Source organism: Balaenoptera ricei, chromosome 19 (genome assembly GCF_028023285.1).
Source record: "Balaenoptera ricei isolate mBalRic1 chromosome 19, mBalRic1.hap2, whole genome shotgun sequence".
In the NCBI taxonomy this organism is placed as follows: domain Eukaryota; kingdom Metazoa; phylum Chordata; class Mammalia; order Artiodactyla; family Balaenopteridae; genus Balaenoptera; species Balaenoptera ricei.
In genome coordinates, this window is record NC_082657.1 from 5,625,765 (window position 1) to 5,727,245 (window position 101,481).

A 101,481-nucleotide genomic window follows, 5' to 3' on the forward strand; every position below is an offset into this window, starting at 1 on the left:
CATTTGACGGACACATACAACTGCATACAATAGGTGGTTGCCTGTACTAAGGAGAAAGGAATTAGCCTTCAAATGTATACAAATGTTTGCCTAAAATACACAAAGATGGAGCATTGGAGAGTGCTAAATAAATGATACGGTGACTGTTTGGCAAACAGCACACTTAATAACTGTTAGCTATAGTTTTTATGAATGCAAGGGGTAGAGCAGTAGAGGATAGACGCTGGTATGGCCTTCTTAAAGAGGGCGACCAGGAATTCCCTATCCCATTAACGTTTTCATTTACCTGGAATGCCAACCTCTGAAAGGTGAGTTCAGTACCTCGTCCTCAGGGCAGGCCTGGGCAGCCCATTCGGGAACCCAGATGGACGACTTCATTGGGAAAGACGCCGTGACTGCCATGATAGGATGTGCAATTCACAAGAAGTGGAAGGGAGCTGTACTCCGAGTTGAAGAAGAATCCATTTCTGATGCTTTGCTGAGGAGCATCTGTCCTGAATCCATCCTGTGAAAGGCCACTACTTTGCATGTTTTGTTCACCAGCGTATCCTGTGTCTACAACAGTGCCGATGCTCAGAAATATATTTGTTGTGGTGAGTTACTCACATACCCAGAGTTTGGAAATTCAATTATGGGGCAGCCACTCCATGGCAAACTTCCACTTTTTTTTTTTTTCTTCCTTATAAGCAGGACTCACTGTTTTTAAGCTGGATACATCATTATTGGATCAAGGGAAAGAACCCTAGGAATAGAAATAGAGGACAAGGGCCCCAGTCCCAGGAGAGAAGGAATGATGAGGCTATATCACATCTCAATTCGTTGAGTTACAGAGGAGCTTAGATCTTTGAAATGGCGGCAACTCTAAAAGGTGATAAGCCTGTGGACAAATGTAAGGCTTGTTCTCCAAAACATTCAAAGGGATCTCACCATCACCTGTCTCACGTACCATCCTTCATTTTAATTAATTTTATTTTTTGGCCGTGCCACATGGCTTGTGGGATCTTAGTTCCCCAACCAGGGATCAAACCTGGGCCACCACAGTTGAAACTGCCAGTTCCTAAACACTGGGACCGCCAGGGAACTCCCCAGTCCTCCATTTTTAGTGATGTTATTTTCTTCCATTAATTGGGCTTATTCTATGGATCCTAGTCCTTCTTTGATCTGCCCTTTTTATAGTCTGACAGGAGCCTCTATTCAAGAAACAAATGTTTCTTGGAATAATACTGAGCCTGAGAATTGCTTGCCAGTAGCTCCTTTCCTTCAGTGACAAAAATAATTTTGATTGGTTAGTCCATGAGGTCATTCATTCACCTTCATTCATTTTTCAAATCTACATATAATTCATTTCCTATTTTGCTATGTGCTGGGGAATATACAATTATCTATATACTGTCAAGGAATTTATAATCTAGGTGGATGTGAAAATTTTTAAAAAGTATCCATACCTTTTTCTATGTAAAATTAAGTAAATCCTTTCCCCTTCCCCCTCTGATACGTCCCTTAAACAGGAAATTATCAGGATACTTTGTTCCTTATACTATATGTCCTTTTCAACTAATGTAGGTGTACACATCCTTTGATTATCTTTGCCAGAGGATAAAATTGCTATAGGCATGAAACCTAGCTTAAAAAAAATTTCCAGCTCAAAGGCGGCAAGGACTTTCTGTTAAGTTCATCACTGACATCATCTGTAGGTCCTAGGACAGGCCCAGGTCAAGGAAACAGTTGTTAAAGTTTTTCTGAGTGGTGTGTGTACAGGATGGGAACTATCTTCTAGGGCAAGAGCTTGGCTGATAGGTTATTCATGAATTTTGAGCTTTGTTCCTCCAGGTGAGATTTATAAAGTTAAGCATATCCAAACATGCTATGTTACATTATCAGATTAAATGTATTCAGTTTCCTTCTGAAGGACTTTTGGTAGACTGAAATAACAAACTGAATAAATTTAGAACTGAAGAAATCCAAGAGTTAACCATATAATGATCCTGGGTGGGAAAAGAAGACCCATGTCCCCCAAATGAGGGGGGTGAACTGCATTATAACTTTTTTTTTTTTAATTATTTTTTATTTTTTAATGCTATTCTTGTCTGCTTACATTCTTTTTATGTATGTATGTATGTATGTATGGTATGGCTGTGTTGGGTCTTCGTTTCTGTGCGAGGGCTTTCTCTAGTTGTGGCAAGCGGGGGCCACTCTTCATCGCGGTGCGCGGGCCTCTCACTATCGCGGCCTCTCGTTGCCGAGCACAGGCTCCAGACGCGCAGGCTCAGTAATTGTGGCTCACGGGCCGAGTTGCTCCGCGGCATGTGGGATCTTCCCAGACCAGGGCTCGAACCCGCGTCCCCTGCATTGGCAGGCAGATTCTCAACCACTGCGCCACCAGGGAAGCCCTGCATTATAACTTTAATCAATGATGTGCAACCCTCCTTTGATTTAAAGCGTCACTGACGTATCAACTAGGCATTTGATTCAAGGTATACCGTCCTAAAATGTACACTATGTATATAATCTTATATATGATTGTTAGGATTGTGACAGAAATCTCTAAAAGATTCACTTTCACAGGGCTTATTTGCTTCATGCATTTTGATATTTTGCCAAAGACATTCCATAGTTGGTGTGTTCAGTTTTATTTCTACACGATTTCCCCTGCCAACCGATGAGGCAGAATGTACCACTGACAACCCTGCCACAGTTACTGCCTTCAAAGGTCCAACAGTTTCTCTCCTGTGTAAACTCTCTGATACCAACTGAAGTCTTATTTCTGGGGAAGGACTTTTCCATGGTCATTACATTTCTACCAACTATGTCCTCACTGACAGTATGTGACCTATGAAGCCCTGATAGGGTCTATCTTTCCACAAAAGTCTTTCCCAGTCTCTGTGTTTATACTGTTTGTCTCAGTATACACTCGCCAGCCACAGGATGACCTAGAAGGTTTTATTCAAGGGTTTTCTGCCTTCACTGTATCACAGTTTATTTCTGTGTGTTTTCTGTGATGTAAAATATGACGTAATTGATCACTGAAGGTGCTACCACACTCACTGCATTCATTAGGTTTTTCTTCTGTGCAAATGCTATTATCTGCTGACACTGCACCTGTGGCACCTGGCTGTCCCACAAGGGCTACTACATTCCTATCTGCTAGGAACCCATCACTGTGGAATGGAGTCTGAGCTGCCACAGAAGGTGTGTGCACGCTCACCACATTAACAGGGCTTTTCCCCTGTACGATATCACTCGAACGTGATGAGCTGGGACTCTCTGAGAAAGGATTTTCCAACTTGACTGAATCTCCACGTTTCTCTCTTGCATGCAGCATCCCCTTGTGGTACACGAGGCATGACAAGTGGGAGAAGGCTTTCCCACAGTCAGTGCATCCATAGGGTCTCTCTCCTGTATGAGTTCTCCGATGTCTATTAAGGCACGACTTATCCCTGAAGGCTTTCCCACAGTCACTGCATGTGTAGGGTTTCTCTCCTGTGTGAATTCTCTGATGGTTAATGAGGCCAGACTTGTGTGAACACGATTTTCCACATTCAGTACATACAAAGGGAGTCTTTCCAGTGTGAAATCTCTGATGTGAGATGAGGCATGTTTTCTGGCTGAAGCCTTTCCCACATTCAGTGCATACATAGGGTTTCTCTCCAGTGTGAGTTCGTTGATGTATGAGGAGATTGCCCTTCTGGATGAAGCCTTTTCCACATTCATTGCACATATAGGGTTTCTCTCCAGTGTGAGTTCGCTGATGTACAATGAGATTGCCCTTCTGAATGAAGCCTTTTCCACAATCACTGCATATATATGATTTCTCTCCTGTATGAGTTTTCTGGTGTGCATTAAGCTGTGATTTCCAGCGGAAGGCTTTGTCACATTCGGTGCATTCATATGGTTTTTCTCCCGTATGAGTTCTCTGATGTTCGATGAGCCGGGACTTCCTGGAGAATGCTTTGTCACACAGACTGCACCCATGAGGTTTCTCTCCTGTATGAACTCTCTGATGATTAATGAGCCGAGACTTCTTGATGAAGCCTTTTCCACATTCCTCGCATACGTAGGGTTTTTCTCCTGTATGAGTTTTCTGATGAATAAGCAGCCGTGATTTCTTGGGGAAGGCTTTGTCACATTCAGTGCATGTATACCGTTTCTCTCCTATATGGGTTTTCTGGTGTTCAGTGAGCCTGGACTTTCTGGAGAAGGCTTTCCCACATATACTGCATCCATGAGGTTTTTCTCCTGTGTGCACTCTCTGATGATCGATGAGGCGGGACTTCTTGATGAAAGCTTTCCCACATTCAGTGCATAAGTGGGGTTTATTTATCTTTTGAGTTCCTAGATGCTTAATGAACTGTGAATTTGTGTTCATAGAACTTCCACATTCAGTAAATTTCATTTCACTATGAAATTGCTCATGCTTTGCATGGAGGAAGGATTCCCCATCTCCAAGAGGGTTCTTTACTTCATAGCTCCTGTTCTGGTTGACTAAACTTAAATTTGATTTCTGTGTTTTCCCATGAAAGTCCAACATATGATTTTGCCTTAAAGGAAAGTTACTTTTGCTCCGATGAACAATGTTTCCAAGTGCATTATGTTCGTGACATCGTTCCATTCTTTTTGGACATCTTTGATTTTGCAAGTCCTCCTGCAGAAGACAGTCATCTTTCCTCATTTCTAGGAAAGAAGAGAAGAATGAATCTTCCCATAGCTTGGTACAGAGTGAAACTACTTAACAAACGCCTTTGTGTAGGCTGGCTCTTTATGGACAACACTATGACTTCAGTTTAAAGAAACTCCAGGGCTTCCCTGGTGGCGCAGTGGTTAAGAATCCGCCTGCCAATGCAGGGGACACAGGTTCGAGCACTAGTCCGGGAAGATCCCACATGCCGTGGAGCAACTAAGCCCGTGTGCCACAACTACTGATCCTGCACACTAGAGCCCACGAGCCACAACTACTGAGCCTGCACTCTAGAGCCCGTGAGCCACAACTACTGAGCCCATGTGCCACAACTACTGAGCCTGCACTCTAGAGCCCATGCTCTGCAACAAGAGAAGCCACTGCAAGGAGAAGCCCGCACACCCCAACGAAGAGTAGCCCCTGCTCATCACAACTAGAGAAAGCCCGCGTGAAGCAACAAAGACCCAGTGTAGCCAAAAATAAATAAATAAAATAAATTAATTTAAAAAAAATAGAAAAGCATTAAAAAAATATATCTAAAGAAACTCCAAGTAGAAAAGGGAACCCTCCTAACACCGTTGGTGGGAATGTAAATTGGTGCAGCCACCCTGGAAAACAGTATGGAGGTTCCTTAAAATAGAGTTGCCATATGCTCCAGCAATCCCACTCCCAGGCATATATCCAGACAAAACTATAATTCAAAAAGATATATGCGGGGCTTCCCTGGTGGCGCAGTGGTTGAGAATCTGCCTGCCAATGCAGGGGACACTGGTTCGAGCCCTGGTCTGGGAGGATCCCACATGCCGCGGAGCAACAAAGCCCGTGCGCCACAACTGCTGAGCCTGCGCGTCTGGAGCCTGTGCTCTGCAACAAGGGAGGCCACGACAGTGAGAGGCCCGCGCACCGCGATGAAGAGTGGCCCCCGCTTGCCACAACTGGAGGGGGCCCTCGCGCAGAAACGAAGACCCAACATAGCAATCAATCAATCAATCAATCAATCAATCTAAAAAAAAAAAAAAAAAGATATATGCAACCCGTGTTCATAGCAGCACTGTTCAGAATAGCCAAGACATGGAAACAACCTAAATGTCCATTGACAGATGAATGAACAAACAAGATGTGGTACATGTATACAATGGAATACTACTCAGCCATAAAAAGGAATGAAATAATGCTATTTGCAGCAACATGGATGGACCTAGAGATTACCATAATAAGTGAAGTAAGTCAGAAAGAGAAAGACAAATACCATATGATACCACTTATATGTGGAATCTAAAATATGACACAAATGAACTTATCTATGAAACAGAAACAGACTCACAGACATAGAGAATAGACTTGTGGTTGCCAAAAGGGAGGCGGGTGGCAGAGGGATGGATTGGGAGTTTGGGATTAGCAGATGCAAACTATTATATATAGGATGGATAAACAACAAGGTCCTATTGTATGGCACAGGGAAGTATATTCAGTATCCTGTTATAAACCATAATGGAAAGGAAAAGAATATGAAAAAGAATGTGTGTGTGTGTATATATATATATATATATATATATATATATATATATATATATATATATATATATATATGTATGTATATGTATTACTGAATCACTTTGCTGTACAGCAGAAATTAACACAACAGTGTAAATCAACTATACTTCAACTAAAAAAAAAAAAAAAAAGAAACTCCAATATATGTTTGTTATCACTTGGACAAGGGTAAAGTACAATAATGTAAACAAAGAAAATAAAAGGTAAAAACAGGGCATAAACAAGGTTAGAGCATTCAAAATGAGCAAATAGAGATTTGACTGCTTTCTAATTGTAACCTTATAAATTATGTTGATAGTAAAATAAAATCAAGTTATTATGAGCACTAGACCACAGAAGACAGAGGGATATTTTTTTCCAAATGCTGTGGGACACATTCATACACGCATAAATCCTCAAATGCAAGGAATCAAGTATTATTCCTAATTATGTGACCTAGGCCACTGGATAGGTGAGTAGTGGTTTTTAATGAGATCGGGACTATTATTGAGGTTCACAATGTGGGGAAATCAAGTGTGCATTTCAAAGCATATCAACCTCCAGGTGGGTTTTGGATATCCAAAACAGACATGAAGAATTCAATTGGATATGAAGATCCTGAGAAATGTCTTAACCATGTGGGAAAGGAGATAACAATGTGGGAATCATTTGTATATAAATATTATATATATAAGGATAGAGAACAGGATGGAAAAATGTGTAGACTGAAAGTATCAATAGATGAAGGCGTGTGATCAAGTTTACATTTATTATAACATTAAGACTTTGGGTTTTAAAAAGCCCATGGAGGAGCACCAAACATTGACTATACCAATACTAATAAAGGAAATAAGTGATCCTATACTCAGGAAACTACAAGACTTTTAAGAGCTCTATGCCAGAAACCAGGGCCAAAGACCAAGTACATATATATCTTATATTACAATATCATACTAGGGAACTGGCACCTTTTTCATTCACCCTTTGTACTTGTATATATGGAACATTTAAATTGTTCCCATTTCATTGTAGTGATCCCTAAACCCACATCCTGCCACTAATAGCATTTTCTTTCAAAAGTCTGCATACCCATCTTGGTTTCTACCATTTAAGGGGTCCTAAAGGATCACACTTCTGATCCTGGACCAAGACTCTTGATCGTTTTGCCTGCCATTTGTCTTAGAACTACTGGATGTACTTAACTATAGCTCACACTGCTGCCACCCAGTTCAAAAGAAAGACTACGTATCCAAGGATAATAGAGATCAAGTTCACAATGCCACCACTATACCTCAATTACAGGTGACGGCTGAACAAGGCGGGGGATAGGGGTACAGACCCTCCATGTGGTCAAAAATCCAGGTATAACTTTATAGTCGGCCCCCTGTATCCAAGGTTGTGCAGCTGAGGATTCAACCAACCTTGGATGGTGTAATACTGCAGTATGTAGTCACTGAAAAAATCCGCATATAAGTGGACCCATGCAGTTCAAACTCGTGCTGTTCAAGGGTCAACTATACTAACAAAGTCCAGAACAGCCTGGAAATAAAAGTTACATTACCAACTTTTACTCCATTTATCCATGTCCACACTCCACTCATTCCTCTACAAATACCTTCTAAAACTGGCCTTCAAGTGGCTTCAGGCCAATCTTTTGACAGTTTCCTCAAGGCCTTGCACATTTCCAACTTCACACCTTCATTACTTGCCCTTCCTCATCTTTACTCAAATCCCAGATATGACTCCTATATATCACGCTATCATTCTATGTCACTGTAAGCTCTGTTTCCCCTACATTTCTAAAGTAGTCCCCATCTTTACTGTTCATTTGGAAAATTTAGTTCACATAGTCCTGAACTATAGCAAAGATGCTGCATTCAAAAGAGGAAACTTCCACATATTACCTGCAGATTTATCCTCTGTTTGTTACTAAAATCTTACTCCTAGAATGTACTGCTTTATTTCTCACTAATCTCCTCTAGCACATATTAAGGCTGTGGTTCACCAAGTAGGCTCAAGGAGGCCTGCTTACAACATTATGTATAGACTAGTCCAGGCCGTCCACCCCAAATCTACCAAAAATACATACTCTGAAAATAAGAGGTCCTAGTACATGTATTAGGAAACCATGCATTTCACAAATCCTCATCTTCCTGACTGCTAGTGGTCCAAGGCTCTTTTTTTTTTTTTTTTTAATTCTACCTTGCATGTATGTAATCTCTACTCAGGGGAATCTTTCTTCCTTTCTTTTTTTTCAGATCAAGGTATAATTGACATATGACATTATATTAGTTTCAGGTATACAACATAATGATTTGATATTTGTATACATATAGCACTTTTTTTCAATTCTACTATATGTTTTTATTTTTCAATTTTAATTTTTTATTATTTTTGTATTGAAGTATAGTTGATTTCCAACATTGTGCTAGTTTCAGGTGTACAGCAAAGGGATTCAGTTTTATATATATATAAATCCTTAGTATAGGATTTCTAGAAATATATTTATTTATATATTTATATAAATTTACTTCTATAAATATATTTATTTATATAAATTTATTTCTATAAATATATTTATTTACATATTTATATAATTTCTATAAATATATTTATTTACATATTTATATAAGTTCATTTCTATAAATATATTTAGTTATATTTACATAAATTTACTTATATAAATATATTTATCTATATGAATCCTCATTATTTTTATATATATACATATTCTTTTTCAGATTATTTTCCCTTATACCTTATTACAAAACATTGAGTATAGTGCCCACAATTTTTTTTTAAATCCAAGTCTCTTTTTAATCTGTACTCATCCCATAGGAGATCTCAATCTGTCCACATTTCTAACTCTAGTCCTAAACTCTCCCTGAATTCCTCGGGTAGATCCAAATGCAACAGAGCATTTGCATCCAAGGTGATGTGAACAAACACGTCTAAATTACAATGTCCAAAACAAAACTCCTGATTTCTCAACCCACATCTCCTTCTCCATACACCTTCTTCATCTCAGAAATGGTGACTCCACTCTTCCCCAGACTCATGCCAAGAAACTTAGAGTCATCCTTCAGTTGTATTTTTCTTTCAACCCATTATCTACTTCAATAGGAAACGCCTTCTCTCCTTTATAAATATATTTCCAAGCTCACTAACCCTCACCCCCTCTACCCAGGTTGAAGACAAGCATTCTGTCTTATACTACAGCAATGGGCTCCGCTGACTGGATTTCAGGCTTTAACTTCCCTTCTACAAAGTAGCCAAAGTGATCATTTTATTTTATTTTTTAAATTTTTTATTTTATATTGGGGGTATATTTGATTTACAATGTTGTGTTAGTTTCAGGTGTACAGCAAAGTGATTCAGTTATACAGATATATATATATATCTCGCTATTCTCTTTCAGATTCTTTTCCCATATCGAAGTGATCTTTTTTTTTTTTTTTTGGCCGCACCACGCAGCATGTGGGATCTTAGTTCCCCGACCAAGGATCGAACCTGCACCCCCTGCAGTGGAGGTACGGAGTCTTAACCACTGGACCACCAAGGAAGTCTCACCAAGTGATCATTTTAAATATAAATTATATTATGCCCTACTGTTTTCTCATCTGATTATCTTTAAAAAATCAAGTCCTTGGGAGTTCCCTCGTGGCCTGCTGGTTAGGATTCGGGCCTCTCACTGCTGTGGCCCAGGTTCAATCCCTGGTTGGGGAACTGAGATCTTGCAAGCCGCGCGGTGCAGCCAAAAAAATTAATTAATTTATTTTAAAAAAAAATCATGGACTTCCCTGGCAGTCCAGTGCTTTAAGACTTCGCCTTCCAATGCAGGGCGTGTGGGTTCGATCCCTGGTCGGTGAGCTAACATCACATATGCCTCGCGGCCAAAAAACCAAAACATAAAACAGAAGCGATATTGTAACAAATTCAATAAAGACTTTAAAAATGATCCACATCAAAAAAATCTTTAAAAAACAAACAAAAAAATCAAGTCCTTGAAGTGGCCCTGAAAGGTCCTACATGACCTGTCTACTCCAAACTCCACCTACTACCTTACTGCCGTCATCTCCGTATTTTCTCCATCCACTGTCCCTCTCGCTCACTCCACTGTGCTCATACAGGCTTCCTCCAGATTCCTAAAACATGCTCCTGCCTCAGGCTTCTGACCTTGCTATTTTGTCTTCATGGAATGCAATTCACCCAAGGGACCTACCCACATCCCTCATACAGCTGCTTAAAGGCATCTTACCAGAGACATTCCCTTTCCTGACGGATGTAAGATGAGGGGGCCTAAGCTAAATTCCTAGCTGCCAAGAGCACAACTTAGCCCCTTCACATATGGCTGCATTTGCTGGAAGGGCTGGAAATGAAGTTAATGATCAGTCATGCCCAGCGCGATAAGGCCTCCTTTAAAAATTACGGGGTTCAGAGAGCCTACAGGTGGCTAACACAAGGAGGTGTTGGGAGAGCATCACACCCAGAGAGGCCATGGAAGCTCCACGCCCCTTCCCCGTACCCCGTGCATCTCTTCCACCTGGCTGTTCCTGACTTAAATCCTTTCCTAACAAACTGGTGATCTAGTAAGTAAAATGTTCCTCTGAGTTCTGTGTGCCACTCTAGCAAATGAATTGAACCTGAGGACGAGGGAGTCTTGGGAAGCTCCGGTCTACAGCCAGTTGGTCAGAAGCACAGGTAACAACCTGGACTTGTGTTTGGCATCTGAAGTGGAGGTCGGGGCAGTCTTGTGTGATGGAACCCCTAACCTGTGGGATCTCATGCTTTCTCCAGGCTGACAGTGTCAGAATTGAGTTAAACTGTAGGACACTTAGCTGGTGTCACAGAGAATTGCTGGTGTCAGAAGTGCCGTGAGTGTGGCAGTGGTGTGAAAACAAAGAATAAACACAAGAGAAGGACTGAGGCTTTTCCAGCACAGCCAGGATATACGAAGAAAGAAACAGAAGGTACTAGAGACTGAACGTTTATGTTCCCCCCACAATTTATACGTTGAAATCCTAACCTCCAATCAAAGATGGCGTGAACGTTAGGAATGCAAATCAATTATTATCCAAAGGGGCAAGAAGGTGCAGTTGCCAGAAGCCAGCGCTGAAATCAAAACATCTCTCTTTAGAGAGAGGTGTGAAAGGTTGAATTTCATAGCAAGACAAGTAGAAGGAACAGGTAGTGATACAGTGCTGGGGGAAGAAGGATGGGAAGATTTGAGAATTCTAAGAAGAAACTTAGAGGAAAAAAAAAAAAATCAAGACCCAGGTGAAATAAATAGGGATCAAATCCAAGAAGAGATACATTCCTCGACACCGCTAAAAGAAAAAGAGCTCTTCTGTGGAGGCTATGTTTCCATGTCCTCAGACAAACACAGCTGTGACATCTCTGAATGATTAGAATATGACTCCCTTGGCCGACCAGTGCCGGTTCTCTTACTCACCTGGACAGATTTGACTGTGGATTTCATCTTCTGCTGGCCACGGTTCTCCTCGTTCCAATCTGGAGAGAGCATCCGGCTTGCTGGCTTGATACCCTGTTCATGGGAAACGACAGAGAGACAGACTCGTGAATTGGGCTGTGGTCTGCCAACATGGAAGAATGTTACATTTTACGAACTATGCAATTTGCGGCTCAGCAAAGGAAAGGCTCGTCTCTCAGGAGAGGGCACGTTATACTCTAGTCTGGGACCAGAGAAGGAACTGAGACTCATCTACCACTTCAGGGCACCATGGACACTGCAAAGCTTTCAGAAGCTGAAGAAGGAGAGGCCACTGACTGGGGACTCTCTGAGGGACCAAGGGGAGCCGTCCTCACCCACAGACAGCAGGTTGCTATAGTTCTCCAGCATCACGTCCCGGTACAGGTCCTTCTGAGCCGGGGCCAGGAGCTGCCACTCCTCCCACGTGAAGTCCACGGCCACATCCTCCAGTGTCAGCGATCCCTGTAACGACACGGTCCTGTTTAATATGAGTGTTTCTCTTGTTACTGAAATGGAAGGCATGTGAAGGAAGTTGTTCTGCTCTTTTTCACCATTTAGGCTACATCTATATACGGAGGTGCTTTGAGTTTTATTTATTTTTATTTTTTAATTTTTAAAAAAATTTGGCTGCACTGCGAGGCTTGGGGGATCTTAGTTCCCTGATCAGGGATTGAACCCAGGCCCCTGGCAGTGAAAGTGCCAAGTCCTAACCACTGGACAGCCAGGGAATGCCCCTGATTTTTTAAAACTACGTTGTCATAGAAGCAAAATCTATCCATGTTCTAACTTAAGTATCGCAAAATATTCTGTAATTGTACAGTCAACCATCATTCAACAAATCAGAAGTTTCTGTAATAAGTAGTCATTAATCCTCTTGCTAAACTAGAAACATATACAATATATATTTAAAACATGTTATATATATATATATATATATATATATATATATATATATATATATATATATATATTTTGTACCAAGTACATATTTGCCAGGTATTAAGTACATTCTAGTGACATCAGGACAAACAAAACATATTCCTACATTCACCAGGAATCTTCATAACCATTATCAGAATCAACCATGAAGAAACTCCAGACACTATAATTAAAAGATACAACGTATTAAGTATGTTTTATATGTTAGGAAGAATAAAAACACCTTTCTAAAACATATTAAAAGAATGAGAGGGGCTTCCTTGGTGGCGCAGTGGTTGAGAATCTGCCTGTTAATGCAGGGGACACGGGTTTGAGCCCTGGTCTGGGAAGATCCCACATGCCGCGGAGCAACTAGGCCCGTGAGCCACAACTACTGAGCCTGCGCGTCTGGAGCCTGTGCTCCGCAACAAGAGAGGCCACGATAGTGAGAGGCCCGCGCACCGCGATGAAGAGTGGCCCCCGCTTGCCGCAGCTAGAGGAAGCCCTCGCACAGAAACGAAGACCCAACACAGCCAAATAAATAAATAAATAATAATTAAAGGTGCTAATAATTAAAAAAAAAAAGAATGAGAGACTAGTAAAGAACATTATGCAAAGTAAGAAAATAAATAGCATCCTTCAAAAAACACACAAGTACATATATACATAGGTACATTATTTATATTCACATTTCCAGTCAGGTTCACAGCATATCAGATACATTGAAGAGATAATAAACAGGAAGGTAGATCTGAAGAAATTACTCAAAATGCAGCACAAGGACAAAATGATGGAATATATAAAAGAGAGAATAATAAATATAGAGGATAAAGTGAGGTCTCACATTCCCCAACTCAGTTTATGAAAGACTAAATACAGTAATGGAAAGGCACTATCCAAAGACCTAAGAGCTGTTAGATCCACCCGCAAACATCCATACAGACACAGATGTACACACAGCTCAGTGACTGGAAGTACACACTCCTGCACATTTGTTAAGCCACACCAGGGGATTAGGAAAGAAGCGTATGAAGAGGACTCTTACTTTTTCACTAGATGTACTTTGTCATCACTGGAGTTTTACAAATGTATTCGCGCATATTTGTATTATGAAATTTTTTAAAGGTAATGAAAGATGAGGCAGTAGGACTTGGCTTTGAACACAGGGAGGGGAAGTGGACTACCTTCAATAGCTGGAAGCTCTTTCTTTTTTTTAATTTAAGTATCATTGATTTACAATGTCTCAGATGTACAGCAAAGTGATTCAGTTATACATATACATATTGAATATGTTTATTCTTTTTCAGATTCTTTTCCATTATAGGTTATTATAAGATATTGAATATAGTTCCCTGTGCTACAGAGTGGGTCCTTATTGTTCATCTATTTTATATATGGTAGTGTGTATCTGTTAATCCCAAATTCCTAATTTATCTCCCCTTGCCCCTTTCCCCTTTGGTAACCATAAGTTTGTTTCCTATGTTTAATAGCAGAAGTTCTAAAGCAAACCCTCTGAGATCGCAACAACTTTACCAGACACAGGTACTTTCAACTCCCTCCTGCCAAATCTATACTCAAACACCTGTTCGGTCACCTGTTCATACAGGACCTTGGAAAGTCATGCAACCCTTCCATTTTCTTATGTCATCTAGGTTTTATACCCAAGCTAACCCTGACCGCTACAAGGTTGGGTCCATGGGTCACCTTGCTATGGTCCCATGAAGCACTGTGCCCGCTGAGTTTTCTTGGTCTATTTCCAAAGGGGTCTCTGAGGAACCAGCTTTTGCATTTATGAGAAGGTTGTAGTTAAGGACACTGTCTGCCATATCACCTCTAGGACAAACCATTTAAAAAGTCCTGAGACCTGAGTGCCATGAAATATGCAGTGACATCCTCTGAGGAACTGGTCAGCTTTCTCCTCAGAGTCAATGCCTATCCCATCATCATCAGGAGTCTTTGGCTGTGATGACTGTCAGAGATATTAGACATAAGTTGACAGTGCATGTAACCCACTGGATACTCCAATCACAGACGATATTCCAATATTAGTCATTTAGTGTAGATCCCACGAACAACATATTCCTGATGCTATTTTGCCTTGATGTTGAATTTAAATCTAAATTTATTTCTGCACAAATTCTAGTTTTCCAATTTGTTATTTCTATTGAATTCAGTTGCGTTTTAAAGTCCCCCCAGAAATCAATCACAGAATGAAGGAAAGAATAAGACAAACCAAAAATCACCTGGTCCTTGATCATTTTCATCTGTTATTGGGAAACGGCCAAAGACTAGGATGTCTCCTGAGCCTCTTCTTGAACTGGCCTAAATTTCTGGTTAGAAATCTTAGTCTCCAGGCAGTGATGTCCCCACAAATAATGATATCCAGGTCGTGAAACCTTCTCACGTCACGTGATGTATCTTGCTCCAGGAGCCACGACCTGTGAGCTGAAAAATAAATTCACTTTGAGTGTAAATTTCCTCTGGGCCCAGATGTTGTCACTGCCACTGTCACCCACCTGATTTCAAAGCCATCTGTTCCTTTATTTGGGGTCCCAGAGGCTATTACACCCTGGAGCAATAAAATAGAAGACTGTGAATGTGTGGGTGCTATTTCTTCCTTCTGTGAAGTGGAAGTGGGGTGACTGTGAAAGGGGAGATGGGAAAGGAGAACCAGCACAACACGATGCCCCCACGGCAGGGGAATTATCACAGACCAGTTTTTGGAAAGAGAACATATAAAAGGTGAGGACCTGGACAGCTATTCCTTGGAAACCATGTGTGCTCATGGACCTGTTCAAAGTCATTGAACCATCTTCACTAATCGTCATTATGTGAAAGAAACAAACAAAGGAAAACCAAGAGAAAAAATTAAAGCATATAGAACAAGATTACTATTTGTGGATATATACACATTTAGTAAAAGTATAAAAACATGCATTATATAAAACGAGTTCAAGGAATGTGATTACAATAAAAACCACTGAACTGTATGCTTTAAGTGGATGAATTATACGGTGTATGAATGAAAAAAAAGCTGTCATTAGAAAAAAAGCTATGAGTAGAACTCTAATTATATGCTTACTAAAATATTTAGGGGAAAGTGTATAAATATCTGCAACTTACAATAAAACATACCCTCAAAAATGTAAAAAGGTGGATTGATGATGATTAGAGGAGTGATATACGGATACATATACGATAAAGGAAACTTAATAAAATCATGACGATAAAATCCACGTGGCAGGCATGCAGGAATTCAAATGTATAGTTCTTTAAACCTTGCTATATGTTTGAAATTTTTCATAATAAAATCATGGGAGATGGGAAAGCTTGTAATAATGAGATCAGTAGGGTGAGCAGAAACAAATCTTTTCAATGTAATTACTCTTCTGTGTAATAGTAAATTAAAAGTGAATAAAAAGATCGAAAGTAGAAAGACACCATTCACAATGGCAAAAAAATTAAAAATCATGGTGGAGATGAGGGGCAGGGAACTACACCCTTATGTAAATGCAGAATAATAACCTGTTCTCAGAAAGTGATAACTGAATATTTAAGCATTTAAATTCTATCTAAATGAATGCACATATTGAGTGATTCCAGTCATTAATGGCACAGGTTTGTCTCTTGGTATCTGTTAGAAATTTTTAAAAAACAATTCTTACAGAAAAAAATTTTATGATATATTTATTAGTAATGTTTATGATAGGAAATTAAATGATGAGGCAAATTATACTAAAATTTCGGCAGTTTATTGGAATTGTGAAAATCAAGCATAGAAAAATGAAGACTAAAAGGAACTATATGGAAAATTTAACAAACGTTATCGTTGGAGAACAGAATTGGGGTAATAGAGATGTTATTTTACTTGTGCTAGAACAACTCTGAAAGGAAATATTTACAAGTGTGTGCATACACACACACAGTAAACTTGCAGGAAGGGCAAAATCCTCATCTTTAGTAGAAACCTTACCACTTTAGGTGTGCTTAATCCTCGATCTCCAACAACGCTTTCATTTCTACGGGGTCGAGAGAACATGTGGAAAGCCAAAGGCGATTGGCAAAGGAGGCCTTGGACTTGAGGAACTGAAGGAGAAAGTCACGTTTGAAAACATCCACCCACGGACCAGCTTCAGCTCTCACAAACCTCTCAATGACTGACACACCTGGACCACCCACCGCAACCACTGGTCACATACACTCGGAATAATCCCGAAACCTGGACTAGATACCCAGGCTCGCTGACCATGAGACCCCCGCTCCTGTCATTGAGCCCGCTACTGAATCCCGAATCCAAACCAGACACCGATTTTATTGACAAAAATCATTCCCTACCGCAGTCCTCAATCACAGAGCACTGCAGACAGACACAAAACTCTGATTACGGACTTTCAGTCCTAGATTTCGACTGGCCTTTAATCACTAACACCAGAATCCTTCAGGACTGACTCCGTCACCCCAATCGTAAATACCCCAGTCACCGACTCCCACTTGCTTCCTCTCCCTCTACGGACCCCACGGCTCCACCCCACCCGGACGCCCACAGACACCTCGTTTCCCTCATCCTATTCCACGCAGAGATCCACACACGGTCTCGATTTTCTCCTGATCCCACCGCGACCTCCTAGAATCCGCACTTCCGTGAATTCTTTTACTGCTGCGCCTTCGCCCAGCCTCCGCGCTGGGCTACGGCGGCCGACGAGGGCCCTGCAGCGTTTGTACGGAGCAGGCAAGGAGATAATGTCTGCGCCCATCTCGCCACGGATCCCGGGGCCGCCACCTTTCAGGACTCGCCGTACAGAAAGCGAAGTGGCAGTTTTGGCCCAAGTAGCCAGGGAAGGCACGGAACGGATAAAAGCCATTCAAACTACCCCCACTTAAACCCTGCGCCGCAAACTGCACGGATTTTCAGAAACTCGAGCTCACACAAGGGAAACGGAGTAGGATACGTCCGCCTCAGCGGGCTGGGGGGAAAAGTAATCCACTTTGCACGAAGACTGGGAAACGACACAGTGGGCACAGCCATCTTAGAAGTTAGGGGTCCGTACAAAAACCAACAAACAGCCAAAGGAAAAGGAGAAAACATATAAGAGGAAAGGCAAATACCCCGAGAACGCTTCTGGCTCAGTGTAGACGGTGAGAGGATGACTTTGAGGACAGAAAAGAGTCTGGAGAAGCACTCGCGGTAATGGGGATAGCATAACGCCGTCAAAGAAAGTTAAAAAAAAACGGCAACTGTCAGAAACCTGGCATACATTTGGGGGTGGAACATGGTTACCGCCCAGTAAAGGGGAGGAGAGTAGTCATGAGCCAATGGGAAGAGGGAATCCGGGGGTGGGAGTGAGTTTTTCACACGTGACACCCCGCTTCCCTTCTGCCAGCGGTGGAGCCAATAACAAGTGCGGAGCTTTCTGAGAACCAAAAGGCCAGAAATTCTGTAAGGAGTAAATGAGACAACCCTAGGGAGAATAGAAAGTTGTACAAGAAAGGAAAAGTACTCATAGTATACTAGTGGCTGAACTATATGTAGTATTTACATAGTCCTCATAATGTAAACACTAAATCTGATCCAACCATAATTAAGATATAACTCTGTTGGAAGAATGGGAAAAAGGAAATGCTTGTGTTTGTAGGGAGAGGTGTTTTGAAGCTTCCTTCAGGATACCACAGACAGTACCCCCAAATGAAAACTCCATTATCATCATGTGAAAATTAATAAACAGAAATGTCATTTAAAATGGAGTTGGTAGGCTGGACTACACCAAACGTTTGTTGTGAGAAGTACCCTTGGGGAGAATAAACAGTTTTCCTTTAGTTGGTATTCCTTTTGTGCAGCTACTTTGGAAAACAGTCTTACAGTTCCCCAAACAGTAAACATATTTACTATATGATCCAGCAATTTCACTCCAGGTTTATATCCAAGAGAAATAAAAGCATATATCCACACAAAAACTTGTACACAAATGTTAACAGCAGCATTATTTATAATAGCCAAAAGTGGAAACAAATATCCATCAACTGATGAAGGGAAAAATAAAATGTGCTACATCCATACAACAGAATATTATTCAGATATAAAAAGGAATGAAGTACAGAAACATGCTACAACATGGATGAACCTTGAAAGCATTATGCTAAGTGAAAGAAGCCAGTTACAAAGACTACATATTATATGACTGAACTTATGTCCCGAATAGGTAAATCTATAGAGACAGAAAGTAAATTAGTGGTTGCTTAGACATGGGGAGAATGGAAGTTGAATTGATAGTTATAAATATCCACAATATGATTAAGAAAAAGATAACCAACCTGAAACAGAAAAAATAATACCAGTAAATAATCAATTTATAAAATAAGAAATAAAAATAAAATAATATTTTTAGTCGCCCTTAGGTTGGGCAAAGATTAAAAGTTTGATGAGGTGGTTAGAAAATAGGCACTCTGATAGAATTAGCCCTTTTCCCCCCATATATAAAATGAGGATAATATTTATGTCCACCATCAATGGCTTTCAGAATATTAAGCAAGATAGTGCAATTATTATGCTTGAACATGTCCCCTATTCAAAAAAAAAATGTGTATACACTTAATAAAAACTAGCTATTACTTTTCAGTTGGAGTTCTTGGACGAAGCTGGATAGCAGCCAGTAAAGTGTATTCACTAACAAAACATGTTTGGACAACAATCTGGAATAATCTATCCAATTAAAAATTTTTCTTCTCTTTGACTCAACAATTCCAATTCTAATAATTTATGCATGAGAAAAATTATATGAAAACATATGAATTGACAGAAAGCCTGCACAGAAATTTCTACCAATAATTTCTGGTCTTCCACCAGAAATTTCACCAATTTCCACCTCAGTCAGAAACATCACCCCTCCCTCACTATTAGCTCCACCCTGCCTGCAGCCCTCTCACCTTTCACCCTGGAGGTGTCACCAAACTTCCACCACCAATTTTGGCTGAAGAAGATCTTTTCCTTCAACTAAATTTGTTTACTCTGTGCCCACAGTGAGGCATGCTACCTTCCTCTACCACCTTGGCTTCTCCAGACCCTTAACCTTTCTTCAGAAGCATTCCCGGAAGTCTCTCCACCTGCTCCCAACTCCCTAAAAGAAGACTCCTTTTCCCCTACGGATTTGAGCAACTTTTTCAGCATGGCTGTGCCCGCTCTGATATTATGTAGCTTCGTAAGGTACCAGTTGCAAAGCGGAGGCAGACATCTTTGGGCTTGGGGCGCCTTACTGGGAAGAGACCTGAATCCGGTGGAGATGGGCTAGAGCATGCGTATTGCCCTTTGCGACGCTAGCGACTGACATAACACAGGCAAGTTTTGTGGGGCAGGAAAAGTGGTTGTACGGCTGGTTTTCCAAGATGGCGGGTCCCACATAAATCAGCTAACAGGGCGCCGCCATACTCTGTCATAGTGTCTTTGTCTAAAAGACGCGAAAGCTAAACGGAATCTTGGTCGGTGGAAGGACGCCCCGGGGTGATGGTTGGCAGCCTGCAGATTCGGGTGCTACAGAGGATAAACTTGACCTGCGAGGTGGAACAGCCGGGTTTGTGAATCTGAAGAAAGTAATGGACTGTGCCTGTTTGTACCCACCCAGCTGGCGCGCGAAGGATCTATTAAGGGGTCTCAGTTTCGCGTCCTGGGAGCAGAATCAAGTTGAGCTTTGCGGAGGTAGGGGAGGGATACGGGGAGTCTGTGGGAGGAGCAGGACCTTGTAGGGCAGGGGATGCATTCCGTTATTGAGGGAGCAGGATGGTGGGAAATGGGGCAGCCCTGGGGATGGTCAGGGTATTGGAGTACCGTGCAGAAAGATTGGGATGGCTTGGGGTTAGCATTTATAGGAGAGGTCAGTGACTGAGCGGTCTTGGAGGCAAATCAGTGGCATGATTTAGGGTGTGGGCTAGTGATTCGGATGCACTTAGGGGACAGGTCTGTGATTGGGGCATCTTTCGGGGGAAGGTTGATTGGGGGTGAATGACAGGTCAGTGATTCGGTGTTCCTTGAAGGACGTCAGGAATTGGGGTGTCTTTGAGGGTGTGTCAGAGCCTGAAAAGGTCTTCTGGGGGAAGATCAGTTCTTAGGACAGGCTTAGAGGGACGTCAGCGATTGGAGCATCCCAGGAGAGTCAGTGACTGGGGAATCCTTGGTACATAAGTCAGTGATTGGGACGTCTTTGGGAAGGTTCACTAATGGGAGTGTCCATGAGGGGAGGTCAGTGATTGAGACATACTTGGTTGGCAGTTCAGCGTGTTTGATGTCCTTGGCTTAGTGAGTGTTTGCGATGTACTTAGGGGAGGGGGTCGGTGATTGGGGTATCCTTCCCCAAATCACCCCAAGGCCAGTGAATGGGGTGGCTTTGTGGGGAGGTTAGTGCTTGGGGCAGCTTTGTTTCTTGTCTTTGAGGGTCTCCAGTGGTCACTGAGAGTCATGGGGATCTGGGTGTTTGGGTCTGGATAGGCTAATGATAACCTGTTAGAAGTCATGAACTATGAAGTAGCCATGTGGCCCGTATTTTGGGTATGATGTAGTTAGGCATTGTTACCTGAGAGATTTATGGGAGTTGGAGCTTGAGCAGTCTCTGCATTTTAGAGGGCTTTGTGGGTTTTAAAGCCCATTGACTTCTCATAGACTACATTAGTGCCTTCTTCAAAACCTGCTTTCCAACATCCCCTGTCCTCTAAATCAGAGGTCTCCAACCCCCGGGGCTGCACAGCAGGAGATGAGCGGTGGGCAAGCGAGCGAAGCTTCATCAGCTGTTCCCCATCGCTCGCATTACCGCCTGAACCACACCCCCCTTCCGTGGAAAAATTGTCTTCCAGGAAACCGGTCCCCCGTGCCAAAAAGGTTGGGGACCGCTGCTCTAAATCACCTCCTCTCACTGTCTCCACGGTGCTTTGTAATGACCAAGATCTAAATAAAATCTAAGGTAAAATGCTTTTACGAAAGATGTGGTATCTGGCCCTCTAGTTTTCAAATTTACCGCATATTTCTCTGGGATCCTCCCTTTTTGGACCTTCTGATGCATGAGAGGACATTCCCACATCCAAAATCTTGATAGCCAGAAATACACGTTGTTAAAATTTTGATATGTTTCCTTTTCCAAACTTTTCTGTGACTCATTTTATTACAAAGATGTGATAACACTGCATAAATGGCTTATAACTTGCCTTTTTAAAGAAACTTAACCTACAAGAAAGAAAGTTAACCTTATACGATAAAATTGTTCCAGATTACTGACTTTTGGTACAAAGTCTTATTGATAGCTGCACAGTATTATATAATGTGTATCTCGTTGCAATGTTGACTGAAGTTATATTAAATCTTTGCAATAATTTGGATAGACATGACTTTAAAATATTCATATAGGTCTGGACATTGCTCGTTAAGTTTATTCCTAGATCTTATCTATGTTTGCTGCCGTTGCAGATAGCTTCTCTTTCCCTTGAACTTTTTTTAAAAAAATATTTATTTATTTATTTATTTGGCTGTGCCAGGTCTTAGCTGCAGCGTGCGGGATCTTCATTGTGGCATGCGGGATCTTTTTAAGTTGCGGCATGCAGGCTCTTAGTTGCAGCATGCAGGATCTAGTTCCCTGACCAGGGATCGAACCCGGCCCCCCTGCATTGGGAGCACGGAGTCTTAACCACTGGACCACCAGGGAATTCGCTTCCTTGAACTTTTAATTATTTTTATTTTATAGGTATAAAAGTAGATGATTAAAAAAACATTTTCTTTTTCATTTCCTTACTGAACTCTTATTATTACTAATGTGTTTAAATTGATTCTTGTAGGTTTTCCAGGTAAGCAGTCGGCTGCAGTTAATTTTAACTCAGAGAAAAGAATAGGGACTTTGGATTTCGGCAGACCTAAGTTTTTCTCCATATTCTGCCACTTACTATGTGAACTTGGGCATTTCTCAACCTGTGATTCTTTTCCCATTTGTTAAAAAAAAAAAAATCAGTACTAACTACTCATATAGTTAGAGTACCTAGCACATAGTAAGTACCCAAGACACGTTTTAGCAAGCAGTATTCCAGTATATATATACCATTTCTCTGGATTTTAGGCTTTAAAATTTTTCTTTTTAAAAAAAATTTCTTTATATAATGGTCCTTCTCTAAATGTAGATCTAGTTTTGAATAGTTTTAGCACAATTACATAATTTAATGAAGATAGCTTTGTTGTTGGTGTTTCTTTATTATAAAATAGTTAATGTTTGTTGTAAAATAAACCATCAAATAATATGTTACTTTTTTTCTTTATCACGTTAACCTACCACCTGAAGAAAACATAATTAAATTTTAGATTTTTATATATGTGTGTATATCTAAAATACATACACACATACAAATAAGGACTCACTCAACTCAGAAGAATATTATGCTCCCAGTTATAGTTTATTACAGCACTGAATTTCTGTAATCCCCCAGGTCTTGGCTTCCTGGGATGAAATAGTTCCAGTGAAGGAAGGAACTGAAGGTACCAAGATCAGCATTACATCCTTCACCAGAGACTCTGTACTGGAGCTTCAGGGAAGAGGCCAGAATCAACAATAGAGCAGATATTAGAGTTGCTGGCTGTTCCTAAGGGCTCCAGAAAATGTCCAAGTCCCAAGTGAGTTGGTTTTTTTTTGTATATTTATTTTCCATTTGGCTTTCCAGTGGATTTTAGGAGGTTAAATACATATATTTAAAATATATGTTTATTCAATATTTACGAAGACTACACTATACCAGATCAGCATGAAAAGATAAATGTCAGAATTCAGGAAAAAGTACTGAGACAAAAGATCAACTTCACAGTAAGGACACAATGAGAATATGTAAGTCATATGTTTATACAAATTGTTTAAAGTTAGAACATAGATTATAGCCTGTGAGGCTCTAAATATTTAATAAAATTGAGCACAAACTTGTCTCTAGTATCCCCTGTTCCAGTTATCTATTGCTGCCTAAAAAGCCACCCCAAAGTCTAGTGGTAAACATTTATTTTGATCATCCTCATGGATTCAGTGGGTCAGAAAGTGAGACAGCACCCTATGGTGATGGCTTTATGTTTCTGGGTTACAAAGACCATCCTCAGGTTCAGTGATTTACTAGAAGAACTCAACGGTACTCAGCAATGCAGTTATACTCACAGTTATGGATTATTACAACAAAAGGATACAGATTAAAATCAGCAATGGAGGAAGGTGCACAAGGCCAGGTCCAGGAGACACCAGGCAGAAGCTTCCAGTTGTTCCCTCTCAGGTGGAGTCATGTGGACATTGTTTTATTTTCCCAGCAATGATTTGTAACAACACATATTGGGTATTGCTAATTAGTGTCTAGGCTTTTTATATGAGGTTGGTTACATAGGCAAGGCTGACCACATGAATGGCTGACCTTAGTGTCCAGCCCTTTCAGAAGTCAAGTTGCTACAGTGTGGCCCAAGGCCTCCACTATAAATCACATTGATAGCAATAGACTATTTGGTGTGGCCCAATGCTCCCATGTAAACAAAAAGATATTTCAAGGGCTTAGAGGTTACTTCCCATAAACTGGCAAGAGCCAGGCCTTTCTTTGGCATGTGCAGGACATGGACAATCCAGACTTTCTGTGCTAATCCTTTACTGTACAGCTTGTCTTACACACCATGATGTCTGGAACTTCAGCTGGGAAGACTCAAAAAGTTGGATACTGGAATCATCTGGAGGCTTCTTCATTCCCATGTCTGTTTTCCAGGATCACATGACTCAAAAGCTAGGCTTAGCTGAGGCTTTTGACCAGAGCACTTATGCTTGGCCTCTCCATGTGGTTTGGACTTCTCACAGTATGATGCTGTATCCTGCAAGAAACAGACTGAAGCTACACTGCCTTTTCTGCCTTACCTTTGGAAGTTAGCATTGTCATTCTGTTACAGTCTATTGGTTAAGAGCAAGTCACTAAGACCAGCTAGATTCAAGGGGAAGGGAATAGGCTCCACCTCTTGATGGGGAGTGGCAGAAGGTTTGCAGAAGGTTTTTTGGAATGGGAAATAAACTATTGTGGCCTTCTTTGGGAAATATAATTTACCACATGGCCATAATGAAAAAATTGTTGGTGATTTGTTTTGCTTTAAGGAGAAATCTCTTCTAGGAAAGTGAAATAGTTCATGTCCCTTAAGTAGGAAGAAATTTCTTTGATGGGTCATTATTTTGATCATATAGTGCTCAGTGCCTTCAGTGCAAGCCACTGATAAAGTGGTAAGTTTCGTTTGGTTATTTCTCAGCAGTCCTCAGATAAGCCAGTGGTGTCCTGACAAAGCCAAAATCAGAGTGATCAGAGTGCTTCAGGGTTTCAAAACAGTGTAGCCTAAATCCATGGCCTCCTGGTGGCCCGGGGTGAAACCTAGATTATCAAGAAGAATGGATGGCTTCTGTGACTATCAAATGGTCTTCCACTAACGGTCCTCAAAATTCAGTTTTTGGGGCTTCCCTGGTGGCGCAGTGGTTGAGAATCTGCCTGCCAATGCAGGGGACACGGGTTCGAGCCCTGGTCTGGGAAGATCCCACATGCCGCAGAGCAGCTGGGCCCGTGAGCCACAATTGCTGAGCCTGCGCGTCTGGAGCATGTGCTCCGCAACAAGAGAGGCCGTGACGGTGAGAGGCCCGTGCACCGCAATGAAGAGTGGCCCCCACTTGCCACAACTAGAGAAAGCCCTCGCACAGAAACGAAGACCCAACACAGCCAAAAATAAATAAATAAATAAATTTTAAAAAAAAAATCTTAAAAAAAAAAAAAAATTCAGTTTTTTATTTAAATCAGTGGTTCCCATCTGGGGATGATTTTGTCCCCCCAGGGCACATTTGAGAATGTCTGGAGACATTTTTGATTGTCACGACTGGGTTGGGATATTAATGGGATCTAGTAGATAGAGGCCAGGGACACTGCTAAACATCCTACAATGCACAAAGCCTCCACAAAAAGAAAAAAAAAAAAAAAAAGTCTCCATAGCAGAGAATTATCCAACCCCTAATGTCAATAGTGCCAAGGTTAAGAAATCCCAGTCTATATTAATTAACAAACAGTTCCAAGTTACCTTTACTAGCAAAGTCTTAGAATATTCCCATCGTGATCTCTTCACACCCAAAAATGTAGTGTAAACCCTCAGTTCATAGTTAATACTTAACCTCTTTCTTTTAAAAATATCCAATATTAGTGAAGCTTAAAATATTCTCAGTGTCAAAGTTTCAAATAGTCTAGAAGTTTATAGAGCTAAACCCTTATGTCCTCCATCAGTCCTTTTTCTCTACCATCAAGATAAATAATCCAAAAACGTTTATGTGTATTATTCTGACTTCCCATGTCACTATTTACATATGTAAATGTGAATTCATATGAATTTGAGTTGAGGTCCCTGGCTCACCCTCAAGCTCAATGATTCTCTAGAAGAACTTACTGGACTCAAGAAAGCAGTTATACTCACAGTTATGGATTATTAAAGTGAAAAGATGCAGATTAAAATCAGCAAAGGCAAAAGATACACAGAGGCAGGAGCTTCCAGGTTTGGAATTTTTAAAAAACGATACAAATGAACTTACTTACAAAACAGAAAGACTCACAGACATAGAAAACAGATTTAGAGTTACCAAAGGGGAAAAAGGGGGGGTGGGGCAGGGATAAATTAGGAGTTTGGGATTAAAATATACATACTACTATATAGAAAATAGATAATCAACAAGGACCTACTGTATACCACAGAGAACTATATTCAATATCTTATAATAACCTATAATGGAAAAGAATCTAAAAAAGAATATATATATGTATATATGTACACACATACATATATATTTTTAACTGAATTACTTTGCTGTACACCTGAAACTGACACAACACTGTAAATCAACTATATATCAAAACAAAAAAAACAAAGAACACTGATATAGTGTAGCCCAAGACCTCAGGAATATAAAAACATTCATCAGGCTGGATATTTCAGGGGTGCAAAGTTATCTCCCAGGAGCAAATCAAGGACAGGCCTTTCTTTGGAATGTACAGGGCTTGGGCAACCCAGGTCTGCTTTACTACACAGTACCTAAATATACATATTGTCATAATTAAGGTTACAGTTTATATACTTTCTTTTAACATATATACATTTAACCACTTATTTGGAAGTCTCTCCATTATCAGCATATAACTAACAAATAATAATAAGTGAAAAATGTTTTGAGTGCACCACCTGCTCTAAATTCAGTCATTTAATTTCACAACTTAGGAGGAAACGTATTTTCAGTGTTTTGAATGCTCATGGTTTCATTGTGCTATCATTCGTGTTACTTCTTTCTGGAATGCCATGCCACCTCTTCCCTCTGCAATTCGCTGTAAAACATAGACTTGATCTCATAAGAATTAGTTCCAGATTCACCTCTGTGAAGTTTACCCTTTACAATTTTTCTCCTCCCCATTGATGCCCACATGGTATATATTTATATATACTTACTTGACATGTATAAATCTGTTGTTCTCTTGTGCACTTACATCTCTCTCTTTGCAAGCTAGTGTGTTCCTTCAGGGTAGAAGTGAGTCTTATTTACAAAGGAATGCTTGATATACTGTCTGACATATAGGTGCATACACACAGGTTGTGTGGTTTCTAGATTAAAGGACTTAAGCATGTTCTCTATTCTACTCCTTTTTTGTGAATGGATGAACATGTGAGTCAGTGAATGATTGGATGGAAGCACAAAGATAGGATATTTTAAGTAAAAAATTGGTTTTCCTACAAAGTATAATGCAAAACTAGTTACATAGAAAGCAGTCAAATAGCTTACCATGGGAAAAGTAATAAATTCCTATTTATCTTCCTAGTATAAACCAATGATGATCCCTTTAGGATGAATAGGAATGTTCTATTACAGGGTTCACTGTCATTCAAGGATGTGGCTGTGGTTTTCACCTGGGAGGAGTGGCAGCTACTGGACCGTGTTCAGAAGAACCTGTATCAAGATGTGATGTTGGAAAATTATATCAACTTAGTATCAGTGGGTAAGGAGAGCGTTCCCTGGGTAATGTAGGCAACGGATTGCCTTTTCTTTCTCAGGGATGAAAGGGGTGGAGGCTTACAACTGCCTTACTTTTTTAGATTTGAGTTTCATACATCATAGATTTCAGTACCTTGTGGCCTCTAACAGTATTTTTCTCTCACTTCCAAAGCAAAAGTCCTTTACTTGGCCAAGATGCAATTTGTTCAGCCCCTTAAATGTAACCTTTCCCAGTTTACAGAGGGCTTGTATTTGGGTCCATGGGTCCTCTGTAATTCCCCTTGAGTAGGGTATCAAGTTACCAAAGCAGATGCATTCTACCGGTTGGAACAAGAAACACCATGGATAATAGAGGAAGAAAGCCAGAGTCAGATTCATCCAGGTGAGTGAAAAAACAGCCCTGTGGGATAAAAGGAAGTTAAAATCCTAGTTGGCCAGAAAGAGAGAGGTACCTCTGAAATGTCTGAAGAAATATTGAAATTTTTAAGCTCTGAATGTGACTCAGAACAGCTGACATGAGCTCCCATATACATTAACATTGACTCCACTTTTTTTTTTTTTTTTGGCTGCACTGCGCAGCTTACGGGATCTTAGTTCCCTGACCAGGGATCGAACCCGGGCCCTCGGCAGTGAAAGCGCCATGACTCCACTTTCTAATCTCTCCGTATTAGGTCTCTTTTGCCTGGTTTTAAAAAGAACATTTCCTTGTTTTAGATATTCTGATCAGATCCCTCTCTAGTCCATCTTGGAACTTGCTCTCCTAAATAATCTTTCTCCCTGTTATCCTCAGTTTACCTGCCTTCTCCTTGTCTCTACCTCCCTAATCCATGGTTATAGCTCTCTTTTCTTATATACTCAAGCATTCATAAATTCTCCCTTCTTCCCATGCTGTGTATCTCTCATGCCTCTTGTAGTTTATTCCTTCTTCTTTTTTTTTTTTTTTTCATTTTCTTTATCTCCTTTCACTTATAAATGTCCAGATTTTCGGTATATACCCACAGTCTCCTTTCCTCTTCTCTCTTTGGCCTTTGCTGAGATTCTACTCCTTCTATTACATGGTCATTATGGATTCATTGGTCCGTTTCTAGAAGACACCTGGCAAGTTGATAATCATAGAGACTGGCACAAAGGAAACCATGGCAACCTGGAAACTATGGAGAGTTACCACAAAGATAATGCATTTGGAAAAATATCTTCTCTGAGCTTAAACCTTGATATCTCCTTAGCACAAAGATCTCATACACCTGACATACTTGGGAAACATTTGAAACCTAATCTAGAGTGTATTACTCAGAATAAAAGCTATGTAAGAAATGAAGTTGAATTTAATCAATATGACAAATTATTTCTTTACACTAAGCATGAGAAAATTCATACTGGACAAAAATACAATGAACATAATGAACATATGAAAGTTTTGAGCCATAAGTCACAGCTTATTAAATATTGGAAAACTCAAACAGCAGAGAAACACTATAACTGCAGTGACTGTAGGAAAGCCTTTTCTCAGAAGTCGGACCTCATTAAGCATCAGAGAACACACACAGGAGAGAAACCCTTTGGATGCAGTAGATGTCAGAAAGCCTTCAGGCGGAAGTCCCATCTCATTTTACACCAGAGAACCCATACAGGAGAGAAACCCTATGAGTGCAACAAATGCGGGAAAGCCTTTACTGATAAGTCATGCCTTAATAAACATCAGAGAACTCACACAAGAGAGAAACGGTTTGAGTGTCGTGTATGTCAGAAAGGCTTCAGCGATAAGTCACAACTCACTTTACATCAAAGAACTCACACAGAAGAGAAACCCTACAGATGTGAAGAATGTCAGAAAAGCTTCAGCAATAAGTCACAGCTCATTATTCATCAGAGATCTCACACAGGAGAGAAACCCTATGGTTGCAATGAGTGTGGGAAAACATTTCCCCTTAAGTTTAGCCTCATTTTACATCAAAAAACACATACAGGGGAAAAACCTTATGGATGCAGTGAATGTGGGAAAGCCTTCATCCAGAGATCTGAGCTCATTAGACATCAGAGAACTCACACAGGAGAGAAACCGTATAATTGCAGTGACTGTGGAAAAGGCTTTAGTGTAAAGTCACTCCTCAATACTCACTTGAGAACTCACACAGGAGAGAAGCCCTACGGATGCAGTGAATGTGGAAAAACATTCTCCATCAAATTTAGTCTCATCCTACACCAAAGAACTCATACAGGTGAGAAACCCTATGAATGCAGTCAGTGTCAGAAAGCTTTCACCCAAAAGTCACATCTCACTATTCATCAGAGGTCTCACACCGGAGAGAAACCTTTTGAGTGCAGTGAATGCCACAAAGCCTTCAGCCGGAAGTCATATCTCCTTATTCATCAGAGAATTCACTCGGGAGAGAAACCTTATGAATGCCACGAATGTGGGAAAGCTTTCTGTCACAAGTTTAGCCTCATCATTCATAAGAGAATCCATACAGGAGAGAAACCTTATGGATGCAGTGAATGTGGGAAAACTTTCCCTATCAAGTTTAGCCTTGTTTTACATCAGAAAACACATACAGGAGAAAAACCCCATGAATGCAGTGAATGTCAGAAATCTTTTGCCCAGAGGTCACATCTTATTATACATCAAAGAACTCACACGGGTGAGAAACCTTATGGATGCAGTGAGTGTTGGAAAACTTTCTCCCACAAGTTCAGCCTCATTTTACATCAGAAAACTCATAGAGAGAAATTGTGAAGAAAGTAGATATCCAAAAGTTGTCATTGAAAGGAAATAGCTCCTTACACTCCAGAGTTTACATAGGACTGAAACCTTAAGACTGCAGCAGATGTGGACCTGTTTTCTTTTCAGAATCACAACTTATTACTTATCAGAGAGCGGTACTGCATAGAATGCTAGACAGGAGGAAATACCTTTCCCGATGAATGTCAATTGGATGTAGCCCAGAGAGAATAAATAGGAACTTCTGCGTATGTTTTAATTTTGGGGATGTTGTTGGTATGAAATTCAGCTACATTGGTATCAGAGAATTGACATTCAGGGGAAAAGTCTATAAAGAATCTTGGAATCATGCTTTCATGGGTATCATTTTATCAGGGAATTCATTTTCTGTAACTGTGACATAATAAACAGCACTATAGAAAGTATTAAATATGTAAATAAATACAGTAGTCAGAAGACAAAGCAAAAGTTATATCAGAACCTTGTGAGAATATGTAAGTGTTTTGTACCTATTTTTATTATAAAATGATTGTTTGTATTTGGAAATTGCGTGTGTTAGCATAACAGTTGTGACTCCCTAGTCCATGTGCTTAAATGTCATAAAACTTTACCATAGAATATCTGCACTGAGTCTTTGTATCATTACAATGCTACATAAATTGTAACTGAACTACATGGTTCATTATTTTAGTTAAAAATCTTAAGGGCTTCCCTGGTGGCGCAGTGGTTAAGAATCCACCTGCCAATGCAAGGGACACGGGTTCGATCCCTGGTTCGGGAAGATCCCACATGCCGCGGAGCAACTAAGCCCGTGTGCCACAACTACTGAGCCTGAGCTCTAGAGCCCACAAACCACAACTACTGAGCCCATGTGCCACAACTACTGAAGCCTGTGCACCTAGAACCCGTGCTCCGCAACAAGAGAAGCCACCGTAATGAGAAGCCTGAGCACCTCATTGAAGAGTAGCCCCCTCTCGCCCCAACTAGAGAAAGCCTGCACGCAGCAACGAAGACCCAACTCAGCCAAAAAAAAAAAAAAAAATCTTAATACTGAATATCTCACCACCTCTACCACGCCCCACTGTATGCTGGTATTAATAAGTGGGCCTGGAAATTTTTGAGTCTCTCTTGAGTGAAACTTTTTTTCATCGATTCTAAGATGGAATATTTTTCCCACGTATTAATAACTCTGAAGTTAAAATACAGCATACAGTTGATGGCTTGACATATTTAAATGGAGAACTTGGTACATAAAATAGTAGTTATCTTAGATTGGATGAAATACAGTAGAAGTCATCATCTTTATAATTTTCTTTCTTCTAAACCAGCCACATATTTAGGGTTTGAAGATGATGACTGTTCACAGGTTTTATACCCCCTTTGAGTTCTAAACAGTTTGAGAGAGAGTCCCCAGTATCAGAAGATAAAATTAAATATTAGCCTGAGTCCTGGTATTGCTTGATTGGATAATGTGTTTTGTTCCTATGGTTAAATAAAATGGTCTATTTCCCCCATACGGCACAAGATGTACTTCCTTTTGAAAGAGCATAAGCCAAACTTTAGATATGTTTTTATTAATCCCTTTCTAGAATGTAGCTGCAAAGTCTCAAATTCTTTTCTGAAATGGGGATTAAACTCAAGTTACAATGAGCTTGACTTTAACTTTACAAGATTTAGTTTCCTTTTCAAGCATGACATTTTACATTAAAATAAAACACAGACATCAACAACAGTAAGAACAAGCTACAGACTGGAAGCATACATCGCAACACTTAACTGAAAAAGATGAAAACTTAGACTAAAAAGAGCTCTTATGAATCTGGGGATGCAGAAAAATTAGGATCACTAAGACAAAGAGTCTCAATATCCAGTTTGACAAGGGTTAAGTTGTAATCCACTGCAGTTGCTGATCAACCGTGCACTCTGAGAGGAATTTAAATAGAAAACAGAATGAGGCACTCTGGGCTTAGAATGCACATGAATAGGCAAGCCCCATAGGTAGTTAGATGAATATCTCAGGAAGAATTTTAATGACACTGGATTCTCACATCTTCCCATACAGAGATAAGCCCTAAAAAGATTAACTTGAGACATTTTTTTCTTTATGATTAGCAGTAAATCTTTTACCAAGATGTACGCCTGACTGCATGTAGTTCCTAGCCAAAAATCATATATAGAAGGGCTTCTCCCCTACCTCTTCAGAGCGATTTCCTCAGAGCTAATGTCACCACAAAACTGGGTTCACCCCTTGGTGACTGTCGAGCCAACAGGCACAACCAAGCCAAAGATGGGGAGAAGGAAGGATTTATTACTTGCAGTAAGTAAAAAGAACACCAGGGATCTTTCCCAAAGCAGTGTCTCCCCGGAACAGCAAAACTGGGGAAGTTTTAAGCTAAGGGTACATGCATATTCAAGAAGGGGCTTGAGCAGAGGAGAATTCAGCATAAAACTGGGGCAAAAGTTGACAGTGTCCAAACTTTAGTTGATTGAAGTCAGGAGAGTCAAGATCATCATTCTCTCCTCCACCTAAGTGAGGGCCTTAGTTCCTGTGCAACTCAAAGATACATTATTATGTATATCCCTTGAGGAGGAACTAGAATTCTGCTTTATCACTGCACTATTGTTTGACTGCCTTTTCTCTGTTCCTGCATTCCTTTGTTCCCTTAAGATCATTGATTACTGAGACCTGTTCAAGGACAAGAATTGTGGCTAGGCTTAGATGACAAAATGGCTTAGGTCAAAATGGGTCCTCTCATGTCAAGAAAGCCATTCCTGGTTCTCTGTCTCCAAGGACCCCCTAACCTATATGCTTATACTAACTGAGTGGCTACCTCCCGGGCTATGATCCTCAGCAAGAACCCGAATAAAACTTAGAACTCGCAACTCTTATGTTGTGTGTCTTTAAGTCAACAAATCAATAAGAAAATGACAACAGAGTAAAAATCAATAGGCAAATATACATAGAAGAGGTGATTCTGAATAGCCAATTAACATGAAAAGACACTAAACTTCACTTTTAATTGGAAGCAGGCCAATTTGTGGAGGGCCGGTTCTCAGATTTTATTTCTTTCATCTTAAAAAAAAAATTATAGCAATTCCTACCTGATAGGATAGTTTTAATAGCTTTTGGGGACATATCTGTAAAGTTACCGATGACCGACTTATATTGTGTTAAAAGTTTGTAAAGAATACTTGATTTGTCTCTGCCTTAGTGAAAAAGGAAGGAAGGGGGCAGGGCACAGCCATTGAAAGAATGACACAGCCATTGAGGATATGACATAAACTGGTTAGAACTTGCTAGGCCCAAGATTTGACTTCCCATAGACCTTGATCCTCATTATACACTCACTGTAACACATTAACATGCTAAATGACACACCCACCAGTGCCATGACAATTCCAAGCCCGACCATGAAGGACCAAAAAGTGGGCGGTGGCCCAATTCCTGAAAATTCCTGCCCTTTCCCCCAAACAGTTGGAATAATCCTCCCACTTGTTAGCCTATGAAATTACTCGGGGCCGCTCTCACCTTCTGCCTATGGAATGTGTACTTCTCTGAATAAGCTAGCTTTCACTTTACTATTGCTCGCTCTTGAATTCTTTCCTGCGAGAAGCCAAGGACTCTCCTGAGACCTGGGATGTGACCATTCTCTTGCTCCCCCCTTCTCCTGCAACAATAGCTCACTGCTGCTATAGCTGGAAGGAGCTTGGGCTAAGATGCAGAGATAGGGTAAGGGGTGAACAGGGAGAAGGGGCTGGATGTAAAAAAGTGACAAAGCAGCACATAGATGCCCCAGAATCGTCTCCCAATAATCTTAGATGCAAGCAGAGGTGCTAAGGCCTTGATGACATAGTCCCAGAAAGAATGGTTGTGTGTAATTTTGAAACCTAGCAGAACCCTGTGGGCTCTCCCGGGTATAAAAGCCTTTCCATGCCCCCCCTTTCTTGTTCGTAGGAAAAAGTCTTCAGCCTCCTAGACCTTCCATGAGTTCCAAAGGGCAGATTCAAATAGTTTCTAATTAGGGAAGTAAGGGAACGCAGTAACAAAGGAAAAGCAGTCAAGAAACAATAGTGCAGCAGTAAAGCAGGGTCCTGGTTCCTCCTCAAGGGATACACATAATAATATACCTTTGAGTTCTGTAGCAACTAAGGCCCCCCACCCAAGCAGAGGATGGTAACTTCAGGCTGAGCAAAAGATTCCTGGACACCGCCCTGTTACCTCACCACCAATCAGAAGAAAGTCACACATCCTGCAGCCCTCACCCCAAATTTTGCCTTTAAAAACTCTTCCTCCAAAACCATCAGGGAGCTCGGGTTTTTTGAGCACGAGCCACGCATTCTCCGTCCTTGGCCCTGCAATTAACCTCCCTCTGCTCCAAAGCCCAACATTTTGGTTTGCTTAGCACACGAATTTGTGTTCAACAACAATTTCTTCAAAAAATATTGGCACTGCATTGCTGATGCTCTGACAGCGTCACAGTAGCTTTTGTATCCACTTATTTCATAGACCACAATTTCAAATTTCAACACTTGGCGTTTTCCGAACTGGCCTGAAACAAAAGACAACCTTGACGATGAATTAACGCTTTGAGCCGCACTCACCTGCTAAGTCTAACCTCACAAGCTGAGATGCAGGGACTTGTCATGGGGCCTACTATTACTCTTGACCGCTGAAGTGGACGGCGCACGCGCCATGTTTGCCTTGTATAAGCTCGAGCCTCTGAAACTCTATGCAGCTTGTGCAGTGGTTTGCAACTCTTCCAGGCTCGCCGCACAGGTGATGAAGTATCAGGTGAGGGAACAGTTCAGGGGCCCTTTGCTGGTCTCGAGCCACCCGGGTTAGTGGCGCAGAAACAGCCACCTCTGTTCTGCATGATAAATACTCAAAGATGGCTGCCCCCAGGGTGGCGAGGCGCAGAGGGCGCGGACACATTACCCTCGAAGGAGAAGCCGGAAGTCCAATTGTCCGGGCTGCGTAGAAGAGTTTCAGTCCCTCATCGGCCGCCGTAGTCCGGTGCCGAAGCTGGCTTTAGGGAACCTGAAGTGAAAGCATTCACAAGTGTAGCCACTAGGAGATCGGAGTGGGATCGAGAGGAAATCAGGTCAGTGTGTGACTCTCTCCGTGGGATAGGTTAAGGGGTGAGAGAGGATCTGTGGGCGTCCGTGTAGGTAGGAGCCGCAGAGTCCGCGGGGAGAGCTGGTGGTCTGGCACCCTGGGTCTGAAGTTGGGATGCCTTTGCTGTCGGGCATGGGGGAACTCTCGTGGTCGTGCATTAAAGGTCCATCGAAATCAAGGACTCAGAGTCCTGAGGTCAGAGTTTGGGGTCTTTGCAGTTCACTTTGTTAATAGGGCTCAGTAATTGGGAACGGGAGGGGGGTTGGTATTTGTCAATGTAAGTGGTGTTTGAATTCATTTGGCGCTCAGTGACGGAGTAGCCAGGGGTGAGATAGACCAGATGAACGCTACAATTCCCTTCAGTCCTTGAAGCCCCCTTTCCTCTCCAAGGACTGCTTTGGAAGTCTCCTTAGGGTCCTACATCACCTTCTCCTTTCGTCCCCACAGATACGAAATTTAGGGAGATCAAGCATTAAGCAAATCTAAAGTGGTAAACTTTCTGTTTAAGATGAGGTTTCTTTCCTCCTTACTGAGAGTTTACCTGGATATTTCTTTTCAGATTCTTTTTGACACCAGTAAAATAACCCTTCTGGTCCCTCAAATTCTGTTTCACAACTCTTATTCAAATGTTAGTATATTTCAATTTTTGTCTTTTTATTTTCTCTACTTAATTTTCATAATTCAGATAAACTATGGAAACACAGGTGTAATTTGCTTCTTTTAAAAAAGTTAATTTCATATTCTAAACATTTCCATAATACAAATTCTCTTAGTTATTACTTTTAGGATTACATTAGGATTTGGTATTTACCCGAGGGTTTGTTTCCCTGACCCACATCTCCTTCCTGGTTTTTTGCCTTTGTTGCAATTGAAATTAGGGTCTTTTTTTTTTTTTTTTTTTCCTTCTAATTTTTATCTCCTTTCAATTTCTTTAACATAGTAAAACAATTTTAAAATATATTATTAAATACTTTTTTTTTGGTTACTACACTGAAATTTTATGATTACTAATAGCTTTTTCCAACTCAACAGTTCATTATGAAATTATGAACTCAACATTTTATTATGAAAAATTCCAAACGTAGCAAAGTTGAATGAATTTTACAGCGCACATGTACTATACCCACCACTTAGATTGTACCATTAACATTTTACTATATTTGCTCTGTCAGTTATCTATCCATCCCTCCATTCATTAATTCATCTTGTTTTCTTTCTTTTTTTGATTATTTTTATTTATTTATTTTTCTGGCCGCGCCGGGCGGCATGCGGGATCTTAGTTCCCCGACCAGGGATGGAACCCGCGCCCCCAGCAGTGGAAGCTCGGAGTCTTACCCACTGGACCACCAGGGAAGTCCCTCTTTCTTTTTTAAAAAAAATTTTGGTGCATTTCAAAGTAAACTGCAGACATCAGTATACTTTCCCCTAAATACTTAAGCATTTCTATCAACTACAGTTCTACCAATAGCTTAACTAATTCCTTTATATTTTCCAAGTGAATGATCTGAGCATTTCCAAATAATATTGTCCCAGTGACAAATGTATGGATTTGCTAATGAAATGAATCTGGCTTTTAAAAATCTGGATTCTTGCTCTTACTGATGACTTGGGTGAATAACTGTGATAGTGTGATTTTCAATAAGAAATATTTGGTCTTCGTCCGGTTTCTGGCACAGAGCTCCTAAAACCTTTGGACTTTTCAAAGTTTTGAGAGTGATTAAGGTGTCTCTTGTTATGTTAATGAAGTGACTTTTGGAATGCACCTAAGGATGAGGCTAGTGGTCTGTACTGCTAACCATGTGATTAGAGGGTTGGAACTTTCAGTCCCACTCCCTGACCTCTTGCGAGGAGAAAGGGCTGGAGATTGAATCAACCACCAATGGCCAGCCGGTTACTCAATCATGCCTATATAATGAAGCCTCTGCAAAAACCTAAAAGGAAGGGATTCAGAGAGCTTCCGGGGTGAACTCGTGGGGGTACTGGGAGAGTGGCTCGCGGAGGGCATGGAAGCTCCACACCCTTTCCTCATGCCTTCCCCACTGCATCTCTTCCATCAGGTTGTTCCTGAGTTATATTCTTTTATAATAAACCGGTAATCTAGTATGTAAAATATTTGAGTTCTTGAGCCACTCTAGCAAATTAATTGAACCTAAGGAGAAGATCATGAGAACCTGTGATTTATAGCCAGTTGGTCAGAAGTACAGGTAATAATCTGGACTTGAGAGTGGCGTCTTATGTGATGGTGGGTGGGTGGCGGGGGGCGGGGGGAGGGGAGTCTTGTGGGACTGAACCCTTAACCTGTGGGATCTGATGCTGTCTCTGGGCACATAGTGTCAGAACTGAACTGAAGTAGGATGCCCAGCTGGTGTCAGGAGAATTGCTTCGTGGTATGGGGGGGACCCCCTTCCCTCCACCAAAAGTTGGAATTGGGTCCAGAACACTTATTTAGTTACTGAACCTGAGTCTTGTTCTTCATTTGTGCAAATAAAAGTTTAGTCCCTCTCTCAAGTTTGCTGAGAATTAAGGGAATTAAAATATATAAAATTGTGATGGTTAGTGGCACATACATGGTAGAAATAAACAGCTGCTATTTTTCTGTGTTTGTACTTTCATACTTTGTAAAATATATCACTCATGTCATTTACTCATTTTTTTGTAATGAAAACTTAAAAGACTATAAACTTACAGTAATAATTAGGCAACAATAATTTTATATTCTATTACACATATTTTACATACTTGTGAAAAGATAATTAAGAAAATAAAATGACCTATCTAATGATATCTAGGTATAATCACATTAACTTTTTGGTATCAGTATTTTTTGGTATGTCTGTATAAATATATGCATACAAAAATGTCACCTGCCATTCCAGTAAACAAGGAATGTTGTCTGCCGTCAGCCACTGCATCAGCATGCCCCCACCCCCCACCCCGACCATGGTGCACCAAGGGGGGAATTCAGGATGGGGAAAAACAGGATACTGGCCCTAGATTGTTAAGATGCATATCTAAGGAATAATTTCAACGAGCCCAGACTCTTGCATCTTCCCATACATAGAAAACCACTAAAATCATTAACTTGAGATACGGTTTTTTGTGATTAGCAGTTATCTTTTCACATTTAACTACATATTTCTTTTTCGGCAAAAACTTATGTATATGTCCTGGGTCCTCTTTACCTTACCTCAGCAGTTCCTCAGCTACCTGAGAGGTTGCCTCCCAGGCTGTAGTCCCCGTAAGGTCTTTGAATAACACATAACTCTCAACTTTTAGGTTGTGCATTTTTCTTCAGACATATGTTTTACACATTTTGTATTATGGCAGAAAAACATTTATGCTACATATAACTTTGAGTTACGTACTTTTTCACTAAATATAGAATGTTTTTAAATAGCTACACAGTATTCCATTGAAAGTTTATACTAATCAGTTAATCCTCTATCACTGCATCTATATAATACTTTATGTATATGTATACATTTATGTATAAATATATAAATATATTATGTATACATTTATGTATAAATATATATACACACATTTATAGGAATATGTATCTTTGCATGCTTATGCCATTATTTCCTTTGCAGAAATTTCTAGAAGTAAAATTTTTGGTTACCAGTGATAACTATTTTGAAATTTTCAGTATACAGTGTTAAAGTATTCCACTAAAATGTTCCGCCATGTAACAGACATCAATTTTCTTTTATATAATTCTATCAATTTCTTTTTGTGGTAAAACACACTTAACGTAAGATTTATCATTTTAACCATTTTAAAGTGTATAATTCAGTGACATTAAGTACAGTCACAACATTGTACAAACATCACCACTATCTAGTTGTAGAACTGTTTTATCATCCCAGATGGAAACTATGCATCCATTAAGTACTCACTTCCCATTCCTGTCTCCCCCGCCAGTCCCTGGCAACCACTAAATGCCTTTTTGTCTCTATGGATTTGCCTATTCTGGACATTTCATATTAATGGAATCATATAATATGTCACCTGTTAATTCTGACTTCTTTCAGATAGCATACTGTTTTCAAGGTTCATGTTGTAGCATCTATGAGTACTTTATTCCTTTTTATGGCTAATATTTCACTTTATGGATTTTGTTTATTCATTCATCTGTTGATAGACACCCCATTTTGTTTATTCATTCATCTGTTGATAGACATTTGGGTTGTTTCCACCTTTTGGCTATCATGAGTAGAGCAGCTCCGAAATTTGAGTACAAGTTTTAATACCGGTTTTCAATTCTACTGGGCATATACCTAAGAGCAGAATTGCTAAGTCATATAGTAATTCTGTATTTAACTTTTTGGGTAACCGCCAACCCGTACTCCACAGAGGCTGCACCATTTTACATTGCCTCCAGCAATGTATGAGGATTCTAATTCTCCACATCCTTGCTAACGCTTATTATTTTATTTATTTATTTTTATGGCCATGCTGATGGGTATGAAGTGGTAAAGTGGTATCTCATTGTGGTTTTGATTTCTGTTTCCCTAATGACAAATGATGAGGAACATCTTTTTATGTGCCATCTTTATAAGTTCTTTGGAGAAATGTCTATTCAAGCCTTTTGGTCCATTGTTTAAATTGTCTTTTTGTTATTGAATTGTAATTGTTCTTTATATATTCTGCTCACTAGACCCTTAATCAGTTATATTATTTGCAAATATTTTCTCCCATTCTGTGGGTTTCCTTTTCACTCTCTTGGTAGCGTCTTATACAGACAACTTTTGAAATTTGATGAAGTCTAGGGGCTTCCCTGGTGGTGCAGTGGTTAAGAATCCGCCTGCTAACGCAGGGGACACGGGTTCCAGCCCTGGTCCGGGAAGATCCCACATGCCGTGGAGCAACTAAGCCCGTGCGCCACAACTACTGAGCCTGCGCTCTAAGGCTGCGAGCCACAACTACTGAAGCCCGCGCACCTAGAGCCCACGCTCCCCAACAAGAGAAGCCACCGCAATGAGAAGCCAGCGTACCACAACGAAGAGTAGCCCCTGCTTGCCGCAACTAGAGAAAGCCCACACGCAGCAACGAAGACCCAATGCAGCCAAAAATAAATAAATTAAATAAATTAAAATTTTTTTTCAATGAAGTCTTATTTTGTTTTGTTCTTTGTATTTTTTGGTGTCATATGTAAGGCTCTGTTGCCAAAGTTGAGGTCAGAGTTTAATAGTTTTACCTCCTACGTTTTTCTTTTGGCACTTTGATTTAAGAAGGCACAGCCTTTTTTTTTTTCTTTCTTTTCTTTTTATAAATTTATTTATTTTTGGCTTTCTCTAGTTGGGGTGAGAGGGGGCTACTCTTTGTTGCAGTGTGTGGGCTTCTCATTGCAGTGGCTTCTCTTGTTGTGGAACACAGGCTCTAGGCGCACAGGCTTCAGTAGTTGTGGCATGCAGGCTCAGTAGTTGTGGCACGTGGGCTCTAGAGGGCAGGCTCAGTAGTTGTGTTGCATGGGCTTAGTTGCCCCATGGCATGTGGGATCTTCCTGGACCAAGGCTCAAACCCGTGTCCTCTGCACTGACAAGTGGATTCTTAACCACTGAACCACGAGGGAAGTCCCAGGAAGGCACTGCCTTCTGATCTCCATGATTTCTGGTAGAAATCAGCTGTTCATCTTATTTCATATCCATTGCATATGACAGTTGGTTCTTGCTACTTTGAAGATTCTCTATCTTTGGCTTTTGATAGTTTGAACTTTATGTGTCTCACTGTAGAATTCTTTGAGTTTAAAAAAGAAAAGAATGCATATTGGTTCTGTTTGGGGCACTCCTTCAAACTTAGCCAGTCCGTTTATAACAGTGCCTTAGGCTTCTTTTCCTGCTTCTGCTGAGCCTAAGTACCAGACAGAGGTGAAAGCTCATGTTCTTCTCCGTGTGTATATTGTATGCAGGCCTCTTGTGTCTGTCCTTTAGGGAACCCACAAATAGGTAAAAACGAACAATTGCTTGGGAACAAGATTTATTTTGCGCCCTACAGGTCCAGGTATCCATCCACACCAGGAATACAGGCTGCCGCTCTGCCACAGTGGCTGTGGGGGCAAGGCTAACTTAGAATGCCATAAAAAGTCTCCTGTTTTAGTGACCTTTCTCCTGGTCAAGGGTTCACTTTGTTTCTGTAAACCATTGACTATCTTCCAGAGTTCCAGTAAGGTTGATTCTGACAGTTTTTGTCAGTTTTTTTAGTGCTCCTGAGGAATCCCCTGGAGGTCTGTACTCCACCATTTTTGCTAATGTCACTCTACGATGCTGTCAATTTTTACATATAGATTGTATAACTGGTCAGTTAACTTAATACTCTTATTTTTGGTGTTCACTAAAATTGGCCTCCATCTCTTATGTTAGTAATTCTTTTTTTTTTTTAATGTTAGTAATTCTTACTTGATTCTTCTATCAGACTGCATTGGGAGTGTTTCCAGAACAGTGGTGAAAAATAATGGTATTGTTGCACTAGCACGTGCACACGCATGCACACACACACACACACACACAAACCCACCCATCCTCTTGGTGAGTGCTTTTATCTCTGGCTTTCAGCTGGACATATGTGGGATTTATTCAGTTTTTTTTTTTATTATGTTCTTTTTCTTTTTGAAAGATATACTTATACAAATACAACTGAAGTCATATCATCTTCTATTTCCTCCCCCCTTCTCTTCCCATGGATAACTACTATCTTGTTATATATTATGCATATTTTCATACTTTTACTAGATGTGTATGTATCCACAAACAATACATACTCTTGTTTTGTGTTTTAGAAATAGATGAGGATGGTAGTATACTGAATGTATTTTTTTTAAAAACTATAGGTCATGCTTTGTTTTTTCATGCTAAGGCAGTAATGAATTCCTAACCCACCCCGGGCTCAAATTTTAAATAGATGTTGGATTTTTATGAAATATTTTTCTCAGCATCGACTTTGGCGATCATGTGACTTTTCTAATCTATTAATATATTGTAGCAGACACTCCTGGTTCCTTGCTGTGCAAAGAGTTGACATAGCTGACCTGAGACTGTTCTCCTTGGAAAGGCCTGCTGACAAGATGCCTTCCCTGGCATCTGGGAACTTAGATTTTGGGAGGGTTCCCACTCTTCCCTATCAAGAGTTGCTCACTGTGCCAAGACTCTTCTTTCAAACAATATGGTTTGTCTTGAACACCTGTTTTCCTCTGGGATTCTGGAATTTTGGTATGTACTAGGAATAGCCCCCCATAAAAGCCATGGGCACCGAGTCTCTAATAAGCTAACACATTTCACATGAGTTATCACAACTTGTTGCTGGGGAACTGAGCCTATCCTCTGTGACTTCATGGAGACAGGACTCTTGGAAGCTTGTGCCTCGTTTTCCCCCAGACTTTGCCACACCTTTTCCCTTTGCTGATTTTGCCTTGTATACTTTCATGGTAATAAATCAGTTATGTGCTAAATCTTGGGAGTCCTAAGGAATCACTGAATCTGGGCGTGGTCTTAGGGACCTCCAGCACACCTGCCCAATGTCCATTCACTTCCTTCTCCTTTTCTGCCAGATTCTCCAGGCATTCCTTGGCTTGTGGCAGCATAACTGATGTCTGCCTCTGTCTTCACATGGTCTCATCTTCCCTGTGTGTTTCTTCTCAGTGTGTCTGGTATAAGGACACTCATTGGATTTTAGGGCCTACCTGGATAATCCTGGACGTTCTCATCTTGAGATCCCTATAATTACATCTGCAAAAACCCTTTTACCAAATCAGATCACATTCACATGTTCATGGGGTTAAGATGTGAACATATCTTTGGGGGGGCACCATTCAACCCACTACAAAGGAGTATGTGGACACGTGATCTTAAGGGAAAAAATGTCCAGAGCCTCACTTCTATATGTCTTCTTTCCCCAAACTGATCTGTGTGAGAAGTCTTCTGCCATTCTTCTGCCAGGCTTTGTGCTGTGCTGGTTTTCCTTTCCCACCTTCCCTTTCTCATTCATGCTACTTGTACTTCACAGAAGGCATACCCCCCCCCCCCATTTAGATTGTTATGTTTTACTGCCGCAGGGGCATCAAATAAAGGGACAGTTAGAAGCACTGGCCTTGACTTAAGGTGGGTGAACAGCAGCAGTGACAGCATCTGGGCCCAGAGGGAATATATCATCCAAATGAACTTACTCTTCACTCCACAGGTCCTGGCTTCGAGGAGCAAGAGAAATCAAATAAAGGACGAGGAGAAGGTTCCTGTAGTTGCATATGGTCATTTCGTGGGACATCCGTTACCTGAGACTGAGATTTTGGAACAGAAATTTAGGGCAGATCCAGAAGAGACTAAAAACAACATCCCAGTTACTTGGCATTTCCCAAAACAAGAAAATGACGAAGGCTCAGGTGACTTTGGGTTTGTTTTATTCTTGATTCCCTCATGAATTTCCAGAAGGCTGAAAAAAAAAAGCAGTCCAATTAAATGAAAAGTATAAATTGGGAAAAAATGGGCTCTGGGGAGAAATAAACTGTACCTTCAAAATCATGATGAAGTAGAATCAGGTATATATTGTTCGTAGATTTCGGACTACATGACCAATGTTGGTATATAATGTATGACTCTGCAGGTCCCTCCTGGTTACATAAACCATCAACTTGCATGTAATCTGTCAGCCATTGCAACCAGAGAATCATGATAAGTTATTTGATATCCATTGAATCTGAGGAGAAGGCAGATCATTTCCTCAGGAAATGTCACTATTTCATGGTACTTAAGTCTTGGGAAATCTCTTTGATGGTTTCTTTCTAGAGGTGATAACATTCATTGTGTTCATAGCATTCTTCTAATATTGATAGATATACAAGCAGGTTGTGTATGGCTGTTTCTTATATGATTATTCTGAGTCCTCTGCTGGACTAGACCAAGTAGAATTCAGTGCACACAGTGTTTCAAAAGACCACAGCTTGGTGACTTATATACCCACACTTGTTTTGGGCTGGTTTTATCCTTGAATAAAACCTAAAGTGCCCAGGAAAATGGAAGGCTTGCACAGTTATCAAAGGACATCTGTGAACAGGTTGTAGAACGGCTGCTTCAGTACAGATTTGGCCACGGGGAGTTATAAATTCTTGTTTGGTAATGGCTTGGGTTTTTGAAATCCACAGAGTTTGCTTTAGAACTTTACCTTATCTCAGAAAATACAGAGCCCTTCCCTGTGTTCAAAATCTAGTTATTACTGTACTTTTCATGCCCAAAAAGTTAAATATTTTGTGTAGATAGGAAAGAGCTAGATGTTGTTATATTTAATTGGAATAAAATTAGTGAACTATATTGAAAAGAAGAACTCATCTAAATATTGAAACTAGCAAAATAATAATCATCAAATTGATGTTTGGTCAGTTTAAAGCAATTACATCTAATCCTGGTACTGCTATTGTGCCATTCAACGAGATACCAGTATTTTTGTGAGTGATGATGGTTATTATGCATTGACACTAAATTTAAATTCCCAAGTTGATAAAGCTATTAAAAATGAAATAATTGATCAAGTAATAAGGAAAATTTAACCAGAAAAAGTTCAATTGCTTATAAAATTTTGATAAATGAAAGAGAATACCCCCCCAAGAATCTAGTTGTTACCTCCCACCTCCTTATTGCCTTTATTTTAATTAAGCAAGTGACTCGTTGTGGTATAATAATATATATATATATATATATATATATATATATATATATATATAGTCTTTGTCTCTGGTTCCTGGCACAGAGTTCCTAAAACCTTTGGAATTTCCTGAGAGATAGGAGTGTCTTTTTTTATCCATAACAAGCCCCTTTGAGCCATATGTGAGTTTATGCTAATGAGGTGACTCAGGATGGGCCCCTAGAGAGCTTCAGGATGGGAGCTGATCCCCAGAAAGACCAAGCCTTGATTGGAACTTCTGGCTCTACCCTCTGATCTCAGTAGACAGGAGAGGAGCTGGAGATTGAGCTCTATCACTAGTAGGCAGTGGTTTAATCAGTCATGCCTATGTAATGGAACGTCCATAAAAACCCCAACGGGGTTCAGAGAGCTTCCAAGTAGGCAAACAGTCCACTTGCTGGGAGGGTGACTCACCCCAACTCGACAGGGACAGAGGCCCTTGCACTCAGGACCCTTTTAGATTTGGCTCTATGAGCCTCTTCATGTGACCATTCATTTGTGTCCTTTATAATAAACTATAAGAGTAAGCATAACAATTTCCTGAGTTCTGAGTTGTTCTAGCAAATTATCAAACCTTAGCAGGGAAGTTATGGGAACCCCCGAATTTGTAGCTAAGTTGGGCACAAGTGCAGGGAACCTGGAATCTGGGACTTTGTACTGGTGACTGAAGTGAAGGCAGTCTTGTGGGACTGAGCTCTTTAGCCTGTGGAGCCTGATGGTAACTCTGAGTTGTTAGTGTCAGATTAGGATTGAATTCAAAGACCAAATGTTAGAACAAAAGATGCTCCTAGTGCTTTTATCACTTAGGAGACTACAACGGTTTTAGGAGCGCTAAGCCGGCAACCAGGGACAGAGAACATTATATATATTTTCTATTATTTCACACCTTTCATTTGAATAATGAGAGAAACACTCTTATCACATGGACTGTGTTGTTACAGGGATCGCTGACACTGGAGGATGTGGCCGTGGACTTCACGTGTGAGGAGTGGCAGCTCCTGGACCCTGATCAGAAGGACCTGTACCGCGACGTGATGCTGGAGAACTATAGCAACCTGCTGTCCGTGGGTGAGGACGGCTCCCCTGGGTCCCTTGGATGGTGCCTTTTCTTTCTTCAGCTTTTGAAAGCATTGTTGTGTCTGTGGTGCTCTGAAGTGGGAGATTTTCAGTCCTCCCCCCGGCCCCAGATGAGAAGGTATAATCTCTCCGCGTTTTAGAGACAAGCCTTTAATTTCCAAACATGCAGATCGTGCAGTCCCTAAAGTGTACCATTCTCATAGCATCACAGATCCCTAGTGCCATTTGATGAGCCTAAGTCTTCTGTTATTTCCCACGAACAGGGTATCAAGTTAGCAAACCTGATATACTCTCCAAGTTGGAACAAGGAGAACCACCATGGACCTTAGAAGATGAAGTTCACAGTCACCCCCATCCAGGTAAGTGAGAGAGAACCAGCAAGAGGGGGAAGGCTGTGGAAATCACTTTCTAGTCCTTTAGAGAAGGCATCCCAGTGGTGAGGGTGTCTGAGGATACAGAAACAGCCTCCATGTATCCCTTTCCTCATATGAGAGCTCTTTTTCTGTGCAAGAACTTAGAGGAAAATATACCACTTTATCTCATCTTGGAATGAATCCCTGTTTACTTCTTCTTAGATGTCAACTTTCCCCCTCCTAGGATTATTCTTGCTTGGTTTTTCAAATCCTCCCATTCTTCACTTGTTAGAGTCTGATTTTATGTTCCTTTCACGTCTTTTGGTATGAAATTCCTCCTTCCGTGTCTCTCTTCTAAGAGAAAACTTTGAATTCATCATTGTCTTCTGACTCATACACCTTCCTGCTCCATTGGGAAATATTTATTTCCCTTTATGACATCCAACTGCACCTCAGGTGCCTTACTCTTGTAGTAAGGTGGTCTCTTAATGTGTATTCATCTGCTTGCTTGACTTTTCTTTTTACCCCCTCTGAGATTCTTCAAAGGTTCTGTTGTCATCCCTCTGCTCTGTCTCATAGGCTATAAAACTTTACTTTATTCAAATGTGTTAAGCTCTTTTTGGAGACTTGCAATTGACATGTCCCTTAACACTGTCTAATATACCCGCTGGTACCATATATTTTAACCTGTCTCCATGGCAATTCCCAATGAGTTCACTCTCTTTGTGTGAGAAACTAGAACCATCTTCCCTCCCAGAAAATCCCTTTCCAACATCCTTTTTAAAATTGAGATTCTCTTGTACTTCTGTACATCTTAAATCCTGGCATTACCTTGAATCTGCTCTACCCTCTGGGCTCCTATATTTAATGCCTCTGCTATTCCTGTTCTTTGTTTAATTAGGAAAGACGTTTCTAAACTTTCTCATTCTCATTTCCTAGCCTAAACGAAATCATAAAACCTCATGCCCACCTTACTGTAGTTCCTTTTTATATTTGTTAATTAATCATTCTCTTAAACTTTAGATTTTGTTGCTGGATTCTTTTCCCTAAAGCTATCCTTTTCCTCCTCATAGTCTGATGGCATTAAGTCCCAGTTGACCATATTACTATGACACAAATTTCTCTTCTATCAAACACCTAAGTCCCCACTCTCTAAGAGGAGGCAGAAATTTAACAAAAATAGAGTTTCAGTTTTATAAGATGAAAAGAGTTAATGGAGAGAGATAGTGGTGATGGTTATACACCATGTGAATGCATTTTAATACACTGAACTGTGCACTCAGAAATGATTAAGATGGTAAATTTTGTGTTATGTGTAATTTATCACAATAAAAATAAGTGGGAAAAAGTACACAGATACTATGTCTGGTGGTGAAAACGACTGTAAACACCAAACCATCAGCATGGAAAATGATTGGAGATGAGGTCAATGGGGTCATAACTGGGGGTTTGCAATAGGTCATTTGGTCACATAGGGCCTTGTCATCCATTTCAAACACTTGATTGTCCTCCTAATGAGAAAACCTTTAGAAGGATTAGGGTATAGCAGTGACGTGATATAATTTATGTTTTAGAGGTATCACGTTGGCTGTCAGTAGAAAATAGACTGGAATAGGCAGGTGTTGAAGCAGAAAACGAGATGTGAGACCTGGTTGTTGGTGACTTCAACCCAGCTTGAGGATAGTATGAGAAGATTCTGGAACAATAAAGACTGAATTTGCCACTGAAGTAGGTATGGGGTATGTTTGTTTCCTAGGTAACAAATTACCACAAACTGGGTGACTTGAAACAACAGAAATGTATTCTCACAGTTTTAGATGCTAGAATTCGAAAATCAAGGTATTGGTAGAGCCATGCTCCCTTTCAAAGATCTAGGAATGAATCCTTTCTTGTCTATTCCTTGCTTCTGGTAGTGGCCAGAAATCTTTGATGTTCCTTAGATTGTAGACACGTCATTCCAGTCTTTGCCTCTGTTATTACATGACCTTCTCCCTGTATGTCTCTGTGTGTCTGTAGCCAAATCTCCCTCTCCTTAGAAGGACCCCAGTCAATGGATTAGGGTTCACTCTAATCCATTATGACCTCATCTTAACTTCATTACAGATGCAAAGACCCTGATTCCAAATAGGGTCACATTCATAGCTACTAGGGGTTAGGGTTTAAACATATCTCTTTGGGGGACATATTCAACCCACAATACGGAGTGTGAGGGGGGAAAAAAAACAGATGGGAGATGATGCTAAGGATTTTTGATAGAAGAGACTAAATTTAGTGGGAAGCAAAGAAATGTCTTTCAGAGCAAAGATTTTATGAGCAAAGCTAGGACAAATCTTCATGTAATATTTACAGATTAAGCTTTTGAACGTGTGAAATGTTTCTGCTATCATTGAAGGCTATACAAAATTCAAGTAAATAGTAAATATAGAGACTATTTCAGAAATTTAGAAGAAAAGTAGCCTAAAGTGGTATAGAGAGAATGAAGAGTGATAGTATCATAAAGTATCTTAGGTGAGAAAAATAGCTCAGTTTTGAAATAAGATGATAAGGAAACATGGCAAGAAACTGGAAATGTGCAAGGCCATGTGGGGACTGTCAAAAGATTGGCCTGAAACCAGCCATGTGGAGACCAATATTTGAAGGTATTTGTTGGGGAGCTAGTGGAGTGGAAACTTAGATAAACTGGGTACATCATGGTAACGTAAACTTTTATCACCAGGCTTACTGTTGTGACTTTTATGTGTTAATAATAAAGGAGGCATGGTGGAGGTTAGGTTTTGTATATTCTAACTCTAGATAGTCTTATTTTTAACCTCGGTGGCAGCATTATAGAAATAATAAGGTATAGCCAGATGTTCTAAGAAAAACTAAAGATAAAATTGTCACAAGTCTTGATTCAGGAGGAAGGTGGTCCTATAAGACCCTTTAATTAATGCCAGCAGAGACATTACTGTATGATTAAGGAAGAAGACGCTGTTGTTGGCAAGTTGAGAGATTAGTATATCAGGGACAATGAAATGGGAAAAATTCCACCATGACATCCATACAGGTACAGAATAGTGAAGAAGGTGAGCATTCCCATGTCTGGTGCAGCAGATCTGCTTCTAAAAAAGACTGTGCCCCACTAGCCTGTTGTGAAAGTCCATCAGGATCATCATGTCCCTCTTTCTGTGGGAACATATGAGAATGTGTCACAGCTCCATGCAAGATTAGAATGTGAGATTGGTGCTTTGGGAAAGTGAATTTGATGATGGTCTACCTAATGAAGAAGAATGGCATGTTTTAGCAACAGGATGAGCACCCAAGTGTCTGTTAGAATTTTCTTGAAATCATGACCTGTATGTCCAACATTCTGAGTTGCCTCTTTGATGTATATGTTCTAACACCCACGTCTGCTTCTTTCTCTACCAGCATGGTTATGTTAGGGTCTCTTCAGCGGGCTCTAGGATTCCCAAAACTCTACGTTGAATGACTAAAGCTTTCGTCTGTGCCTTCATCTTTTTTCAGTCTTCGTGTTTCTCAGAAAGTGATCTCATACAATACTCTGACCTTAAATAATATATATATTTTTGGTTTTGGGGTTTGTTTTTTTTTTGGCTGCGCCGTGCAGCTTGCGGGATCTTAGTTCCCCGACCAGGATTGAACCTGGGCCCGTGGCAGTGAAAGTGCCGAGTCCTAACCACTGGACTGCCAGGGAAGTCCCCTTAAATAATATTTACATACTGATGTTTCCACATTGCTATCTTCAGTCAAGAACTTACTCAAGTCTTATCATCTGACTGGGTTTTCCGTGTCTATGCTTGGATATTATCTCAAAGATGATATGTTTCAAAATGTACTTGGTTTCCCTCACATTCTGAACTTGGTTTCCCTCACATTCTGAAGTTCGGCGATATTCCTCATCTTGTTAAAAGGCACTACCCAACTACCCAATGGGTCAAGCCAAATACTTAGGCGTACACTTTGATTCCCTCTTTTGTTACCTCTCCTCACATCAAATCCATTAGTGAGTCTTGTTTATCCTTCCTTCCAAATAAATCCTGATATCTTCCATTTCTTATTTCCTTTGCTTCTTCAAACCACTGTCACACTTGCAACTGCCTGCTTTATTCCTTATCTTATTTGTTTATTGTTTCCCTTTCCAACCATAGAATATGGCTTCAGTGAAAGTAAAGAATTTTTACCCTGATGGCTGTTATCTTTTGGGTTGTTTGGTGTTTTATATTACTATGTCTTTAACCATTTCCAAGAGACAGGAGTTAGTGTTTAATGGATACAGAGTTTTTCAGTTGGGGAAGATGAAAAAGAACCAGAGATGAATGGTCATGATGGTTGTACAACAATGTGATTGTACTTAATGCCACATAAATATACACTTAAAAATGGTTAAAATGGTAAAATTTATCTTATATATATTTAATTACAATTGTGAAAAGTTTTTTGAAAAAAAAGATAAGGTACTTTTATACTTGGAATTTCTTTTATATTTGATATCATAGGTTTTCCATTAAAGAGCCAGCTCACCCCAAGGTATCTTTTTTTAAGTCTTTATTGAATTTGTTACAATATTGCTTCTGTTTTATGTTTTGGTTTTATGGCCATGAGGCATGCGGGATCCCAGCTCCCCAACAAGGCACCGAACCCGCACCCCCTGCATTGGAAGGCGAAGTCTTAACCACTGGACCGCCAGGGAAGTCCCCCAAGGTATTTTTGAAGTAGTTTTATTCCATGATACTCATGGAAGGGTTCATTGTTCTCTTTCCTAGAAATTGAGAAAGTGGATGATCATATGCAGCCACACTGGCAAAACCAAAATATACTGAAGAGGTTGGAACAGTGTTATGAACAGAATGCATTTGAGAATATTATTTATCAGAGCAAAAGTTGTTTTCCTTTAAGGCCAAATCATGATGTATTTGATTTACATGGGAAAACTTTGAAATCATATTTAGATGTAATCAACCTGAGTACAAGCTGCAAAAAAATGGAGCCTTCTGAGTTTAATGGAGATGGGAGATCCTTTCTCCATGCTGATCATGAGCAAACTCATACTGAAATTAAACATCGGGACATACACAAAATAGAGAACACCCACGAATGTACTGAATGTGGCAAAGCCTTCCTCAAGAAGTCTCGGCTCAATGAACATAAGAGAATTCATACAGGAAAGAAACCCCACGGATGTAGTGTGTGTGGGAAAACCTTCTCCAAGAAGTTCAAGCTCACTGAACATCAGCGAACTCACAAAGGAGAGAAACCCCATGAGTGCCGTGAGTGTGGAAAAGCCTTCCTCAGGAAATTTCAGCTTACTGAACACCAGAAGACTCATACAGGAAATAAACCCCATGTATGCAGTGTATGTGGGAAAGCATTCTACAGAAAGTTCAAGCTAACTGAACACCAGAGAACTCATACAGGAGAGAAACCCTATGAATGTACTGAATGTGGCAAAGCCTTCTTTAGGAAGGCAGAGCTCATTATACATCAGAGAAACAAAAGAGGAGAAAAACCCCATGTATGCAATGAGTGTGGGAAAGGTTTCTCCAGAAAATCACAGCTCATTCTGCACCAGAAAATTCATACAGGAGAGAAATCTTACATATGCAGTGAATGTGGAAAAGGTTTCATACAGAAGGGCAATCTTATTATACATCAACGAACTCACACTGGAGAGAAACCCTATGGATGCACTGAATGTGGTAAGGCCTTCAGTCAGAAGGCATGCCTCATAGCACATCAGCGATTTCATACAGGAAAGACTCCCTTTGTATGTACTGACTGTGGAAAATCTTGTTCACAGAAATCAGGACTCATTAAACATCAGAGAATTCACACAGGAGAGAAACCCTATGCATGCAGTGACTGTGGGAAAGCCTTCACTACAAAGACAATGCTCATTGTCCATCAAAGAACTCACACGGGAGAGAGGCCCTATGGATGCAATGAGTGTGGGAAAGCTTTCTCCCACATGTCATGCTTGGTTAAACATAAGAGGACACACACAAGAGAGAAACAAGTAGATTCACTGAAGGTGGAATATCCTTCCACAAAGGGTCACAGCTTATTAGATACTAGTAAACTCATGCAGGGGGAAAACCCTGTTAATATGGTGACTGTGCAGATGCCTTCTGCAACCCCTCAGACATCATTAAACATCAGTGGGCTCCTAGCAGATAGGAATGTAGTCCTTATGGAACATCCAGATGCCAGAGGTGCACCCTCAGGAGATAACAGAGAGTTTGTGCAGGAGAGAAACTTCATGAATGCGATGAATGTGGTTATGCCTCCAGTGGTCAATTACATCTTATTTTATGTCACAAAAAACACATAGGAAAAAACTGGTACATTCTATTTGGAAAAGCCTTGAGCAATAATGTATAGCTGATTATATGGTTATGTATAAAAAGCAAACCTATGAAGGCAGAGGTTAGGAAAGCTGTGTTTTGGAAGATAGACCCTATTATCAGTGATTACCAAAGGTCATCAGCGAGCTTAGAGTGTGTAAAAATATGAGAGTGGTAAAGTCCTTCCCTCAATAGGTGTCATTACATACTGGAGAGAAACTTGGAAGGCAGTGAATGTGGCAGGGTTTTCCGCCCCATCCATTAGCTGATGAAATCATATACAAGTAAAACACTGTGAACACACTAATTGTGGAATATCTTACTAAAGTTCTTGTGAAGCAAAGCCTGTGAAAATGAGAAATATTCGAGAGCTTTATGTACCAATTCCCACTTCATAATACATTACACAACATACCTGATGTACATTTTTGGACAGGAAACCTTGAACCATATTCCTAGTTACTATGCTTATGATTCCATAATTTTAAGGAGAAAGACAGTCTACCTCACATCACTGGTTAAGGTTATCACGTTATACTCATTTCTCCTAATTGTGGATTCTTTTTCTTTTTTAAAAAAAAATTATCTTCAATGCCCACCCAATATATGATTAGCTGCTGCATTTCTTAGGCTCTAAATTTATTTAAATATTATTTCAGACAACTGAATTCCCTCACAACAGAAATGAATATTAAATTCATAAATGTAACAATGTCCTTGGATGAGCTTAAGTTTAATTTATAAATAAGACTAAGCATTATACCATAAAGGTCACTATAAATGTGATTTTTAAAATTTTCTAGACTTGAAAAGGTAGTGAAATCAGGTTTGCAAAATGAACTGAAAGCCCAAGGACAATTAGTAATTTAAACCTATAAATTAAATAATGAAATACATTCCAACATAACTCTTGGTAGTATTTTTCCTGAAAACATGAAAATAAGATGGGCAATTTGAACACAAATTAAGATGACTCTTCTTGCTTCCATCCTAGCTCTCCCCCTTCTCTGATTATGCAAATTATTCTCAGAATCCTGGGAATATGAAAGTCTAAACTGGATAACTATTCAGCTGCATTCTTCCCTCTGGAGATAGCTCCCTGCCCAACCCTTCCCTTTGCCTCATTGATGGAATGGATATAGATGTCAGGAAGAATGTTGGGGTGGTTCCATTTCTTCTCAACTCAGGGACTCTTGAGTCTTACATGTTTGAGTGTCACATGAGGAAGAGAAAAGTAGATCTTCATAGGATCAACTTTGGCCTGGTATCTCATACTCCACAGAGCTGGATCGACTGAATCAGATTGGGAATAGGTCAAGGAGCTCTGGAAGTGTGGGCTGAATCTGCTTCTAGACTGGAATACTATAGGCCTTTAACCAATCTGGCAAATATTTTCAGAATCTCTATAATTACTGAGCTGTAGCCAGAAGTAATGTCAGTAGGGACTGGCATAAAACTGATGTAGCGTTAAGGTTCAGACCAAGTCTACTGCTGGAAAACTGGGATTTGAGGAAGGGCATGAGGTCAGGTCCCTTAGGGAGAAGCTAGGAGTGGAGGCATGTAAGTAGATGAGGTATCTTAATGGCATTGTAAATGATTTTTAAAAAACACATGATGTAAAAACTTAGAATCACTTGGAGAGAACATCTCAATTGTTTTCTTAAGGATTTTAATGTGGAATATATGAAGATCTTAGGTCATGTATAAACATTACTATATCAGTTTCAATACAAAGCACAAATATAACAAATATCAAACAACAAATATCATCTTCCTGAGTTTGTGCTCAAATATAAGGTCTTGAATGTAAGTTATAGTCTGTAAAATTTAGACTGTAAGCTTCATGAAGAAGTAACAAGTACTTCTACTGTTTGGGGACCTTCTGTTAACCCCTATATAGCAGATGTCTAGAATGCCTGACATAGAGTAGGCACTCGTTGTTAATTGGCTGAGTCTCATCCAATAAGCAATCTGGTCTTGCTCAACTGAGATCTAAAGTAGGATCAGAAAGGACCAAACTGTTTCCAAGTAACTTTAATGTATCTCAAAACAAACCTCAAGGATATTTATAGGAGTGCAAACACATTAATTAACAATGTTTGTCATCCAACCAAAAATTACCAAGCATGCATAAAAGCCGGAAAGTGTGACCAATATTGAGAAAAACCAATCAGAAGTGACCTGAAACTGATGATGCTAGATTGAGCAAACAAGGACAGTATGATAACTGTATAAACAGTTATAACTGTATTCCATTGGATCAAAAAGGTAGAGAAGTGATTAACATGTTAATTATAACAATGTGTAATGGGGTTTAAAAAATATATTATACGTTACATGTTCATATTTTATAAGTCCTCCCATAATATTGTTTCTTCATTCACTATCTTGAAAAGAGAGTGGAGGGCAGTTTGAGAGATTTCCACCTGGCATTCCTCACAATGATACCTCTTACCCCATTGGCCGAGAACTCAAGGCTTTTCTCTTTTTAATAAAAGCTTTTATTAGCTTTTGTTCTCTTTGTACCTGAGTTTCTTTTGCCTTGTCATCAACTTCACTGGTCTTTTCTTTTGCATATCCAAATAGGTTAAAAAACTCTCATGCTTTTTAAGATCCCCCAGCACAGCCCCGTGTATCATTTTGGGTAGTTTCTATTGCTGTGTCTTCAAGTTAACTAATCTTTTCTTATGCAATGTCTAATTGCCATTAATTACATCAGTGTATGTTTTCTTTCAAATTGTAGTTTTTAATCTCTAGAAAGTTGACTTGGGACTTTCTTTTTATATCTTTCACATCTCTATTTAACATAGTTTACTTTTAACCTATTTGTCACTTAATATTTAAAGTGGTTTTCTAGAAGGCAACATATAGTTAGGCCTTGCTTTTTTATTGAGTTGACAATATGTCTTTTTAATGTGAGAATGTAGTTAGGTTGAGATTAAAAATGTGCAATTTGCTATTCATCCCATCTATTCTTTTTTTTTTTTTAATTTATATTTTTGGCTTGTGCTGGGTCTTTGTTGCTGTGCTCAGGCTTTCTCTAGTTGCAGCAAGCGGGGGCTACTCTTTGTTGCAGTGCACTGGCTTCTCATTGCAGTGGCCTCTCCTGTTGCAGAGCACAGGCTCCAGGCACACGGGCCTCAGTAGTTGTGGCACGCAGGCTCAGTAGCTGTGGTGCACAGGCTTAGCTGCTCCGCGGCATGTGGGATCTTCCCGGGCCAGGGCTTGAACCCATGTCCCCTGCATTGGCAGGCAGATTCTTAACCACTGTGCTACCAGGGAAGCCCCCATCTATTCTTTGCTCCCCTTTTCCTACCATCTTTTGGAGTAACTGAGTATGTTTTATGATTATTTATCTTCTTTGTTGGCTTATTAGCATTTATTTATTTATTTATTTTTGGCTGCGCCATGCGTGGCTTGTGGGATCTTAGTTCCCCGACTAGAGATTGAACCCCGGGCCCCCAGCAGTGGAAGCACGGAGTCCTAACCACTAGACCACCAGGGAATTCCCCATAATTTTGTTATTTAAGTGGTTCCTTTAGTTTACAGCATGTATCATTAACTTGTCAGTATAAGTATTATTATATATACCTCTTCGTGTATAGTAACAGAATCTTATAATAGTTTACTTCCATTTTCTGTTGCCAGATTAGCTTCATTGAAGAGACTGTCTTCTGGATGCTCCTGGGATATGTATTTAGGGGATGGGTAAGCTGGTTTTACATGATAAATCTACATTAGCATTCCTAACTCCATATACTTTTGGATACTTTACAGAATATGGAACAAGGAATTTCTGGCATTTAAACTTTAATGTAGTTCACCTTTGAGTCAAGTTTCAGTCAACCAACCAAGCAAACTGTTCGAGCCATTCTCACTGAGCTCACACATTAAAGCCAGAATCAATTCATAGTAAGCCCATATTAAATTTGCTTGATCCAAAATCATATTCCTTCCACCATGACCCCACAAATGTTTCCCAGGTTTCTACTGAACACATTAAGCAAGATTTTAAAAAGATAAATACTTCATGACTACATTGGGTGTATCCAAAGAATGCCAAGTCGGTTAAAAGTTGTCTAATTTTATAAACAATGTAATTCACCACTGTATTAGACTGCTCTCGTTGCCATAACAAAATACCAGAGTAGGTGGCTTAAACAACAGAAATTAATTTTCTCATAGTTCCAGAGGCTAGAAGTCCAAGATCTAGGTTCCAGCAGATATAGTTTCTGGTGAGACACTGCTTTCTGGTTTCTCTTCTTATAAATAAGGACACTAAACTTCCTGGAGCCCCACCCTTACAACCTCATTTAACCTTAATTTCTTACCTTAGGAGCCCCATCTCCGAATAGAGCCACACTACGTCTTAGGGCTTCAACATGTGAATCTGAGGAGACACAAACATTCAGTCCATAATATTCCTCCACTGGACTTGTCTCCTCCCTTTCATGTCCCTCTTGCATGCAAAATACATACATTCCATCCCAACAGCCCCAAAAGTCTTAACTCATTCCAACATTAACTCTAAAATCTATATCCAGGCCTTCCCTGGTGGCGCAGTGGTTGAAATCCGCCTGCCAGTGCAGGGGACATGGGTTCGATCCCTGGGACGGGAAGATCCCACATGCCGTGGAGCAACTAAGCCCATCAGCGCAACTACTGAAGCCATGCGCCTAGAGCCCATGCTCCACAACAAGAGAAGCCACAGCAATGAGAAGCCCACACACTGCAACGAAGAGTAGCCCCCGCTCGCTGCAACTAGAGAAAGCCCACACAGCAACGACAACCCAATGCAGCCAAAATAAAATAAAATAAAATACAATGTTAAAAAAAGAAAGTCTATATCCAAAGTGTTATCTAAGTCAGATATGGGTAAGACTTGAGGTACAATTCACCCTGAGGCAAAACTCCTCTCCAGCTTTGGACCCCTGAAAACAGGTAAGTTATGTGCTTCCAAAATACAATGGTGGGACAGAGGTGGGATAGATATTCCCATTCTAAGAGAGACAAATCGTAAGGAAAAAATGGGTGACAGGTCCCACGCAAATCCAAAACCTAGAGAAACAAATTCCATTAGCTCTTAAGGCTTCAGACTAAAGTCTTTTGTTCAGTGCTCTACCCTCCAGGCATTTTAGGTCACGGTTGTAGGTGGGAATCATAACACTCGCTATAATGAGGAAATAAAACCAAGTTACTTTTCCATTCTGCACACCAGTAGTGAGACAGGCTGGGATCTAGGACACTTTGCTGCAGTGCTTGCACCTGGACAAAAGTCCTCCAGCAACAGAATACAATGAAACTATAATAGAAGGGACTAAAAATAACTGCTGTGCATGCACAGTTGGGGCCAATTATGAACAAGATACAAGAAGACCAAAACCCAACTGCCACTTCTGAGGTACGGAGAGCAAAAGCAGGGTCCTGTGCTTAATCGCTGCACACAGCCCTAGAGGGGGTGGGCAGACTACCTAAGCCACCCTCCTGCCCCACCCCTGGACCTGCGCCCTACCCTCACCCCATTTAAGGGACCAGCTCCCCACCCCCCTACCCCCAGCAAGAAAGGGAACCTGTTACTTGTTTTCTCTCCCTCCTGCTGCAGCACCAGTCACAATAAAGCCTTGCCCAAGTTTCTTATCTGGCCTGTTACCAATTCCTATTGATTAAAGAGTCCAAGAACCCTGGTCTGTAACAGTACAATGTACAGCTCCACGAAAAAAAAGTGTTATTTTTGTCTGCGTTTATACTTTTCATATTTCCAGCACCCAGACCTGTGTTTGCCACAGAGTACGCATTTTATAAACATCTGCTGGGTCAATAAATGAATGATTAACCCTTTTACTTCGAAGGTTCTCTGAGCCAGGTTGTACAATTATAGGGAGTGGGGCTTAATCAGTTGGGCTTTGCAATACTTAACAGAATCACTTCCCTTTCTCAGAGCTTTTTTTTTTTTAAATAAATTTATTTAATTTTATTTTTGGCTGCATTGGGTCTTTGCTGCGCGCAGGCTTTCTCTAATTGCGGGGGCTTCGCTTGCTGCAGAGCACGGGCTCTGGGTGCGCGGGCTTCAGTAGTTGTGGCTCCCGGGCGCAGGCTCAGTAGTTGTGGCGCATGGGCTTAGTTGCTCTGCGGCATGTGAGTTCTTCCTGGAGCAGGGCTCGAACCGGTGTCCCCTGCCTTGGCAGGTGGATTCTTAACCAGTGCGCCACCAGGGAAGCCCCTTTCTGAGAGCTTTTGCTTTAAAGTATTTCCCATCTTTGTGGAAGGCCTGGCTCTTCCCACCGTGGCTGGGGGAGCCACGCTTCTCCGCAGCCTCAGCCCCTTTTGCCGGCCCCTGATGGACCGTGTTCCCCACTTCCCTCCACACCAGTCAGAACAAGAGCTGTATAATCCTAAGTTTTGTCCACTCTCAGATCAATGCTCTCCTCAGCGGTTCTCTAAACCCTACAATGGCCTCAAATGCAGCTTCCTCCAACACCCCCTCCAGCCAGCATTCCACTAGCCGGTTCTCCTTCAATTGTTGCTAGGCTTGGCTCGGGTCCCCCCCCACCCCACCCCCGAATTTCTTTGAGATGGTTGCGCTTCTTAGTTTCTCTTTATCCTTTAAATCAAAGTGCCTTCATGTCCGCGACCATCTCTGCGCTTCCTACAGAGAGATCCGGGCAGGCTTGACTTTCTGAGAAGCTAAGCTTTTGTGCAGCGCCCCTGGCGAATGTTACAAAGTCGGGGCCCAACGGGTCAAGTGACCTGGAAAGGGGGTTAAATAGGTCATTTTCAACAGCTTCTCACCGTTTTTGACCTTCCCGCGGAAGGCAGGAAAAGGAAAACCTCCCCCGTGGTTCGGCCGTGCGTGGAAAAGCGGCGGTTCCCGGTAAAGAGCCTCGAACCCGGCGCGGAAATATTGCGTCATAGAAGGACCGCGAGGAGCCAGATTCCGAATCTCTGGAACCGCGGCTTTTGGACCTCGTCGGCCACCATCCTTTCAGCTTCTGAGAGTCGTGTCCGCCGCGGGGGTTGATCGCCGGGCTACTGACATTGAGGCAAAGTGTTTAGAACAGCGGTATCGTGATTTGCCTCCAACGGTGAAGACGGAGTTCATCCATCAGGTCAGTGTCCGGTTCTGGGCGTGTCTCGGGGTGTTTTGTTGTTTTTGTTCCAAACGACGTAGAGGTCAGCGTTGGGGGGAAGCGAGCGGTGATGCTCGCTGGGGTGTTGTGTGTTAGCGGATCAGTCGGGGAACCCGTGTTGAGAGTTCCCCATGGAAAGGGAGGTCACGGGGTTCCGTGTTGGGACGAGAACTTGGGAGGCTTTTTGGAGAGTAGCGTCTGGGGTGGCTGAGGTTGGAGGAATTGGGAGTCGTATCCGCGTTGGGGACAGTGTTTGGGGAGCTTATCGCATATTTAATTTAGAAATGGGGTTTCTGGTCCTCTTGCGTCCATGTTTACTGTATATTCCTATTGAAAATAGATTTTCAGGCTCATCCCGACCCAAGTAATGACATTCTCATCCTCCTAAATACGCCTCCAGAAAACAACTCTTGTTTAAATTTAGTACATCTCATTTTTAGCGCTGGGATCAGGTGTGTAGGTATTGATATGATTTTATATATTTTTATCTAACCTCCTGTCATAACCATTTCCATATTACAAACTCTGGAAGTTTTCTTCTTTCTTTTCTTTTTTTTTTTTTTTTTAATTTTTATTTATTTATTTATTTATGGCTGTGTTGGGACTTCGTTTCTGTGCGAGGGCTTTCTCTATTTGCGGCAAGTGGGGGCCACTCTTCATCGCGGTGCGCGGGCCTCTCATTATCGCGGCCTCTCTTGTTGCGGAGCACAGGCTCCAGACGCGCAGGCTCAGTAATTGTGGCTCACGGGCCTAGTTGCTCCGTGGCATGTGGGATCTTCCCAGACCAGGGCTCGAACCCGTGTCCCCTGCATTGGCAGGCAGATTCTCAACCACTGCGCCACCAGGGAAGCCCCTCTTTTCTTTTTAAAAAACTGTTCCAGTTATGTTCCATCAAGTGGGTGTTTTGATTGAGGTAGAACTGATGTAGATCTAGGTACTACACTTTAAGGAACACGTGATGGATTTCCTCTAACTCAAGTTTTTGTTTTGTTTCTTTGACCAGCTGTGATTTTTTTTGTATGTGTCTTGGACATATTTTATTATGTTTATTTGTAAATCGTTTACGCTTTTGTTGTAACTGTAAATGGTGTCATTTTTTCCCCATATGACCCCGCTCCCTCTTTTTTGTTTCTTTTATGTAATGCACAGGAGCAAAAATTAAAAAGATATGCTGATTTTGTCACCTCATTCCACTCATGTTATTACTGATAGCTTCAAATTGATTACTTCATCTTTTCTAGTTGAGCATTTTTGTCATCTGCAAATAATGTTGACCAGATAGCAAGTGATGGGACTGAAGTAAGAAGAACCTGCTTCTGCCTCTGACCTGGGTAGGTTAATCACTGAAGAAGTTGTGAAGCTTCATTAGTTGTGAAGAAAGCTGTCATGGTTCCCACTTCATAGCTGTTAGAAAGATTAAATGAGCAAAAGTTCTTTAAGTACAAAGTGTAGTGCATGGCACATTGTGTAGTCTGAATAAATGGTACCTGCACTTTATCAAGTTATTATTCTTTCTCCAAGGCTGCCCCACCCCCAACTTTATTGAGATGTAATTGACATAAAACATTCTGTAAGTTTAAAGGTGTACAACGTGTTGATTTGATACACTTATATATTGCAAAACAAACCACCATAAGTTAGCTAACATCTGCATCATGTCACATAATTAGCATTTCTGTTTTGTGGTGAAAACATTGAAGATCTACTTTTTTTAACAACTTTCAAGTATATAATACAGTATTATTAACTGTAATCACTATGCTGTATATTAGATTCCCCTCAAAGGCTTTTTAATTTTATTTTCATTCATAATTTCTTTCTCTTTAAAATTTCCTTTATGTTGCTAGATTTCCCAATATCTTATATTCCTAGAAGAAACCATACTTGTTCATAATGATTTGTTCTTTTAACATGGGGCTGGATTCTATTTGTTAATATTTTATTTAATATTTTTGCATCTAGAAATAAAAAGATATTTTGGATTTGCTTCAAAAATAATCTGTTGGGGGGAAATAATAATCGAGTGGCGGTGGGGAAGTGAGTGGTGGTATAGATAAAATTGAATTAGATTTGAGTTGATAATTATTGAAGTCACATGATGGATGTGTGGAGTTTGATTATACTGTTCTTTGTTGGGGTTTTTTTTGTAGAAGACGTTTAATTATACTGTTCCATCTTTTGCTTGAAATTTTAAAAAGTTTTTGTGAAAATTTATAGGTGAAACTGATCTGTACTTTTCTTTAAAAGTTTTTTTCAAGTATAACACTAAAAATTAAAGAATAGAATATTACAGCACCCTAGAAGCCCCCACCTCATCCTAATCTCCTCCCTCCTCTCTAGAGGCAATTATTATCCTAAAAACATCATATTAAATTTGCCTGATTGTTAACTTTACATAAGTGGAATCATACAGTACATGTTCTTTTGTGTCTGGCTTCCTTTGTTCAATATGTTGTTGTGAAATTCATCTAAGTTATTGCATATAGCAGTAGATTGTTTCTTTCCATTGCTATATAGTATTCTGTTGTATGACTATACCCCAATTTATTTATCCATTCTGCTATTAATAGACATTTGGCTTGTTACTGGCTTGTGGCTATTATGAATAACGCTTATGTGAACATTTTTGTACATGCATTTTGGTGCTGTTGGATATATACTTAAGTAGAATTCCTGAAGTATAAAGTATGCTAGATACAAGGAGAAATGACAAATGCTCAGTCGTAACAGGTACTTGTTAATATACCTGCCTCAGTAACAGAGACCAAGGAGACAAAAAGCCAGAAGGCTATCGATTAACAGGGGCCAGCAAACTTTTTCTGTAAGGGGGTAGATAGTAAATATTTTAAGCTCTACAAGCCCAATGGTCTCTGTCTGTACCTATGCAACTCCGCCACCGTAACATGAAAGGAGCCTTTGAAAATACATTAAAGAATGGGTGTGCCTGTGTTCTAAGAAAACATTATTTACAAAAACAGGTCACCAGCCCACCAGTGCTGACCCCTAGAAGATTAGAATAACATGATTAAAAAATTGACCAATATAAAACTCCTCACTCAACAATTTTTCTCAAACGCACATAGAACATTTCTAAAACGTTACTGTATGGTGGGCCATAAAGCAAGTCTAAACAAATTTCAAAGGATTGAAATCATACAGAATATTTTCTTTAACTGTAGTGGAATTAAGCTCTAAAGCAATACCAAAACAACACCTAGGATTTCCCCATTTGTTTGGCAAGTATGCCATAACCCATCTAAATCATCCATGAATAAAAAAAAATTACAGTGGAAATGTCTAAATTGCATTTTTAAAATTGAGATATAGTTGAGTGAATTGCATTTTAATAATAATCCTACATGTCAGTTCTTGTTGAATTCAACTAAAGGAGTCAGTGGAGGGAATTTATAGCCTCAAATACGTATGTTAGAAAAGAAGGAAGGATGAAAATCAATGAAAAAACATCTATCTCTATAGTTCTCTTTCTTCTAATCTATCAATTAGTACTTTGAAATGCCTGCTTCATACAATTAGTTGAGAAACTTTTCATCGTTTTCTGTGATGTGTGAGAGTTTACATAATATCGGCATTATCTGTACTGTACAGATTAGGTAGAACTCATAAAGCCCTAATGACTTTTTTCTTCTTTTTTTCATGGAAACTCACAGTAGAGAGAATAGTATAATATGTACCCATCACTCGGCTTCAGCGTGGCCAATCATGCTCATCTGTGCCGCCACCACTTTTGTTTTTCCTCTGGAGGGTTTCATAGCAAATCCAAGGTTTCATGTCCTTAAACTTGTAAATCTTCCAGTATGCATCTCTAACTGGTAAGGTCACTTAAAAAATTTATAGGGCTTCCCTGGTGGCGCAGTGGTTGAGAATCTGCTTGCCAATGCAGGGGACACGGGTTCGAGCCCTGGTCTGGGAAGATCCCACCTCCCACGGAGCATCTAGGCCCGTGAGCCACAACTACTGAGCCTGCGCGTCTGGAGCCTGTGCTCCGCAACAAGAGAGGCCGCGATAGTGAGAGGCCCGCGCACCGCGATGAAGAGTGGCCCCCGCTTGCTGCAACTAGAGAAAGCCCTCGCACAGAAACGAAGACCCAACACAGCCATAAATAAATAAATAAATAAATTAAATTAAATTAAATTAAAATTAAAAAAAATTTATAACCAGCAGGTTGTTTTCAAATGTATCAAAGTTAATAACAATTCTTTTATTTCATCCAATACCCAGTCCATATTCAGTGTTTTTCTGATCATCTCAAAGTTGTCATTTAACATTGGATTGTCTGCATCATGATCCAAGTAATGTACGTGCGTTGCATTTGCTTCTTATATCTCTTAGGTCCCTTTTATTTTATTTTAAACATACTTTATTGAAGTATAGTTGATTTACAAAGTTGTGTTAATTTCTGCTGTCTAGCAAAGTGATTCAGTTATACGTATATATATTTTTTCATATTCCTTTCCATTATGTTTTATTACAGGATATTGAATACAGTTCCCTGTGCTATACAGTAGGAGCTTGTTGTTTATCCATTAGATCCCTTTTATTCTATAACAGTCCCTCTTCCATTTTTTCTTTTGTCCTCATGTCTCTTAATATGTTGCACTAAGAAGCATACAGCATCGTTAATGAAGGATTCTTGCCTAAAATGTTAAATATAGAAGTAATCAAACCTCTAATTTAACTACCCAGTTTATAGGAAAAATTGAGAGTAGGAGAGGTGAGGAAGGATAAGGAAGCAATCAGCCAAATCCAGAAGGTAGTATATCCTATGGGACAAATGACTTGTTCCCTTCTGCCCTCCCTCCATTCCTTCCAAAGCATATATGGTTATTGACTTATAATGACTTGGCAACATCTTTACTTTTATTTCAAGTGGGGATTTTTTTAATTTAAAATTTTAATTTTCATTTAAAATATTTTGTGCTCATTGAAAAAGATGTAAAATTCACATCCTAATCTATTGGACCAACCATAATAATTTTTTAAAATTTATTTATTTTATTTATTTATTTTTGACTGCGTTGGGTCTTTGTTGCTGCACGCGGGCTTTCTCTAGTTGCGGCGAATGGGAGCTACTCTTATTGCGGTGCGCAGGCTTCTCATTTGGTGGCTTCTCTTGTTGCAGAGCACGGGCTCTAGGCGTGCGGGCTTCAGAAGTTGTGGCGCACAGGCTCAGTAGTCGTGGCATGCGGGCTCTAGAGCGCAGGCTCAGTAGTTGTGGCACACGGGCTTAGTTGCTCCGTGGCATGTGGGATCTTCCCGGACCAGGGATCAAACCCATGTCCCCTGCATTGGCAGGCGGATTCTTAACCACTAAGCCACCAGGGAAGCCCCTACCATAATAATTTTAACATTGTTATATTTCCTTTTGTGAAATACAGAATCATATGATATGTAATGAGTAGAAATGTGCTTTGTTCACTGAGCTGTATATTATGGACATTTTTAATTTCAGGAAGTATGTTAAAATTTTAAATTATTACAAGGTTTTCCATTAGATGGATTATAACTATTCATTCAATTAATCGTCTCTCAGTGGACCTTACATATGTTTTGTGAACCTTACATATGTGTTTGCTCACTTTGCCACTCTTTTCTTTGCATAAATTCCCCAAAACAGAATGTTGGATCAGAAGCGATTTTATTTTGAAAATGTTCAGTACATAATGTGAGAATATCCCCCAGTAATATTCTATCATATAATACTTACAGTATTTATCTAAAGGAGTGTTATCATTTTTCATGTCATTTTCATGTCAGTTTCAAGCACTAACTAAACTCTTATTTTTCATTATTGTCCATTTCAATTACTTGGGTTTTCTGGGTCTATAGTAATATTGTGCAGAAGGTTATTTAACTTTTTTTTCTACTATTAACAATTGCTATTTGATTCTTTTTTCTAATTGCATTTGGAAGCATGGTCGGACCAGTGATGAATGAGAACAGTGATTCTTGCACCCCTTCCATGCTTCGTAGGAATGCTTACAAAGTGTCACTGCCTCTCATTTGGGCATATAAAGTGTTTAACGTTCGCTTTGTTTTTGTTTTGCTTTAAATCTTTTTCCTTTTTTCTTCTTTAATTTTGGAAAGAAATAAAGCGTTACATATACAACTAAAATGTCAACTCCAAGTCCCAACTCCATTCCTTCCTCTTTCTCCCTAGATGTAACCACTAGCTTGGAATTTTACATTATGATTATTTTTGGACTTTTAAGTGTGTGTGTGTGTGTGTGTATCTACAAACAATATATAATATTTTTGTGTGTTTTACAAGTTTACATAAGTTATGTTATACATAAGTTATGTTATGGGGCTGCCTTTGCATTCCTTTTGTGGAGGGAGCTGTCTGGATGTGCACAGGGAATATGACAAGAGCTGATTCCAAAGGCCCTGTTTTTGCAACTGTGACTGTATGACCCCCTCACAATATGATACACCAGGGAAGTTTAGTTCTTAAAGTGCCTGAGAAAGAGAACAAGTTTGTATTGTGAGGCTGTTGGAAGAGGGAAGTGTCATAATGGAGAGAGGCAGATATGAATGCATAATTCCCACATTGCTCCTGAGGAAGGGTGTTAACTTGGGCAACACGCTTCACCTGACCAAGCTTCAACTTACTGGTGTTTAAAATTGGAGATAATAATGAAGACCTTACAGGGCAGTGTTGAAGATTACGTAAGATACGGCTTGTGATCTGTTAAGTACCTTGATCTTTAAACTGGGATAATTGCCTCAGTACAGTAAACAGAAAATTTAGATGTATGTGGGCTCAGGTGGTTTTAAGTCAGTTTCCAGAGCCACCTTTTTTTTAAAAAAATTTTTTATTGAAGTATAGTTGTTTTACCATAGTGTGTTAATTTCGGCTGTACAGCAAAGTGATCCAGCCATACATATATATACATTCTGGTTTTTTTGTATTCTTTTCCAGTATGGTTTATCATAGGATATTGAATATAGTTCCCTGTGCTATACAGTAGGACCTTGTTGTTTATAGACCCACCATTTTTGTACCTTATCTTTCCTGAAATGGATCTATGTGACAAGACCATGAGCTGGTTTTTGTTTCCCACCTCCTCTTCCACCTTCACTCTCTTCCAACTTTACCAAAATAAAAGGCATTCCTCTCGCCCATTCCATATCTTCCTGTGGGGCACAGCCCCATGATGTAAACGCTTTCAGAGGGTTAAAGAGACATGAAATATTGGGGCCTTCTCTTAGTGTAAGTCCACATAGCAAGGGAGAGCTCTGGTCCCAGGCTCAATCATTGAATTTGCTCTTGAATTCACAGGTTCTGGTAATAGAAGAGGAAGAAGGAACATTTCAGTAATAGAAGAAGAAGAAGGTTCCAGGCTTGGGAGATCATCACTTCTGGCAGCAGCCTGACCTGAGATCTCTGACCACAACTTCCAGGCAGGCCCACAGAGATAGAAGACAGAACACCAGAGCGCACCCTAGAGTTACATGCCCTTTTTTTTTTTTTTTGGCCGAGCCCCTCGGCTTGTGGGATCTTAGTTCCCTGACCAGGGATTGAACTCACACCCTCGGCAGTGAAAGCGCAAGAGTCCTAACCACTGGACTGCCAGGGAATTCCTGACATGCCCTTTCTTAACTGGAGAAGATGATCAAGGTCCAGGTGAGGTTTGTTTTATCGATTTTATCCTTTGTTTCCCGGTGGACATGTGGATGCTTCTAAAAAAGTCTGGTGAAATGAGAACAGTATATGTTGATAAAAATCAGGATCTACTGGAAAATAAATTTAGCCTGTAATCTTAAAATCAAGGCAAGTTCAGAAGCAAGATATGAGAGCCCTAGGGTTTGTACAAAGTTCTTAGGGTTGGAGCCTAGGTAGGTGACTGTGTAAGACCCTTGGGTTGCCTTAGTTTTGAACTTGAGTCTACTTTTCTTGGCAGCCATTATAACAGGAAAAAGGTGAAACGTTACATGATTTGCATTGTCTGTGAGGAGAAGGCACACCAGTTCTTCAGGGGAAGTACACATTTCACTGCTCTTCAATTTTTTTTTTTAAAATAAATAAATAAATTTATTTATTTATTTTTGGCTGCATTGGGTCTTCGTTGCTACGCACAGGCTTTCTCTAGTTGCGGCGAGTGGGGTCTACTCCTCGTTGTGGTGCGCAGGCTTCTCATTGTGGTGTCTTCTCTTGTTGCAGAGCACGGGCTCTAGGTGCGTGGGTTTCAGTAGTTGTGGCACGTGGGCTCAGTAGTTGTGGCTCACAGGCTCTAGAGCGCAGGCTCAGTAGTTGTGGCGCACGGGCTTAGTTGCTCCGTGGCATGTGGGATCTTCCCGGGCCAGGGATCAAACCCATGTCCCCTGCATTGGCAGACGGATTCTTAACCACTGCACCACCAGGGAAGTCCGCTCTTCAATTTTAAGAAATTTCTTTTGCTAGCTCTTCAGAGACGTTTTGTGATAGACAGAATTCTCATTATCAGTTTTGTAATAAAGGCCTAAGATGTTTCCTCTGGCTTTTTCTTATCGTGTTCCTCGGACTAGGCATGCCAGAGCAGAACTCAATTGGACAAAATTCTTCTAAAGCAGTGTGCCTTGACAACAGAGCCTTCTAATAGTCTGACTTTACCCAGGAATAAAGCCTGGATTATCCAATAGAATGAATGGGCTGCTTGACCTTTGAGTGGTCCTCCATGAAGAAGAATTCTCTCAACCAGATTTTTGTTACTGATTTGGCAGGAGACAGCTGACAGTTCCATTCTTTGCGAGCAGCTTGGTATAACAGATGTTGACGAAAATTCTTTCTTTATATCTTCTTAACCCTAGGTTCAAAAAATGAAGTCAGAGCCAATTATTCTTGGTTTGGTCTTTGTATTTTAATTATTCAAATGATACATGGCTACATTGGCATGCAAGAGATTCAAGCACACAGAGGTATCTGCACCAAAAGAGAATATCCCGTTTTACCTTTTCTTGCCAAACTCCCAACCCAAAGGTTAACAAATGTTAATAGTTTGGGTCTCCCACCAGTGTCTTTCTATAATTGATGTGTGGTAAAATATATCTATATTTACATTTACATTAATTTCCATATATATTTTTATATATGCATTTTTATATGCATACATATGTGTTTTTATACATATATATTTGAATATATTATTAAGATTTTTCACATGTCTGGGATCATACTGTATGTACTATTTGGGGGCTTGCTTTTTTTCATTGAAGGTCATTGATATCAGTATATTTAAAACTACCTTATTGAGGACTTCCCTGGTGCCACAGTGGTTAAGAATCCACCTGCCAGTGCAGGGGACACGGGTTCGATCTCTGGTCCGGGAAGATCCCACATGCTGCAGAGCAACTAAGCCCATGTGCCACAACTACTGAAGCCTGCACGCCTACAGCCTATGCTCCACAACAAGAGAAGCAACTGCAATGTGAAGCACATGCACCACAATGAAGAGTAGCCCCCACTCGCCACAACTAGAGAAAGCCCGCGTGCAGCAATGAAGGCGCAACACAACCAAAAATGAATAAATTAAATAAATAAATTAAAAAATAAAAATGAAAAATAAGTACCTCATTGATTTTAATGTTTGCATAGTATTTCATATCATGGAGGTATAGCATATCCTGTCTGCCTCTGATGGATGTCTAAATTATTGATAGATTTTTCATACTTATAAACAAAGACATTCTTACTGCACAGTGTTTTTTATTTCTATGCAAATATTATTTTAGTACTTTTTTAGGCTGGGAAGGACTAATTTGTAGAATTCCGTGGGGCAGTGGTTTGAATGTTTGTGTTCCACCCAAAATCGTATGTTGAAATCTTAAACCTCCAAAGATGATGGTATTAGGAGGTGGCACCTTTGGGAGGTGTGTAGGTCATGAGGGTGAGGCCTTCACGAGTGGGATTAGTGTCCTTATAAGAGAGAATGCACAGAGATCCCTCTCCCTTCCACGTGAGAACACAGTGAGAAGGTGCCCACTACAAACCAGGAAGCAGGCCCTCACCAGAATGCAGCCACGCATTCACCTTGATCTAGAACTTCCCAGCCTCCATAACTGTGAGAAATAATTTTTCTTTTAATATTTATTTATTATTTATTTGGCTGAGCTGGGTCTTAGTTGCGGCACACGGGATCCTCGTTGCCATGTGCAGGATCTTCAGTGCGGCGTGCGGGAGCTGTAGTTGCAGCATGCGGGATCTTTAGTTGTGGCATGCGGGCTCTTAGTTGAGGCATGCAGGATCTAGTTCCCTGACCAGGGATCAAACCCGGGCCCCCTGCATTGGGAGCGTGGAGTCTTAACCGCTGGACTACCAGGGAAGTCCCAATAAATTTGTTTTCATAAGCTACCCAGTCTGTGGTATTTTGTTATAGCAACCCAGGTGGACAAAGACACGTGGTCTGTGGTATGTGAAACAGTCACAGTCACAGTACACATGATTTATCACGGGGAAGATGCGCAGAACATGTTCCCGTCCCTCTTTTCCACACCATTTTATTCCACCTCGGATTGCACTGGAATTTGTTATTACAGGCATCTTTGTCATTCGAGGACGTGACTGTGACTTTCACCTGGGAGGAGTGGCAGTTACTGGACCCATCTCAGAAGGACCTGTACAGGAATGTCATGTTGGAGAACTACTACAACCTAGTGTCAGTAGGTAAGGGCAGTGTATGGTCAGGCCGCCCAAGATGGCTGTTCTCTTGCTCTCCGTCCATCCCCTGCTTGACCAGTGCCTGCTTTGCCTGAACCCTACTCACGTGACTGACCTTCCTGCATCCTTGCTCCAGGCCCCAGCTACTGATCGCTCTAGCTTTAGATCAGAGCATCTCTACTCTGATAGGCTATCACAGGGGTGGTGAGGAACCTGCCCTTCTGCTGGTTTCCCTGGTAACCAGTGAGCCAACCTGACGTCAATTTCCCCTATAACTGGTAACACACCCCCCACCCCCCACCCCCAGCGCAGACTGCCGCCATGTCCTGCCCACCATCTACCATACATGGTGGGGTGTCGCTCCAGGACCTTGCTTCAGACACATAAGCTCCCCCATCCATTAAACCATGGATGTCTCTGTCGCTGACTCCAGGCTCTTTCTTCAGTTTTGAAGCTGGGCAAGTACGGCCTTGTAGGCCTGCAGGGTGCAGCCCAACAGGAAGCATCACAGTTGTTGCCTTTTCTTTCTCATTCAGTGAAATCTGTAGGGTTCCTGTAATATTTCATGGTTTGGACTAAAGCATCATAGGTTCTAGAGTGTATTCTTTCCCTTTCCGAGTTAAAGGTTTTTACTTTACCAAAGTACGAAGGGTGCGGTCCCTGAAATAGAACTTTCTCCAGTTTTCGTAGTTTCCCCAGGCTCAAATGCTCGGTGCCAAGCGTTCTGTGATTTCCCATTTACAGGATATCAGACTCCCAAACCAGATTCACTGTTCCAGTTGGAACAAGGAGAACCCCCATGGACGGTAGAGGGAGCAGGCCAGAGTCAAACCTATCCAGGTGAGTGAGTGACAACCAAGAAGATGGGGAGAAACGACATGGAAATTCCAGTTGGTCAGTGAAGGATTGATACTTCTGAAATGCTGTCTAGAGAACTTTCCTTACACCAGTTGGTGGCCCAGAAGCCTAACACCTTTCTGCATGTTCTTTTTTTATTTGGCCATGCTGCGCAGCATGTGGGATCTTAGTTCCCCGCCCAGGGTTCGAACCCGTGCCCCCTGCAGTGGAAGCGCGGAGTCTCAACCACTGGACCGCCAGGGAAGTCCTGCATGTTCTTTATTAGGGCTGTTCTTCTTTGCCTGCCACTGAAGGATGATGTCTTCCTTTTTTTCAGTTTTCTGGATCTGACTGCAGTTTGTCTCATCCAGGACCTTGAGGTCTTAACCTGGTTCCATTCCTCCCAACATGCTCCCTCATGCCTTCTCCTTTTCTTTGTCTGCAGGGGCCTCACTTCCCGTTCTTCACCTTACCTGCTATGAGATACGTCTCACTACCTGTTCACATTGCTTTGCACTTAACGCTGCTCCCTACCTCTGCAATATCCCCTCCCCTTTTGAAAGGGCTGATTAATATCCTTCCGTGACAATCCACCTCAGCTTCATTCATCTGAAAACCACACACCCCTCGTCTCCCAGGGCACCTCTGTCTACTAGTTCACCCTCTGCTTCCCCAGCTTTCAGATTCTGTTGTTTTTTTGTTTTTTTTTAATCTTCTGTTAAAAGTTTAATTCATTCTTAAGGCCTAAGCTTTCTGTCCTCTGCTGGAGAGTCCCACATTGACTCCTGCTAATATATGACCTGCACTCTAATCATCTGTGTGTTGCCAGGCACCAGGGCCTCTGCCCTGTGATGTTCTACTTCCTGTATGTGAAACCAGAACCCTCCTTTCTCCCAGATAATGTCTTCACCATCAGAGTGTGTATTCGTATATACGGAAGATTTAACCTCTCTGCACTCTGACAGGTATTCCCACCTCTCTTTCTATAGTCTGATCTGCCCTCTCATTCTATATTTTGCCTGCACCCAAGATATCCGTCCTGTGAGATCCTTTTTCCTTCACCTTCAAGAATGAGATCTTTTTTCCTCCTGGTGAATCTTTTTCCTCCATGTGCATTTTATTTAGGTTCTCCCGTACTGCTCTACACCCTGATGCCCGGTCACCTTTGAGTTGCCTTGAGTCTTTCCTATTTACTCTGCTCTATATTTCTGAAGGTCTCTACTGTTCCTATTGGATTTTGTTTTCAAAAGGCCTTTTAGAAATTCCACCCTCTCAGTTCCTCTGATGGCCATGATGATACAGACTTGCTTTGTTCCAATTCCTACATATATAGGTTGATTTCAGTTTTTCTTTTAGCTCCTTTTGAGGTTCTGGTTGTATTCCTCTGTGGCTAGGGGGCATGAAAGCAGTGGGACTTGATGAGAAAACATGAAGAGTGAGAGTTGGTTGAGAAAACAAGAGGTCCACATTTATTTTTTGAAGTTGAGAAGATAAGAACCCAGCCAAATAAAAAGAAAAACATTGGGCTGTGGTAGGAACAGGGTCAGAAGATGTCCTGGAAACAAGTGACAAAATTACTCCAAAGAGGAGGAAGTGATCTATTTTACTGAATGCCACAGATTATGTCAAATAACCCGAAGACTGGCATCTACGCATTTGATTATATTGCATTTTTACATCCAGATGCCGCCTTCTTTCACTCTGAGTTCTCTTTTTCTGTCCGTGAAGTTCAAGTGCACACTCGGAACTCCCTCTTTCCTGACTTCCTATCTGTTTTCGTATCTACACCGCACTAACTCAGTTCTGGTCGTATATTTTATTGTATTGTTTTACTGGTTGGTATGAGGCTTTTTCCATATAGAGGAAAGGGTCTGTATCTTATTCTTCCTTACTTAGCGTAACCACAGAATAATTCACTGACAGTATCACTTGCATCCATTTATCACATCTTTCATGAAAGCAGGTTTGGTGGTCCCCCACCCCACCCCTGGGTGCATGGCTTGCCAGATCTTAGGTCCCCAACCAAGGATTGAACCCGCTCCCTGGGCAGTGAAAGCGTGGAGTCCTAACCACTGGACCACCAGGGAATCCCCAAAACAGGTTTGGTTTGGTTGCATTTTGGTTTTAATTTTGTTTTTCATCAGGGATGTGTGTGAACTATGTGGGAGCCTTTTCTAACTACAGGCTCTGTCTCTTGAGATTCGGCTTCTGGTTTGCTAGGTGTGGGGAGTGACCGGAGCCTATGAGGTATTTGAAAGGCTTGCCAGGCAATTCTGCTTTGATCCCTGTCATTGAAGAACCACCACTCTAATGTGCTCTGAGGGAGATGCAGATGAAATAAAAGACAAGTGTAAAAATCTCTGTTGGAAAGGGTTGACGTAGGTGCATAAAATTCTAAAATTTTTAGCATTTGATTATGAGGTATAGACAAGGATTGATTTACAAAATCAGAGAAAACTGAGCTTTGATAAAGTGTTACTGAGAGGATAAAGTGTGCTTCTTTTTGAAAGCATAATAAAATAATTTCTGCAAGAAAAAGAGCTGGGGTTTAAGTAAAAATGTTGACAGAAGGCCTTGTGGGTCAGTAATAATGTAAAAAGAAGACCTAGGAGATGGAAATGAGGAAAGCAGTGTGGGAGATTCTTAATAGATTGGCCTGTAGGAGACTGTCTGCAAGGAAATGGCTGATTACTCTGGGTTTTATGTTAATAATTGTCTTAGAAAGTGTGATTTTGGTTTTGTCTTGTCTTTTTTGGCTAGTTCTAGAGAGTCTTTCTTGATAGCTGGGTGGTAACATTGTAACAATGAGAAAATATAGCTTGGAGTTCTAGGATGAATGGAAGGTAAGGATGATGAATGTTTTCTTCGTCCTGGATGGGAATGATTCTTCAGAATCTCTTCATTGGTGGGTGACAGAGATGATGTAGGAACAGAGATCAAGGAAGAATCTGGCATTAGTGGAAGGTAGAAAATTTGGAGATGAGTATATTAAATATATTATAATGGCAAATACAGGATATGATGGTCTATACCTGTGCTGTCCAGTGTGTTGGCCACTGGCCACATGTGGGCTACTTAAATTTAACATTTAATTAAATTTAAATTTAATTAACATTCAGTAAAATTACAAATTTATTTCAGCAGTCAACTCTAGCCACATTCAAGTGCTCAACAGCCATACATGGCTAGTGGCTACCATATTGGAAAAAACAGATACAGAATATTTCCATCACTGCAGAAATTTTTATGGGGCAGCTCTGTATACAGTTACAATATGATTGAAGAAGGTGGTATTTCCACCAGTCAGTACATGGGATGTGGGTAGACGGCCCAAGGACTTATTTTTAAATTTCAGATGGTTATATGTGTGTCTGCATATATTAGATCATGTGAGGTTGTATCATACCTAATAGAAAGTTGGAGTATTAACTACAATATTACTATTAAATAGGTGATTGGTGTCTTAGAAAAGTTTCATTTTGGTGTGTAGTCAGAATGAGAGGGGAACGATTTAGTAACAAGGCGATTATTGAATATTTTACCTCAGTACTCTTGGAATCAGACTCTGTAGATCCTATATTCTGATTTTCCAGTTGTAACCCTTTGTTACTAAAACCCATGTTGCTTATTTGTTTGATCAGCATAGATATGGTTTGATGTCTCTGGATGGACTTTTCATGTTCTCTGCTTATTCCTCTCCCCAAACTCTAAAACTTGGAATGCTCTTGTCCTGCGCCCTCCCCTTTCTCTACTCGTTCTTCTTAAATGATCTCATCTAGTTTCATGCAGTCCAGATATTTAAATAATATTTGTATACTCATGACTTAAAATTATTATCTTAAGTCTAAAACTTTCTCCACACTCATAGATCCAGCCAGGTACATCATATTTTCTCTTGAGTGTGTATTAGTCATCTCAAACCTGATGTGTACCTCAAAATGGAGCACTTGATTTCCCACAGATGCCAAACCTATGTCTTTATTCTTCCTCATCTTACTAAATGGCACCAGCTCCTAAACAGATGCTTCAGCCGCATCTTGAGGCCCTGTCCTTGATTCTTCCCTTTTCTACCTCCAGAGCTCATTGTGATGGTGAGTCTTAGCTTTCCTTCCTCTATACTTATCTTTTCCTCTTCCATCATGCATACTTTGTTTTTGTACATTTTTTCATCTCCTTGGTAGTCATCCATGCTGAGGCTACTATTATCTCTTGCTGGAACTCTACCGTAGCCTCCTGTGTGTTTTCTCAACAATTTCATTTCTCCAATTCATTCTCCCTATGAGTCACGTGACCTTTTGGAAATATCAATTCAAAACCTGTTGTACTTCTGTCAAAAATGTTTTGGTCGCTTCCTGCTATTGTTCTTAGCATAAAATCCAGTTTTTAACAGTTTACAAGATCTATACGCTCTCAATTCTACCAACCTTTCCAAACTTATCTATTTCTACTTCCCTCAAGCTCAGGATAGTCCAAGTATGCCAGCCTCCCTTATGTTTCTCTATCATGCCTAAGTTTTTTTTGCCTTTGGGTTTTTGCATTGCCTGTTTCCTCTTGGAATAGTCTTCATGTAGTTATTTGCATAACATTGCTCATTCTAGTCCTGTGATGTCAGCTTAACTTTTTCTTTTCTCGAGGATGACTACTTTGTCTAAGATTGACCTTCCACTACTCTATCACCTCCTTCATACCATTTTTCATGTTCTGTAATTTTCTTACTACTTTGATTACCTCTTGATTCTTGCTCTCTTTCTGTCTTGTTACTAGAATGACAGCTCCATGGAGACAGAATATATTAGTCAAACTGTAGTAACATACTAATTCTAATATTCTGATATATTATTCTAATATTCTAGTATATTCCCAAACGTCAACCCATTCAATGTTTGTTGGATGGATGGATCCATCCCTTCCATCTTCTTTTTTTGTATTCCAATCACAGTGTGGTTCTATTTCTACTTCTGTCCCCATTTTGCGAGGTTCTATTTGGAAAGCAGCCCACATTATATTTATTCATTGTAGACTGCCCATCATTGTTTCTAAAATAGCTGTTTTTCCTTTTACTGTTTTATAATATTGTCTCTTTTTAAAAAATATTTATTTATGTATTTATTTGGTTGCACCAGGTCTTAGATGCAACAGGCAGGCTCCTTAGTTGCAGCTCACCAGCTCCTTAGTTGCAGCATGCAATATTGTCATTTTTCACAGAGCATAGGTTACATTTCCACAGTGGACATTTCTCTTAGACTGGGATCTTATAAGAGCTAGCCCAAACCATGGCATTTTTGTACCTTTTTTTACCCCCTAAAATTATCATGGATGTTTTCATTGTTCTTTTTCCTAGAAGAAATATGGGAGATTGACCCTATGCAGTGGCACCCAGAAAATCAAAACGGGATTAAAACTTTGGAAAGATATCAGCAAAGTTATGCACTTGGAAATAATTTCGATTTATGCACAAGTCTTGTTCCTTTAACACAAAGATACAATAATTTTGGCCCACATTGTAGAAGTTTGAAATCACATTTAGGTTTTGTTATTGAGAATAGAAGATATGCAGGAAAGGATTCTGATGAGTTCAGTGGATATGGGAAATCATCTCTCTACCTCCAGCATAACAGAACTCTTACCAGAATTAAATACCATGGCTGTGTGAAACCCAGTAGCATTAAATCACAGCTCAATGACCATGAAAAAATTTATCCAGGAAAGAAACCACACACATGCAGTGAGTGCGGGAAAGCCTTCTCCAGGAAGGCACAGCTCATTAGACATCAGAGAATTGAAAGAGGAGAGAAACCCCATGGATGCAATGAATGTGGGAAAACATTCATGAGGAAGATTCAGCTCACTGAACATCAGAGAACTCATACAGGAGAGAAACCCCATGAATGTAATGAATGTGGGAAAGCCTTTTCCAGGAAGTCACAGCTAATGGTCCATCAGCGAACTCATACAGGAGAGAAACCCTACGGATGCAGTGAATGTGGAAAAGCCTTCAGCCGGAAGTGCCGGCTCAACAGACATCAGCGCTCTCATACTGGAGAGAAATTATATGGTTGCAGTGTGTGCGGGAAAGCCTTTTCCCAGAAGGCATACCTCATTGCACATCAGAGACTTCACACAGGAGAGAAGCCTTACAAATGCAGCGAATGTGGAAGAACGTTCTTTTTTAAGTCAGACCTCACCAAGCATCAGAGAATTCATACGGGAGAGAAACCATATGAATGCAGTGATTGTGAAAAAGCCTTCAGAAGCAAGTCAAAGCTCATTCAGCACCAGCGGACTCACACCAGAGAGAGACCATATGCCTGCAGTGAATGTGGCAAAGCCTTTGCCCACATGTCAGTCCTCATCAAACATAAGAAAACTCATACAAGAGAGAAAGCTGTGGATTCCCCAAAGCTGGAGAAACCTTCCTCAGTGAGTCATAGCTCTTTATTCATGAGTGAACTCGTACAGGAGCAAAACTCTATGAACGCAGTGCCTGCAGAAATGTCTTTTTCGGGAACCCAGCCCTTATTAAACATCAGCGAGTTCCTAGGGGGCAGAAATGTAGTGATTGTGGACCAGCCTTTTCCAAGAAGTCAAGCCTCAGTAGAAAATCGGGAATTTACACAGGGACTAAGCCTTGCAAATGCAGTGAATGCGACAACCCCTTCAGTAATAAATTATGTCTTATATGTTACAGATATTGTGTAGGAAAAAAAAAATCCTCAGATACCTGAGATGGGAAAAAGCCTTGAGCAAGAATCCTCCGCACATTCATTATGTGTCAGAGCTTGCTTAGGACAGAAATGCTGTGGATGGGGTGGTTGTGGAGAACACTTCTGTGAGAAGTTAGACTTAGTAAATATCAGCGAGATCACATTGGGCAGAAATGCAGCTCTTGTGGGGAAGCCTTTTCCTAGAGGTGATATTGCAGTTGATATCAAAGGATTCCCACAGGACCAAAACCTTAGAGTATGATGGTTTTTAATGATAAATTGTACCTTATCACTTGTCAGAGGAGCATAGAAAGACAACTCTAGAGGCACTGAAGGTGGAAGACATGTTTAGTAAAATGTGGAAGCACTCATAGAGAAGAAAAATCCCCCAAAGGCAATAAAAAATGGGAATTCTATCACCAAATTAAGTCATGTATCACAGTTTTACCTTGGAAAGTGGGAAAGACTTTTGTAAATAAAGGAAATCTTCTTGGACACCAGGAATTGCATTGTGCAGTGAAAACCTAAGAATATAATGAATGTAGAAGGACAGCTATATTAGTTTCTTATGGCTGCTGTAACCAGTTTTCACAAACTCAGCGTCTCATAACAGCACAATTTATTATCCTGGAGCTCTGAAGTCCAGAATGCATCTCTGGGCCAAAAGCAAGGTTGTTCGCAGGGTTGCACTTCTTCTTGGAGGCTCTAGAGGAGAATCTGTTTCTTTGCTTTTCCAGCTTCTAGAAGCTGCCCAAATTCCATTCTTGTGGCCCCTTTCCTTCCTCAGAGCCAGCAATGGCTGGTCAACTCTTTCATCCCTCCAACACTCATTTTTCTGTCTCCTCCTTCCACGTTTAAGGACCCTTGTGATTACATTGGGCCCACCCAGATAATCCAGGATAATCTCCTATCTTAAAGTCAGCTAATTAGCAGCTTTAAGTCCATCTGCTACTTTGTGTCCCCTTTGCCTTATAATATAACATGTTCACAGGTCCTAGACATAAGGATGTAGACATCTTTGGGAGGCCATCATTCTGCCTACCAGAGGCCACCCTTTGGCACCCAGTGATTCGTGTCTATCCCTCATGCAAATGGATTCATCCTATCCCAGCATCTCCAGATATCTCAGCCCGTTACAGGACCAACTCAGAGTCCAAAACCTAACCTAAAACTGATCAGCTCAGGAGTGCCAAATCTCATCTTCTAAATCTAGTGTTGATAGGCTCTGGGTACAATCCATTCTGAGGTTTCTCTCTGTGAACCGTTTAAAACTCTAGAAACAATTTATATGGTCCTAAAATAACTTAATTCCATCTTCTACCTTAATTCCCCTTTACCATGCAATGTAACATATTTACAGATTCTAGGAATTAGGACATGAACATCTTTGGGATTTGCCATTATTTTGCCTACCACAAAAACATTAGATTTCAGAGAATTTACACTTTGATAAATTCCTACCTAGCCCTTAAGTAAACTTGGAAAAGCATGTTTCCAGAGAAATAATTTTCTAAAGTAATTATGATCTAAGTACATTAACATTTTTCTTTAATCAGAGAATCTTACACTGATTGTTAGATGTGAACACTGTGGAATGCTCTTGAAATGTATAAATCGAATTCTCAGCACTGGAAAAGAACTCTTAAATGTCCTAAAGGAATATGAGATTTATGCTGCTAGAAATACTACCAAACATACGTTTGTATCTATTCTGAAATTGCACAAATTAATACATCCACATATATCATAATGAACCTAAATCCTGACCAGTATTTTTCACAGCCAACTCCAACAACTCCTTTTTCTTCAACAGTATGATGTATATATCGTCCTACCTTAAATAACAACAAGAAAAGACAAAATATGTGAACGGACTTTTTCAGATGTTGGATAATAGGGAGCTCAGAACAGCTATCTCTGAGAGAAAGAAAACAAATGAAGTAAGCCTTATGATTGCCCACAGCCTACTGCCTGGAGAGAGTTTCCATTCTGCAGCATAAGGAGAAGGAGCCCCAAAAGATCTCAGTCTCCTTGAATTGAGACAGAGTTTAGAGTTAGTAGAATTCAGTGTGGCTGAAATCAATCCATGGGGCAGATGACAGGAGAGGAGAGAGCTGTGCCCAGAGAGTGGGAGAGTTCCAGAGTTCTAGCAGTCCTACAAGAGATACTGTGAAAGCTATAATATTTATATATACTAAAGGCACTTGGTAATTATGAATTTAGTCATAATCTAATGAGTCGAAATCATTTGTTTTAAACTAAATACCATATTCAGTTCATTCTAGTCCTTTTTGAGTTCATTCATAGGCCAGGCTAATTGCCAATAATGAGATTAGGAGCAGGGCTATGGTGAGTATTGTTTTTAGATTATTTGTTTGAGTAGCTCAGGGGAGGGGCAGTAGGAGGGCAATTTCTAGGTCAGAGTTCTAGAGTTCCTCCACAAGTTTTTAAGTTATAATCAGCACATATATGTGAGGAAACTCCCTAGGCTGGAGAAAGAACCACTGGAAATGAACAAGCAGAACCATCCTTGGAGCTTGCACAAAGTTGGGAATAATTTGTGTTTCCACCAACTGAAGTGGAAACACCTCCTTAACATTTGGAGACTCACAGTGGAACTTCAGAAGAGCATTGTCTCAGTGGGTGGCTCAAATTGAATCTAGAGTAAAGGCTCTTCTGAACTCTCCTACCAAAGCATAATGCAAACCACTAAAAAAATAAACTGTTTCTAAGTAATTTACTGCTTCTCAGGACAAAGCCCAATAGTATTCAAAAGGAATAGGAAGCAGTCCATCAACCAGTAATGTAAAATTCACAAAGTCTGAAATCTAATTAGAACCTACCCCGGTATGCCAAGAAGCAGGAAAATAGCACCCATAAACATGAAGGAAAGTCGATAGAAAGAGACCCAGAAAAACCAAAAACAAAAAAAAAGGAAAAAAATTTGAAACAAAACAACAAAAATTTTAAAACCAATAAAAAATGAAAAAATTAAAAAGAAATTTAAAAAGAGGAAAAAAGTATAAATAAGAAACAAATAAATGAGACCCAGAAATGACACGGGTGATAGAATTAGCAGAACATGATGTTAAAACAGCTATTATAAATCCTACATATGCTCAAGAAGGTTGTGTCGAGTGGATTATAGAAATTATAATTTACTGCGGGATTCTGCAGGTCTTTTGGTAGTGAATTCTCTCAGATTTTGTTTATTTTAAAATGTCTTTATTTCACACTCATTTTTAAATAATATTTTCCCTGGAGATAGAATTCTAAATTGACAGTGCTTCTCCTCTATCATTTAAAAAGTATGAATCTAGTATCTTCTCGCCTCCCGGAATTGTTTCTGGTTAGAAGTCAACAATCATTCATATTACTCTTTCCTTGTATCTAATGTGTCTTTTTTTCCTCTGGCTGTTTCCAAGATTTACTTTTTGTCTTTGGTTTTCAGCACTTTCACTATGATGTGTGTAAATGTGCTTTGTCATTAAAAAATAGAAACCAAGTTGTCCTTTTAATGCCTTTAGGAATTGTAGTGTTGATTAGTTTTTCATCACTTTGTTTTAATTTGTCTTCTCTCTTTTTTCTTAATCAATCTTGCTATGGATGTACCAAATTTAGTAACCTTATATAGCATTTTAAGTTTTTTTCTTCTACTTAAGGTTCAATTTGGTTTTTTTCCCCCTAGCCTTGTAAAGTGAGAATTAGATTATTGATTTTACACTTTTCTCTTTTTTCTAATACAAGCAATTAAAGTGATAAACTTTGCCTACAACCACTGGTAGGCTACCTTTATGTTACATAAGATCTTACCAGTATAACTGACAAGCACACACAGAATGATGTTTTTAAAGTGGACCATGGTTGTGAGAATTGGTAAAGATCTGTCATGCCCGCTAATAACCCAATATTGTCAAGATTTCCCTTCCTAGTTAGTGCTTTTTGCATCTTGTTTATGAAATCTTTGCATATCTCGTGATAGTCATGTAAATTTTCCCCTAGAAATTTAAATATTTTACTATTTATATTTAGACCTGTGATCCATTTCGAATTTATTTTTCCCTGTGTGTGAGGCATGGGATGAAAGTTTCTTCTTTTTCTCTCCATATTGTTATCCAGTTGAACTAGTACAGTTTATTGAAAAGACTGTTCTTTTTCCCCACTGAATTACGTTGGCATTGTGTCATAAACTGGATGGTAGTGTATACTGAATCTTTTTTCCAGGATCTTTGTATTTTTTTTTTAAGTACATTTTTTAAAAATTAATTAATTTATTTATTTTTGGCTGTGTTGGGTCTTCGCTTCTGTGCGAGGGCTTTCTCTAGTTGTGGCAAGTGGGGGCCACTCTTCATCGCGGTGCGCGGGCCTCTCACTATCGCGGCCTCTCTTGTTGCAGAGCACAGGCTCCAGACGCTCAGGCTCAGTAGTTGTGGCTCACGGGCCCAGTCGCTCCATGGCATGTGGGATCTTCCCAGACCAGGGTTCGAAGCCGTGTCCCCTGCATTGGCAGGCAGATTCTCAACCACTGCGCCACCAGGGAAGCCCCCGGATCTTTGTATTTTGTTCCATTGTTGTATTTACTATCCTTGTACTAATAATACAACACTGACTAATTACAGTAGGTTTTTACTAAAATAAGTCCCTGAAATCTGATAGGGTTATGCCCTCCAGTTTTTTTCTTCTTCAAGGTTGCCCTGGCTATTCAAGTCTTTTGTACATCCATTTAAATTTTAGAACTCACCTCCATTATTTCTCACCCTCTCTTTCATATACTTTATCTCTTTGCATTCTTTATTCGAGTATACTGATTCTTCAGCCGTATCTATATGGCTATTAGTTTGTTAATTGGTCTCTAATTTTAGTTTTAGTATCCAGTTGATTCTTGTTATTCACTGTACTTACATTCTATAAAATCACTGTGAACACTGAATTAGCAAATATTGAACCATTTCTCCTAGGGGGATTATGGACTAGGTTTCTGCGAGCCGCTGGTTACATATGTGTCAGTCAATCAGTGGATAACCTTGTTTTATGTGTGTTTCTGCATAAAGACACCTTATTTAATATGTATCATTCATTTATTAACATTAAACTCACTATAACTCTTGCCTGAACAAAGCTTATCTAACGCATATATTTGCTCCATAAGGTACATCACTGCCTTCTTGCACTTAAAAACACTAGACAGTACTTGAGCACTGTGCTTGGGGGCCATTTTAAACAACAAAATTACCAAAAAAAAAAGTATAAAAATGTGAAAAACGTGACACTAAGTAGACCACGAAAAGGACACTTGTTTACAATAGCAGAGCTGAAATAAGAAGGCAGAACATCATTTTGTTCAGACTTAGCTGGGAACATACACATTGGGCAACTCAAATTATTCATTGCTCAAACTATTCTATGCATGTCTGCAAATGTTCATGAAAGTGCCGTGATTATTGATTTTGAGTTAGAAAGAAATTTTAGCAGGTAGGTGAATTCACAATAAATCCACGAATAATGAGGATCGACTGTACTTTATTTTAAATTTTTCTGCTGGTTTATACACATCTAAATGGTCATTTTAATAATATCTTATTCCTTCCCCATATTTTAGATATCTTATTTCTCAATATATTAAAGCTTTATATTAAACATTCGTAATATTCTGACCTGATAATTCCTGCATGTCTAGTCATTTCATATCTGATTCTATTGTTTGTTCTATCTGTTGAAAGGTGTTCAGGATAAAAGCTCCTTGAGGACAGATTTTTGCTGTGTTTATATGAGCACTTAGTTCTTCTCCACCTTTTAAATATATGTTAAAAATATTTTACAGAGATTACTGTTTTAGGGATATTTTACCTGCAGGATATAGTGAATATGCCTTTCAAAAACTTCTGATTTACTGGATTAGTTGATAATTAAGTGTTCAATTGCAAGATAGATAAAATAGCATTTTACTTCTTTCCATAATGACTAATGAGAACTATGACACAGAGATATAGCCTTTGTAACTTATGAGGAAAACAGCCAGAACATATACCTGTAGGTCTTTTTCTCATCAGTAACGGTCACCACACATTGGAAGAAGAATGTATGATAATTACAGGAATTAGTATCATTTGAGGATATTTCTGTGGACTTTACCTGGGAGGAGTGACAGCCACTAGGTTCTGCTCAGAAGAACCTGTACCAGGATGTGTTGTTGGAGAATTCTAGTAACCTGTGACACTAGTTAAAGATGATTGCCCTATCATTCGGAGCACACAGCCAATAATAGCCTTTCCTTTTTCAGTTGCCCTAGCTTCCAAAGGGCCTCAAGATACTGAACTTGAGTTTATAGACAATAGATTCTCAGACCCTCTTCTGTTCCCAGGTGGAAATTAACGTGCTTTCACCTCCATTAGATCTTTAATATGCCAAGGTGAAAGTGTGTCCATTCCTGAAACATTCTGTACTCTTCCTAGACGTCCCCACCAAGTCCAATTGTAAGTGTCCAAGTCTTTGTCATTGCCCATGAACAGGCTATCAGGCTACCAAAGCAGATATAATCCTTAATTTCAAGCCCGGAAAAGAGCCATGGAGAGTAGAAGATGAAATGCAGTGTCAGTACTTTTCAAGTGAGTGAGCAACTGAGAAGCAGCAAGATGGGAGACCTTGAAAGTAAAGTTGTTAGCCATGAAGTGTTGACCCTTCCATATGTGTTTAACAAGGCTAAAACTCTGAAGGTCATTACAAATACCTAAATCATTGGCAAGGCTCTCTTGCTTGCTGTTTCAAGGAAGACGTGCCTCTTTTTCTCTCTTTTGGTTTAATTCAGTGTTCAGTAGAACATTATTTTCTTTGCAGCATCCAGACTTCCTTCTTTTCTTCTGCTTCTTCTTTGGCAATGTCAGTTCCTGTTTTCTCCACATCTCTTGTTTTCACTTCTTTTACCTGGTCAAATAGTGTAACAGTTCTTCCAGTTAATACAGCAGCACCTTTTATCCCGGGGTAAGGAGATTTGGTCCACTGTGCAGGTGGCTTTCTGTGGGCCATGTGAGAATGTATCACAGCAAGCTAGAAGGTGGGAATGTTGACCACAGTGGTGGTCTCTAGGTATGATATTGGAGCTTTGGGAAGGTTCATTGGCTATTGCTTTCAGAATTAATTAGAGAAGAAAGAATCAGTAAGATAGGATAACTACACTTCAGGTGAGAAGCTGAGGGTCCTTTATTTTAACCTGCTTCCCCCAAATATTTTTTCAAGACTTTAGTTGGCATCTTTCCTTTGTAGTCATTGGTTGTGTCTGATGGATGGACTTTCTCCATGCTCTGGGCATCTTCTGAAGTCTTCAGAGTTGGAAAGCATAAAGCTTCATCTTTGTCTATTTCTATCATTTGTTAACAGTGTAATTTCATTAAATTTCATGACCTTAACAATACTATTTATATGCTGATGACCCCCAAATTTCTGTCTACAGGCCAAGCCTTCCCTTATCCTCATATAGTCACCTGGATACTTCCTTTCTGCACTTGGAGATCTAATACCTACCTCAAATTCATGTCACTTTTCGTTCCTCTTTTCACTCACACCACAAATTTAATCCATTACCAAGTCTGGTCTTCCTGTCTCATTATATCCCGAGAGCCTCCACTCTTTTCTGTAATTATTGTTTTCACTCAAGCCTCAATGTCCAGTATTTTTTGCCAAAATTTTTATAGTTTACTTGAAGATACTCTCACTTCTTTAATCTTATTTCTCTCTATTCTCCACATAATAACCAGATGATTTTTTAAATTTTACTATTTTTATTTATTTATAAATAGTAAGTAAGGAAAGTCAGTGTTTCGAGCTACTCTCCCCCAAAGATCATGAACATAAACTTCAGAAACATCTGGATTTTTAAAGACATAAGGTTTTGAGTTACTTGGAAAGAACAAAAGGGGTATGGGAAGATAAACCATCATACAGAAATAGCAGTCTTCAAGTGGAAGGGTAGAGAGAAAGATCTAAAGTATAATCTAAGAAAAATGCTATATGACAGAGCAGATCATTACCAATTTTCACAACCACAGTCTATAAACCTAAAAAAGTATTTACGTCACAAGATTTAAGACCTTGTGATACAGATACGCAAAGGATGACATTTTTTTTAAAGGTGAATTTTAATTTTTTTTATTTATTTATTTATTTATTTATTTATTTATTTATTTTGGCTGCATTGGGTCTTTGTTGCTGTGCGTGGGCTTTCTCTAGTTGCGGTGAGCGGGGACTACTCTTTGTTGCAGTGTGCGGGCTTCTCTTGTTGTGGAGCACGGGCTCTAGTTGTGCAAGCTTCAGTAGTTGTGGCTCACGGGCTTAGTTGCTCGCCACGTGTGGGATCTTCCCGGAGCAGGGATCAAACCCGTGTCCCCTTTATTGGCAGGTGGATTCTTAATCACTGCACCACCAAGGAAGTCCAGGATGACATTTTTAAAGTGAAAACTAGGACATCTCTCTCCTACTATTACCTTGAATGGCATCCTGTTACTATTAGTATAATATCCAAATTCCTACCAGGGTCTCCTACACGTGAGCATTTCCTGACTACTGCCTACATTTTTGTTTACTTCTTTGTATAAAAATGTTTGAAGTATAACATAGTTAATTTTTACAATCAGCACACTGTATAACGAGCATTTAGATCAAGAATACCAGTGTACTGTGCCGGTTGCCATTGTGTGAATATACAACAATTTATTCATTCTGCATTTAGGCCTTTATGAGTAATCCTCCTATATAGTTTTATGTAAATGTCTCCCTTTATTTTATTTTCTTTTTCTTTTTTTGAAAATATTTATTTCTAAATGGTTTAGACTTAATGTGAAATCCCAAGATTATACACAAATTTTATGCACATTGTTTTTGCAGATTTCCTTAAGTGATAATTTTACCACATTTGCTTTATCATCTGTCTATCTGTCATTACACACACACACACACAGAGGTACATATTGTTTTCCTGAACTCTTTACCCCTAAATACTTAAGTGTGTGTTTCCTAGAAACAAGGTCATTTAAAAAATATAAACAATACAGTTATCAAAATCAGAATATTAATATTGATACAGAACTATTATCCAATCTACAGAGTTTATTCAGATTCTACTGATTGTCTCACTAATATTTTTTATAGTAAATGAAAAAAACCCTTCTTTTGCTGTCTTGCTCATTCTGCCGTGGGTACTCTGGCTTTAATCTAGACGTCAGAGCCTGCTAATTATAACTCAACTTCTTTAGGCAAGAAACAATATGGATGCAACAAAAGTGCAGTGAATACTTGTAAACCACTCATGACCATGCCTTGGAGAACTCATGCAGGAAAGAAATCCCATGAATGCTGTGATTGTAAGAGAGCCTTTCCCAGTAAGTTAAAGCTAATTACTCATCAGGAAACTCACACAGGAGAGAAACCATATGGATGCAATCAACGTCAGAAAGTCTTCATTACAAAGTCAGTGCTCACCTATCATCAGAAGACCCGTCACAGAGAAGGGAAGTCCTATGGATGCAGCAAATGTGGGAATACTTTCCCTTGGAAGTCAAAACAACTCACTTTACATCAGAGAACTTATTCAGGAGAGAGACCTTTCAGATGAAGAGTATGTGATAAAGCCTTCATGGTTAGGACACATCTCACTGTACATCAGAGAACTCACACAGGAGAGAGACCATTTGGATGTAGTCAACGTCAGAAATCCTTCATTACAAAGTCAGCACTAATCTATCATCAGAAAACCCGTCACAGAGAAGGGAAATCCTATGGATGCAACAAATGTGGGAAAACTTTTCCTTGGAGGTCAAAACTCATTTTACATCAGAGGACTCATTCAGGAGAGAGACCTTTCAGATGCAGAGTATGTGATAAAGCCTTCATGGTTAGGACCCATCTCACTGTACATCAGAGAACTCACACAGGAGAGAAACCATACGAATGCTTAGATTGTGAGAAAGCCTTCTCAAAAAAGGCTCAGCTCCTGATTCATCAGCGAATTCACACAGGAGAGAGACCATATGGATGCAGTGAATGTCCACAAGCCTTCATCCAGAAGTCAGATCTCAGTAATCATAAGAAAACTCATCATGCAGTAGGGAAATCCCATGAATGCAGTGAATGTGGGAAGGTTTTGTCCTCTAAGTCAACTCTCATTATACATCGGAGAAGCCATACAGGTGAGAAACCCTTCAAATGCAGTGCATGTGATAAAGCCTTCACATCAAAGGCACATCTCATTGTACATGACAGAATTCATACAGGAGAGAGACCGTATGAATGCTTAAATTGTGAGAAAGCCTTCTCCACTAAGGTACATCTCATGATTCATCAGCGAATTCACACAGGAGAGAGGCCTTATGGATGTAATGAATGTCAACAAGCTTTCATCCAGAAGTCAGGTCTCACTAACCATCTACAAAATTGTCATGCTGGAGTAAAATCGTATGGATGCAGTGAATGTGGGAAGGTTCTGTCCTGTAAGTCAACTCTCATTATACATCAGAGAACCCATACAGGTGAGAAACCGTTCAAATGTAGTGTATGTGACAAAGCTTTCGCAGCTAAATCGTATCTTATTGTACATCAGAGAATTCATACAGGAGAGAGACCATATGAATGCTGCAATTGTAAGAAAGCGTTTGCTACTTTGTCAACTCTCATTGGTCACCGGAGAACTCACACAGGAGAGAGACCCTATGGGTGCATTGAATGTCAGAAAGCCTTCTTTCGGAAATCAGCTCTTGCTAATCATCAGCGAACTCAGCATAGAGGAAAATCCTCTACGCAATGACTGTGGGAATGTGAGAAAGCTCTTTTGATTAATCTTATCTACTCAGAGAACTCATACAGAATAGAAATGCCTATGAAGTCTCTGATTATATAGACTCTTTTGGAACTCTTGTAGGAAAGAAACCTTATATATGGAATGAAAGTTGTACCTCTTCCATCTGAAGACATCTCCTCATTATACCTTAGGGAATCTCACCAAAAAAGAAACATTATAAAGGCAGCAGTTGTCAAAAGAATTTATTTGAAAGTCACAGCCTATGCATTTAGGAGGCAAAAACCTATGGATGCAGGGAAAGTGGGAAATTATTCTTTTTCAAGTCTTATTTGTTAGACATTATGGTATTCATTCAGGAGAGGGACCCTACAGTTGCAGTGAATGCAGCCAAGCTAAGAAAAATTACATCTCATTGTACATAAAAATAGAAATTTCAGGAATGTTGTGATAATGAGAGTATTCCCTAGAAAGTCAAAATTCTTTGAACATCTTGTACAGGAGAGAGATCCTGTAGGTGCAGTGAATGTGGTAGTCTTAATGCATATCTTCCGATAATGCATATCTTCCTTACATCAACAAACCCAGATAGGAGGAAAGCCTTGTTAATGTAGTAAATGTAGTACATCCTTCATATAGATGTCAAAGCTCACTAATCATCCACAGATTCATATAATAGATAAATCTTTTTGAAACAAGGAATGTGGAAAGCTTTTGAAAGTGACATATTAAACACCAGTTACTTAATTCAGGAGAGAATCCAGTAGATATAGTTAAAGTCTGCCTTTGGCCACAAAAGGGTACGAATTGCAGTGATTGTCAAAATGCTTTATTTACAATTCAGAGCTCCTTAATTGCCCACTAACTCATATAGCAGAAAGACCCTGTTCTCAGGGGGATAATTTCTGGATTCAATGAAGTTATAAAATCCTTAAGGAATCATATTTCTATTCTACTCCAGTAAACTTCTACTTCAGTAAACTCATACATTACAGAAAAACTGTGATTATAGTCACTGAAAATGCTTCCTATGGAGGATTGGCTATCATTAAGCACCATGAGCTCTTGAAAATAGAAACAATTTGCTCTACACAGAGACTTTATGAATGTGGCAAAAGCATCAGTGATAAATTATATTTTATTTTTGCATTTCATGGTTTTATTTCTTCACATCTGACTGTATCTTAAACTGTGATGCATGTTACAGTTGATGGAATGTCATCATTTCATTGTTAGGGCTTTTCTACATTTGGTGGCATTCTAGATTTGAGTAATTAAGTAAAACCTGGGAACTCTAGAATGAAATAATTTTCTAAGGGTTTAAAATAATTGTTTTAGAAAGGATTCCGGAGAAAATTCTACTACAAATATTAGGTATTTTCACTGCAAATACAATGCTGTTTGAATATAGAAAGAAATCAGAACATAAGGATCAGTTGGATTTCGACCAAGGTTTGTAAGGGTTATGTTGTAGACTATATACTACATAAAATGGACTTTATGTATTTAATTTTATTTTTATTTTTGGAATTACGTGAAGAATGTAATTTTTAGGGTTTAATAAATTTCCAGCATAGGCATAGAATGTTGAGTAATATAATCTAATATAAATAGAAATGTTCTATTTCCTTATAAATCAAAATTTAATATGTAATTTGACTCATTAATAAGTCTAAAGAATTACACCACATAAGTTTGTTGTCCTTATCTTTACTGTCTTTTGTAGTATTTCTGCCAACTGTGATGATACATCACTTCTTGAAGCCTACATTTTTCTAGAGCCTTATTTTTGAAATATCCAAAGATGATAAAAGATGTACATAAAATACTAAAAAACAAGCAGAACATGAGACTGAAGGAGGGAAGAAGACAGGGTTATGTGTGGTGAGCTCAAGTGCATGTATTTCCACTGCTATGTCTAACAGGAACTTTGGAATCGTTATTATAACATGTCCTTGGGCACTACAAACATTTCCTTTCCTCTTAGCATTTCCTAAAATGCCTGGTATTTTTCTAATATTAAGAATAACATTGCAGAAATTGGAACTCTTGCACATTGCTGGCATGTAAAATGGTTCCATTGCTATGGGAAAAAAAGTTGGTAGTCCCTCTAAAAAGTTAAATATAGAATTACTATATGACCCAGGAATTCCACTCTTGGGTATATACCCAAGGAAATTGAAAACAGGTACTTAAATACTTGCATAAGGTTATTCATAGCAGCACTATTCACAATAACCAGAAGGTGGAAACAACCCAGATGCCCAGCAGTGGGTTACTGGAAAAACAAAATGTGGTATGTGTATATACATGTACCTATACATATATGTGTAATTGAATATTAATCACCTATACAAGTGAAGTATCGATATACATTATAACATGAATAAGCCTCAAAAACAGTACACTGAGTGAAAGAAGCCAGACACAAGAGATCACATATTGTATTTCTGTTTATATGAAATGTGAAGAATAGGTAAATCTATAGAGACATAAAGCAAATTGGTGGTTACCAGGACCTGGGGGGAAGGGGAAATTGAGACTGAATGATTAATGGATATGTAGTTTTCTTTTAGAATGATGAAAATGTTTTGGAACTAGGTAGAGGTGGTGGTTGCATAACATTGTCAATGGATTAAGTGGTCACTGAATTGTATACTTTGAAATGGTTAATTTTATACTTTGCGAATTTTTACATCAATAAAAGTATATTTGAAAAGAATAACATTGCAAGAACCTTGGCACTCAAAATGCAGATAAAAATCAAGTTGCTTACAGAAAAAAAAAACCTGCTCAGCAAAGCCGGTGTAAATATATCTTCTTTAACTTAATAGATATTAGCTACCAGAACTTTATAGCTAACATCATATTTAATGATGAAACTTGGAAGATGTTCCTTAGTTGCTCACCATTGAGATACACAAGTCTGCTGCCTCTATTCCTGCTTAACACTCTGCTGGAGGTCTTAACCAGCACAGCACGACAGTAATAACAACTAAAGGGTTTAAAAATTGGAAACAAAAAAAATTGTCATTATTTGCAGATGATGTGATTGCCTATGTGGAAAGAGGAGAGCCCACAGACAACCATGTAAAATAATGAGAGTCCACCATATAGCACAGGGAACTAACTATATTCAATATTCTGTGATAAACCATAATGGAAAAGAACATAAAAAAAGAATGTGTGTGTATATATATGTGTGTATATATATATATATATATATATATATATATATATATATATATAAAACTGAATCACTTTGCTGTACAGCAGAAATTAACTCAACATTGTAAATCAACTATACTTCAAGAAAAAAAAAAAAAGAATCTAGTAGAATTCTCTAGATACTTGGTCAATATGCAACTTCAGTGGAGTGCTAGGCACCAGCGATAATCAGAACACTTTTGAAAAGTTCTCTATTCACAATAAAAATTACGAGAGAATTTGAAAGATTTATATCACTTTATTGAAAGATCTTTAAGATGACCAAAATAAAGGAAGTAGATTGTCTATTAAATGAGAAGGCTCAGTATAGCAAAGATAATGGTTCACCTCCAATAAGTAAGTCTTTTAAGTACCAAGATGCAAATAAACATTGTTGAACATCCAAGAACATGCATGAACTTCTTGAAGAAATTACTAAAACATGAATTGTATCTGTAAGAGACAAACATAAGCGATGGCAAAAGAACTGAGAGTAAGCAACGAATCCGTTTAACCATAGATATAAGCCTTTAGTAGATTGTGGGAATTTATTTACAGAGCCTAATGTAAGTGTTAAAAACAATGACTATAGAAAATATAAAACTGAATACTACTCAGCCATTAAAAAAAAAGAAGTAATGCCATCTGCAGCAACATGGACGGACCTAGAGATTATCATACTAAGTGAAGTAAGTCAGAAAGACAAATACCATATGATATCACTTATATGCGGAATCTAAAATATGACACAAATGAACCTACCTACGAAACAGGAACAGACTCACAGAGAACAGACTTGTGGTTGCCAAGAGGGAGGGGAGGGATGGGGTTAGCAGAAGCAAACTATTATATATAGGATGGATAAACTATAAGGTCCTACTGTATAACTCAGGGAAATATATTCAATATCCTGTGATAAACCCTAATGGAAAAGAATATAAAAAATAATGTATATGTATAACTGAATCACTTTGCCGTACAGCAGAAATTAACACAACATTGTAAATCAGCTATACTTCAATTTAAAAAAAAATTATAAAAGTAAAAAAATTGGGAAAGAAATGGGAAAAGAAGGTAAAAGGTAATATAAGAACATTGATCTCATCATTTTAGTCTAGGGAGGGAGGTAGATATAATCTAAACTGACTTATAAAAAATTAGAAGACTAAGTACATGTCAACAAAAAATTAGTTGATCTAAGAAAGAAATGGAAGATCTAGGAGTTGTCTTGTTGATGCTGGGAGAATGTTGCTGTTTATGGTTGAACAGGTATTTCTGCTGATGGGGCAGGTTTGGTCAATGCCTAATGCAGATACCCAATGCACAGTGCGGGGAGAGGGGAGGCCACAGGGCAGAGAACATTTTTTTATGTTTAAATTTTCCTGGGAATTCCCTGGCAGTCCTGTGGTTAGGACTCCGTGCTCTCACTGCCGAGGGCCCAGATTTGATCCCTGGTTGGTTAACTAAAGTCCCATAGGCCGCGCGGCATGGCCAAAAAATAAAAATATAAATAAATAAATAAATAAATAAATAAATTTTTCTTGTCATGCCATAAAGTGTGAATTTTATTTCACATACACATAAAGTATAAAAAGAAACATCAAGTCTGTGGTTAACTCTGGGCAGTGGAAGGAAAAAAAGAGGAGGTGGAACTCTGTGAACTGTATCATTATTCATAGTAGGGACTCAAGAATTAGGGTGGAAGCACCTTCAGAAATGGCAAATGGAGTCGCTTTTGTTGACTATGCTGCCTTGGCCCCAAGATGGTTCAAGAAGACAAATTTGGGAATGAGAGGTGGGTGTAACTGGCAGGAATGCCCAGGGCTCCTGCAAGCATGTGAGAATAGCATTGAATGAGAGCTTTCCCAATACCTAGATGACCCAGCGCCCCAGGCACAGGTCGTGTCCTTAACAATGACACACTGTTACCTAATGCAAGTTCTTGTGCCCGAAACACAGTGAGGCCAAACAAACCGAGATGTCGGAGTTTGGAGCAGAGTTTGGAGCAGAGAAGGTTATATCGCAGGGCCATGCAGAGAGACAGGTGCCGCATGCTCAAAAAAACCAAAAAAACCCAAACTCCTCAAAGGGTTTCAGCAAATCTCTTTTAAAGGCAAGGCGAGGGAGGTGTGTGGTTAGTTGTTGCAAACTTCTTGGTGTAGGAATCCTTTGTTCTTTCAGCTGTCCGCATAGGTCAGGTCACGTAATTCCTGTAAACCTCCAACAAGACAAATGTTATTCTCTATTTGGCAACTTTTTATCTCTATATGAATGGACTCTTAAAGGTCAGAGCCTTGAGAATAGGCTATCCTGTATATTTCAGGCTATCGGCAACTTTTTTTTTTTTAACAAAAGGTGCAGAGCCAGCATGACTAAGCACAGGCAACAGAGCACAAAAGTTAAAGTAAAAAACAGATCTAATATGGAGTCAGAGTTATTCTTCCCTGTTATAACACTGAAGCGCAGAGTCCAGTATGAACATGACAGATCTCATCCCCATGACCCTGGGGGTGAGGTTGGGGCAGGACTTGGAGATGAGGATCCACTTGGCCGTCTCAGCACAGCGCTGAGTGCCCTGTCTGTCCCACGCTGCCTTACACACGCGCAGTTCACAGCAGTGGACTCAGGAAAGTCTCCCCCTCAGCTGCACCCGCCCTTAATTCATTCTGTCTTAATCCCCAGGAACTGCGGATGCTGGCTTGGGACTGACGTTTACCGCTTCTTTGCAGATACACCGCAGTCCCTTTGCAGACAGTGTCGGTGCCTCACAGGTGACAGAGTAATTGCAGCGCTTTGGGGGGAGCTGAACTCAGGGGATCTCAAGACACATAACCGCTTTGGCTTACATGGCACGTATTTACTGACGGCCACAGTCCTGCTGTCCGTTTCCAAAGCAGAGAGAAACCCTGGTGAGTGTTCCCTTGTGGCTCGGACTTGAGCAAGGCTTGGGAGACGGTGCCTAAGAGGAGAGAGCAGCTGAGGAACTGGACAGGACAGAGGTTTCCCCTTGGGTCTCAGGACGGTTCTGTCTCAGCTGGACTCTTTCCTGGACCGAGAGAGGGGTGGGGAAGGTGTAACAGCGGAGACCCCACAGCAGCAGTAGATGGTCGTGGACACTCGGCTGGAAGGGGAATGGACATTGCCGAGGCTGAGGCCAGCCTGAGGGTAAGGGTTGCTTTTCTTCCTCCTGTTCTTTCCCTTTAAGATTGGAGACTAGGTTCTCCATCAACTCAAACCACTGAGAACTAGACTCAGAGTTGAGAAATTTTGATGTCTAGAGTTCAGGGTTAATGTTCAGACTGTTCAGCTGTGGTCCCTGTTCTCTGCACACACATTTGCACTCAGACTCACACTGCTCCATTATTGCCCTCACAGACAGATTCCAGAACCTGGATGGACCTGGAGAAACGCACGGCCGTGGGACCTAGAGGGTTTATAATATTGTATGCTTTTCTTTGCCACTGAAAGGCACAGTCTAAAAGCAATCCTGAGTAAGAGTCCAGCCTCTGGAGGCGAGAGCGGCTTATCTTCAATTCCTGGCTCTGCCTCCTACAGTCTGGGGGATGGGGAGCTCCTGAGAATGAATCTCAGCTTCCCAACCTGTGAGCCAGGAATAGGAACAGTGTCACTCTGAATACTGAATAGAGTGAATGAACATTAAAGAGGGTGATAAGCTGGCCCACAGCAAATCTCTAGCAAATGGTAGTCATGACGGTCTCTCCTGCATGATTCTAGAGCCAGTATTTGCAGCCAGACAGACACACAGCTGGCCACACTGTCATCAGACTTCACCCTATCTCTCTGTAAATCTATATTGATTTCCCAGTTCCGTCTTGTGTTGTTTTGGAGGTTTTGTGGGATGAATCTGAATGACTCTTCTGTGTGTTTGTGTGTGTGTGAGAGAGAGAGACAGACAGAGAGACTATATCTAGACCACACCCACATTTACCAGTATACCAGTGAATTAATCCTAAGAAAACTTACGAATAATGAGACAGTACATCCAAACATTATCTCTTATTCAGCAAAGAAGGCTATTGAAGATGTACTTAGGAATTTCTTCTCAGCAAAGATTTCCATAGCAGAGAAGGATAACCCCTTTAAACAGATCCATGTTTTTCTTTTTTGCTTTGGCTTTGTGATGCAGTGCCCCTTAGACCTTAAATGGGGAAAAAAATCTGCTTTCTCTTTTTTTTTTAATTTATTTTATTGTAGTTGATTTACAATGTTGTGTTAATTTCTGCTGTACAGCAAAGTTATTCAGTTATACATATACATATATATACACATATATGTGTGTGTGTGTATATATATACATATATATATACACATTCTTTTTCATATTCTTTTCCATTATGGTTTATCACAGGATATTGAATATAGTTCCCTGCGCTATACAGTAGGACTTTGTTGTTTATCAAAAATCTGCTTTCTTAAAATTGGCTAGTAGGATTTGAATTATCCACTGACTGACTTTGAATTAGAAACTTCCATACTGAGTCACCTTTAATCTAGTAACAAAAGAGAAACCAGTCTGATTTAAATTTATTTTAAAAACTAATAATCAGACAGTATTTACATACCTTGGGTCAGATCAGACCTAGCCTGCCATTTACTGGAATTGAGTGACCTTGAGAAAGTTAAAAAAAAAAATCTCTCTGCCTCATTTTCCATCCATGTAAAATAGGATAAGAATATTCTTTTACACTGAGCATTCAGTATTAACTTATATGAAGGGCCTGTTTGTAGCCCTACATGTGAAAGCTCATCAATAAATTGTATCTCCTGGTATTTTCTCTGAACAGACTGTGAGCCACTTACTGGAAAATGGATTCGAAATACAGAAATTGGTCGCTCTGTTCTAACTTCACCCCTTCTTTATCTGTGTTTCTATCTTCCTAATCACTTCCACTTGTCATATCTCTCTTTATACTTCCCCCTTATGTGAATAGGTCTCTTCCAAATCCATCCTGCCTTTTCTTTTATTGTCTTCAAGTCAGTCTCCTTGAAGATACAGGGTTTATTTCCAGCACTCTGGCAGCCGGGAACTCTCTCAAACATCACTGCCCCCGGCTCCAAGGAGCAAGTCTGAGTGTGCCTGACTCACCAGTTCTTGACCTGTTCTTCACAATTCCATTTTCATTTTCACATTTATTTCTGCCTGATGCTTGCCTCTGTGGCACTTGCAGTACTCAAGGTTTATCCCCCTTGTCCCTGCTGTCAGTTTGATTTTCTTTTTTTTCCATAAAGAGAAACCCATGAAGCACCAAGCACCGGGTGGAAAAAGCAAACTCAGCAGACATCTTGAGTCCTATTGCAGAAAATTTTCAACTATAGCAAAACAAAGTGGATAAAGACAGGGTCCCTAGAACCTGATGTTGGGTTGAACTCCCACCATCTGCCACTAACTAATTGTGTAACTTTGGGCAGGACATTTCAACTCTCTGGGTTTCATTGTTATCACCTGCCAAGTGAGAATAATAATTACTGGATTTAGTTCCCTAGGTTATCTGGGGATTAAATGAACCATTATATTTAAAACAGTGTGGGACTTCCCTGGTGGCGCAGTGGTTAAGAATCTACCTGCCAATGCAGGGGACATGGGTTCGAGCCCTGGTCCAGGAAGATCCCACATGCCCCGTAGCAACTAAGCCCGTGCGCCACAACTACTGAGCCTGCACTCTAGAGCCCAGGAGCCACAACTACTGAGCCCGTGTGCCACAACTACTGAAGCCCGCACGCCTAGAGCAACAAGAGAAGCCACCGCAATGAGAAGCCCACACACCACAACGAAGAGTAGCTCCCGCCAGCCGCAACTAAAGAAAGCCCGTGCACAGCAACGAAGACCCAATGCAGCCTAAATAAATAAATAAATAAATAAAATAAAAAATAAAACTGTGAGAGCAGTGCCTGGCGCAGGGTCAGTACTCAGTACATTGTCACTCTTTGTATCCTTATTTTTCTGGTCTCACAAAACATGGATTACAGTGCACGTTTCATCGTGAGCCTAGAGCGGGGCTGGGATATGGTAGGATTTGATGTATCAGGCCCACGTGTCATTCTAAGAGTTAACTTGGAAGGAAACAGTAATTCGCCCAGGCCTGATTTGATCCATAACCCGGCTGTCATTCTCTCTCATGTTTTAGAGTCTTTGACCCTGGCAGGACCCCTCATTATTGGAGTAAACAAGGGTGGTCATGTTGACTAAGGTCAGTGGGAGAGGGAATTGTGGAGGAGCTCAGCAGTGCTGTCTTCAGGTCTCTTTTGGAGCCAACATTGTTACTTTATTTTTTATTTATTTATTTTTTTAATTTATTTATTTTTATATTTTTATTTTTGACTGTGTTGGGTCTTTGTTTCTGTGCGAGGGCTTTCTCTAGTTGTGGCAAGCGGGGGCCGCTCTTCATCGCGGTGCGCGGGCCTCTCACTATCGCGGCCTCTCTTGTTGCGGAGCACGGGCTCTAGGTGCGCAGGCTCAGTAGTTGTGGCTCACGGGCTTAGTTGCTCCACGGCATGTGGAATCTTCCCAGACCAGGGCTCGAACCCGTGTCCCCTGCATTGGCAGGCAGATTCTCAACCACTGTGCCACCAGGGAAGCCCAACATTGTTACTTTATATGTAGAAAAGTCTTCTCCGGACAGACATGCAAGTGGGTCCTGTTAAAATTTGTGCTGAAGGAGAAACATTAGAAAAAAGACGTAAATAGATCACAAAATGCAGAGATATGGTGGCAATCAAACTGATTTGTAGGTAGATCTAATATAATAGTCCCAGACTCTAACCCAGATCTTCAACCTTTATTCTTCAGGCCCAGCTGCTTTTGGGGACGCACTTTCCCCTTAGTATGTGGAGTCGAGTCCCTCATGATATTCAAACAAAACTATCATTTTTTATTGTTGTAAGAGCTTATTCTAGTATATAAGTTTCTTTGTTCCCTGGTATACCGTAATGACATTAAAATGGAAAAAGCAGAATCCTGGAGAAATTTGCTGCTTATTAACTATTTTTGAAAACCATTCTTGTTTGTTGGTAAAGATGGTATTAAATTCATCTACAGGGTTATTTTAAATCCTTTGTGTTTGTGTGTGTGTGTATTTTAACTAGGAAAAAAAATGTCAAAAATTCAGTCATATACCTTGCCTCCTATGGGGCCATGAGTAACTGTGGTGCCTCCAGAAATGTGATTGACGTCCACATGGGGGAGTGGTTGAGCATGGTGCCGATGAAATTCAATTACCATCGTTTCACAAAAATTTGCTGACCATGTCCTGCGGGCCACGTACTCCGCTGAGTGCTGGCTGGGTAGAGATACCAGGACAAACATGCCTCCTGCTGGTACTGAATTTAAGCTCAAGGGGTGAAATGCAAATTAAGTACAGAATCTTAGGTAAATAGCAGAAAGAGACCTGGATGAAAGCTAAAGAATTTTTGCTCTAAGAGAAAACAACTGGTGGTACCTAATTTAGAATGAAGGATTAGAGGTGGCCTCTCAGATAGAGTGATGTTCGCTGAGACCAAAATAATGACTATGCCGGTATATACAGTAGATTGTGGGAAACGCTGCAGGCAGAAAGAAGAGAATGTCAGATGTCCCTGATGTAGGAATGAGCCTGAAATCTCAAGTCATCAAAAAGACACCTGTGTAACTGAAGTGTCCTGGGTGAGGAGAGAAACAGTGGAAGATAAAGCTGGGACAGGATGAAAGATTTTGTCTTTTATCCTAAATAGTCTGGGAAGTCTGTCAAAGCTTATCTAGGGGAGTGATGTGATACAAATCAGGTTTGAGATGTACCAGTCTGCCTGCTTTGGAGAACGCGTGGGAGGGAAGCAAGGGTGCAGTCAGGTTTAAATGGGAGAAAAGATTCAACATCGTCACTGTTTGCTGATAACAGCCTTGCCGGACAGTCCAAGAGAATCAGTGGAAAGAATATGAATAGCAATGGGATTGTTCTGTTAGAGGGATAAGAGATGATAATCAATAGCTTTCTTGTACACAAGCAAGAAAAATTAGAAAATAAGAAGCAAATCAATATGCAGCCTCCCCCCCCAAAAAAACACGTTAAGAAGAAATGTGCAAGCTGAAAATAAGTAAAAATCATTTCCTTAAAAGCAGTAAAGAAGGGGAAATAATTAAGAAATATATCTCACAATATTATATGGATGTTAGTTGCTCTGTTTTTATCTGTGAATTCAGAGAAATTTCAACCAAAACTTAAACTGATCCTATAATTCATTTAGAGGAGAAAATGACAAATAATTTGAAAAGAAAACAATACTTAAAAGAGACCTTCCAGGTATGCCTATCCTAGGTCAGTTATGGTGGTAATTAAAAGTGCTATTTTAAGTTCTTTCTTTCTGCTTTTTTTTTTTTTTGTGAGGGGAATATTTGTTTTACTAACTAAATGTTTGGTATTTTCTGTTCAGGTTTGTTTTGTTTTGTTTTTAATTTTATTTATTTATTTTTGGCTGTGTTGGGTCTTTGTTGCTGCGCGAGGGCTTTCTGTAGTTGCGGCGCGCAGGGTCTACTCTTAGTTGCAGTGCGTGGGCTTCTCATTGTGGTGGCTTCTCTTATTGAGGAGCACAGGCTCTAGGCGCGTGGGCTTCAGTAGTTGTGGCACGCAGGCTCAGTAGTTGTGGCTCGCGGGCTCTAGAGCACAGGCTCAGCAGTTTTGGCGCTCGGGCTTAGTTGCTCCACAGCATGTGGGATCTTCCCGGACCAGGGCTCGAACCCATGTCTCCTGCATTGGCAGGCGGATTCTTAACCACTGAGCCACCAGAGAAGTCCCCTGTTCAGTTTTAATTTTCTTCTTATATCAACATTTAGGATATAAATTTACCTCTACTAGTAGCTCTAATAGAAACTCTAAGGCTCAGAGTATTTTCTGTATCATTTAACTTTAAGCACTTTTTTAAATCCTTTTTATTTAGAAATAATTTAGAAGTTGCAGAGAAGTTCCCCAGGCCCTCTGGGATCGCCCCCGCCTCTGTGCAGTTTGGGTGTCAGGGGTTTGGGAAGAATTCATATTTAGATTTGAGTGTTTATTCCTTCTTCAATTCTCCCACTTCCAGGATTTCCCTTATAAATTTCCAGCTTTTAAAAAAAGTCCCTGGGAATTCCCTGGTAGTCCAGTGGTTAGGACTCTGCACTTTCACTGCTGAGGGTGAGAGTTCAATCCCTGGTGGGTAAACTAAGATCCTTAAGCTGCTGGGTGCGGCCAAAAAAAGAAAAAGAAAAAGAAAAAAAAATCCCTAAG

General features: G+C 40.1%; 2 protein-coding genes and 1 long non-coding RNA gene across 8 annotated transcripts; 2 read left to right on the top strand and 1 right to left on the bottom strand.

The window, feature by feature from the left end:
• Positions 1 to 3,152: 3,152 nt before the first annotated feature.
• On the bottom strand, positions 3,153 to 17,281 carry ZNF613 (zinc finger protein 613). The gene is given in 7 exon segments (XM_059905927.1): positions 3,153 to 3,292; positions 3,295 to 4,671; positions 11,661 to 11,753; positions 12,035 to 12,161; positions 14,861 to 15,062; positions 16,591 to 16,703; positions 17,168 to 17,281. Coding segments are annotated over 5 exon segments (1,674 nt in total). The 5' UTR covers positions 14,882 to 15,062; positions 16,591 to 16,703; positions 17,168 to 17,281; the 3' UTR covers positions 3,153 to 3,236.
• A 2,735-nt stretch (positions 17,282 to 20,016) lies between these two features.
• On the top strand, positions 20,017 to 28,905 carry LOC132354253 (uncharacterized). 2 transcript variants are annotated; one of them, XR_009499215.1, is made up of 5 exons: positions 20,017 to 20,304; positions 23,064 to 23,247; positions 27,518 to 27,644; positions 27,930 to 28,022; positions 28,729 to 28,905. It is a non-coding gene; the product is annotated as an uncharacterized LOC132354253 (long non-coding RNA). The 2 variants fall into 2 exon arrangements; XR_009499214.1 differs by having other exon boundaries at positions 27,518 to 28,022.
• Positions 28,906 to 29,010: 105 nt separating this feature from the next.
• LOC132354208 (zinc finger protein 577-like) lies at positions 29,011 to 96,225 on the top strand. Of its 5 annotated transcripts, XM_059905933.1 has the most exons (8): positions 56,562 to 56,623; positions 59,728 to 60,021; positions 61,284 to 61,373; positions 67,343 to 67,687; positions 70,576 to 70,702; positions 71,441 to 71,536; positions 94,957 to 95,136; positions 95,603 to 96,225. In XM_059905933.1, the coding sequence occupies exons 4-8, from the start codon at positions 67,673 to 67,675 to the stop codon at positions 95,653 to 95,655; spliced, it is 471 nt and encodes a 156-aa protein (XP_059761916.1). In that variant the 5' UTR covers positions 56,562 to 56,623; positions 59,728 to 60,021; positions 61,284 to 61,373; positions 67,343 to 67,672; the 3' UTR covers positions 95,656 to 96,225. The 5 variants fall into 5 exon arrangements, with proteins under 5 accessions (XP_059761917.1, XP_059761918.1, XP_059761916.1 ...); XM_059905930.1 differs by lacking the exons at positions 94,957 to 95,136; positions 95,603 to 96,225 and adding an exon at positions 76,875 to 79,700; XM_059905935.1 differs by lacking the exons at positions 56,562 to 56,623; positions 59,728 to 60,021; positions 61,284 to 61,373; ... (3 more) ...; positions 94,957 to 95,136; positions 95,603 to 96,225 and adding exons at positions 35,338 to 35,461; positions 43,651 to 43,849; positions 46,086 to 46,212; ... (1 more) ...; positions 51,338 to 52,587; positions 77,243 to 79,700.
• Positions 96,226 to 101,481: the final 5,256 nt, after the last annotated feature.

Excerpts from the sequence above, each read along its gene's own strand:
- LOC132354208 (XM_059905935.1), top strand. The coding sequence starts at position 43,715 with ATGGTCATTTCGTGGGACATCCGTTACCTGAGACTGAGATTTTGGAAC. Across the intron at positions 43,850-46,085 it reads AGAAAATGACGAAGGCTCAG|GGATCGCTGACACTGGAGGA; the intron begins GTGACTTTGGGT and ends GTGTTGTTACAG. Across the intron at positions 52,588-77,242 it reads CACACACAAGAGAGAAACAA|AAACCACACACATGCAGTGA; the intron begins GTAGATTCACTG and ends TATCCAGGAAAG.